The sequence below is a fragment of the Oncorhynchus masou genome, chromosome 15 (genome assembly GCF_036934945.1).
Source record: "Oncorhynchus masou masou isolate Uvic2021 chromosome 15, UVic_Omas_1.1, whole genome shotgun sequence".
In the NCBI taxonomy this organism is placed as follows: domain Eukaryota; kingdom Metazoa; phylum Chordata; class Actinopteri; order Salmoniformes; family Salmonidae; genus Oncorhynchus; species Oncorhynchus masou.
The window spans coordinates 21,246,670-21,390,848 of NC_088226.1; the positions used below are offsets into that span (position 1 = coordinate 21,246,670).

The 144,179-nt window shown below is 43.2% G+C and overlaps 5 protein-coding genes across 7 annotated transcripts; 3 read left to right on the top strand and 2 right to left on the bottom strand.

Annotated features, from left to right (window-relative positions):
* Positions 1 to 4,372: 4,372 nt before the first annotated feature.
* Positions 4,373 to 18,359, bottom strand: LOC135555868 (interleukin-4 receptor subunit alpha-like). Its single transcript, XM_064988648.1, has 14 exons — positions 18,311 to 18,359; positions 18,073 to 18,206; positions 17,662 to 17,791; positions 17,376 to 17,536; positions 17,020 to 17,173; positions 13,321 to 13,465; positions 12,819 to 12,954; positions 12,490 to 12,644; positions 11,963 to 12,096; positions 11,586 to 11,769; positions 10,677 to 10,773; positions 9,991 to 10,060; positions 9,243 to 9,352; positions 4,373 to 9,116 (listed from the first exon to the last, which is right to left on the bottom strand). Exons 6-14 carry the CDS (start codon positions 13,376 to 13,378, stop codon positions 8,321 to 8,323), a joined length of 1,740 nt encoding a protein of 579 aa, XP_064844720.1. The 5' UTR covers positions 13,379 to 13,465; positions 17,020 to 17,173; positions 17,376 to 17,536; positions 17,662 to 17,791; positions 18,073 to 18,206; positions 18,311 to 18,359; the 3' UTR covers positions 4,373 to 8,320.
* Positions 18,360 to 30,149: 11,790 nt separating this feature from the next.
* Positions 30,150 to 74,322, top strand: LOC135555870 (parvalbumin-7-like). Of its 2 annotated transcripts, none has more exons than XM_064988652.1 (5): positions 30,150 to 30,394; positions 71,512 to 71,580; positions 73,134 to 73,266; positions 73,517 to 73,626; positions 73,741 to 74,322. In XM_064988652.1, exons 2-5 carry the CDS (start codon positions 71,520 to 71,522, stop codon positions 73,764 to 73,766), a joined length of 330 nt encoding a protein of 109 aa, XP_064844724.1. In that variant the 5' UTR covers positions 30,150 to 30,394; positions 71,512 to 71,519; the 3' UTR covers positions 73,767 to 74,322. The 2 variants fall into 2 exon arrangements, with proteins under 2 accessions (XP_064844724.1, XP_064844725.1); XM_064988653.1 differs by lacking the exon at positions 30,150 to 30,394 and adding an exon at positions 64,506 to 64,588.
* Positions 74,323 to 74,849: 527 nt separating this feature from the next.
* On the bottom strand, positions 74,850 to 91,411 carry LOC135555869 (brain-specific angiogenesis inhibitor 1-associated protein 2-like protein 2). 2 transcript variants are annotated; one of them, XM_064988651.1, is made up of 13 exons: positions 91,232 to 91,411; positions 90,879 to 90,954; positions 90,210 to 90,296; positions 85,057 to 85,118; positions 84,678 to 84,749; positions 83,906 to 83,986; positions 83,410 to 83,535; positions 82,753 to 82,942; positions 82,270 to 82,489; positions 81,947 to 82,012; positions 81,638 to 81,803; positions 81,074 to 81,117; positions 74,850 to 78,401 (listed from the first exon to the last, which is right to left on the bottom strand). In XM_064988651.1, exons 1-13 carry the CDS (start codon positions 91,283 to 91,285, stop codon positions 78,323 to 78,325), a joined length of 1,323 nt encoding a protein of 440 aa, XP_064844723.1. In that variant the 5' UTR covers positions 91,286 to 91,411; the 3' UTR covers positions 74,850 to 78,322. The 2 variants fall into 2 exon arrangements, with proteins under 2 accessions (XP_064844723.1, XP_064844721.1); XM_064988649.1 differs by having other exon boundaries at positions 81,638 to 81,806.
* A 15,877-nt stretch (positions 91,412 to 107,288) lies between these two features.
* On the top strand, positions 107,289 to 119,649 carry LOC135555872 (neuronal pentraxin-2-like). The gene is made up of 5 exons (XM_064988655.1): positions 107,289 to 108,256; positions 112,361 to 112,676; positions 113,107 to 113,348; positions 114,064 to 114,243; positions 114,554 to 119,649. Exons 1-5 carry the CDS (start codon positions 107,588 to 107,590, stop codon positions 114,794 to 114,796), a joined length of 1,650 nt encoding a protein of 549 aa, XP_064844727.1. The 5' UTR covers positions 107,289 to 107,587; the 3' UTR covers positions 114,797 to 119,649.
* An 8,495-nt stretch (positions 119,650 to 128,144) lies between these two features.
* LOC135555871 (dynein axonemal light chain 4-like) lies at positions 128,145 to 131,324 on the top strand. Its single transcript, XM_064988654.1, has 4 exons — positions 128,145 to 128,415; positions 128,971 to 129,054; positions 129,171 to 129,254; positions 129,851 to 131,324. The coding sequence occupies exons 2-4, from the start codon at positions 128,983 to 128,985 to the stop codon at positions 130,013 to 130,015; spliced, it is 321 nt and encodes a 106-aa protein (XP_064844726.1). The 5' UTR covers positions 128,145 to 128,415; positions 128,971 to 128,982; the 3' UTR covers positions 130,016 to 131,324.
* Positions 131,325 to 144,179: the final 12,855 nt, after the last annotated feature.

The window sequence follows — 144,179 nt, forward strand, 5'->3', positions numbered from 1 at the left end:
ACACACACACACACACACACACACACACACACACACACACACACACACACACACACACACACACACACACACACACGTCTCTGAACTGAACCTCAGAAGACAGGATGCTGTACCTCGTGAACAGGAAGTAGTACCTTGTGATGGGTTGAAAACACAGGAAGTTCTTATCATCATGCCTGAAATTCTTGCATTGTGTTTTCTGTGAAGACAGAGACACGCACAAGTACACACACACACAACACAATTGACGAATGACATCCACACTAAGGGCCACTGAGATATTAACCATGAATATATGCTACGGTAATTCTCACATACTGACACCAGCTCAGAAAGTGGTTAGTTGGATGAGCAGATACACATGGCCATAAATTTGATGATAAGTCATTCAGTACTGCAGACGCAGGAATATTCCCCACGGGCCAGGCTTTAGCTGCCAATAGACAGCCAGACAAATTACAACGTTCAAATAACTGGAGACCTAGCACCTATAAGCAGAAACAGACAGGGACTGGAGCGAAACTAAGTTAACCAAATTTACAATAAAAAAAAAAAATCAAAATATGAACACAAATGTTTTTCATAACTTCTCGCAAAATCGAACGAGTGACACTGCACAATTTCAATTCAACTACTTTAGTAAAAGTAATTCTCTATAATCAGGTCCAACCATTTAATGCGGATTAATTACCTGACGGGTGGCAAAAGCCGGATAGGAACTATTAACAGCTATTGATTTAGAACCACAGAGAGTTAACACAAGTCGCAAAGGAAACAGGAGCTGGCTCCACCATTCCAGCACCATTTAACCTTCAACATTTCAACATGATTCAACATGTCGCACCAACGGCAACTCCTATACACCTGCCTGAACACTCCTCTGACCACCCCTTAAGAGCCCCCTGTCGCCAGGAAATCACCGGGTTGTGCTGAGCTAGCCAGGGAATTCCCAACACCACTGGAAACGCAGGTGAATCGATAAGGAACAGACTAATCTGCTCCTTATGATCCCCCTGCGTTACAATGTCCAGCGGCACCGTGGCCTCCCTGACCACTCCTGACCCTAATGGTCGGCTATCTAAGGAGTGCACGGGGAAAGGTAGGTCTAACGACACAAGGGGAATCCCTAGCCTTAACGCGAGCCCACGATCCATGAAGTTCCCAGCTGCGCCTGAATCGACTAGCGCCTTATGCTGTAGAGAGGAAAAAACTGCAGGAAAAGAGGTTAACACATACATATGACCGACAGGAAGCTCTGGGTGAGTCTGGTGCTGACTCACCTGGGGTGACCGAGTAGTGCTCCGCCTGCCCTCCCGACTCCCAGACGAGTTCCACCAGCACCGGTCGGCCGTGTGTCCTCGCTGACCACAACTGGTGCTTCCAGGGTCCCCCTCGAAGCAGCCCCCCCCCGTAACTCCATGGGGATGGGAGCAGGAGGGCCTGGAGGTGCAAACGACAGGGCCTGTTCGGAACGCCCGCGGGCAGCCAGCAGGTTGTCAAGACGGATGGACATGTCGATAAGCTCATCCAGCATGAGGGTGGTGTCCCGACATGCTAGCTCCCTACGGACATCCTCCCTGAGGCTACATCGGAAATGGTCTATCAAAGCCCTGGCGTTCCACCCCGCTCCTGCGGCCAACCTCCAGGGCAAAGTCCTGCTCGCTCCTCATCTCCTGACACAGGTGGAACTGCCGTTCACCCGCCGTACGACCCTCTGGTGGGTGATCGAATACAGCTCGGAATCGGCGGGTGAACTCGGGGTTGTGATCCCTCGCCGAGTCTGGGCCATTCCACACTGCGTTTTCCCACTCTGGTGCTTGTCCCGTCAGACAAGTGAATGGATGATAACTATATGTTTGATATCATTCCATTCACTGCATTCCGGCCATTATTATGATCCATCCTCCCCTCAGCAGCCTCCACTGGTCTGTAGCGTATATGTAGGCCTATACAGTGCATTATGAAAGTATTCAGACCCCTTGACTTTCGCCACAATTTGTTACGTTACAGCCTTATTCTAAAATGGATGAAATTGTTTTTTTTTTATCCCTCATTAATCTACAGACAATACCCCATAATGACAAAGCAAAAAGAGGTTTATAGACATTTCTTCACAATTACATAAGTATTCAGACTGTTTACTCAGTACTTTGTTGAAGCACTTTTGGCAGTGATTACAGCCTTGAGTCTTCTTTGGTATGATGCTACAAGCTTGCCATACCTGTATTTGGGGAGTTTCTCCCATTCTTCTCTGCAGATCCTCTAAAGCTCTGTCAGGTTGGGTGGGGAGCATCGTTGACAACTATTTTCAGGTCTCTCCAGACGTTCGATCGGGTTCAAGTCCGGGCTCTGGCTGGGCCACTCAAGGACATTCATAGACCTGTTCCGAAGCCACCCCTGCATTGTCTTGGCTCTAAGCTTAGGATTGTTGTCCTGTTGGAAGGTGAACCTTTGCCCCAGAATGAGGTCCTGAGCGCTCTGGAGCTGGTTTTTCATCAAGGATCTCTCTGTACTTTGCTCCGTTCATCTTTACCTCCATCCTGACTAGTCTCCCAGTCCCTGCCCCTGAAAAATATTCAAACAGCATGATGCTGCCTCCACCATGGTTCACCGTAGGGATGGTGCCGGGTTTCCTCCAGAGGTGACGTTTGGCATTTAGGCCAAAGACTTCAATATTGGTTTCATCAAACCAGAGAATCTTGTTTCTAATGGACTGAGAGTCCTTTAGGTGCCTTTTGGCAAACTCCAAGCAGACTGTTGTTCCTTTTACTGAGGAGTGGCTTCTGTCTGGCCACTCTACCATAAAGCCCTGATTGGTGGAGTGCAGCAGAGATGGTTGTCCTTCTGGAAGGTTCTCCAATCTCCACAGAGGAACTCTAGAGCTCTGTCAGAGTAACCATCGGGTTCTTGGTCATCTCCCTGACCAAGGCCCTTCTTCCCCAATTGCTCAGTTTGGCTGGGCGGCCTGAGTCTTGGTGGTTCCAAACTTCCATTTAAGAATGTTGAAGGCCACTATGTTCTTGGGGACGTTCAATGCTGCAGACATTTTTTGGTACCCTTCCCCAGATCTGTGCCTCGACAATGGACAATTCCTTTACCACAAGTGGACTCCAATCAAGTTGTAGGAAAATCTCAAGTTTGATCAATGGAAACAGGAAGCACCTGAGCTCAATTTGAAGTCGCATAGCAAAGAGTCTGGATACTTATGGAAGTAAGATATTTTAGTTTTAGTGTTAATGAATTAGCAAACATTTCTATAAAACAGTTTTCACTTTGTCAATATGGGGCATTGTGTGTAGATTGATCACGATTTTATTTATCTAATCAATTTTAGAATAAGACTGTAACGTAACAAAATGTGGAAAAAGTCAAGGGGTCTGGATACTTTCTGAACGCACTGTATGTAACATATAGGTCATATCCAAAACCATAGTCATTTTATTCTTAAATAATAATAAAAGTATACATTATTAACCTCTGACTATAGGAACATAATCTATTTGCATGATCGCTTAGACATAGGCCTACAGAACAAAATATATCAAATAAAGGAAAAAGTTTGTATACCTTTTCATATATCAAACTTCTTATCATATCTCATGTAAAGCATAATATAAAATGAATATTACATTAAATATTTCATAAATAAATAGAACAGACAAATAGTTAAGTTTCTGCTAAGGGCACCAGATGATCCAACAGGGCATATATAGTGTGCCAAAGATGAACATTTACTCTGTGCTGGCGAAGCATTCATAACGTAGGACTGGGGATGGTTGTAACACTTTTAGCATTTTTGTCATTTTCTCAGAGATTTTTCGAGCGGCTACATTCAAATTGTGGTAGGAACGGCTTCCATCTGTCTGCTACAAATGGGTATAGGTATTTTCTCTCTAAATCAAACAAACAAGTGGTGACTTTGTCTCAAATACACCTCCCAGGTCAGTTGTAACAAGGCTTGGGGTGAAATGAAACCGTTAAAAAAAATGCATATATCATGACATGCAACGAAATATTGAAAGCCTTATTGAGAACATGAGAACAACATTGCCATGTTTAACATTTTGTGCAGCAGAAATAATAACATTTTAAAAATCATAAAATATAATTTTATGTTCCCAATTAACTGGCCCTTCTCAACCACTACAACAACATCTGACAACTAAACAACACCATATGGAATAAACAACTGAATCTTTGTGGTGTCCCTAATGAGTTCCACAAGATCTTGTGTGTGATCTTGTGTGATCACATGTCATTTTAATGTGAATGTGACAGCATGTTAACAAAGCTGAGATTTTCGTTGAAGTCCAAATTGCAGGAATACATGTCACGGTCGTTGGAAGCATACTCGGACCAACGTGCAGCATGATCTGGGTTCCACATCTTTATTTATTTAAAGTAAGTGAACCACACAACAAAACAATAAAGAATAACGAACCGTGCCGACAATGGAGTGCTGACATACAACTACACATAAACAATATCCCACAAAACACAGGTGGGAAAAATGCTACTTAAATATGATCCCCAATTAGAGACAACGATTACCAGCTGCCTCTAATTGGGAATCATACAAAATTACTAACATAGAAAAACAAACCTAGAACCCCACATAGAAATAATAAACTAGACTAAACCCCCAGTCACGCCCTGACCTACTCCACCATAGAAAATAAGGGCTCTCTATGGTCAGGACGTGACAATACAGGTGTGGTGGTGTAGCAGAAATATCATAATGCCGTGAACCAAGAGGTTGTGAGTTCAAATCCCAGATGACGACACATTGAATAATAATTGTTGTATAAATTAACATCAGTCAAATATGTAAGACGAAAACACTGTATGTTAAAAGCAATGTGTGTGTATCATAGACACATTTTTGTTGTCCAAAAACACATTTTCACATGTGAAATGTCACGTGAAGTGTTCTAAAAACACATTAATTCAAAGCGAAATGTCATGTGAAATGTTCCAAAAACACGTCTTCAAATGTGAAATGTCACATGTGAGAAGTGTTCTCAAAGAACACATGAAACACATGTGTGTGTGTGTGTGTGTGTGTGTGTGTGTGTGTGTGTGTGTGTGTGTGTGTGTGTGTGTGTGTGTGTGTGTGTGTGTGTGTGTGTGTGTGTGTGTGCGCGTGCGCGTGCGCGTGTGAGTGAATGCTGGACATGCTCACTGAATCAGAGTCAGAGTTGTAACCTTGGTATGGTAGTACTGGGGTACAGGCTTGGAGGGCCCATAATTTGTATTCCCTTAGGTTGTTCCAACTAACTCTGACCCTTGCAGCCATTAGTTATTTTCAGTTTTAGCTACGTTCAAACTTTTGCATTGCTAACTTACATCAAATACATCTACACACACTGGTTATAAACCTGATATAAGATATGTGAATCTAACGACAAAGCAGGTGATGCCATCGGCAAAATACATTTGGTCAATTTCTTTCATTTTTTACCTCAAAATCATATTTTTGTCAATAAAATCTGAAAAGTTTATCACTGGGTCTTGCTTCTTCACATGAGGATTGAGGACTAAACTGACCATGTGCACAGTGAGTCACATGATTCTCACTTGAGATATTGAGAGAAAACTATCTTGTGTTGTAACCATCCACGGTCTCCTCTAAGTATCATGGCTATGATAACTTTTCAGAGGAGGGCACACATTAGCTAAGGCTGAATAGTGAATAGTGAGGCATTTGTGACTCAAACTTCCCTACATAGTGAATAGGAACGCCTTTGGGTTTCAAACTATCCTACATAGTGAATAGGGATGCCTTTGGGACTCAAAAGTTTCCTACATAGTGAATAGGAAGGCATTTGGGACGTAAACGTCCCTACATAGTGAATAGGGAGGCATTTAGGACTCAAACTTTCCTACATAGTGAATAGGGACGCCTTTGGGACTCAAAGTTTCCTACATAGTGAATAGGGAGGCATTTGGGACTCATTTGGGAATCAAACCTCTTCTGATGTGTAACAAGGGGGATTTACATGTATCTCTTCCTGGGGTCGATTGTACGCCACATTTTTCATATACGCGAGGGGAGGTCCTCGGGACTAATCTAAAACATACAGGTTCTCTAACATCAAGGAGTGGAGCATGGGAATAGTAGGAAGAGGTATAGCGAACAACATTACTTTATTTTACAGCAAACAAAACAATATTTTCATCTCCAGGCATACATGTTCCTTGGAAGCTCTTAGCTCATACTGATTCCCTATCACAGGACATAAAAAAACTTTAGTTGACATACAAATCCACAATTACATTCGATATATGCCTGAGCTATGGCATAACACAGATCAGATCAATTACTCGTGGTCACAGGACATGTTGCACAATACTCTAAAGAGGGCATGCCATGGGTGAAGGAGAGCGGGTCAAATTGGCATACGGGTACTCTTGCCATAAACACAAGATCCCCAGATATGCTTCAGAATTTGGAATTTTCATGGTAATGCATATCTGTAGAACAACAAGAACAGCCAGGTAAAATACTGAAGGCAACACCCTTAATTACAATCAACAATCTCACACACCTGGCACTGACAGAGGCACAAGGCTGCATTCACCAACTCAAAATTTCCACCCTGTTACATCTTTCTCCTCTATTTTTAAAATGTGTCCTCACATTTAACCAAGAAAGCAAAAAGCTTGCCACGCTGACCCTCAACATGTGGGCCCCTCAGGGGTGCGTGCTTAGTCCCCTTCTGTACTCCCTGTTCACCCACGACTGCTTGGCCGTGCACAACTCCAACACCATCATTAAGTTTGCTGAGACCACCTACAGAGAGGAGGTCAGTGACCCGGCCTCTCCCTCAACATCAGCAAGACAAAGGAGCTGATCATGGACTACAGGAAACGGAGAGCTGAGCACGCTCCTACCACATCGATGGGGCTGTTGTGGAGCAATACGAAAGATTCAAGTTCCATAGTTCCACATCACTAACAAATAAACATGATCCACACACACCTACACATTCGCGAAGAAGATACAACAATGCCTCTTCCCCCTCAAGAGGCTGAAAATATTTAGCCTGGGCCCTCAGATCCTCAAAAAGTTCTACAGCAGCACCATTAAAGGCATCTTGACTCACTGCATCACTGCTTGGTATGGCAACTGCTTGGCATCCGACTGCAAGGCGCTACAGAGGGTAGTGCGTATGCCTTTGCCATCCAGGACCTCTATACCAGGCGGTGTCAGAGGAAAACACTTGTCAAAGACACCATCCACCCAAGTCACAGACTGTTCTCTCTGATACCACGCAGCAAGCGGTACCGATACACCATGTCTGGAACCAACAGGACCCTGAACAGCTTCTACCGCCAAGCCATAAGACTACTAAATAAATAGTTAACCAAATAGCTACCCAGACTATCTGCATTGACCCTCTTTGCATTAACTCCTTTGACTCATCACATACACTGCTGCTACTGTTTATTATCTATCCTGTTGCCTAGTCACTTTACCCCTACCTATATGTACATATCAACCTCAATTACCTTGTATCCCTACACATCTACTCAGTACTGGTACCCCGTGTATATAACCATTGTGGATTTATTCATTGTGTTATTCTTTTTCTCTATATTTTTCTCTCTGCATTGTTGGGAAGGGCCCATAATTAAACATTTCAGTGTAAGTCTACACCAGTTGTTTACAAAGCTTGTGACGAATGACATTCGACCAGGAGACCGTTATCACCATTCACATTCTGTAACACAGCACTTTGAGGCCCGCGGGCCGATCCCTGCTGTGGGACGACAGGAACAGCCACTGGCACTGACAGAGGCATAAGGCTGCGTTCACCAACTCAACAGTGTCACCCTGTTACACATGTACCATCTATGTGATGTGGTGGAAACCTGGGAATCTGGCCCGAAGTCACCCTACCACCCAGAGAGGAATGGCTTACTGCAGTATGCTTCTGTGTTTGTAGTTAGTCCTTACAGTAGAATCCATAGGCCACCTCTTGTGAGTTCAACAGATACACAGTAAGTACAGTGATGCCATCTGCTGGGCATTGTGAGTAATCAAGGGAGGCTTCTCTATGAGGCTCCAACAGTTTTCCCTCCCAGAAATAGAAGTGTTTCTCAATCTCAACCCAGTCTTCAGTGACCACAAATCAGTAGTTTTACACATGTGGTCCATTCCAACACTAACACACCTGAATTAACTAGTCCAACTAATAAACAAGCTCTTGTGATTAGTTGAGACAGGTGTGTTAGTGTTAGAATGGATCAAATATTGAGAACAGTGACGTATAGTGGCCCTCATGTAGTCCAGCATTAGATGGGGTTAGCTAGTTAGCTAAGTGGCTAGCTGGGACAGTCTGACATATGGATCCTCTTTGCACTGCTCCTCCTGCCTCATCTCCCTCCTACAGGCCTGCTGCTCTTGACTGCCCCCTTTAGGTGGTCCAGAAGACTGCACATGGCCCCAGCCCCCAAGTGCCTGTAGGGCCGGGAGGAAGCAGTACCCAGAGGTGTGTAGGGTAGGGCCCACTGGGGGCAAGGTGGGGGGGGTGGTTGTGGTGGTTGGGGGTGTGTATGCTGGAGGAGGGTCTTCATTCTCACTGGGTGGTGAGCAGGTGGGCATAGAGCTAGGTCCGGGTGGGAGGAGCTCTGACTTGGGCCATGCCATGATGTCGTTGTTGCCGTTGTTGTTACCAGTGTTCTTACTGTTGTCCGCTACTACAGCGCTCGTAACACCATCAGACACTCCATCTGTTGATTTGGACAGGCCAGCACAGACCTGAGGCATCGCCACGTAGCCCTCACTCGACTCTGAGAGGGATGGGGCAGACCTCTCCGAGGAGGACGGAGAAGTGGGTTCAGAGTTAGAGAGAGTGTTGTCGGACTCCTCACATGGAGGCTCCAGACTCAGAAACTCACTCGGTGCCGGTGAACTGTCGCCACAGAAGATGTAAGGGCCACTGAAGCTGAAGCCGGATGAGTCTAGAGCAGGAGGGTCAGATCTATCCACAGACAGCAAATGGAGGGAGGAAGAGTTTGGGTCATACTTCTTCCACCCCTCCTTGGTAATGGAATGGAACAGTCCAGTTGCTTTTACATCTGAGTTCAACCACAATGGACTATCTGAAGAGCTGCAACACAACATAGTGAGGTAGGATTGAGGCTAGGGTTAGGATTGAGGCTAGGTGTACGAGTTATCTTTCATAAGTGTTGGATAGTGTCGGTTAAATAAGTCTAAAGATATGAGCTAGTTTTACCATCTGGAGCAGAGACTGTTATCCTCCCTGCTCTCCTGTGACTGTACCCTGCAGATGTAGGTCTTCTCACTTCTCTCACTCTCATGGAATAACAACCTGTCAGGAGATTTCTGAGAAAGAGAGGACATACCATTATCTGTGAGTGATGAACTACGAAAGATGGATACATGCAGGCACGTGCACAGATAGGGGTCTACCTTTGCCCTCCCACTCGCCCTTTTGGGTGGCGGTATATTTTTTTGTATACAGTTTTTGTCGTTGTTGTTGTTCTGAACCCATTGCCCCCAAGTCGACGTGACATTGTCAAGTTCACAAACTAGCAGGTTTTCATCAATCGACACGAATGATTAGCTGATAGCCGACCCTCTTTTCCCGATGTCAATCATTTCTTTAGGAGGCACTGTAACTAGCCTGCTTACAATCTTGTAAGTGAGTGTGTGGGCCAATGCGAAAGCATGTTTAAATGTTCGCTACAGAGGCAGTTAGTATGATATGAATTTCGAGATATGAATTGACACTTTTTTCCCTCATTTTGAGCACCTGCCGGCTAAAAGGTCTGTGCACAGCCCTGGATACACACAATGTCATTAATAGTGGTTATCAAAAATGATCTTTGTGCAAAGTCTAGGTGATTTGCATTATTATTGAGTGCAGTTGTCATATATTCAATAGCTGAGTAGTCCACAGCGAGATGCTTTGTGAATAATGCTGATTGAATACTCAGCCATACAGATGCATTCAGACTTACTTTAATGACTTCTCCCAGTACCTTGCTCTTGAGGGGCGACGGGACAGACACCTCCCACAGGACTACCCTCCTAATGAATCAATGGATGGACGAATGAATAAAATGACAGGGGCATTCCCAAATAAAGGAAACACCAACACAACTTTGGCATAGATTCTACAAGTTTCTGGAATTCTATTGGAGGGATGCGATGCCATTCTTCCATGAGAAATCGAATCCCCCATAAATGTTCAATTGGGTTGGGATCTGGTGACTGAGAAGGCCATGGCATGTGGTTTATATGGTTTTCATGCTCATCAACCCATTCAGTGACCACTAGTGCCCTGTGGATAGGGCCATTGTCATCGTATTGTGTTCCCATAGCCATGGTAGCCAAAATAATGGCCTGCCCAGCATTTCTATACATGACCCTAAGCATGATGGGATGTTAATTGCTTAATTAACTCAGGGACCACACCTGTATGGAAGCACTGGCTCTAACACTAGTAATAACACAAGGGCATCTACTTGGTAAATATGTTATTTTTCTTGAACTGCACTGTTGGTTAAAGGCTTGTAAGTAAGCATTTCATGGTAAAGTCTGCACTTATTGTATTGGGCCCATGTGACAAATAAAGTTTGATTTGAAGGGTGAATTAAAATGGTAGAAAAACAATAGAAACAGTTGGAGAAGTCTGAGTAATCACCTGTGACAGGCTGGTATGGTAACATAGAGAGCGATGAAGACAATTGCCACCAGTATACTGATGAAGACGTAGAGGAAGGTGGTGATGGACCAGGAAGCTACCAGGAGACATGGGACAAAAGATGCATATGTGAGAGTGGAAAATGTAGGTGATGATCATCGATGAGTAATTGATTAGTGTCTGGATATTCCTGTCTGTCATGAGAACTGATTGAGATGGTCGTTACTTCAAGAGAACAAAGTCACATTTTATCAGCTCCTGTATGCTTCTTTCATCAAGTCGAGTCTTCTTATTTCACTCTCCGAACCCTCCAAACGGCGTGTTCAACACATTTCAATATTATTTTCTATTTTTTTTATTCTCTCATTTTTCACATGAAAGCAAATATTGTGGCTGCACATAAGACTGACACATGGAAGCAAAATAAAAACACACTCTTTAATACATAATGAAGGTCTTTACATTTGTTTTTGAAAACATTCTTCAAGGGATATGAACTTTGGTGCTTTTTCGTTCAGCATCTCATGAATAGATAATCATATTATAGTTTTTAGAGCTCCGCTATTTTGACTCGCATGGCTGGCACGACTAGATGAATTGTAAATAATAAAATATGGTTCACATCCCCCCCATTTGTACTTGTTTCAGTGCAGACTGGTTATCTCTGATAAAATATGTTTTCAGAGTTATTTGAAAAAAATAATAGAATTAGCTTGGTCCAAGTTTGTGCTCTTGTCAAGTCCATTGCTGTCATTGACAAGCATATACAGCAATTGACATGACAATGAGTGACAAGGAGTTGGCATAATAGCAAAAACAGACACTCTCAGGCTAGAATAGAATACAACAATGGTTCAGAATACTATTAAAAACCTGCTTCAACCAGGAGATACCTACTAGGTCCATTACCTGGTTGTGTGGTCCACTCCACTGGGTCGGTCCATTCTGAGGGGGCTCCGTCAAAAGTATCAAGTTTTCCCGGGACCACCAGGGCTCTCACCATAACCAGGTAGCACTCAGAGGGGCGCAGGGACGCCCCCAGGATGGAGAGCGAGCGGGACCCCTGGGAGACATTGAGGAACGTAGTACCCTCCTGAAAAAGAGATGGTTGGACAGAACCAAGTGAGACACAGTAGAATTATCAGTCATTGTCAAATGATCTATTCATGGGATGCTTAAAATTTGCAACAGTCTATCTCGCTTGATGAGCGTTCTTTACCTGATGAACTAGAGATGATCAAATGTAATACTGAAAATGACAAGACATTGCTTTTGGATCATCCTACCTGAGTCTCATTACTCCAGTATTGCACCTGATAGTGCAGATGATCGGTCAGATAAAAATTAGGCGGATTCCATTTTAGAATCCAGTTCCCATCTCTCTCTTCTATCTGCACTTTGAGTGGACGGTTTGGACGAACTGTGTGGAGAGAGACATCAAGAATCAGACATCAAGAATCTTTAAAGAGTTGAACGGGATCTTAAGCACTTACGAATGTATTTATTTTTGGCAGGACGTAACATATCGTACGAAATGGATGACGTTGTACACAGTTGTGCACAATTTCCCGGGACCCGTTTTGGCTCATGAGCACTAATTTCTAAACTACTGGCTGAAATGATACCTTCTAGAAAATTGTACCTGTAATACCACAATATAAACTCCAGGTGGCAGCACTAATACACAATCACTGAGGTAGTATATTTTCTTTCTTTTTTGCATCAAAACAAATATCATCATAAATTGAGTCTCAGCTATGAGATTTTATTCTCCCCCAAATATCACCCCTGTCTCGGTGTGAAAATGACTCACTGTTTTTGTGTGTTTTAAACTTTTTGCTGTTGCGTGTGGGTACAAGCTCCACCTCTAGCTGCTCTAAGTCTTGGACATGGAAGGAGCAGCTGTATTTGAGCACTGGATCCCTGGATGGAACGTCGACCATGGTGTTATCACAGCATTTCTGGGCTCTGCAGAGATGGCGAAAGGAAGAGAGAAATGGATGGATGGATGGATGGAGAAGAGGGAGGACAATGCTGTGAGACTGAAGTGTAGTCAACTGTTCTGTCTCAACCATGGGCACGCGCACATGAACGCATGCAGCGCACACAGACACAAAGGCATACACACAGATCTTAACTCACGGTGCAGTGGGGTTGTGTTTGCAGGACAGGTGGAAGGTAAGGAACTGAGCCAGGTCTCTCTTCACCTCCCAACTGCATGTCACCGCAGTCTCATTATCCAACACACACTGGGCATTGGAGGGGCCTGGCACAGGGTCTGAGTGAGGGAGGGAAGGGAGGTGAGGGAGGGAGGGAGCAGGAGGACAGGATGACAGGAGGAAGAGAGACAGAAAGAGATGGAGAGAGAGAGAGAGAGAGAGAGAGAGAGGGGGGGGGGAATTAGGGAGGACGGGAGTGAACAAAAGGAAAGAAGACATTGATGCACGACTGAGCAATGCTAACATGACGCGATCACAACTCCCTGGCACCTCCCTGTAAATCACATGCCATCGCAAGTCGCTCACTACAATTTCATTACAAACTCATTACAATGCCATGAAACGAATACATTTCATTGTATGACATTACATTATGGAGGACGGAGGATGGAGTATGTTTCTGTATACGTAGGGTTTCCACTCACCCTCCTCAGTCATCCAGGTCACTAGGGGGCTCCACTCGCTCCACAGTCCCGTCTTCATCCTTGCCCTCACCTTGGCTTCATACTGGAAGCCGGGCACCTGAGCCTCAGCCTTCACACTCAGCTGGGTGTCCTGAACCTCCACTGCCTGCACAGAGAGAAACAGACAAAGAATATGGAGTCCCAAATGGCATAGTGCCCCACAAGGCTGTGGTCTAAAGTTGTGTACTACAAAGGCAATAGGATGCCGTTTGACACGCACATTATGTGTGCATCTCAATCTACTAAAGTGGCTCTCCATTGGGCACAGACATCAATTCAACATCTATTCCACATTGGTTCAACATAATTGAACATAAACATCATTGAAATAACATGGAATCGGCATTGATTTAAGTCCCCAGTGGGTTCCTTTCTTTGTTTCCTTCCCTTCATCTGCACTAGTGTGAAGCACCTGGTCTGGACAGGTAAATGTAGACTTCCTGAAAGAATCTTTCCAACTGCTTCCACCTATCCCGTGGCTTGAATCAGTGCATTTGAAAGGGTGGAAACCACTTCAGACTATTGAGACAGAGACCTGATCTTTATGTGACTCCCACCGGTGGATTTGTTTTCTATACTATTGCCTTGTGATATCCTCTCAGTCTTAGATAGTGGCATGGTAATCTTTGGTAAGGATCGTGACGAGCTAGAACATGGACGTCACCAGGATTTTGGGTCAGCCCCACATTTTCTGCTCTGTTGCAATGGTGTGAAAAAAATGTGTAGTCAACTGAATGCGCCACTTATACTGAACAAAAATATAAACGCAACATGAAACAATTTCCCATTTTTTTACTGAGTTACAGTTATAAGGAAATCAGTCAATTATAATAAATTTATTAGGCCCTAATCTATGGATTTCACATGACTGGCTAGGGGCGCAGACATGGGTGAGCATAGGCACACCCCCTTTGGAGCCAGGCCCACCCACTGGGGAGCCAGGCCCAGCCAACCAGAATGTCTTTTTCCCCACAAAAGGGCTTTATTTTAGACATAAATACTCCTCAGTTTCATCAGCTGTCTGGGTGGCTGGTCTCAGACAATCCCGCAGGTGAGACGCCAGATGTGGAGATCCTGGGCTGGCGTGGTTACACGTGGTCTGCGGTTGTGAGACTGGTTGGACGTACTGCCAAATTCTCTAAAATGACGTTGGAGGCGGCTTATGGTAGAGAAATTAACATGACGTTTTCTGGCAAGTGCTGGTGGACATTTCTGCAGTGGTGGACATTCCTGCAGCCATTTCTCAGAATGGTGCAATGTCTCGCAATATCACTTAATGATTAATTAGTATTCTACATAACAAACCAACTATAATCAAATGATAATGGCAGGCTACGGTTATGCCAAAAACACAATGTCATTTCATATGACAATTTTGAAATGCAGCATTTTTTTTCTCATGCGGTTGCTGTGTTTAACTCTATCTGCTCTAAAATGTGATTAGTTCAGCCGGTTAGCCAAACTTACTTACATATTCAAGAAGATCAAAATGCATATTCCCATCAACCTGTTTGGGATCGAACTGTTGGCATGCATGCAGCATGGACGTTTAACCTGTACAACGTGAAGAATTATCATTCACGATTGACAGTGATGATGGCCTAATTTATAATAAGGCAGGCATAATTTGGTGTTTTAGGATTTTCTGAATGAAAGGTTTCATGTTGGTACCAACTTTCATTCAGAAATGGCTTAATAATTGATAAAATGGTGCTCTGGTTATAATAAATGTAAAGCCATTTCCATGTGTGGTCAACTGATCATTCCAGCACCGTTTTGATTGGGACAACGTGGGAACTCATCTTGATAAATCAATCAATGTCCGATTTTTGTTTTCACTGAATCTCTGTCTGGATATTAGCTTACAATTATGCTAGGTAATGTTAGCTAAGTTGAGTTGAGTGCTCATGATCATTAGTCTAACAGTTAAAAGTAATGCAGCTGTTCTCTACACACACACACACACACACACACACACACACACACACACACACACACACACACACACACACACACACACATTAGGCCTATATAGCCTACCTGATGAGCTTCCCTGATGTTTTCCTGAACTTTCCAATACTTTTCCGATGCATTTCAGTCCCTTAGGCTACTGATGTGAATACACATTGTACACTTTTCCTTATAGTCGATTCAAGTAATTTGACATGTTTTTTTTTTTTGTTATTGTTTTAAAAAGTCATAAGGCCTACATCGTTTTAATAACAATATAGCTGAAAACCACTATTGGCTTCATTGATTTACTGAATTTAATCTCTTGTAATTTTAGGCTAGGCTATTTGCTGCTTGATTATTTAAAATATTATCGTAACAGTAGGCCTACCTATACAGCAACCTCATATGGGGTTACTGACCACAATCCATTTAATTAATAATAATAAGTGTTGATTTTTTTGGCTTGGGGGGGGAGCATAGCACATGGAAGAAACCATAGTGCTGCAGGAAGTGGTACTCGAAGTGCTGCAGATAAATTGAAATTAAATTTGACAAATGATATAATTACTCTTTGTCTCTATAAAAATACATGAAATATTTATATAATTATTTAAAATAATTGCTGTAGATTGTGTTTTGTCACATTGTGAGTGATTAGGGCAAATATAAAACAGCTGATTGTTGAGTTGTGGCTGTCAATGTACAGCAGGCAGCAGCTAGAAGGTATTTCACAATATTTAAAAATACACTTGTGGAACAATTCTGATTAAATTAGTGAGTAAACACTGGAAAGTTGGTGGACTATAATTTCCTCCTCATCTTGTAGACCTAAGATCTGAGTATCCACTCTTTTCATTGGCCTATCTTCTTGTTGCATTTAAGACATGGGTTGTTTGTTTTAGCAGCTTGACATTTAGATACTTTGTGTGGTAGAGAAAAATATTACTGTAAATGTCTCCAGTCATATAAAATGATTTACAGGAAATTACAGGAATTGATTTTAGAAAATGACCTTTTTTTTTCTCACCCACAAACCCCTCAGCCACTGGTCTTCAGGACTGAGCCCCCAAATGTTATGAAACTCTGGTGATACCACTGGGTATTAAGCAAAGGGGTAGTGATGAATGATTTTAAAGAAGTGATTCATGATTTTGTCACCGAGCAAAACTACCCTAAACTTGTGCTTGCTTTCCGGGGGATATCTCATGCCATGATGAAAAATCTTGAGAGTTAGCATGTTTTTTTACAAGAGGGTCGGAAAACATAAGCAATATGTTTGCTAATACTCTTAGAAAAAAAGGTGGTATCTAGAACCTAAATGGGTTATTTGGCTGTTCCCAAGGAGAACCCTTTGAATAACACTTTTTTGTTCTAGGCAGAACCCTATTGGGTTCCACGTAGAACCCTTTCCCCTGGAGGGTTCTACATGGAACCCAAAAGAGTTCTAACTGAAACCAAAAAGGGTTCTCCTAAGGGGACAATCGAAGAACCCTTTTGGAACCCATTTTTCTAAGAGTCTATACTGTATTTATGATGATTCAGAAGCACATGTGTTAGATGAATAGGAGTCTTTAAGAGCACATTGTATGTAACCTGGTCCCAGATTTGTTTGCGCTTTTTGCCTGTTGTCCGTGACAATGAGTTGGCAATATATAGCACAAACAAAATATGGCACTCAAGCTAATTGTTTGTTACTCCAGTACATACTGTCCAGTCATCCTGGTTAGACCTCCTGTAGTTGACCTGGTAGTTGAGAGTGGGGGTCAAGGGGGATGATGGGGGTAGGGGCTTTCCCAGCGGAGCAAACAGCCCCCCCTTTCTACAAGCTTCTGTGATAGGCGGACTGGTGGACGCACCCTCACTGTAATACACACATGCACACACTGTCAAAAACAAATCAACACATACATGTATGTATACATGTATGTATAGTCAAATACAGATATAGGACCCTATATATATTTGACTGAATTTGGTCATCTGCTAGCTAACTTGTAACTAAAATGAAACTTGTAAATGTAAAATAATTGAGATGACAGGTGTCCTGCAATGTTTAAACTCACCATTCTTAGACAGAAGCAGGGCAGGGGGACAGGAGGTCTTGAAGAAGAAGACATGGTTGGTATTGATGCCAAAGTATTTAGTGTTGTACTGACACTGGGCAGTGAGCTTGATGTTGTTGGGATTCCGTGCTCGCTGACCATAGGGTTCACACAAGGACTCACTAGAGGGTCGGAGAAAGAGGGAGACATGAGTTCATTGAGTACATTGTTTTTCGGGGTGCACCTCTCCCTCCCTCCCTTCCTCCCTCTCTCTGTCCTCTCATCACCCCATCAGCTCTATCCTTACCGGTTCTCAGGGCTGTCCCAGTAGTATAGGGCTAACGGCTGTGAGGACGGGTGTGGACTCTCCTCCCAGCTACAGCGGACGTAGGAGCTGTAATCATTGTAGCACCGCAGGGACTCAAGCACAGGGGACACTATGGGAGAGATGGAGTGGGAAGAAGGATATAGACAATAATAATTAGAACACATTGTGCTGTATGGTGTACAGTTCTCTCTATATGGGTAGAAAATATGATCTACAATCACTTCTGGAAAAAACACATTTCCAAGTGGGTGGCAGTGTTGTGCTAGTGTTTGTATCTTAATGAGACTTCCTATAATGTCCACAATTAAACATTTTAACCATATGTCTAAATGATACATTTTGTTGTCATCGATATCTGCTAAATAAAAGAGTCTTAGACTTAGACCCTACCATGATATTGTGTGTTGTCCTGGATGGTGCAGCATTCTTGTCCGTTATTGCAAAGGACCAGGAGAGGGAGAAGTGATCCACAAGACATCCAGAAGAGGAGCATGTTTCCCGGGGAGCGCAGGAGGACAGGTCCCCTGGAGCAGAAGAACATGGGTAAGGTTCAGCAGGTGGGTCTCAGTAATTAACCTTCTAGATCTAGACCATCCTGGGCCCGCATTATGTGGACTGACTGCTATACCTGTCAGAGTTCAGAGAAAAATGGCTCAGATACAAAACGTCTTACTCACGCACTCACTCACACTCTCTCTCTCTCTCTCTCTCTCATGATCGTGCACACACACGCAAATATCACAATTCTCGGAAAAAATGACATCATTACCACTCACTTCCCTTACAGTATATTCTTCACTAAGTGACTCTGATGTTCCTCCCACCATCCGCTGTAACCACACATCCGTTCATCTCACCCTTGTTTGCTTTCTCTGGCTTAATACGTTCCAAATGGCACCCTATTCCCTATATATAGTGCACACTACCCTATGGGACCTAGTCAATAGTATAGAACTTTACATTATGGTGGCATTTTGGACGTAGCCTCTGTTTCTTATGATTGTGGTACTGTCTTCACTGTAATGTCCTTCTATCAAGCACAGACATTTTGGAAGAGAAGCCTGAAAACAAAGTGGCAGAGAGTTGTGACTGTAGTGGCGTTGAGAAATCCCCATCAGATACTGTGTGTGTGTGTGTGTGTGTGTGTCTGTGTGTGTGTGTTTGTCTGTGTCTGTGCGTGTGTTTCTAAATAAGCATTCTATGAATACATTGTGGGATAGAGGTTAAAATACAAAGAGATGGTAAGAATCCCCCCAAAATTAAAACTTGTATATAAGCTAATTTATACAACTTAAGTTGTTCTCGCCTAGTCTCCTATTCAGTGTTCAGTGAATTCTGTAGTTCTATTTCCAAGAAGTTATGATGTGCGAGGAAACGTCAAGACTCATGTCAAATGTGTTCGGTCTGTTGCCTCAACTTTATCTGCTTCCTCTTTTCATGTGGCTGTTTACCATGTGGTCAAAAATTACACTTAATCAACAGTGTGATCAAGTACGTTCCCAGTGAGCACAAAACATTGACAAAACACTTTTCAACCACAAATACATAGTTTCATTTTCAACAAAAAAGGTGTCTTTTCGACATCATTTCACGTATTGTGCTCATGGAATGAATTGCTGCCACGAGGGTGGTATAAGTAGCTTAGTATGTATAGTATGCATAAATTATGAATATCACTTTCAAACAATTTATCTAAAATAACATATTCCTTTTTCTGTCATCTTATAATTGTCTTGCTGATACACAAGAGTGAGCTTCTAGCCCAGGCCTTTTATGGGTGATGGGGATTTCCAGTGACGTGCTACTGAACAGTGTGAAGATTGATCAGTGAAGTGTCTTAGTTGGTTCAGGCAGTGTCATGTCAGTACAGTAATTAGCTTCGTCCCAAATGGCACCATATTCCCTATATAGTACACTACTTTTGAGCAAAACCCTATGGTCCCTGGTCAAAAGTAGTGCATTACATAGGGAATAGGGTGCCATTTGGGACGCACACCATTGATGTCCTTTATGTCCCTTTGGCTTGCCAGGACTGCACTTCAGTAGCAGAGCAAATCCATTGTATAATACACCAGTCCTTAGCTAGCACACAGACAGACAGGGAAACGCCTGAGTCTGGAATTTGTGTCCTAAATGGCACCCCATTCCCTACATAGTGCACTACTTATGAACAGAGGCCTATGGGGTGCCATTCAGGATGGGAGTCTGGAGCTGTGCTGGGCTGCTAGAGCAGCTTATCCTGCTCACTGTGGCGTGAAGGGAGAGGCTCTAGTCCCTGGCAGGGTGACGATTTGACTCTGTTAAGTGTATGTTACTCACATAGACCACTGATGAGGTTTTTAAGCTGACTCAAAGGCCAAAACCTACAATCGAACATCATTACTGCGACACAAAACAGAAAGAACAGTGACAATTGAGGATAATGATAAAGCAACACAATTTCCAAAGAAAACACCGCCATAAATGCAGCAACAGAGATATGCCATCCATAGCCATTTTAATTATGGTGTGTGGGACAGGCTGTGGTGCTGTCTGTAGATTATGGACTGTGTGGCTGTCTTATTTAAGGCATATTTTGACATAGGGGAGACCAGGGATGGTTGTAACACAGGATAGTTGTAACACTCAATATCTCTCATCAGGAACAAGCTAGAATCATGTGACTCACTGTGCACATGGTCAGTTTAGTCCTCAAGCCTCATGTGATGAAACAAGGCCCTGTGATAGACTTTGCAGATTTTATTGACAGAAATATGATTTTGAGGTAAAAAAAAAAAATCTAATGCCATTACCAAATGTTTGTTGGTGATGGCATCGCCTGCTTTGTTGTTAGAATCACAAAACCTATATCAGGTTTATAACCGGTGTGTGTAGATATATTTGATGTAAGTTAGCAATGCTAAAGTTTGAACTTAGCTACACTTGAAGATAACTAATGGCTGCAAGGGTCAGGGTTAGTTGGAACAACCTAAGGGAATACAAATGATGGGCCCTCCAAGCCTGTACCCCAGTACTACCATACCAAGGTTACAACTCTGACTCTGATTCAGTGAGCATGTCCAGCATTCACTCATACACACTGCTCACACGCACACACAAACATGGAAAGACACATGTGGTTCTGGAAAACTTCCCATGTGATATTTCACATGCTGTGTTTTTAGAACACTTCACATTTCCAAAACGAATGCAATCACTATTCACCCGGGGCAAACTCCTCACACCGGGGCAAACTCCTCACACCGGGGCAACCTGTGTCCGATGCTCAAATCCCCTCAATATCTCATGTGAAGTGTTCCAAAAACACATTTGCACATTATTTCACATGTGAAATTCCACAAATAGTGTAGTTTCGTGGTATCACATGGTATCACATGTTGAAATTTTGCATCCACACGTTTATTTAACATGAGATCATGTTCTCACATGTCACATGTGTAGTTTAATGCTATCACATGTTGCTTTGCATGTTGTCACGTTATCACATTAACTTTGCATACAAGCACATGTGATCCCTCAAGATCACACGTGTTCAGATGAGGAATTCAAATGTTTAGTCCAAATGTTGTTGATTGGTTGTCAGATGTTGTTTAGTTGAGAAGGGACAGGTAATGGAACGTAAAAATAAACAATTAGGATTTGTTTTATTATTTTATTATTTCTGCCGCGCAAAATTTGAAACATGGCAATGTTATGATTTTAGAATTTTTTTCAAACAGTTACGTTTCACTACCAGCCCTGTTACTGACCGGGGAGGTGGGGTAAAATTGTAACATTTCACTCCTTGTATTTGAGACAAAGTCACACCTTGTCTGTTTGATTTAGAGAGTTAATGCCAATTTGTAGCAGACAGATGGAAGCTGTTCCTATCGCATTTTGAATGTGCTCTAGTAGCTCCAACAATATCTGAGAACTTTTTCAAATGCTAAAAGTGCTTACAACCTTCCCCTGTCTCCCCTACGTTAGCTGACAGTCGTCAAACAGCGCAAAAGTGAAACCAAACTTACCTTGACGGTTAAGTTTAGGAATTCATTTTGAGACTTCGCGTTGCCCCTGGTGGACGGTAGGACATTGACATTGAAATAAAATGACACCTAGTGCCATAATTTCCCCATTTCAATTCATATTCAACTAGAGTCTGGCCTGTGATAAAGTCAGGGTCTGCATCACAAATGGGACCTAATTCCCTACATTATGCACTACTTTTACCCAGAAAATGATTTGCGATGCAGCAAGTCCTTATTATGTTGTTTTTACTTCACCTCCATAACTACCACAAATAAGCCATAGTCCTGTGCCATCTGTCCCCGGCTGTAACCTCTTTGAACAACTACTGTTCTACTGAAATACAGTTGTTCTCTTCAATTCTATTCTATTTGATTCCATTCTATTTCTGTAAGGCCCCTCACCCCTATCCCTCATGAGCAGCAGTCATACAGTGCCCTTCTAATGATAAACCTGGCACGTCTGTATCAAAGCCACACAGACAATTAACCCCCGAGTCACTGAGCTCAGATCAGATACTCTCAGCAAAGCTGTTCACCTCACTCCCACCAGGTCATGTACTCAGAAACACCACTCAAGTCAGTGAGACATGGTTGTTGTTTTGCATTTCAGAAAACACCATTTGACTTTTCACAAAAGCGTCACTTTCTGTGGCTTATCAATTATACTATGTTGGACTATGACCTTGTTGTTTATGTTTAAACAATCTGGCATACTCTTAATCTCTACTCAGTCCAATCAGAAGAGGATGGACCACATGTCTGACCTGGGTCTCCTTTCTATGTTTCTTCCCTCTACTGAGTTTTTTTCTGGCCACTGTGTTCTCACTTCCGCTTTTTGGTGTCTAGGCTGGGTTCACCAACTGCTGATGTTTTGTTTGACCATTATTGAACTAGGCAAGTCAGTTAAGAACAAATTCTTATTTTCAATGATGGCCTAGGAACAGTGGGTTAACTTCCTTGTTCAGGGGCAGAACAACAGATTTTGTACCTTGTCAGCTTGGGGATTTGATCTTGCAAACTTTTGGTTACTAGTCCAACACTCACACCACTAGGCTATGCTGCCACCCCAAAGGGCTTTGTCAAATAAATGTGATTGATTGGTTGATTAAAGTCAAAGAGTGTGAATGGGATGTAACAGTACATTGCAGTTTGTTTGTAGTGGCGTTGAGAAATCAACTCCCTTTTCCATATACCATCTGTCTGCCAATTAAATGCTTTAATATTGTGTAACGTACACGCCGTGAGCAACATACATGCGCCGCATACTGAACCTGAGAGAAAATAATAACACCTAAGGACTGATAACAACTGAGGGCTAAATAAAGGGGGAGTAATCAGGGTAGTGATGAAGTCCAGGTGTGCGTAATGATGGGGCACAGGTGTGTGTAATAATGGTTGCCAGGTGTGTGCAATGATGGGTTGCCATGACGGAGAGGTGGAGCGGGAGTAAACGTGACACATTGTAACTATCTGTCATCTAGAGACCGGCAGAACTGGGATCAAAGAGTTAGCCAGATAACTTGCCTAAATATTGGTTTTATTATTTTTATTTTTTAAAGATGAGCTTGACATGGGTATGGTCTTATTGGCTCAACAACCAAAAACACATATCTAAGTTTAGCTTTCTTAATTAACCATAAAATCAATAGTTATGTATCAAAGTTAGCTGGCTAGATTCTGCTTTGTAGTATAGCCCTCTGAAGTGTCTTAGTGTGTCGTTGTGTCTCACTTGCTTTAACTTCCTGGAAGCAAGTGCCAAACTAAGCAACAAGTTGTTCCTCTCTCTTTCTCTGAAATAAATGTGCTCTTAGAATTGTCTTATGGGTATTCGGTGCCTTTCCAAAGAAGGAGATTTCTATCATCAAATATAGTAATTGGTTGCACCGTACATCATTTCACACGTTATCACAGTAGACATAGAAATCCCCAAATCATAGAAAATCAAACATAGACTGCCCACTCCAAATCACGCCCTGACCATACTAAATAATGAATACAAAACAAAGGAAATAAAGGTCAGAACGTGACACTTACGCCAATAGACCTCTGAAAATGCCCCTAGGCAAACACAATTTATATTAACCTCACCACTCCCATCTAGTGACCACAAAACTTTACTCTCATCCAGTTGGTCAGAAAAGGAAATGTCATTTTCAGTTGATTTTTAATGTAACTGTACTCGATACCATCTACTGCATCTTGCCTATGCCGTTCTGTACCATCACTCATTCATATATCTTATGTACATATTATTTATCCCTTTACACTTGTGTGTATAAGGTAGTAGTTTTGGAATTGTTAGGTTAGATTACTCGTTGTTTATTACTGCAGTGTCGGAACTAGAAGCACAAGCATTTCGCTAACATCTGCTAACCATGTGTATGTGACAAATTTAATTTGATTTGATTTAATGTTTCTTTTTAGAAAACCATTCCATAGTGAGTTCACAATCATATGGACAGTTTTCCTAATAGGCACTCTTCTCAGAAATAGATTTTCAGAAGAAGCCTTAATTTTCAGGAGATACTTTTACACGTCTCATAAAAAAAGTATTTTCTCCAGAGCTTCTTCTTTTTGTTACAGACAGACATTTCATCATGTATCATTTCCACGCTACTATGTCACAATAATGACTTGTACTAATGTGTGATTACCTAACGTTTCATCATTATGAAGTATTAGAGCCGATAACATCCCAGACAGAGGAGCCTGGTGGGAGGAGCTATAGGAGGAAGGGGTCCTTGTAATGGCTGGTATGGAATTTCTGGAACAGAGTCAAGCATGTGGTTTCCATATGTTTGAGGTGTTTGATAGCGTTCTATTTATTCCATTCCAGCCATTACACTGGGATTCTCTGCCTCAAGCCCTATTACAGGGGCTGAGGCATTGGCTTACTGGTACTCTTCCATGCCATCCCAAGGAGGGGTGCGTCACTTGAGTGGGTTGAGTAACTGACGTGATCTTCCTGTCCGGGTTGGCGCCCCCCCTTGGGTTGTGCCTTGGGGGAGATCTTTGTGGGCTATACTCGGCCTTGTCTCAGGATGGTAAGTTGGTGGTTGGAGATATCCCTCGAGTGGTGTGGGGGCTGTGCTTTGGCAAAGTGGGTGGGGTTATATCCTGCCTGGTTGGCTCTGTCCGGGGGTATTGTTGGACGGGGCCACAGTGTCTCCCGACCCCTCCTGTCTCAGCCTCCAGTATTTATGCAGCAATAGTTTATGTGTCAGGGGTGAGGGTCAGTCTGTTATATCTGGAGTATTTCTTCTGGCTTATCTGGTGTCCTGTGTGAATTTAAGTATGCTCTCTCTGATTCTTTCTATTTTCTTTCTTTCTTTCTCTCTCTCTCTCTCTCTCTCTTGGAGGACCTGAGCCCTAGGACCATGCCTCAGAACTACCTGGCCTGATGACTCCTTGCTGTCCCCAGTCCACCGAGTCATGCTGCTCCTCCAGTTTCAACTGCTCTGCTTGCGGATATGGAACACTGACCTGTTCACAGGACGTGCTACCTGTCCCAGACCTTCTGTTTTCAACTCTCTAGAGACTGCAGGAATGGTAGAGATACCCTGAATGATCGGCTATGAAAAGACAACTGAGATTTACTCCTGAGGTGCTGACCTGTTGCACCTTCAACAATCACTGTGATTATTATTATTTGACCCTGCTGGTCATCTATGAACATTTGAACATCTTGGCCATGTTCTGTTATAATCTCCACCCGGCACAGCCAGAAGAGGACTGGTCACCCCTCATAGCCTGGTTCCTCTCTAGGTTTCTTCCTAGGTTCTGGTCTTTCTATGGAGTTTTTCCTAGCCACCGTGGTTCTACACCTACATTGCTTGCTGATTGGGGTTTTAGGCTGGGTTTCTGTAAAGCACTTTGTGACATCAGCTGATGTAAGATGGGTTTTATAAATAAACGTGATTGATTGATTACAATGAGCCCATCCGCCTATAGCTCCTCCCACCAGCCTCCTCTGATCCCACAGCATGACACACAACATATCATCTGATCGATTCACTCTATTATTTTCCTGTTTTATAGCAGGTTATTATTCAGTCTTCATATGCGGATAATGAGATCATAATTATAAAAAAATCTAATTTATTTCACATTTATTTAACCAGGTAGGCCAGTTGAGAACAAGTTCTCATTTACAACGGCAACCTGGCCAAGATAGAGCAAAGTAGTGCAACAAAAAACAGAGTTACACATGGGATAAACAAACGTACAGTCAACAACACAAAATAAAAGTCTATATACAGTGTGTGGAAATGTAGTAAGATTAGGAACGTAAGGCAATAAATAGGCCATAGTGGCAAAATAATTACAATTTAGCAATTAAACACTGGAGTGATAGATGTGCAGAACATGAATGTGCAAGTAGGGACATTGGGGTGCAAAGGAGCAAAAAAACAAAAACAATATGGGGATGAGGTAGTTGGGTGGGCTATTTATAGAAGGGCTATGTACAGGTGCAATGATCGGTAAGCTGCCCTGACAGGTGATGCTTAAAGTTAGTGGGAGAGATAAGTCTCCGGCTTCAGGGATTTTTGCAAATCGTTCCAGTCATTGGCAGCAGAGAACTGGAAGGAAAGGTTGCCAAAGGAGGAGTTGGCTTTGGGGGTGACCAGTGAACTATACCTGCTGGAGCACGTGCTATGGGTGGGTGCTGCTATGGTGACTAGTGAGCTGAGATAAGGCAGGGCTTTACCTAGCAAAGACTTATAGATGGCCTGGTACCAGTGGGTTTGGCAACGAATATGTTGCGCCAGCCAACGAGAGCATACAGGTTGCAGCAGTGGGTAGTATTTGGGGCTTTGGTGACAAAACGGATGACACTGTGATAGACTACATCCAGTTTGCTGAGGAGAGTGTTGGAGGCTATTTTGTAAATGACATCGCTGAAGTCAAGGATCAGTAGGATAGTCAGTTTTACGAGGGTATGTTTGGCATCATGAGTGAAGTATGCTTTGTTGCGAAATAGGAAGCCAATTCTAGATTTAATTTTGGATTGGAGATGCTTAATGTGAGTCTGGAAAGAGAGTTTACAGTCTAACCAGAAACCTAGGTATTTGTAGTTGTCCACATAGAGACTGCCAGAGGTCCGGACAACAGGCCCTCCGATTTAACACACTGAACTCTAGCAGAGAAGTAGTTGGTGAACTAGGCGAGGCAGTCATTTGAGAAACCAAGGCAGTTGAGTCTGCCTATAAGAATGTGGTGATTGACAGAGTCGAAAGCCTTGGCCAGGTCGATGAATACGGCTGCACAGTATTGTCTTTTATCGATGGCAGTTATGATATCGTTTAGGACGTTGAGCGTGGCTGAGGTGCACCCATGACCAGCTTGGGAACCAGACTGCATAGCGGAGAAGGTACGGTGGAATTCGAAATTGTCGGTGATCTGTTTGTTAACTTGGCTTTCGAAGACTTTTGAATGGCAGGGCAGGATAGATATAGGTCTGTAACAGTTTGAGTCTATAGTGAAGAGGGGGATGACTGCAACAGCTTTCCAATCTTTAGGGATCTCAGACGATACAAAAGATAGGGGTTGCAACAATTGCGGCAGATAATTTTCGAAAAATAGGGTCCAGATTGTCTAGCCCAGCTGATTTGTAGGGGTCCAGATTTTGCAGCTCGGCTATCTGGATTTGGGTGAAGGAGAAATGGGGGAGGCTTGGGCAAGTTGCTGTGGGGGGGTGCAGAGCTGTTGACCAGGGTAGGGGTAGCCAGTTGGAAAGCATGGCCAGCAGTAGAAAAATGCTTATTGAAATTCTAGATTATAGTAGATTTATCGGTGGTGACAGTGTTTCCTAGCCTCAGTGCAGTGGGCAGCTGGGAGGAGGTGCTCTTATTCTCCATGGACTTTACAGTGTCCCAGAACATTTTGGAGTTTGATCTACAGGATGCACATTTCTGTTTGAAAATGTCTTCCTAACTTTCCTAACTGCCTGTGGGGCTATTCAATGCTAATGCAGTATGCCACAGGATGTTTGGGTGCTGGTCAAGGGCAGTCAGGTCTAGAGTGAACCAGGGGCTATATCTGTTCTTAGTTCTACATTTTTGGGATGGGGCATGCTTATTTAAGATTGTGAGGAAAGCACTTTTAAAGAATAACCAGGCATCCTCTACTGACGGGATGAGGACAATATCCTTCCAGGATGACTGGGCCAGGTCGATGAGAAAGGCCTGCTCGCTGAAGTGTTTTAGGGAGCATTTGACAGTGATGAGGGGTGGTCGTTTGACCGCGGACCCATTACGGACGCAGGCAATGAGGCAGTGATCACTGAGATCCTGATTGAAGACAGCAGATGTGTATTTAGAGGGCAGGTTGGTCAGTATGATATCTATGAGGGTTCCCGTGTTTACGGGTTTAGGGTTATACCTGGTAGGTTCCATGATAATTTGTGTGAGATTGGGGGCATCTATTTTAGATTATTGGATGGCCGTGGTGTTAAGCATATAACAGTTCCGGTCGCCTAACAGTACAACCTCTGAAGATAAATGGGGAGCAATTAATTCACATATGGTGTCCAGGTTACAGCTGGGGGCTGAGGGGGGTCTATAACAAGCGGCAACAGTCAGAGACTTATTTCTGCAAAGGTGGATTTTTAAAAGTAGAAGCTCAAACTAATGTAACTTTATAGGACCATTTAGACCAATAGATAGAGAGGGATGGATGGGAGAGAGCTGATAAGTTCGTCCTCCCCTTTATAGATACATTATTATAATTATGAGGCACTTGGGGTTTTAATCTAAGTGAAGTGCTTTGGGGAGATATGGCAGCGGACAGGCAGAGCGGAGGAGATACCTCTCTAAAACTGCCTTTGAATTAGATATATAGAGGGGAGCGGATGCGCATCCACAGCACATCATTGACCAAATACTTATTTTACACCATAATTTGCAAATAAATTAATAAAAACTCCTACAATGTGATTTTCTGGATTCCTTTCCCTCATTTTGTCTGTCATAGTTGAAGTCTGCCTATGATGAAAATTACAGGCCTCTCTCATCTATGTAAGTGGGAGAACTTGCACAATTGGTGGCTGACTAAATACTTTTTTGCCCTACTGTACATCACAGTAGAACCCATCATGACCGTGTGAAAATAAATGTACGCATGTCGTTTCTTTCCACAGAACTAGAGGAAGGATGATGATGCAATCACACTCTCCATTGCTCGGGCAGTGGGTGAATGTAGCTTATAATGTGGCTCATAATCTGGTTTCTCATAGACAATTCTGTGTTCTTTTATGTCCTATACTGTTGTAGCGAGCAGCACCCTAAAGCCTCTCCAATCGCTAAGGTAGAATCCACTCTGACTTTGACATCTCACTCACTGCAAATCAACTGAGAGACCTTCACCTATTCACAAGGCAACATATGATAGGGTTGCTAATCAAGGATCAGGTCTTCCCTCAATAATTTTGATCTAAAAGTCTAAGTTGATCCTAGACCAGCACCTGCCCTGAGACACTTTGTGAATTCCAGAACTAACACTGAGCCAAGGTCTAGAACAGCCAGCCAAGTCTTATAGACTAGACATAACATACTAAATGTAAATCTGGGACACTCAAATTAGTATGATATGTTACGTTTGGTATAGTTGCATAAGACAGACAGTTACTTAATGCAAAAACAATTGAGCTGTATGGGTAGGCGTATAATGTGTCTAGCAACCCGACAGTTGCGTGTTTGAATCTCATCACAGACAACTTTAGCATTTTAGCTAATTAGGAACTACTTACTACTTTTTAGCTACTTTCAACTATTTAGTATGTTAGCTAACCTTTCCCTTAACCCTAACCCTAACCCTTAACTCTTTAACCTAACTCCTAACCTTAACCCCTAAGCCCTATTCGAGCTAATGTTAGCCACCTAGCTAATGTTAGCATTAGCCACTTAGCCACCTAGCTAACATTAGACACAACCAATTGCAATTGTTAACATATAATTTGAATTTCTAACATATCATAAAGTTTACTTTTACCATGTTACATCTACCCCTGAGTCCAGGTTGGAACAGGAACTTCTACTGTCTAGAGGCATCTTGTATAAAATAGCCTCAAAATAGCCAGTTATTTTCTACATCTGTCCTCCTCCCAGGCCCCAGAACAAACTGACATGCTCTCTTATCTCTCATTGCCATTCACTCAATCTCTCCATCAGCACTTCATCTACATGGGGTTCATCCCTCGCTCCACATTGTACTCCTCCTTCACTCTTCCCTTTTCCATCACCTTTTCATTCCTTTTCTGCCTCAAGTTCTTACTTCCCTCCCTCCTCTCTCCACTCTTCTCCATCTACCTAGCGACCCTCCCTCTCCGCATCCCTTCTTCCACTATCTCACTCCACTGCTGCAATCCCTCCCTCCTCTTAAACATCACAAAATACCCTCCTATCCCAATCCAGCCCTCTCCCCCTCTCTCCCTCCCTCTCCATTTATCTTTCCCTCCCTCTCGCTTTCTCCCCTTCATCTCACCTCCAGCCACTCAGCGCTCCCTCTTCAGCAGCACCGCCCGCTCTCTTTCTCTTTCTACCTTTTTCTCTCTCTCGCTCCCTTTTCTTTCTCTCTCCTTCTCTCTTTGGCTCACAGAAGGTTCCCAGGCTCTTGGTCCGTCCGTCTGTCCTTCTGCCCGTCTGCCCGACTGTCCGACGATCCCAGTGAAGCTCCAGCACCAACCCGGGACACAGACTCTCACAAAGGTAAGAAATAAGGGAAGATGAGAGGGGCTCTGCTTCCCTCAACTATCACTGATGCTGGAGGCAGACAGGATGAGGGAAAGAAAGAGAAAGGGAATGGGAATGGGGAGAACCAGAAATGAGAGGAGAGGAAGTGGAAAAAGAAGAGGGAGAGGGGATTGGAGAGGAGGGGCGATAATGCAGTGCACTGAGAAGAGAGGAATATAGAAAGAGATGTTTAGACTGAAATGTAGGTGTCTTGAGGAAACTGTCTGAGAACAGAGAAAGAGAGAACAGTTTGATGCATGCAGCGAGGAGAATTAGAGAAAGGGAGAGAGGGATGGAGAGGGATAGAGAGAATGTCATGAAAATGTTGGTGTATCAGCTGTGCTGCTGCAGAAAGCAGCGGGCAGCTCTGCCTCTCCGTAAAATCCCATTCACAAATAAGAACTGAACTCTGGCGACTCCGATTGGTCCCCGAGCGGTGTGTGTTTGCTCCAATGTGCGAGGGGGGGGGGGGGGGGGGTCCAAATGGAAATAATGAGCGATGTCGCTGGTGCGGGTTGGTACGCTTGTCATAATGCAGGCTATAGAATACAGAGACGATCAGTGTGATTTTGCGACAGACTTTGGGACACTTTCCCTTTTCAACTCCTCCCTCTCCTTCCTTTCCCCTTCTCCCTGATTGCCTCGTCTCTCACTCCAGATTGCTCCTCTTTGATACCATCTGTAGAAACAGAGCTGCACTCCTGACATGCAAACAGCAGTCTGTAAGAGTGACGTTACATTTCTGGGAAACTGTCATTGGTGCGGCAAAGTACGGGCAACCTGAAATACATACGGGAGGGAGAGAGAGGGATGGAGAGAGAGGGATAGAGCGATGGGGAGAACTTCAGCAACCACAAGGGAGCTAATGGGACAGAGAGGAGAAACCAGGAGAGGGAGAGAGAGAGAGAAGAAAGAGTGTGAGAGAGAGAGAAGAGAGAAAAAATTAACTGACATATGGAGGGAATGAGGGTCATAATGAGATGGCAGGAAAAGAAAGATGAGGAGGGTTGGGCAGACAGAATAAAGGGAGTAGAGAGAGAGAGAGAGAGAGAGAGAGAGAGAGAGAGAGAGAGATGGAACGAGAAAGAGATGTGTGGAGAGGTAGGCGGTAATGCAGTGCACTGTTACTTGTGAGAAGAGAGGAATATAGAACGAGATGTGTAGATGGAAATGGTGGGTCTTGAGGAAACTGTCTGAGAATAGAGAAAGAGAGAACAGTTTGATGCATGCAGCGGGCAGAAATGCAGAAATGGAGACAGGGAGAGATAGGGATTGTAAGAGAGAGGGATAGAGAGAATGTCAAGAAAATGTTGATGTATCAGCTGTGCAGCTGCAGAAAGCAGGAAGCAGCGGCAGCTCTGCCTCTCCGTAAAATCCCATTCACAAAAAAGACCTGGAATAGACGTTGAATTGACGTTGGTGCCCAGTGTGTAGAAAGATACTTATTTCCCCTGCTCCATCCATCCTCCATCTCTTTTTTACCTACATATAGTATTTCACACCCCATCACTCCTCTTTCATTAGAAGTGAACGTGAGGGGTGTGATGCATGACTCTAGTCTATATCATCTCATGAATTTCTAGGGATTCACTGATTTAGAGGCGAGCGGCTCTTTGGAGTGTGAAATACAACCTTGTGAAATATACCGCCGAAGTGGTGTCTGTCGCATTCGTGGCAGCTGGGATCTGCTGGGATACCCAGAACAGCACAGGACAGGAGTGATGGGGATGTGCACGGGAGCGTGGTCGAAGGGTGGGACTCTGGGGAGATTTCAGGGTTGTGTCAGTGCGGGGAACTGAGTTCTTGTTGGGTACACCTTCCGCTTGGTGGCAGCTATGTGTTCAAGGGTTCTGCCTCTGGTATGGTTTGCCGCTGCAGTGTGTGTTAGAGTGACTTTCATCCTCCTTCTGCTTGAGGCGTCTCTCCACAAACCCTGTCTGAAATAGTGGAGTAATTCAAGCATTCAAGCATGTAATTGTGTGTGTGTGTGTGTGTGTGTGTGTGTGTGTGTGTGTGTGTGTGTGTGTGTGTGTGTGTGTGTGTGTGTGTGTGTGTGTGTGTGTGCGTGTGCGTGTGCGTGTGCGTGTGCGCAAACAAACCGGACCAGAGCAGGCCTCTTCAGTGCAATGTGGCCCCGCAGTTTAATGAAGCACATCTCATCCCTGATCCCTGTCTCTGATTCAGGCACGGGCAGATTAATGACACCATGGAACATGGATGTGATTAGAGTACCAATCCAACAGAGATGATCAATCTAGCCTGCTAGTACCAGTACCAGCTCAGCAGCCCCACATACATCAAACTACAGATCTACTTATTATCTATATATTCTCTCCAATTCCACATAGACGTGTGTGGGTGCCTTTCTGCGTGTGCAGCGCACGTATGTTTGAGTGAGTTTGAGTGAGTGGGTAGCTAGCTGGGTGCCAGTGGGTGAAATAATAGGAGAATGTCATGATTGCTTGGAAGAAGAGAAATTTGTTGTGTGGGATTGTGTAGGTGAGAGGTTGTTAGATGTTAAGATAGGACCAGCTAATTGTGTGCGGACAGATCCAGAGTGCATGTTTGAATTTTTACGTGGGCAGCCTCAAAACTGAACTGTATGAAACTAAAGCACAGCTGCGTTCTATGGTCCGAAAGACATCACCCACAACTACACTCTTAGAATAAAGAATTCCAAAAGGATTCTTTGGCCGTCCCTATGGGAGAAACCTTTTTTGGTTCCAGTTAGAACCCTTTTTGGTCCCAGGTAGAACCCTTTTTGGGATCCATGTAGAACCCTCTGTGGAAAGGGTTCTTCGTGGAACCCAAAAGGGTTCTTCAAAGGGTTCTCCTATGGGGACCGGCAAAGAATCCTTTTCAGTTCTCTTTTTCTAAGAGTGTACAGGGATGTGACTATAATATGTTGCTTCCCCCACTTAAAAGGCTACTTGCAAGTAGCCACACCCATCATGTGCATTTCTGAAAGATGAAATTGAATGAATTTAAACAAAGCTATTCTCAATTTGCGCTGATAGATTTTGACATTAAAAACAGGGAATTGACACAGAGTTAATCGACCTCCGGTGCAGAGCGCTGATTAAAAAACAGATCACCATCATTATAAAGAGGAGAATAAATGGGGGGAGGGGAAAGAAGAGAGTATTTTCCTCTCTCTTTGCTGAAGTGGCAGGCTGTAGTTATACTCTAAGGCAGTGGAAGTCGGTGACGTTTAAGATAAGGAAGGGTCTTTTTTTAATGAGCATGGCCTTATTTCTATTATAGCATTTTGGATGACTGTCGTTCATATTCCATTCACTCAGCTCAATATAACATTAATAGGTTCGGTCTAATACATAATACTCAATGTTCCTTATACCCATCAATGTTCCTTATACCCATCATGAGGATGGTACAACCTAGTCTATGAATGAAAGTTTACAATGTAGGTGCACACTGGCGGAGGAAAAAACATTTGAGACGACAGACAGTGACACATGGACAGAGAGTGACACATTCAATACCATCTTGCACTCTCTTGCCTGCATCTAGCTGATCTAGGGTGTAATCCTTAGTCCAACAGTTGCAAACGTTTGCATCCGTTTAAGAATTATTTTTTTCAACAGAATCAGCAGAATGAATACACCCCTGATCACGCGAAAACACAGTTCACTTTCATAGCAGACACGTATTCCTTCTTGCATCCATGAGCTCTCCTCCTCTCATCTTTTCTCTTTATTTGTGAACTTCAATGCACAACACATCAGCTGTATGTGACCAGGTGAAAAAACCTTTTCAAGCCAAACCATATCATAACCTCTACACACAGCTTGCATCGATGTCACCATATTAGCTAAAGTAATGTCGTAGTCAGCATAGCTAATAGAACTAATGTGTTAGTAAACCCGCTACAATCATGCAGTAACGCTATGGTGCACAGTCAGTAAGCAGCTCACCTTGAATTGCAAGAGTTCCAGTGTTGTGTTGACAATCCATAGCCAGCTAGCTAAAATAGCATCCCTCTGTTTGAGCAGGGTATTTGAGAAGGCTAAACTAGCTAGCTGCACTTGCTAGCTAAGTAAGTGAAACAGATTATTTTTTAAATTACGAAATCACTCTCTCTCTATCTCTCTTTTGCTTGTCCTTCATTTTGTAATATATCAATTTGTTCAAAACTGTTCAACTATTGTCTTTCTCTCTCCTTTAGTCAAGTACTCACCACATTGTATGCACTGCAGTGCTAGTTAGCTGTAGCTTATGCTTTCAGTACTAGATTCCTTCTCTGATTCTTTGATTGGGTGGGCAACATGTCAGTTCATGCTGTAAGAGTGTCCCCTGGAAGTTGTCATATTTACTGTGTAAGTCTATGGAAGGGGGTGAGAACCATGAGCCTCCTACAGTAGGTTTTGTATTGAAGTCAATGTACCCAGAGGAGGACGGAAGCTAGCTGTCCTCCGGCTACACCATAAAGCTACCTTACAGAGTGTTGTTGAGGCTACTGAAGACCTTCATTGCAAATGTGTGTTTTAATAGATTATTTGGTGACATTTGAATATATTTAGTAGAGATTGATTTAAAAAGGATAACTTTTAAATGTTTTACAACAACAACAAAAAAAATCACTGGGTAGGATGATTCTCCTCTTCCTCATTTGAGGAGCCTCCACTGCTGTAAGGAGTGGGAAACTCAGAAGCTGCTGCCTGCCTGCCTGTCAGCATCGTGGGGATTGATCCCAATGTAGTTTGACACTCATGACAATTCATTACTGTGTTGAGACACTCTTGCATTAACACACACACACACACTCATAAACCCATTCACCTAGATGCACACATAGCGAGAGGTCACACACCGTTCCGGAAGAGGACGTTTAGTTTTTCCATTGCTCAGCAGAACAGCACAATACCATCTCCATCCCTCCATCCCTCCAGCCCCACCTACATGAACTCTCACGGTCAGGTCACCTATGCAATGCATTCATCTCTTGAGATTTGGCCAACAAAATTCACTTAGACATCATCCTCCAACTCATAATGCCCATAATGCCTTGGGGTTAGGGTAAGGGTAAGGGTTAGGGTTATGTTTATGGTTAGGGGTTATAAAAAAATAGGATTTGGAATGGGACTGAATTGTGTGTCCCAACAAGGTTAGTTATACAAGACTGTGTATATGTGTGCGTGTATGTATGCAGTGTGTGTGTGTGTGTTACTGATCAGATGAAAGCACATGTTGGACCAAGTGGCATTGCAGGGCTGGAAGTTGAAAGCCAGAAGCTGGAAGGGAGCCATAACTTTGAGTCACCTGCTAATAGAGAATTACGACTGTTGTGCTAATGTTGCCTGGTCCCAGATCTGTTTGTGCTGTTCCCTGCTCCATTGGCATTCCATAAGGAGTTGGCAAGAGAGCAGAAACAGGCTGGCTCCCAGGCTAGTGCTAATGATGCATGGTGCTGGAACATCAGCTGTTGTTCCTCCTACATTTTGCATCTAGATTTCAGACATTCTAGTTTTACAAACTACCTGTGTTATCTTGCAGTACGTGTATCAATGTGTGGAGGGGGGAAACTGTTGTATTGTTTTGATGGAAGAGGGATTTTTTTGTCTGTTGTTTAATATCCAGGTGCTGATGTAATTGCCACCACACCTGCAATACCCTCCCTTTCATGTATCTTCTTTCACTCTTCCTCTCGTACTCACTCTTTTTCTTACTTTCTCTCTATCACCGGCGCTCTGCCGGTCCAAACGAAGGTGTGAAAAGGGGACACTTCTCACTCTGTGCCAAAGTTCAGTCGATCTATTTTAAAGATTTGGCCATGTGTTTTTTTTTTAAGGCCAACGTATTTTTAAACCGCCCGAGCAACAGAGGTCGCTGAGAGCGAATCTAACTTTAGTAGTGACACAGAGGCCACCGCAGCGCTGCAGGAGTCAGGCCGAGCAATTAAAACCTCCACAAACTCCTAAATGAGATCATTAGTGTGATGGGATGGATGGAAGTCATCTGGGAAGAGGCAGGGGAGACGAAAGTGGATTGAGATTTTTCTTTTTATGGGTCACGGAGGAGGGCGTTTTTGGTGAAATAAATGGGATGATAATGTAACATTGTGACCTATTTTGATGCGGTGTGACTTTAAACTCCTTACTCGTTTGGGGTAAGTAAGAGTAAGAGTCAGTGGATGTGGATGATATATAGACATAGATGTAGACACATGCACATGCACAGCACAACAAATGACGCTTCTTACCCAACATCATTTGCAAAAGTGTACTCCTGCTCTATGACCTGAAAACAGCATCCTTCTGCACCACAGTTAATCTACGTGAGACAGGGGGCACTGTTTCACGGACAAGTGGATGAGTCGATGGAGATACTACTGCATTCCCTAAATGAGGTCTCAAACTTCTGCTCCATCTCCTCCCAAGGTTTCGCATGGTTTCTCACTTACCGGCTACACAATTCGTCCCTTACAGAAGACTGCTGCCTGGTCCCTGGCTGAACAGTTCATTCTTAGAACTACTGTTCTCTACTCCCTGCATAGAGAATAGATGCCAAGAAAGGACAACTTAGTGGGCAAAATGCAGAAGTTACCAAACTCTATTCTATTCCGTTCCAATGTGTTCTATTCTATTCCTAGCAATGACTACGATGACCAGATGTCATTGCATTATCAGTGTGATACAAGAGATAAGCAGATAAGCAGGACTTGGAATAGCATTCGTTGTGACCAATATACATCATATTCCACATCAGCTGTCATATTATCTGAAAATGCGCAAAGAGGATGATGGACGTTTTTCTCCCCTCCTCTCTCCCATTGCTTTGCCGGCCTGCTAATACATTTTAGACGGGAGCTGGGAGCATTCCGGACTGGCCCCTGATCATCATAGAGATCATCTGAATGCAGGAAACATGCAATCCCGTCTGTGTCCGAAAATCCTCTTTGTCCCATCTTTGTCCCTACATAGTGCACTGCTTTTTAATAGAGCTCTATGGGCCCTGGTCAGAAGTAGTGTACTATCTAGCAAATAGGGTGCCATTTTGGATGCAATCGTTATGTCAGTGTGAGCAAGGGGCCTGCAGTATAGCCAGCGCTAAACGTCTCTGTTTATCACGTATTACACTGATGAGCTTATTGTCATTCTCTATTTGGGAGTGTTCGGTTGAAGCCTTATCTGTGAATGGGCTTTGGTCATGATACTGTAGTACTGTAGATTCACACGCACGCACGCACGCACGCACACACACACGCGCACACACACGCACACACACACACACACACACACACACACACACACACACACACACACACACACACACACACACACACACACACACACACACACACACACACACACACACACACACACACACACACACACACACACACAATCATACTATCTGTGTGTGTGTGTGCCCAGTTGCCAACAGCCACTTTAGCTCTTTTAGATTGTGTTAATCTCTCTCTATTTTCTATCTTTATGAATGACAACGCACATTGTTTCTTTGTAGAACCAAGAATGTGTGCATCCCCTTCTCCCTCTTTCCTCTCCATCTCTCTCCCCATCCCTCCCTCTTCTCTGTGTGAGAGCGCTAGCTGGACACACTCAACTCAGCTTGCCCCAGGCTCGGCCCCGGCTCCCACCAGCAGAGTGTGAAGACTGTGTCTGTGACTGTGAGTAAGAGAGGCGAGCTGTAGAGGAGGAGTGGAAGCCCAGTGCTGGACTGGCTTTTATGGTGAAAGGTCAATGTAGGGTTTATATAGCCGAGCGTGCACACACACGAACGCACACGCACGCACACACACGCACACACGCACACACACTTCTGCAAGACAAGAGGCGCTGTCAGGCGGCAGAGTTTCTGCTGCCACTACTGCTGACAAGGCAAGCCACTGTCAATGGGACAGGGGCTTCAGCTACTCTGTTTGAATACACAGACACACTCCGACAATCTACACTGAAACACACACACGGACACACGCACACACTCATTAAAAACATGAGCAAAGGAATGTGCAGATCTGCGTGGATGGTGGTCACCCACCCAGTCACCCACACTGCACGAGGAAACACATTAAGAGCTAATGCAAATACATGAAAACATACTCAATATCTGGTTTATATTTAGTCTGATGCAAACAACCACACACAACAAAACATATTTAAGTGACGTGATGTCATGTCAAAGTTCTGACGGATAGGCCACTTATGCAATGTACTACTTATAGCAGATAATCCCGTAATTACGATTTTGAGAGCCGTACAAGAAGAAGACTGAATGACAAGTTATTACGATAACAACACCATTATAGGGTTTTGGGCTTTTGTGTTCGCAGCCTGCAGGATCTTTGGGTTAAATCCCAGACGAACAGAGAATGTGCTGACAATGTAACGCCCAAACAAATTGTATGTTCAACAATTTTAAGCAGCCCACGACTGTGACTTTAAACCTTGTATCCCTCTTCCTTCATCTCTCTTCTACCCCACCCCCCCCCCCCCCCCTTATCAAAGACTAGCGCAGAATACAAATTGTGTTGTGCTTTAGTTTTTTGGTACCATAAGCCTAGGGCATGAGGAGAATGGGGAATAGAAGTGAATCTGTCCCAGGAAGAGAAAGAAAAGATCCAGCACAATAGAGAGGCTTAGACCAGCCTGATGCAGACAACAAGCTGAGAGGAGAAGAAATGAGAGAAACAGAGAATAAAAGAGCAAGAGAAAATGGGAAGAGGAAGCAGGAGAACCGTCGAAAGGGAGGTGCTGGAGGGCATGTGAGGAAGAAAGAAAGAAAGAGAGGAAGAAAGAAACAGATAAGAAAAGGAAAATGCAAACCAGAGACAGAGGCGAGGAGCCAGAGGAGCGAGGGATAAAAGACAAGAAAATAAAGGAAAATGAAGGAGTGTGTGATGGATGGACAGGCACTGTTCTGCGGATGTATGAATCCTCAGCCTCATCACCATGCTAGTTGGCTAAGTGATACACAGGACCCTGATATCCAGCCCCTCCCCATAGTCTCTTTCTCTCGCTTTCTCTCTCACGCCTCCCCCCAGGATCCTCTGTCACCCTCTACTCCGCACACAGGGCTGTGTGACTCAAGCCTCAGCAGCCATCCAAACCCATCAGACTCATCCTGGACAGGCCTGGCTGCCACTCACACTATACTAAAGGAAACAGGAATCCCCTTCATAGACACACACACGCACACTTAGACACACACACACACACACACACACACACACACACACACACACACACACACACACACACACACACACACACACACACACACACACTCTCCTGACACCACCATGACCTCTTTTAGCCTCCTTTGGTCACCACAGTGGCCTCCCCCTGTGGATACAGCTCTCCTTCTCTCTCTCTTACACACACACACACACGCACACACGCACACACACGCTCAATCACAAACACGCTCAATCACAAACACAAACACACACACACAGCATTGGGGGTGACAACATCTGTCTCACTTGATTTAGTGTCTTTCTCTATACACAAAGGAAAATTGGGGTGAACAGTAGAGTTTTATAGTTCAGAAAAAAATAAGCCCTTACATCACACCGTGTAAAGGCACTCATGCTTGAAAGGGACTGTGGTTTTTGTCCTTGCAGATAGTCCTCTTAGGCGTGCACCTATAGGACACTTTTTTGGTGTAAATAGCTATTTGTAAATATCACGACAATCTAACATTGACTAGTGGAATGCAGTCATATACATATTGTCCATGAAGGTACAGAAGGGGTTCAATACCGAAAGAGCATTTCCCATCCCTGCCCATCTGGCAGTTGTCACTCGAGACTCAATCAAACGCTCTTAGCATATTTGGAGGGGGAGCCAATTTGAACCAGAGGAGGCTGGTTTGTGAACAAATAGGAGGAGGGGCTCATTGTAATGGTTGGAATGGAATAAATGGAATGGTATCAAAAACATGAAAATGTGTTTGATACCTTTCCATCAATTCCATTGCAGCTATTACGATGAGCCCATTTGTTCGGGAGTTGTTCCCATGTGGTGAATTGATGCTCAGTTCAGAGTTGTTCAGAGTACTCCTGTCCCCCTGCTGAGACGAGACTTGTCACATACCGACTGTCCATAAACCCTTCACTGCCAGGGGATTACTTTAGACTTAAACTTTTTACCCATAGAAAACTCACAGAATATGTATGTTTATATGGGAGATCACATGTCATGATGTCGTTACCAAATAAAGGCAAATCAAGACCCATCAAATCAGATGAAGTAGCAGCTGAATAATTATCACAGGAGCACCTAAATATAAACAATACCGGCACCCAAAATGAATTCCCGGAACCTGTTTCTGTCCAAGTCAAGCACTGCATGACAGTGATGGAATGGTCTTAAGTGCTATTGGAAACACTGGCTCTTAAAAAAAAAAAGTTGAGTTGAGCAATTAACATAATGAAAAAAAATCCCCACCAAAATCCGTCTGTTTAAGCTAGAGAAATCTGTTTTGTATGGGCCGCGTCTCAATCCACACCACATCCGCCGGAGTCCGCCTTCCACAACCATGGTGGAAAGTGGCAGAGCTACAGCTTTGTTTGTCAGACCAGGAGACATCCCGAAAATCGATCCTCTCACAAAAATGAGACTCGTCTCATGGGACCCGTCTGAAGTCGGTGCTGCCAATGTGCCAACTTCTGTCTGTTAGTTTGGCCTAAAGACCAATTATGATCTCACGGGACTGTTCTGAAGGTAACCCGGTACTGGTTTTAAAAAAATACGGAAGTATGTAAGTCGGTTTGTGCAAATATGTTAAATATTTGTCAAAAAAATAATAATAAATAATTCCTGAGCTTTCTTATATCACCTAGATATAAGACAGACACTTAAAAACCTTATGATTTATTTTCGGACTGTCTGTTTTGCCATTTATAAATTGTTTATTCAATACATTTCTATAGGCTATAGCAATAAAGGCCAATTTATATGCAGTACCAGTCAAAGGTGTGGACACACCTACTCAGTCCAGGGTTTTTCTTCATTTTTACTGGTTTCTATATTGTAGAATTATGGTGGACATCAAAACTATGAAATAGCACATATGAAATCAAGTAGTAACCAAAAAAGTGTTAAACAAATCAAAATTTATTTTATATTTGAGATTCTTCAAAGTAACCACCCGTTGCCTTTATGACAGCTTTGCACACTCTTGGCATTCTCTCAACCAGCTTAATTTTTTATTTGATTTTTATTTTACCTTAATTTTACTAGGCAAGTCAGTTAAGAACAAATTCTTATTTTCAATGACGGCCTAGGAACAGTGGGTTAATTGCCTGTTCAGGGGCAGAACGACAGATTTTGTACCTTGTCAGCTCGGGGATTTTCGGTTAATAGTCCAATGCTCTAACCACTAGGCTACCCTGCCGCCCCAATGAGTGTAGTCACCTGGAATGCATTTAAATTAACAGGTGTGTCTTGTTAAAAGTACATTTGTGGAATTTCTTTCCTTCTTAATGCATTTTAGTCAATCAGTTGTGTTGTAACAATGTTGGGGTGGTGTATAAAATATAACCCTATTTGGTAAAGACCAAATCATCAAGGCAAAGGGTGGCTATTTGAAGAATCTAAAATCTAAACTATATTTTGATTTGTTTAACACTTTTTTGGTTACTACATGATTCCATATGTGTTGATGTATTCACTATTATTGTACAATGCAGAAAATAGTAAAAACAAAGAAAAAACCCTGAATGAGTAGGTGTGTCCAAACTTTTGACTGGTACTATATATACCGACAGGGGTCGTACGAATCCAAATCAAATAGCTAAATGAGCCATGGTATGACCATCTTAAAACAAGGGTTATTAAAAGAGATGATGCATTTATCCATTTGGAAAGAAAGAGAAGAGAGACCGGAGAGAGAGAGCATTCAGAAATAGTGTATCTAGTAATGACTTGGAAGGAAACCCGGGAGTGTTCGTGAGGAATTCACATTTGTCACCCAACTGCCTGGCTTCCACCAAGAGAGGAGGGGGCGGGGGAGAGGGGATGACTAAGCAAGGAAAGAAAAACAAAGCAGAAATTACGTAACATAAAAACCAGGGTCATATTCACTTGATAACAAACTGAAGAAAACAGATGGTAATGGGTAGGGACTGCCTGAATTTATAAGGAACGCTTGTTTTCCCGCTGCAAAACAAAGTGCAATAATCAGTGGCGGATTTAGGCATTAGCGACATTGGCAGCCGCCCAAGGCGGCATCTTGCCGTGGGCGGCACGGGGCGCTCTCACAAAAAATAATAATAATAATAATACATTTAAAAAATCGTAATGGTGACATTTGTGCAATCATTTTTCTATTGCTCATTTGCATGTCACGTCAATGATATCATGTCACCATATGGGACTGTGGGTCAATTAACCTTGTCGGAGTGGGCACCCTGATTCTAGTTCGTGAGATAGGCAGGCTACTGCCTGGGAAGGTCTCCCACTCAGAAATCCGAGGTCGGGGGAGTGGGGGAATCTATTAAATAGCGCACTATCTTTGTACAGTACTGCAATTCGTAATGCAATTAGTTGTGCAATTTAGTTTGTGGGTTTCTTGTTTGAAGTGCAATAGTGTAATTATCAAGTTCTCTTCTTTATAAGTGTGTTATTCTATTTGTATGATATAAGATTAGTGCTTTTTGTTTGCAATAGGGTAATAGTGTAATAATTTGATTCTCTTCTTTATTTGTATTTATATACTACAATTTGTTTTTATTTATGAGTCTTATTTTAAATTGATTTTATTTATGAGTTTTTATTTATGAGTCTTATTTTTGTATATATTTTGTATTTTTATATAGTTTTAAATGTTATGATGGTTTACCCAGGGAGCCAATACAAGTTAGAACCACCAATGGCAATAATGAATACGACCCTGATGTTATGTAATGTAAAGCCACCGACTCTCTGCCAAGGTACATCTGGTTCTCATTGTTATTATTATATCTAACCCACCTGGAACAGAGGGGGCAGGAGCCAAATGATACAGTCATGATAATGGATTGAGAGAGAGATACAGATACAGAGATAAGGAGAGAGAGAGAGAGAGAGAGAGAGAGAGAGAGAGAGAGAGAGAGAGAGAGAGAGAGAGAGAGAGAGAGAGAGAGAGAGAGAGAGATACAGAGAGAGAGAGAGAGAGAGAGAGAGAGGGAAAGGTGATTGTCAACATGGCTGGCAGACAGTCACATAATTTCTCAATCTCTGCTGTTTCAAGAGGCTCAAGAGAATCTCATGAGAAGGCATTTGACAAATAGATAAAGAGCAAGCAATCAATAAAGAAAGCTAAAGAGAGAGAGGAAATATGTCATTAACCGGAGAGAGGGAGCCAAGGACTGGAGAGTTGGATGCAACAAACCAAAAACTATTTGAAGAAGGAGCAGAGCGGAATATATATATATATATATATATATATATATATATATATATATATATATATATATATATATATATATATATATATATATACACACAGAGTCCTTCAAATGGGCTGATTAAACATGTACGGTAGCTAGCTGAGGCATCTGCGAGAAAAGACTGGTGATTCCATAAGCATAAATCTTCTTGCGACTAGGGGGCGAAATTTTAATTTTTGGATGAAAAACGTTCCTGTTTTAAACAAGATATTTTGTCACAAAAAGATGCTCGACTATGCATATAATTGACAGCTTTGGATAGAAAACACTCTGATGTTTCCAAAACTGCAAAGATATTGTCTGTGAGTGCAACAGAACTGATGTTACAGGTGAAACCCAGATAAAAATCTAATCAGGAAGTGCCACATATGGCTGTGAATGAGCTACGAATTAGCTTAGCTTTTTCTACGTATTCCCCAAGGTGTCTACAGCATTGTGACGTCTTTTTACGCATTTCCGTTGAAGAATAGCGGTAAGGGACCATATTTAGCAAGTGGTCACATGGTGTCTCCCGCAGAAAATCTTGCGTAAAATCCTGAGGCAGCCATTTTTCCAATTGCTTCTTATGAGAAACCAATTGCCTCGACAGATATATTATTGAATATATATATTAAAAACACCTTGAGGATTGATCCTAAACAGGGGTCCTGTGTGTCTCAGTCGGTAGAGCATGGCGCTTGCAACGCCAAGCGTCGTGGGTTCGATTCCCGCTGGGACCACCCATATGTAAAAGTAGTGGCCCCAGCCGACTTGTAAGTCGCTTTGGACAAAAGCGTCTGCTAAATGGGATATATATAAACAGCGTTTGCCGTGTTTCTGTTGATATTATGGAGCTAATTTGGAAAAAGGTTTGGCGTTGTAGTGGTAGCATTTTCCGGTCGATTTCTCAGCCAAGCATGATGAACAAACGGGAGCTATTTTGCCTACAAAAAAGGAACATTTGCTATCTAACTGGGAGTCTCCTGAGTGAAAACATCCAAAGTTCTTCAAAGGTAAATTATTTCATTTGATTGCTTTTCTTATTTTCGTGAAAATGTTGCCTGCTGCCAGCAGAGCCTAGCATAGCATTATGCCATGATAAACTTACACAAATGCTTGTCTAGCGTTGGCTGTAACGCATATTTTGAAAATCTGAGATGACAGTGTGATTAACAAAAGGCTAAGCTTGTGTTTCAATATATTTCATTTGCGATTTTCATGAATAGGAAAAGTTTCTACTGGTATTTATGTCCGCTGTGTTATGCTAATTCATTTGAGGCTATGATTACGCCCCCGGATCCGGGATTGCAGGCCCTTGACAGGGAGAGGGCAGGTGAGGTGCCTCCTGTCTGGCAGGTAGAATACTACTGAGCTCCATAGATTTCCACTCCATTTGTACAATTGACAGAAATACAGGCGGCAGAGGAGGAGAGAAGAGTAAAAGAGAGGAAATGCACTCTTGCATTTCATTTGGCGCTGGTTGCATTTGGAGGAGCAGAGCGATGAGGAGAAAACTCAGCCAAGCCAGCAGCATGGCACCTCAATCACACCGTATCTATCTCTGCTCAGAGCAGCATCCACTGGGCCATTACTAAAGCAGTTTAGCTTATCAGCTCCTCTCCTCCGAGGCTTCCCTCACTTCCATTCCTCCCTCCGGGGCGCTGCCACCTCACAAGCCTCACATGCCTCTCCTAATTATGCCCCCCCTGTCTGTCTCCCAGCCTCCCCTTCCTCCCCTCTCTCTCCCCCCACTCATCTTGTCACCTCCAATTCTAGTTCAGGTGGCTTATTGGCAGGGCCACTTCAGGTTAAAAACCAATGCTGGCATTCTGAGCAGATTCCAGTATCATCACGGCAACAGTTGGCAACAGGTTGGTATCAGAATGGTAACAACATTGGCCAACTTCAATAGATTATCATTGTTCTGAACCCTGGTCAGTTCCTTGGGATTACCCTGTTTAATTAGGGGCTGTTTCGAAATGCAAATAGCCAAGGTCATGCGCGAGCACTAAGGCTGAGAACGATTGCCATTTATCAATGGTGATCTCCTACCGGTGTGTTTATGACACTCATACGCGTATGAACATTCTGAATTCCGTTCGTAAATAGTATTTGAGATAAATTGATATATGAGGCCCCAGGTGATCCTTGTCTATGTTCTGTTGACTTACCCACTGACTACGCTCTGTAATAGGAACGAGACATAGAGAAAGTACTGGTTAAAAAGTTTGGCTACATTAAATGTCCTTACAACCCCCAAAAATATTTGTATTTTGCCCTCAGTCTGATAGTCTTTATCATGTGTGTCTTTCACAAGTAGAAGAGCTTCTAGCCAAGCCTGGCTACAGATGAACTAGTCCCGTCTTTGTGTTCACATTCAAACCCCTCTGTCGATATCTGTGAGCCTAAGATATAGAGAGAGAAATAGTGGAAGACATGAAAAAAGTGAGGGAGAGCAAGCTGGTGGAAGGATATGGGAGAGAGACAGCTCGTGTGAAAGTGTGGGCATCTAAGTGCCTCGAGAGGAACAGGCAACATTAGTATGTGAGTAACTGAACTGAGCTCTCGTGGCTCTCTGCTCTTGTGTGATGTCTTTAAAAAGCAGGCTCCTTCTCAAATGCATTGTTGTTCCTCCACTGGCTTGCCTTTTGGCCAGTGAGTATAACCTCCAAGATAACTCATATCCTTTCACCAACCCGTAATTGTGTGGAAAGAGTCACAGTATAGTTTACGACTCAGTTAGTTATTATGAGTCTGTATTATCCAGGGTTGGGGTTAATTCCATTTAATTTCCAGTCAATTCAAGAAGTACAGTGAAATTCAAATTAACTTCAATGCTTTTCAATTAGGAAACATTTGAACTTGAATTGGAGTTTGGTTCACTTTTTTTTAAATTTTACTGGAATTGAAATTAAATTGACCCCAACCCTGGAATTAACCCTCCGACCCTACACTACACCCCTCTCCTCTCATCCCTAGGCGACGTGGACCCATCCTACATGTTAACACGACAGTGATCCTCATCCTACACCGACTCACTGACTTCTGACCCGAGGGGCACCAACAGGGCCATGAACCATCCTCATCATTATAGGCAGGCCTATAATGTGAGCCGAAATGGGTCTTCTCTATGACTCCATCTCTCTGTGTAGGCAGAAGAAAACACAATGTACTGGCAGATAGAGAAATATACACGGCAGGCATAAATAATTGCCTACAGTGGCGAGGTAATCTAAGAGTGAGCACTATCGGGTCCTTGCTCGCTAGCTGCTGACAGTATGGGCGTAATATCAAACCCTAGTCCTTCCTCTGACCGTCAGGCTCTGTGAAGCATGAGAGGGTGTGAGCGGGTTTAAAGCTTGATCAATAGCTCGACCTTTGGGCCAACATGGCTGAATGGTATCCGTTACTCTCCCGGGACTCTGTGTTCCGTTAGTTTGTTCAACGGCCAGAATCAAAAAGTTGCGCGGGCCAGGCGAATGTCAATGTTCTTGACTTCCAAAAAGAGTGTGCATGTGTGTGCGCATGTGCACGTGTGTTGGGCACGTTTAATAGTGCTCTCTGTCACCTCCGGGAACGAAGAAAGAGTAATAGAATGCGTAGTAAAAGGACATAAGAAGATGGCAGAGAGAAAGAAAGAAAGAGAGAGAGAGAGAGAGAGAGTGAGAGAGAGAGAGAGAGAGAGATGGCAATAGAAAGGGAGAATGTGTGAGAGATAAAGAGAGAGTTGAAGAGAAACCACATTTTTTAACCATATTATTCAGTTTGTTCAACGGCCAGAATCAAAAAGCTGCGCAAACCAGGGGAATGTCAATGTTCTTGACTTCCAAAAAGAGTGTTTCAGACCCCTTGACTTTTTTTTACATTACAGCCTTATTCTAAAATTGATTAAATAAAATAATGTCCTCATCAATCGACACACAATACCCCTAAATGACAAAGTGAAAACCAAAATAACTTATTTACATACGTATTCAGACCCTTTACTCTGAGACTCAAAATTGAGCTCAGGTCAATCTTGTTTCCACTGATCATCCTTGAGATGTTTCTACAAGCTGATTGGAGTCCACCTGTGGTAAATTCAATTGATTGGACATGAAGCTCCCCAAACATATGGAAGAAGGTACTCTGGTCAGATGGAACTAAAATATTGCTTTTTGGACATTAATAAGGAAACCACTATGTCTGGCACAAACCCAACACCTCTCATCACCCCGAAAGGCACACACCTGACTATTTCAGGTCCCACAGTTGACAGTGCATATCAGAGCAAAAACCAAGCCATTAGGTCGAAGGAATTGTCCGTAGAGCTCCGAGACAGGATTGTGTCGAGGCACAGATCTGGAGAAGGGTACCAAAAAACAAGATTCTCTGGTCTGATGAAACCAAGTTTGAACTCTTTGGCCTGAATGCCAAGCGTCACGTCTGGAGGAAACCTGGCACCATCCCTACGGTGAAGCATAGTGGTGGCGGAGCAAAGTACAGGGAGATCCTTGATGAAAACCTGCTCCAGAGCGCTTCCAACAGGACATTGACCCTAAGCACAGAGCCAAGACAACCCAGGAGTTGAATGGCCTCGAGTGGCCCATCTAAGAGCCCAGACTTGAACCTGGTCTAACAAGCCAAGCTTGTACCGCCATATTCAAGAAGACTTGAGGCTGTAATCGCTGCCAAAGTAGCTTCAACAAAGTACTGTGTAAAGGGTCTGAATAGTTACAGTGCAGTGCCTTGCAAAAGTATCCCCTTGGCATTTCTACTATTTTGTTGCATTACAAGCTAATATAAATTGATTTTTATTTGGATTTTATGTAATGGTCATACACAAAATAGTCAAAATTGGTGGAGTAAAATTTTTAAAAAATAATGGAAAAGTGGTGTGTTTGCTATGAAGCCCCTAAATTAGATCTGGTGCAACCAATTACCTTCAAAAGTCACATAATTAATTAAATAAAGTAAATAAAGTGTCACATCATCTATCACATGATCTCAGATCTCTGAAAGGCCCCAGAGTCTGCAACACCACTAAGCAAGGTGCACCACCAAGCAAGTGGCACCATGAAGCCCAAGGAGCTCTCCAAACAGGTCAGGGACAAAGTTGTGGAGAAGGACAGATCAGGGTTGGGTTATAAAAAATATCAGAGACTTTGAACATCCCTCGGAGCTCCATTAAATCCATTTTTAAAATGGAAAGAATATGGCATCACTACAAACCTGCCAAGAGAGGGCCGCCCACCAAAACTCACGGACCAGGCAAGGAGGGTATTAATCAGAGAGGCAAGAAAGAGACCAAAGATAACCCTGAAGGAGATGCAAAGCTGCACAGCAGAGATTGGAGTATCTGTCCATAGGACCACTCCACAGAGCTGGGCTTTAGGAAAGAGTGGCCATAAAAAAGCCATTGCTTAAAGAAAAAAATAAGCAAACACGTTTGGTGTTTGCCAAAAGGCATGTGGGAAGCTCCCCAAACATATGGAAGAAGGTACTCTGGTCAGATGGAACTAAAATATTGCTTTTTGGACATTAATAAGGAAACCACTATGTCTGGCACAAACCCAACACCTCTCATCACCCCGAAAACAACATCCCCACAGTGAAGCATGGTGGTGGCAGCATCATGCTGTGGGGATGTTTTTCATTGGCAGGGACTGGGAAACTGGTCAGAATTGATGGAATGATGGATGGCGCTAAATACAGGGAAATTCTTGAGGGGAACCTGTTTCAGTCTTCCAGAGGTGTGAGACTGAGACAGAGGTTCACCTTCCAGCAGATCAATGACCCTAAGCATACTGCTAAGGCAACACTCAAGTGGTTTAAGGGAAAACATTTAAATGTCTTGAAATGGCCTAGTCAAAGCCCAGACCTCAATCCAATTGAGAATCTTTGGTATAACTTAAAGATCGCTGTACACCAGCGGAACCCATCCAACTTGAAGGAACTGGAGCAGTTTTGCCTTAAAGAATGGGCAATAATCCCAGTGGCTAGATTTTCCAAGTTTATAGAGACATACCCCAAGAGAATTACAGCTGTAATTGCTGCAAAAGGAGGCGCTACAAAGTATTGACTTTGGGGGGGAAATAATTATGCATGCTTAAGTTGAGTTTTGTCTTATTTCTTGTTTTAATTCCAGGTTGTAAGGCAACAAAATAGGAAAAATGGCAAGGGGGGGTGAATACATTCTCAAGCTACTTTATGTAAATGTGATGTTTTTTTTTATTTATAGAAATAATAATAAAAACAGTTTTTTCTTTGTCAGTTATGTGTGTTGATGAGAAAAGCAAGAACAATTTAATCAATTTTAGGATAAGGCTGTAACGTAACAAAGTGTAGAAAAAGTCAAAGAGTCAGAATACTTTCAGAATGCACAGTATATGGTCAAAATCACCCTGTTTAAGGAACACACACGTTTAGGGACACATACCTGTACAATGCTGTACCATGAAATACAATGGCACAACCAAACAACAAACTGAAATAGAGGTGCTAGTTTCCGAGGTTAGGTACAACCAAAAGGTTTTATTTGGCTCGCTCAGTTGTGGCTTGACCAGTAAAAGTACTACGAGAGGACCATTAAGACTATTGAAGTTGCTTTAGCTATGGCAAATATACTTCAAATGAGTAGGCAACACTCACCAATAGGCCATCCATCCTCAACAGCTCCCTCCTGTAGGCGTGTAGGACAACATCTCTGTTCTGCAGAATGAACAAGTCGTGCTATTGCTGTTCTGCAGAATGAATGAGTCATGCTATTGCTGTTCTGCAGAATGAATGAGTCATGCTATTGCTGTTCTGCAGAATGAATGAGTCATGCGCTCCACCTGGTCACCTTTCCACCACATTCAGCAGCGTCTTTTGCGCATCCCATCACATTAACCATAGTTGAACTCATTTTGGGATAGTGCTTTAATGGCAATGTGGGTGACATCTATTGCTCCTTCCGTATTTGGGAACCCACTGACAGCAAAGAAACCCCTCTTACATCAACCTGTTGTGCGATGGTGTATGGAAAGTGTACATAACGGTTTGTTTTGCTGATTATGCATCCAAAACATTGGCACATCGAGGTCTGTGAGATGCAGATCATCGAACTCCAGCTGAAAAGTGCCCATTGCCAAAACCCGCCCGCTGGATAGCACTTTGATGTGCACCGGAATGGTATGTGTTTGCCTTTTTAAAGTAGGTCTAAATCCTTGCTAAAATCCTACAAGATTGGTTTTGGGAAACATCTGCTGGCCAAAAAAAGTCTCACCTTTCTCTAAAAACAAGCTCTCTGTGAAATGCGTTGTGTGACAAAGCCTTGAACAGAGCAAGATCAGTCTTCTCTCATTCGATTTACCATTATGTCAGTGTTTTATAGTATTTCAACAATGGTTTCACTTTCACACATGCCTCTAATTTGACAAATTACTGTACTTTATTTGAATTATTATCTTAACTGATGTGGTCGAATTATATGATACAGATGTCAAGAAATGTTGCATGAATTCACAATGGAAATACAATAAAATAGAAAAATGATTGAATTATTACTCACAAATTCACACAATTTCTACACTCCCTTGAATGTTTTCTAATTTTGCTGCCTTAATTCAATCTAAAAAGGGGTTACATTTGATTTTGTCCTACAAATCAACACAACCTACTCCACATTTTCAAAGTGAAAAAAAGTGTTCCACAAAAATACCAGTATCATAATTGGATAAGTCTCCACCCTGCGAGGTAAAACTTGGTGGAATCACCTCTGGCAGCCATTACAGCTGTGAATCATTTTCATTAAGATTCTACCAACTCTTAGGGCAACATACATTGCCTTCAGTAAGTATTAACACCTCTTGACTTTTTTCAAATTTTGTTGTGTTACAGCATGATTTAAAAATGTATTAAATATAGATTTTTTTTTTACGGACAATAGCCCATATTGTCAAAGTGGAATTATGTTTTTCGAAATGTTTACTAATTAATTAGAAACGAAAAGCTGAAATGTTCTGAGTCAATAAGTATTCAACCCCTTTGTTATGACAAGCCTAAATAAGTTCAGGAGTAAACATTTGATTAACAAGTCACATATAAGTTGCATGGACTTACTATGTGTGCCGGAATAGTATTTAACATCTCATCTCACCTCATCTCTGTTCCCCACACATACAATTATCTCTAAGGTCCCTCAGTCGAGCCGTATATTTCAAACACAGATTCAACCACCAAAAACAGGGAGGTTTTCCAATTCTTCGCAAAGAAGGGCACCTATTGGTACATGAGTAAAAAAATGTTTAAAGCAGACGTTGAATATCCCTTTGAGCATGATGAAGTTATTACTTACATTTTGGATGGTGTATCAAAGATGCAGGCGTCCTTCCTAACTCAGTTGTAGGAGAGGAAGGAACCCGCTCTGGGATTTCACCATGAGGCCAATCGGGATTTTAAAACAGTTACAAAATTTAATAGCTGTGATAGACGAAAACTGAAGATGGATCAACAACATTGTAGCTACTCCACAATACTAACCTAATTGACAGAGTGAAAAGAAGGAAGCCTGTACAGAATACAAAATATTACAAGACATGCATCCTGTTTGCAACAAGGCACTAAAGTAAGGCTGCAAAAATAGTTTAATCTTTAAGGACTGTGGAGCATAAGCATAGGCATAATCCACTGGGAAAATCTGGTTCTGTCTGCTTTCCACCAGACACTGGGAGATTAATTCACCATTCAGCTGGACAATAACCTAAAACACCAAATATACACTGGAATTGCTTACTATGTTGTTTCTACTGAGCATACAGCATGTACAGTATGTATGTATAGAGCATAATGTATTTACAGTTTTATTCACATGTTTTCAAGTTCTGGTGACAAATCATGCTTTCCGATTATTGCATAGATTGTAATGGACACCTATGATGTGTGTAAAATACTTTTTTGAAGGTTGTACTGATTATAATGAGCTAATATGAATCAATTTGCCAGCTATGTGTGGCGCCATGTTTGTTGACATTATACAATGCATTCTGGGTGTCACGTAAACGTCTATCAGACCAAAGATGTTGAAGGAATGGTTCACTCATCTTTGTAATAAACTTACGCTATTGAATGAAGGGAAGGGAATGATCGTACACGACACACCCCCTTCAACATGCATAATGCAAACAAACCAAACTTATCTTGTCTCCTTGTATTATCTTTGGTTGACGTGAAAAAATAAACATGGTGGCATGCACAAACTACCCATCATTGGAATCCTTTTGATTTCTAGAAAGTGTTTTACTCAATCATTTTGATCAATGTTGATCTCACCAGTGATGCGATTACTTTTAATAGTAATTGCTATTAGCTAATTCATATTGTAGTTTCTGTCAGCCGAGAGTTTTATAAATACAACGGCTTGTGTTATGTCAATCTTTCCTCAGTTAGCGATAGGACTAATGTGCTCTACATTTTCCGGTTCGGAAGATTGTGTTATGCTGTCGCTACTTCTGTGAATGTCTGAACATTGCATCCAAAAATAAAGTGGTCACATTCAGGACATACCTTTGTAAGCACTGTGTTTGTGCGAAATCTTTCTGTGTTCTAATCACACCGGTTTGAGCGTACACCCCAGGGACCACTGTAGAATGAACACACCCATTTGTTGGTGCATGTGAAAAGGTTCAATCCATTTTAATCTCAGTTTGTAACACAACAAAATGTGGAAGTTGAAGGGGTGTGAATGCTTTCTGAAAGCACTGTTTTTGTCAAAATTGCTCATTAAAATTGTTTGATGAAAAAAGTATTTTTGGCCTGCTATTAGCCCATACAAACTTATTGGATAACATATTCACTACATGGAACCACAGATAGTCCCCCCAAAAAATATCAAAAGGAAGTTTGCTCTGAAGTGTCTCTCCTATATCTTAGAGATATAAGAAAGATCAGGAAACATTTATTTGTATTTAACTCCATATGTTTGCCATTAAACAGTCTCCATATATGCTATACTTCCAGACATGTTTTCAACTGGTAGCGGGACCGTCAGACGAGTTTTGTGAGGCCTGTGGGTGTTCATGAGAGTCTCCCCATTGCACAGAGGAGGTAGTCCAAACGGTATTAGTGGGTAGCCCAAATGTAGTCCAAATGGTATTAGTGGGTAGGCCAAATGTAGTCCAAACGGTATCAGTGGGTAGCCCAAACATAGTCCAAACCGTATTATTGGGCAGCCCAAACGTAGTCCAAACCGTATTAGTGGGTAGCCCAAACGTAGTCCAAACGGTATTAGTGGGTAGCCCAAACGTAGTCCAAACCGTATTAGTGGGTAGCCCAAACGTAGTCCAAACCGTATTAGTGGGTAGCCCAAACGTAGTCCAAACCGTATTAGTGGGTCGCCCAAACGTAGTCCAAACGGTATTAGTGGGTAGCCCAAACGTAGTCCAAACGGTATTAGTGGGTAGCCCAAACGTAGTCCAAACGGTATTAGTGGGTAGCCCAAACGGTATTAGTGGGTAGCCCAAACGTAGTCCAAACGGTATTAGTGGGTAGCCCAAACGTAGTCCAAACGGTATTAGTGGGTAGCCCAAACGTAGTCCAAACGGTATTAGTGGGTAGCCCAAACGTAGTCCAAACGGTATTAGTGGGTAGCCCAAACGTAGTCCAAACGGTATTAGTGGGTAGCCCAAACGTAGTCCAAACGGTATTAGTGGGTAGCCCAAACGGTATTAGTGGGTAGCCCAAACGTAGTCCAAACGGTATTAGTGGGTACCCCAAACGTAGTCCAAACGGTATTAGTGGGTAGCCCAAACGTAGTCCAAACGGTATTAGTGGGTAGCCCAAACGTAGTCCAAACGGTATTAGTGGGTAGCCCAAACGTAGTCCAAACGGTATTAGTGGGTAGCCCAAACGTAGTCCAAACCGTATTAGTGGGTAGCCCAAACGGTATTAGTGGGTAGCCCAAACATAGTCCAAACGGTATTAGTGGGTAGCCCAAACGTAGTCCAAACGGTATTAGTGGGTAGCCCAAACGTAGTCCAAACGGTATTAGTGGGTAGCCCGAACATAGTCCAAACGGTATTAGTGGGTAGCCCAAACGTAGTCCAAACGGTATTAGTGGGTACCCCAAACGTAGTCCAAACGGTATTAGTGGGTAGCCCAAACGTAGTCCAAACCGTATTAGTGGGTAGCCCAAACGTAGTCCAAACGGTATTAGTGGGTAGCCCAAGCGGTCCGGACGATACAGACAGAAGCTGTGTTAGACTTTCTGTAAAGCACTGTATTTTTCCCCCAGTCACTAGACTACGCTTGACAAGCAGTTCCCTTATTCCACCACTTGGCACTGTGTGTACACATGGTCATGGCAGTGAGTAAATGTACGCACCTTCTCAAGCAAACATTTACATTGATAAATCTCACACTTTGAGTGGAAGTGTTCTCACCCATGGTTTAGGCACAGATTTGGGCTTATGCATGACTGGGAAATGAGGTCCCTGGTGTACAGTCAGCTACTATTTAAAGATTCAACTGAAGCTGGGAATATTTACTTTTATTCTGTTTCAAAATTTTTTCTTTTATCTTTTTTAACCAGTGATCCCTCTATGACTTGTCTCAGATGTAACAGCATGGGTTGGATATTCTATATTTTTGATAAAAGATTCATTGTTTCTGTTTGTTCATACAAATCATGAATGATTCAGAAAGAGAGTTGTTCAAAGACTCTTGAGAAATATCACCCGATACCCCAATTAGAAGACAATGGCTTGTGTGTGCATGCGTGCGTGCGGTGTGTGTGAGTGCATACGTGTGTGTGTGCGCGTTTGTGTCTGTGTACATGTGTGTGTGTGTGTGGCCCATTAAATTGGGATTGTATCGACTGGAATTCCCCAAATAAGTGTGAATAAAAATGAACCAACATTTTGGTTAGTTTCCCCGAAACTGAAATGTGATATTTTGTGAATGTAATTTCTTCTGAGCGAGATATCAACTGTTACTGGGGCAAAGCTCATTCCCTATATTGAGCACATCTGAAAAACCACTTCAAAATCTGCGATACACTTTCAAACCTAACACCGCCTATACTTTAAATACAGTATATGTTACTAAATAAATAGTCCAAAGCAATTAATGCTTCTTTAGGTAATTACACTATGGTGCTATTGCATCGACCATGATAAATATAATGGGTACATCCCAAATGACACCCAATTCCCTATATAGTGCCATTATGGACACACTCTAATGACTGGCACTGCTGAGGGATATTAGTTTATAGTGGATCGATGTGCACGGGGGTGCATTAACTTGGCTTAATTGCTCTTTGGTGGCCACTCCTTGGCTCCCATACACTGCCCACACACACACATAAGTACACACACACACACACATGCTGCCCATACATATACACATACACACACACACACACTCACACACACAGAGAGCGAGAGAGAGAGAGAGAGAGAGACACACACACACAGAGACACACACACCACCCTCATAGCCCATATAACAGCTAATTGATTGTGTGAAGTAATAATACAGACCTTCCCAACCAAGCGACTCAAGGCATCCTTCACCTGCGAACAGACTTCAATTTTAACTGCAATGCGGCTGGGTCCCGGAGAAGAACAGGGAGCGTAGAGTTAACGGCAGTGGTATGTTAAAGGGCCCTTCAAGAAGCCTATTGTATTTGTTAACATGTGAAGACACTCCAATCCAACATCTTGTCTGCGTTCTAAATGGACGTACCCCTGACTGAGTGGATGTGCGGGCCAGTCGGTCGGTGTTGATGTTTCAATTTCAAGCGGTGTGTGTTCTGTCTTTGTGAGCGCTGCCGTCTCTTTAATGTTTTTATAATGTGGTACATTTGGCAACACAGACAGAGATAGCATATCCCCCTAAATGGACACGAATCAGAACCAGCGCCAGCCTTTCAAATCTGTTGAACTACAACTATTACTGAACAAAAATATAAACGCTACATGTAAAGACATTTTCCGTACGCACAAAAAGCTTACTTCTGTCAAATGTTGTGCAAAAATTTGTTTACATCCCTGTTGTTTACATCCCTCCTTTGTCAAGATAGTCCAGCCACCTGACAGGTGTGGCATATCAAGAACCGGATTAAACAGCATGATCTTTACACAGGTGTACCTTGTGCTGGGGACAATAAAAGGCCACTCTAAAATGTTCAGTTTTGTCACACAACACAATGCCACAGATATGGAATTGGCATGCTGACTGCAGGAACGTCTACCAGGGTCACGTTGGCATGAAGGGTCGGGAGGCAGATGCAGGAATGCGTAATCATTTTTTTTTATTAAGCCCAAATCACGGCGTGCCGTGTAAAGGCACGGGGACAAAGACCAAACAAACACGGAACAAAACACAGGGTAGAAACAAAAGAGCGAGGAGTATCTCGAATAAATAACACATGAGCACAATGATTAACCCACGGGACGAGACCTGTAATCATCTGCGCAATCCACAAGTGCACAAAAGCACAAAACACACAGCACAGGTACTCACATGCACCAACGGGCATTATAACAATAATCGTCAAAACCATGGAAACCAAAGGGCACATATATACAAATACTAATCAGTGAGAATAGGGGACAGGTGTGCGTGATGAAAGTTCCAGAAGGATCCGTGACAACCAGAGCTTTTGCCAGATAATTGAATGTTAATTCTCTACCATAAGCCACCTCCAATGTCATTTTAGAGAATTTGTCAGTACATCCAACTGGCCTCATAATCGCAGACTATGTAAAACCACGCCAGATCTCCACATCCGGCTTCTTCACCTGCAGGATCGTCTGAGACCAGCCACCTGGACAGCTGATGAAACTGAGTATTTCTGTCTGTAATAAAGCCCTTTTGTGGGGAAAAACTCATTCTAATTGAAAGTCCTGGCTCCCCAGTGCGTGGGCCTATGCCCTCCCACCCATAGCTGTGAACCTACCCAGTGAAGTGAAATCCATAGATTAGGACCTAATGAACTGATTTCCTTATATGAACAGTAACAGTAAATTTGTTTAAATTGTTGCATGTTGCATTTACATTTTTGTTCAGTATACATTGTAGTAGTTATTATAATGCTGTGGTGGCCATTTGGGGGTGCAGTTTAAGCCTGACTGCATCTAATGTCAAGTGAACTTTAGTGCTCTTGCTGCCTCAGGCCTTGAGCTGGTGTTGTGCTCTCTGTATATATTAGAGCTACTATTTACAGTCTTATCACAGTTCATTCACACTACATACTGCACCCACACATCTGACACATGTAGCCTTGGACTTCAAGGTCAAACCGATCTTGGTGTGTGTGTGTGTGTGTGTGTGTGTGTGTGTGTGTGTGTGTGTGTGTGTGTATCAACATGCATGCTTGCATTTTTGTGCTTGCGTGGTGGTGTGATTCTCAAGTGACACGGTTATAAATGTCATGTTGTCAGTTGGCCTACAGCGGAAGAGAAGATATCACTGACTCGCTGACATCCTTCCTAAAACAAACAGGAACACACTGATATTAGAACCCAAGGAGAGCTACAAAATGTATGACAAAAATGCAAACTGGCCAGCATCCAACATTAGTTATGACGACATCGCCAGGGATACAGTGTCTGTCTCCCATAAAACATTTGTAGCATCGCCGGGTGCAACTCAACACCTATCTCTTGAGTTGTAAGTCGACAGATGCTCCTGAGGAATCTCCTCACCCCTCTACTCCATTTCCCCTACCTCCCTCCCTCCCTCTCGCTCACTCGCTCTCCCTCCCTCCTCAAACTCACATTTCCTCACCTTCCTTTCGCTTATACCTACCTCTTCAAATCCCCACACCCTTCTACTCTCCCTCTACTCCCTCTCCTCATATCGCTTTCCCCGTGTTCTCCCTCTTTCCTCATATCTCCCCTTCACAACCTCATATTCTCCCAAAGCCTGTCTCTCTGGTCCCAAGGCACCTGCTGAAGGGATTACACACCTCCCTGTGCCAAGTCCAGTACAGACCAGCTCTGATACTCTCAGCGTCCCAAAAGGCACCTTATTCCCTACGTAGTGCACTACTTTTGACCAGAGTCCTTAGGACCCTGGTCAAAAGGAGTATATTGCATATAGTACTAGGGTACCATTTGGGACGTATACTCCGAGTGAATAACCCACCCCATCGTCTATGTTGAGGTTCAGCTTTTCTATTGCGGCCACCGTCATCTCAAAGGGCTTTTAAGACTTATTGAAATGATTTAGTTCAGATTTGTTGGCGCGATTCACATTAGTTGTCCATACTGGTGTGACAAACGGGGTCTGTTAGCCTGCTAAGCTAAAGCTTAACTTGAGGAGATGACACAAGTCTTCAGGTCTAAGAAAAGGTTAGGCTACTAATCATGCGAGCGCAGTTCACCGAATCACCTCCATTACACTGTCCATCGTTGGTAATTGATTGAGGTTGACGACAAGACACTGGCATCCATCTTATTTATTTCCTTATAGATTGAGCAACCTTCCTTCATCGCATCCAACCAAAACTCTATTTGACCTCTTTTACTCCCTGCCTCTCCTTTCTCTTTCTTCCTGTTTCTTTCCTCTGTATCTTCTGCACACTGCTTCTCTCTTAGCCTCCTGACTGGCCCATCATTCTTCCTGTCTCTTTCCTCTGTATCTTCTGCACACTGCTTCTCTCCTAGCCTCCTGACTGGCCCATCATTCTTACTGTCTCTGTGTCTCTTGGTATTCCTCAGCCCTGCAGCATTCTGTCTTTTCTTGCATCAGAAGATGCTCGCGGCGCGAAATAGCGGTACATCATTGCAACGGAATGGCTGATCATGCGGAGTGAGAGAAGAAGCCCAGCCGCCTTAATGTTTCAAATGCAGACTCCTATTTGATAAGGCTAAGGGAGGATCCCTGCAGATGGACGACCCAGTAGCTCCTTTATTAAATAACTAATTCATTTCTGTCCCATGGGTGTCCAGCTCTCATTCTCCTCTCATTCCCTCTGTCAGGACCCATGGATGTCCTTGTCCATCTTGTTCTCTCTCTCTCTCTCTCTCTCTCTCTCTCGCTCTGGAAGGTATCTCATTCCATTGCCTCTCCATTTCCTACCCTTGGTCTTTCTCTCGCTCTTTACGCCTTTCATGTTCCCTTCATCCATTGTTCCCTTGTTCCCTTGTTCCCTTGATCCCTGTCAGTGTCATTTTTCGCTCTGCGTCTCCCTTGGAGAAAATGCTGAAACAGAGAAATGTAATAGTTGAAGGGAGGATGATGATTCTCTATAATAGGTCTGTCATGTGATGTCCCACAGCAGGCCAGACAGCCGGTAACAGTCATGCCCCTACATACCCACACCTAATGCCAGGTGGCAAGGCTCAGCACAGCACAGCTAAACAAGTAAACAATGCATTGCTTTCAGTGGTTTGCTGAAACAGACTTCACCAGTATTTCACTGGATACTGATGATACAGTAAACAAACCAGGTGGCAAGAAAGGGCTTGTACTCCAAAATGTACATAAAAGAAAAAGAAAAAAATGCTAACGTGTTTATTTAAACTGTGGTTGTTTCAAGCCTTCATAATCGTCCAACTTTTCATCCAGACCCACACTGTTCTGCAAAGATGACATTTGGAGATCCCATTACCTCTCATCTCACCCAGGACCTGCCGCACATCCCTGACTTCTGCTTCTTCAAAAGCTGTCAGTTTCAAAGGGAATGAGATTTTGTCTGTTTTAGCTGAGCTTTTTTTAGGACTTTTTCAAAGCTTCCCTCCGTCCCCGTCCCCCTCTCTTTCTCTCCCTGGAATTCGGCTTCCTCTAAAACGTATTCAGTTTTATTCTCTCACTTTGTCTTCCTCAGAATAACTGTGTCTTTGTTATTCCAGGCAGGGAAACGGGGAAATATATAAACATATTTGTGCTTTCTTCAGCCACAGGAAGTGGCTCACGCTAGGAAGTGTGTTTTAAAGAGAAGGCCTTGGAACGATAGTCACCCACCAGAAATGTAAAAACTAAATATGTGGTTTGGAAAAAGGTTGTTTCATATTATAACTTTGTTTAAGAGTAGGCCAAGTGTGAACATGTCACTGTGTTCAACAAACTGGCCGAGACAGACTGAAATCAAACACTCAAAGACCTTTACTGGAAATGACTTACAACTGAACTCATTACAGTTTGAAATCAAATCAAGTGTTATTTGTCAAATGCTTTGTAAACAACAGGTGTAGACTAACAGTGAACTGCTTACTTATGGGACCTTCCCAAAATTACAGAGGGAAAAAAAGAGATATAGTAGAGAAAAATATAAAATAATAACACAAGCCATATTCTGAAATGTATTAAATCATTTTTCCCCTCATCAATCTACACGCAATACCCCATAATGAAAAAGCTAAAAACAGATTTAAAAAAAACATCTGCACATTTATTAAACATAAAAACCTGAAATACCAGCTCTTGACCTGTTCCACAACAGCCCGTCGATGTGCATTGTGTGCTTTGTTGGGGATAAACAACAAAAACACGCACTCCTTTCCTTCACCTTCCAAAAAATCCCTTACAAAACCACGACATGTCAAAATGTGTTATATTATTTTGCTCAAAAAGGTTTTTGATGGTGTCTGGTGCCATGCCTGTTAATAACAGCTTGGGCATTGGGGAAGAGGTTGAGATTTGGAAGAGAACAGATGTCATTTCCCCCTCCACCCTCCAGGCCCTGACACCTTGGGGTGAAAACCCCCCGGTCAACACTGTTTTCCATACAACCTGTTTATGTATAACACCACCCTTCGGCCCGCCTTTCTGCTTCCCGCTTCTCCCTAGCGCCACCCCTCCACCCAGGGAAAGTCAGTGACCAGAAACCGGCCGGGCATTTCCTTGAGGTCCCCACACCAACCCATTTTTTCTTTCCAGACCCTTCAATATTAGCCCCCCCAAAAATGTATCACTGATCCACTGAGCTAAAGATGGACCTGTTATTTTCCCGAGCTTCCCTACGGCCAGTCCGTTTCTGCCACCACCCTGGCTTCACCACTGAGCACCACTGTCATCCCTCCCCGAGAGAGACCCAGACAACAAACAAGCACACTGTGGGGTTAAGTCAAGCCTCTTGGTGGCTCTTGGCTGCATGGCCCTGAAAGGCAGAGAGAGGAGGATGATACATTTAGTCTAAGGAAGGTTGGAGAGCACACAAGTTTAGTGGAAGAAATTAAGAAAGGGGCTCCTTAAAAGGAGGGTACTGTATATACCTCTTCATGCAGTGAACGGAAGGTGGAAGGGATGCTATCTTGAAGGGAAAGAGGAGAGAAAGAGTTAAAAAAAAGATTAAAGTGCTTGAGCGCATTAGAATTGGACGGGGGAATAACATTCCCATGAGTGATACCAGAGGGAATAAGGGACAGGAGAAACAGAGGGAGAAATTATAGAGTGGTAAATGATAGTGGATAATTGGAGAGAAGTACAGATGGGGAGGTGTTCCACATCAAAGTCATTGATTGGAAATATGTCACGATGACTCAACGTCTAATCAAACTGTGTGATTAACCTCGTTTGAGAAATGCACGTCATTCCAGAAACAAAACTTTATCTGTTTTTTTTAATTTTTTAAGTACAGCATCTGCTTCATAAACGGTCCCAATGAGGTAAGGTAAGAAGGTTTAATAGCAACAGTCACTGAGGTCCCCTACAGAGCAGAAAATCCCTCCTCATCACACCATGTCCCAGTACATTTATACATAGGAGCTCAGTGGCCCACACCACCACCACACTCACCACCATTACCCCCCCCCCCCCCCCCCCACCCTATCCAATAGTAAACCTGTTTATTGCTCTCTTTATGTACAGTACAGTTGCACTGCAGCCCACATCACAGTCCCTATCTCTAGCCTTCAAAACCCACCTTTCCAAAGGTCAACGACTAAACACACATGCATGCTTGCGCACACACACACACTGTACACACACACAATCCCCCCATACCCCCACTCAAACACACACTCTTCAATAATATCACAGACATGGAAACAGCTGATGTGTGCAGTCCACTGGCACAGCCATAATCAGTAATACATATCTATATATGACAGGCTTTGGAGATTCCTGACGGGGTGCTGCTTGCGCCAGAGTGACCCAAGCCTCTATGTTTTGTGGTTAATTGTTGCCGAGACCCTGTTTGGATCCTCTCCACACAAATTAATATAGTCTGTGTCCCAAATGACACTCTGTTCCCTATATAGTGTACTACTTTTGACCACACATACACTGTACACACATATGATCTTAATTTGATCACTCTTTTGTTGCTGAGAATTCACATTTAAACACGTTATGTCAACAGTATTGCACTTTTCATGTAGTCTCATTTTTACCAGCGGCATACAGGAAATAGGGTGCCATTTTTTTGGACAAACTCATATGAGCATAGCGCATAAGGTAGCCCACGGATATCAGATTTCAGTTACAGTTATGAGCATGGACGTAAAAATAAGTCATGGTTGTTCAGGATTTACCTTCAGTTTGGCTTTGCCTTGTGTCTGCTAAATATAGATTAATTAGGGACAGACAAAGAAACGAATAAGATAACGAAGGTGGATATAAAGGGACGGGTTAAGGAAGTTGGCTAATGGTTTTAATCCCCCATGAGAAAGAATGGTAGATGAGAGAGACTTTGAGATAGGGATGGACGGAAATTAGAAATTACAATTAGACCAATTAAAGACCAATGTATCAAAATAAAATATAAAGATACCTTTGCAAAGTATTGTATTTTATTGAAATACATGTCTTTTGTATTAAAAAATACAGATATACATTTTCAACTAACCGGACGAACAGAAACAACATTCTCAGTAATGGTTACAGAAACTTCTTACTTGCTATGACTGTAATATGTTGTTGTTTATCTACCTTACTTAAATGCACTGTCACTCTGGATAAGAGTGTCTGCTAAATTACCAAAATGTATATATGAAAATGAACAACTGCAAAGCACACTGGGTATTGTAATTGGCCTTGTTTCGGGGTGGTGCTCATTAGAATAATACTCAGCGTGCCTTGCAATTGTTCATTTTTACATATACTGTACATTTACATTAAGTTAATTTAGCAGATAGTCTTATCACTCCATAGTGCCGTCAGACTTTTGATAACAATGTAGGGTGAAAGAGGGCCACAAAATAATTTAACTTCTATAAAGAAATGGTATAGAAAAGTATTTTGTAATTTGAAAATTACAGCTTTTGAAAATATATTGTTACAAAGTACATTGGACTGTAGTTCGGCCCAGTGTAATACAACGTACCAAATACTCAGAAGTTGTTCAAATACGTATTTCAAATACATGTAACAGAACTACTACCTATATCTGCTTTGAGAATGGTTAAGTGTGAGAGACAGGGGACGTTGGCTGACGGAGGGCTTAGGAGATGAAGAGAGTGACAGAGAGAGAGAAGAGGAAAGAGAGAGAGATATAATACAGAAAGACAGAGTTTGTGAGAAAGAGTGACATCAAAGGAGGATTTAAGGACAGAGCCCCCTGAGCGGGAGAAAATAAGGTAAGAAAATCAGATGGGTGGAGGGAAGGCAAGAAAGAGCTAGAGCAAAGAAAAAGGTGTCAGGTGGAACGGGTGCTGGAGACTGAGCAGGTGATTATTAATAGCAGGGGTTTGATTAGTTAAGTGTGGTTTAAAGGAAGCGATAGGGTTTCCATCTTTCCCTCCTAAAATAGGCGGAGGGGAGGAGTATAAAAAAGAAAGGAGTGGACCCTCGTCTCTTTATCAGACCTCCACCCTACCTCTCTGGCCCATTTCTCCATCTCCTCCATACTACTCCTCACCTTAACTCAGGTAAGGCTGCGTGCTTTGGTGAACAACCAGGATTGGGGTCAATTCCATTTTAATTCAGCCAAATCAGGAAGTAAACATTGGGATTTCAGTTTACTTCCTGTATTGACTGAATTGAAATGGAATTGACCCCAACCCTAGTAATAACATGGTTATTAAATAGGTTTCATAAATTGGTCACCACAGTAGAGAATATCTATAATTAAATTTTAGGCAGTTTTGCAGTACACTTACTAACAACTACTTTGGGGGAAAAAAGACAAAAATGATACGCAAAGTTGTGAGGGTAAGCTCTTGTTTAAGTATGTAGGTAGTTACGTGTTGGAAAGTAGCATGAGTAGGTGCAATTTGTGGTATTCGTAGTATAATGAAAATGGCTACTGTATAAAGAATATGAACCAAACGACCAAACCTTTCAATAATGATGAAGAGGACATTAACTAAGTATGGTGCAAACTGCTGACACTGGGAAATTGTATTTATGAATTAAATTTTTTAACTAAGTCGCCTCTCGGGACCATAACCTTCTCTCATTATCATTCTGTATGTGATTACGTTGAGTATGATTATTGCATTTGCATGATACTCATATCTCTATGTTAATGCATATTCATGGAGTCAGTGAACTGTTTTAGTGGCTATAGCCCTTGTTAATTAAACAGAGACAAATAACAACTCAATAGGGCTCTGGTCAAAAGTAGTGCACTATATAGGGAATAGGGTGCCATTAGGGACATATTTAATGTGTTGTTTGTGTGTCATAATGAAATATGTACGACTTCAAGACTTCAGATGTTGATTTAAATGCTAATGGATAGCTTAAGCGACTTACACGTTTCTATTTATTTAATAGTATTATATTATTCTGTTTGTGTTTTATGTAAATGTCTCGTGACGTGGTTTTGTTATTGACATGTTTGGAATGTACATGTAGATTATTGATTGTCCCATTGTCCCAAATTTAATTATGAGACGATGTGATTAGTTGATTAGACAAGATTACATTATCATAGCGGTACCTTTCTGTGCCAGCCAGGAGAGTCCCTACTACTACACAATGCCTATTGTTGTGGCTGCTCAGTCATTGAATTGTGGATACTTTGGTATCCAGACCTGGGTTTGGATACTATTTAAAATATTTGTATCAGCCTATCAGCCTACCTGGACAACCAGATGGGCAAGGTTTGCACTCGGACAGCTCTATTGGTTCCATTGCAACAGTCAAATTTAGTCAAGTGCAGATAAAGTATTTGAAAAGATTTTTTAAAGTATTTTAACCCAGGTCTGATTGTTTAGTTGTACTGTGGTGGTACAGCAGGTAGGTAGCTCAGCAGTTATTTTCAGCACCAATGCCGTGAGATAAGATAGTGGACTTTGGTGTTATGTCCAAAGATGATCCCCCACAATCCATCTGGGTGTTGTTATTATGGCCGTGCCACTAGGACCACTGCTCTTTGTGTTTTGGTATTGTTAGCATGACGAGAGTCTGACTCCACTTTTTTATAATGAAATCAATGACTTGCTGAATCAATAGTATTTGTTCTGATGGACCGTGAATAGCAAACATTAGATTGGATACACTTAGCACAAGATAGCAGCCATAACTAAAGACATCATTACCGTTGGAGCTACAGCATTGTATTGTAGCCACCCAGTTGACCTGTTCTCGACACACTTTCAGCTATTCATTTAAAAATTGGCTATTATTCTGAAACAAAATCCTCCAATGAAATGTTTCTGCTGTAAAGTATGCTAAAAACAAGCACAGTCCCCAATTTGTTGTGTTTAAAATCATTCTGATTCACTTACATAGTGAGTATTTACATGTCAAATCATCTGTAAGTAAGAGCTCTACGAGGTACAGTTGAAGTAAGAAGTTTACATACACTTAGGTTGGAGTCATTAATACTCGTTTTTCAACAACTCCACAAATTTCTTGTTAGCAAACTATAGTTTTTCCAACAATTGTTTACAGACAGATTATTTCACTTATAATTCACTATATCACAATTCCAGTGGGTCAGAAGTTTACATACACTAAGTTGACTGTGTTAAACAGCTTGGAAAATTCCAGAAAATGATGTCATGGCTTTAGAGGCTTCTGATAAGCTAATTGACATAATTTGAGTCAATTGGAGGTGTACCTGTGAATGTATTTCAAGGCCTACCTTCAAACTCAGTGCCTCTTTGCTTTACATCATGGTAAAATCTAAAGAAATCAATCCCAAAACAACAGCAAAGGACCTTGTGAAGATGCTGGAGGAAACAGGTACAAAAGTATCTATATCCACAGTAAAACAAGTCCTATATTGACATAACCTGAAAGGCCACTCAGCAGGAAAGAAGCCTCTGGTCTGATGAAACAAAACTGTTTGGCCATAACGACCATCATTATGTTTGGAGGAAAAAGGGGGAGGCTTACAAGCCGAAGAATACCATCCCAGCCGTGAAGCACGGGGGTGGCAGCATTATGTTGTGGGGGTGCTTTGCTGCAGGTGCACTTCACAATATAGATGGCATCATGAGGTAGGAAAATTATGTGGATATATTGAAGCAACATCTCAAGACATCAGTCAGGAAGTTTAAACTTGGTCGCAAATGGGTCTTCCAAATGGACAATGACCCCAAGCATACTTCCAAAGTTCTGGCAAAATGGCTTAAGGAAAACAAAGTCAAGGTACTGGAGTGGCCATCACAAAGCCCTGACCTCAAGCCAATAGAAAATGTGTGGGCATAACTGAAAAAGCGTGTGTGTCAAGGAGGCCTACAAACCTGACTCAGTTACAACAGTCCTGTCAGGAGGAATGGGCCAAAATTCACCCAACGTATTGTGGGAAGCGTGTGGAAGGTTACCCGAAACGTTTGACCCAAGTTAAACAATTTAAAGGCAACACTACCAAATACTAATTGAGTGTACGTAAATTTCTGACTCACTGGGAATGTGATGAAAGAAATAAAAGTGGAAATAAATCACTCTCTACTATTATTCTGACATTTCACATTCTTAAAATAAAGTGGTGATCCCAACTGAACTTAGACAGGGAATTGTCAGGATTTGTGAAAAACTGAGTTTAAATGTATTTGGCTAAGGTGTATGTAAACTTCTGATTTCAACTGTGTATGAGTCCAGACACACAATGTTGCAAAATATTATCTCACCAACAGCACACAGATGTACATATATGCATGTACAATAACACACACAAACTCATCCCCGCCCCATGGGAGCATGCACGCACACACACACACACACACACACACACACACACACACACACACACACACACACACACACACACACACACACACACACACACACAACCCCCCCATGTGCACACCTAACCTATACCAAGCACAAAGATCAAATCTAAGTTCACACACGTCACAGACATATTAGCAAAGCCACACATTCATAGACACTCTCACTCACACACTGACACTACAAACGACCGAGTACAAAACTTACACATGTTATAGTAAACTGAGATCGAGGGGGCTTAACTTAAGGGGCTCGGGTTTCTTGAGACGCAAGTGCATTCTCCCTTGATCCCCAGAACCCTTCTTCCAAACGCACACACACACACACACACACACACACACACACCATGCAGCTGTTGTACTGAAGGCTAGGAGTTGGTCCATTCTCCTGAGGCGCGGTTGGATTTCCCTCACCTCTGGGTGAGAAGAAGGGCACAGCCGGCTCTCACACAGGAAAAAAGGAGGGTTTCATATTTCTACTTTTCATTGGAGCCAAAGGGTTAGCCAAATGGAGGAGTGTTAGAAAGGGGTTGGGTGGAAGAAAGCACTATATCTCACTAAGATGAGGCTGACTGTTGAGGCATTCTCATAGGACAAACTGTGGAAAGAGGCTAACTACTAAATAGGATATTTTAGGCTCCTATAGAGAGCAATAGTAATGGCGTCTTTTTGTAGGCACTATCTCCCCCATGGCTCATTGGCCAAAGCCTATGGGGAATTAATGGGGTGTTTGGAGGGGTTTTTGATAAACTGCAAACTTAAAGTCTGTGGTAAACAGACTTAGGAGAATTTGTACTTTTTGTTCCATGAGATAATCTTCATCAGCTAATATCACTTTTTGTGAATTTTGAAGCATTTATGTAATCAAAACAATCATAAACCACATAAGCCTTATGGGAAAACCTGTGACCATGGTAACACATGCAAAATTATGATCTCATGGGAAATTAATGTGACAACGTGAGGATGGCATATTTCAACATGTGATACCATGAAAATACACGTCACAACACTTGAGCGCGTGAAAACACAGGTGTCGAATGTCATTGAGAATATTTGACTTTAAAACGGCATAACTGACATGCATTCAGTTTAAACAGTCATGGCGCCCTCCAAGTGTAGTCTAGTTCCCAGGACATCACCAACAACCTTTTAAGAACCTTGTGTCATGGTCCTCTGGATTACTTGGGACTAAACCTCAGTTGTGATTTTAACTCACAACTTCTTTGTTGGTAGGTACCTGAAGTTCCTCCAGCGCCACTGGGCCTGTGGACATAAAAGAGATTGGTCATACATACTGTATATTGCCAAGAATACATGTTTGCATTTTGCCTAAAAGTATACATGTATACAACAAATTCAAGGTGTTATTTCTATACAATGACAGTATGCTGCTGTATTCTGTTTTCAATTAGTGTGACCACAGTATAACCTCTTCATTGGTAGCCATCTGAAATGTCCAGCTACACCACCTGGTCTGTGAGCGTAAAAGAGATAGGGCTACAGACTTACTGGCAATAATACATTCCTGCACTTTACTAAAACCTCCCCCCCCCAAAAGTGTCAGTGCTCAACTTTAACATGTGTTGACAATACAACAGAACAGATTAACCGGAACAGCATTTACTTTCACAGGTGGCCAAAAAGAACTGAAAGCCCTGCCTCTGACATGCTGGATCATAGCTCAATAACCCAACACGTGTTCTGTCCACTATTTAGCATTTTTTGGAGTGCAGTAGCGATTGCACCTAGAAATAATCACCATTATACTAGATTATCCACACAAGATATTGACCAGTACCCAGGGCCATATTAAGAAATCATTGGCCCCGGTGCCACAAGCTGTATATTTGGTGTGCTTGCTTGCCAAAAAGGTTGGCCTTTCCGACTGTAAGCAACAAGTAACTGCCAAAATAAAGGAAACACTTGAGTAAACGAGGGATTCAAATGATTTCTTATGGTCTGGTGTGCATTTTACTGGCATGGTTTGTTTTAGGTCCCCTTGTAGTCTTTATGCCAAGGCGCATTGAAGCTATTCCGACAGCACGTAGCCAAACCCTTCATAGACACTATGTTGGCGTTTCCTTTATTTTGACAGTTACCTGTATGTGCTTGTGATAACATTTTATCCACAGTAATATTTTTGAAACTATTGTTCCTCTGTGGCTAAATTAAGCTCTCTGGTGTATTTTGAGGACGGGCTCCTGTGGTTGAAAAACAAACATGTATATATAATAACTGGATCCCTTATGGGTCTTGGGCCCCTGCCCCTGACTCACACAATTGACCAGTCACATGTATCTCCTCCCTTGATCTAACGATTAGCAGGGTGGCACCAGGCAGCAGCAGGCTATCTACACTCATTGAGAGTGGGCTCCTGAATACTCCTGTGGTTGGCAGTTGCAGAATATTATATATATAATATATACTATACATTATAGTACCTTATGTGTACCTTTGACCTTTTATTCTTGCCTATAAATCTGTGGCCACATACCTGGTGGTGTAGCCGGAAATTCAGATTGCTGGCATCCCCCTTACGGAAAAACCATATGATTTCACATGTGAAATGTTGTGTTTTTTCTGAAAGGGAAAGGCTTCGTAATTCATAAAGGTCATTTTAACTAACTGATATTATCTTATAGAACAAAACTTATAAGATCTCCTAAGCCTGCGTTAACCTCAGACCTTATTTTCGGCGTTTATCCCAAAACCCCATTCTTTCCCTATTTATTTCCCCCATAGGAATTTCTGAACGAGCCAGAGGCAACGCATTTCAGTTTTTTAGGACTACAAGCTGGCGAGCTCTATTGTACTATATATGTCTAGCTGGGCCTTTTTGCTCACTCCCATAAGCCTTTGCTTCAGCTGTGTCTTAGGGAAATATCTTAGAGCACCCTACTTGGCCCTGCGGTCCTGACGTCCTGGAGTAGGGCCACCCCTTGGGGGCCATTGCAGACGTAAACGAATCCAAAAATAGACTATAAATTGCCCTCGCACGATATCATAGCATGGCCACCACACAGCAACCATACCTCAACTCAATAATCCATTCCTCAATAACCCCTTAGTCAACACCACTCACTCCCCAGCTCTCCTCTCCTCAGAGACAGATGGGCACTGGGGTAGGAAGGGTAAGGTGATACGTTTATAAGTAAGAAGCAATTGACTTCAATGGCACACAGAGTTGGACACACTGCTCGCCTTTCAAAGTGTGAGACAGAAGGAGCCCCCGGCCCACACTATAGCTCTACACAGCTCCAACTCTGCGGTATGTCCAACGGCCTCCTAGCTCCACAGCTCTTGTTCTTGTTCTATGGTATGTCCGACACAGCACAAGGCACAGATCCTATGGCACTAACTTTGCTGAGTAGACGCCTGGAGACCAGCCATTTTTCTCTTATAATAACCCCAGCCCCCTCCCAAAACACACACACACACTAAATGGAGAACTGAGCACCTCCACCCCCTCCAGTTTCTCCTCCTCCCTCCTCTCCGTCCTTTCTAAATTGTTCTCTCAATATCTCGCTCTCGCCCTGATTTCTTGCTCTAGTTCACAAGTCTCAGCAGTGTAATATGAGAATGTCTCTCTCTGTTCCCTTTGCTCTCATGTACCCTTGTGTTTAACTTGGTTCCCCCCTTTTCTTCTCCCCCCCTTGACGTTCCAGTTGCAGAGATGGCGATGAACAGCATTCTCAACGCTGCCGATATCAAGAAAGCCCTAGACGCATTCGCAGGTGACCAAACGCCTTTTACTCCAATTTATTTTCTTACATCACATTTAGGAACAGTTTCCCAGACATCCATTAAACCTAGTCCAGGACTAAGAAGCATTCTCAATGAAGATTCTCCATTGAACGTTTTCCTGTTGTTGTCCAGGACTAGGCTTAATCTGTGTATGGGAAACCATCCCATAATGTGTAAACAAGAAAATACTGAATAGAGGCAAAATAAATGGCTTATTATACTTAGTTAAGGTCTAATTAATTTATTGTATTGCACGTTAGTGGCCAATATGTGTTCTCTATACTAAAGTGTTAACAAGAGGAGCTCCTTGGTCAAACATACACATTGTACGTGTCCCAAATGGCACCTTATTCCCTATAGTGCCCTCCTTTATAGGAAGTAGGATGCCATTTTGGATCAACATATTTTTACATAATTATGATACTGTAATAGCACATCATATCTGACATAATTATTGGTTTTGTGTAACACATCTGCCAGAAGATGCCAGCTAGTCCTGGTGTTGGCACAGTCCTCTAACCTATAGAATTGATATGACCACTGGCACAACAGAATCCACACACGCACATACACTCAGACAAACGTTGTATCATCGTGTAACAACAGTAATTTCTTAATGATTGTTTAGCATTAACGTTTAGCCTCTGGAGTGCTGTGTCCAGGCAGCTCATGTATTGTTTTGTTTTTTGTTCGATGTGCGACTGGTCAGGTCCTCCAATATTTATTTTCAATCCCATGCTGTTTTTGTTTTTTTGTGTGAGTGTGTGCGTGTGCAAGCATCCGTGCGTGCGTGCGTGCCTGTCTCAAATCAAATCAAAGTTTATTTGACACGTGCGCCGAATACAACAGGTGTAGTAGACCTTAGTGAAATTCTTACTTACAGGCTCTAACAAATTGTGCAAAAAAAGGTGTTAGGTGAACAGTAGGTAAGTAAAGAAATAAAATAACAGTAAAAAGACAGGCTATATACAGTAGAGAGGCTATAAAATAGTGAGGCTACATACAGACGCTGGTTAATCCGGCTGATTGAGGTAGTATGTACATGTAGATATGGTTAAAAAGTGACTATGCATATATGATGGACAGAGTAGCAGTAGAGTAAAAGAGGGGTTGGCGGGTGGTGGGACACAATGCAGATAGCCCGGTTAGCCAATGTGCGGGAGCACTGGTTGGTTAGCCCAATTGAGGTAGTATGTACATGAATGTATAGTTAAAGTGACTTATGCATATATGATACACAGAGAGTAGCCGCACCGTAAAAAGAGGGTTTGGGGGGGCCACACAATGCAAATAGTCCGGGTAGCCATTTGATTACCTGTTCAGGAGTCTTATGGCTTGGGGGTCAAAACTGTTGAGAAGCCTTTTTGTCCTAGACTTGGCACTCCGGTACCACTTGCCATGCGGTCTGTCTGCGTGCATGCGTGCCTGTCGCGTGTGTGCATATGTATGTGTGTGCCTGCCTCCATTTGTGTCTGTACTCTGTGTGTGTGTGCGCGCACATGCGTGTGTGTTCACTAAACTGTGTGTGTATTATGCCGTGCAGCGGCTGACTCGTTTGACCATAAGAAGTTCTTTGAGATGGTGGGTCTGAAGGCCAAGTCAGCTGAGGATGTGAAGAAAGCCTTCCTGGTGCTGGACGCTGATGCCAGCGGATTTATAGAGGAGGAGGAGCTCAAGTAAGAGACACACACAACCAGAAAGACACAGACAGAGAGACACACACACACCGACACTTTGACTAACTACACCTTCATTTATTAAATAATATACAGTGCGTGGTGACTATCCAGTGACCACGTGGACATGCATCCACATCCCATATCCAAACAAACAAACACTCACGTTTAATCGTTTAGGCACCAGAGCATTCCTAGTTGTTGTACTGTCTCTATTCAAATCTCTCTGCCATCCTCCTGTTGTCCATAGGTTCGTACTGAAGGGATTTGCCTCAGACGGCAGGGACCTGACTGACAAAGAAACCAAAGCGTTCTTAAACGAAGCCGACAAGGACGGAGACGGCATGATCGGCATCGACGGTAAGTCTCTGACCGACGGACACATATACTCACCTGTGTCATCATAGTGTCATCCAATTTTCCACAGACTCCCCAGAGTGCTCTAACCTCTTGTCTCTCCTTGATCTCTTTCAGAGTTCGTTGCCCTGGTGCACGAGTAATAGACACATCCCTAGACCGACTAGCGCTCCACCACCCGGCCCCCGATATTCCCTCTCTCCCAGTCTGCAGCCCCCCCCCCTCCACCCCCCACCTCATCCCTCCACCTGCCCTCACTGACACCCAGCTCTCTCCCACTCAAGCGCACTACTACTACTGCACTGGAGGAATGGAGTCGTGGCTCCCGCCCCCCACCCCGCTAACTTACCCCTCTCCACCACTCCCACCCACAACCTATTTATTTTTTTCCTTTTTATACAAAACGTATGTGTTTCTGTTGATGTATAGTTATCAGACCGCCTGGAAGGCCAATAACCTCAAGTTAAAATAATAATGTAGATATTTCATAATGAGAGAAAGTCATTTTACTTCACCCCCCTTTTACTCTGCCCCGCTTCCCCCACTCTTTATCTGTCCATCTCTATTTCAACTTTCTGGCACTGCTCCTTTCCTTTCCTCCCCTCTCTCCTTTGGTAATGAGCTGTTGTAAAAACACACCAAAAGATGAAGCTGTGAACGAACAAACTAAAATAAATGTAAAAAATGCCTCAAGAACAACAGACTCACTCTGAATGCTTCCTCTGTTTGTCTCCTTCTCTTCTCAGATTGGTATTGCTGAGTGATTAGTGCTTTTTGAGGTTGGTTCAGTTTTGGTTTGATTACAAAAAAGTAAATCAAGGTTTTCGATTTCGGTTTCAATAATATATTTAGCCTGTTACTGCAGTGGGCTAAATCAGAGTCACACAGAGTGTTGGTTAAACAAATCTACTTTGAAACACAAGTATACCCCTCATTCACATGTTTATGGGCTTAAAAAAACAAGACACCTGTACCATGTCAGATATAGGAGTTGAAATGTGTTCAATTTTGAGTTTGCTTCCCAATATTACATCAGACGATAGAAATATAGCAAAACCGTTTGACATAGATTTTCGGCAGCTTCTTAAAAAGGATGTTAATTAATTGTGAAATTATAAAAACTATTAATAACATTCCACCAGAGGCCACTAGATGGGCAATTTTTGTCCTTTGACTGCAGGGATGGGGTACACATTAAATACATTACGAAATAAAAACAATTTAAATGATTTTAAAGCTTTTTAATGGAAATTAAAAACCAAAAATAGTGAACATTATACTGTCAAAACATTTCAAATATTCCATTGTCTCTGTCAAGGTTCACATTGGGTAGATATCCATTGAAAAGTAGAAAATTACTATCATAATGATAACATATTTCAGTTGTGTACATTACTTCATTTTTATCTGATGTCTTTATCATTTTTCATTCCTTAAGGTCATCATCTCATCTCTGCTCAAGTAGTAGCAGTCAGCCCGACCGACCATCTAACGTTACAGTATTTCTGTGCTTCATATACCGTACTGTCTTTAGTCATCCTATTTAGCTAGGCTAGCCTGTCTAATAATCTTGCAGAGCAGTCTGTTAAAAAACAAACATTTTTACTAGCTCTTCAAACAAGGTAAGGCATACTTTCACAAATTGTCTCCGTCCCTCTCATCGTTGTGTTCTGAACATTCCTATCATGCGGTCTATTTGGTCTGTGTGTGTCTAATCTAACATCCAAGCCGGGAAGTACAGTCGCAATGGATTATGGTCATTGAAGTTAATCACCAAATTTCTGTGCTGAATTAGGTTTAATTATTGGCTTAAATACTACAGCCAAGCATCCCACATAGTTCTTGACTTGATTTTGCTCGTGAATTATTGGATTTCTCTCTACAGAAACACAAAAAGAGAAGAACTAAATGGAATTCAAATAAATGAACCGATGTCGGTTAATTGGTTGTTCAATACATTTCAGTTAATCGCTCAGCACTACCGATTGGCCCTCAATAACTAGAAAATAAATGTGTAAAATATCAACAGCAACTAAAAAACAGAATCAGAGGATGTATTTCTGTCTGATTAAAGGAATTGGAAACAATGTGAAAAGCAGCTACCATTTTTATTTTAGCAGTAAAGTCAAAAGTCATTGTTTTGTTGGAGCTATTACATTAGCTCAACACTCTCACATGTCAGCAATTTACATAGCTGAGTACACACTAAGGGTCATTTAGGTTAAGTATCCCCATTGGTGGATTAGAATTGACAAACCCAGGTCCTTCCCTAGAGTAGTAGGCCACCCTACTGCCTGCATGAGCAAAAAAAACACACAAATCTCATTGTACATTTACTAACGGCACTGGACCAAACAGCACTGTTAAGTTAAGCACTAAAACTCACTTGTCATAACAATCTACCTGCATGGCATTCCTAAGAGAAAGATTAGCTCACTGTGGTTCACTGTAGTTTAGCATCAAAGTGAAGTATTGGTTTAAATTGGCATATTGTTACTGTACAAGCAAAACTAAACAAGTGCTACTTGAAGAAAACAATGCAAAAGGCTTTGATAAAAACAACTACTTCTACCACGATATTTCCTGTACCTGACATGTACAGTTGAAGTCGGAAGTTTACATACACCTTAGCCAAATACACTTAAACTCAGTTTTTCACAATTCCTGACATTGAATCTTGTAAAAATTCCCTGTCAGTTAGGATCACCACTTTATTATGAGAATGAGAAATGTCAAAATAATAGTAGAGAGAAGGATTTCAGCTTTCATTTCTTTCATCACATTCCCAGTCGGTCAGAAGTTTACATACACTCAATTAGTACTTGGTAGCATTGCCTTTAAATGGTTAACTTGGGTAAAACGTTTCGGGCAGCCTTCCACAAGTTTCCCACAATAACTTGGGTGAATTTTGGTCCATTCCTCCTGACAGAGCTGGTGTAACGGAATCAGGTTTATAGGCCTCCTTGCTCACACATGCTTTTTCAGTTCTGCCCACAAATTTTCTATAGGATTGAGGTCAGGCCTTTGTGATGGCCACTCCAATACCTTGACTTTTTGCCCGTAACTACTCTTACCACTTGGGAGCCGGCCCGTCAGGAAGACCAGGACCCAGTTGCAGAGGGAGGTGTTTAGTCAGTCCCGGGGTCCTTAGCTTATTGATGATCTGTAAGCCATTCTGCCACAAATTTGGAAGTATGCTTGAGGTCATTGTCCATTTGGAAGACCCATTTGCGACCAAGCTTTAACTTCCTGACTGATGTCTTGCGATGTTGCTTCAATATATCTACATAATTTTCCTACCTCATGATGCCATCTATTTTGTGAAGTGCACCAGTCCCTACTGCAGTGAAGCACCCCTACAACATAATGCTGCCACCCCCGTGCTTCACGGTTGGGATGGTGTTTTTCATCTTGTAAGCCTCCCCCTATTTCCTCCAAACATAACAATGGTCATTATGGCCAAACAGCTCTATTTTTTTTCATCGGACATTTCTCCAAAAAGTATGATCTTTGTCCCCATGTGCAGATGCAAACCGTTGTCTGGCTTTTTTATGGCAGTTTTGGAGCAGTGGCTTCTTCCTTGCTGCGCGGCCTTTCAGGTTATATAGGACTTGTTTTACTTTGGATATAGATACTTTTGTACCTGTTTCCTCCAGCATCGTCACAAGGTCCTTTGCTGTTGTTCTGGGATTGATTTACACTTTTCCCACCAAATTACGTTCATCTCTAGGAGACAGAATGCATCTCCTTCCTGAGCGGTATGACGGCTGCGTGGTCCCATGGTGTTTATACTTGCTTACTATTCTTTGTACAGATGAACGTGGTACCTTCAGGCATTTGGAAATTGCTCGCAAGGATGAACCAGACATGTGGAGGTCTATAATTTTTTTATGAGGTCTTGGCTGATTTCTTTTGATTTCCCATGATGTCAAGCAAAGAGGCACTGATTTTGAAACTAGGCCTTGAAATACATCCACACCTCCAATTGACTCAAATTATGTCAATTAGCCTATCAGAAGCTTCTAAAGCCATGACATTATTTTCTGTAATGTTCCAAGCTGTTTAAAGGCACAGTCTTCTTAGTGTATGTAAACTTCTGACCCACTGGAATTGTGATAATAAATGATAAGTTAAATAATCTGTCTGTAAACAATTGTTGGAATAAGTACTTGTGTCATGCACAAAGTAGATGTCCTAACCAACTTGCCAAAACTATAGTTTGTTAACAAGAAATTTGTGGAGTGGTTGAAAAACAAGTTTTAATAACTCCAACATAAGTGTATGTAAACTTCTGACTTCAAATGTATATGAAGTCAGAAAATATTCCTTTATCGCTGTAGTCATCTGATAAACTCCATCATATTTTTTAAATAACCAACTGTACAAGGTTGGTATTAGGGGCTGCTTTGAGAAAGTGTGGGGCAGTTTTAAGACAGTTTTCAACAGTTTGGGAGGATTTGGGGCAGTTTTAGGGCATCAACCATAAAACCTCTGCTGCATTTGCATGACTACATTTCAGACACCTGCCAGATCTCACAACGCCTGGATAAGTATGAATTTAACATATCAGTGAATCATATGATATAGCAGTCGACTGCACAGTTGATAATGCGGAATGAAACCATTTGTTGGTGCAATGTAATGACTGAAATGTAGTCAAACTGGTACGCGCCCAATACCTCCCAAGGGCGTGACCTCTTCACCGACGGAGCCGTGGAGCAGATCTGTCATCGGTGGACGTGGGCTTCAGCTTGACAGTGGCGAAAGGGTTGGTGCCCCTATACAACAAAGACAGTGAGAGAACAGAGATATGGTAGCTCACGCATGATGTTTTGACGAGCCTGAAAGAAAACCGAAACTCACACATAGTTTGTTAACCAGCATAAACAGTCCAGAATGACGATTTCCCATGAAATAATCAAGTTGTCATTTATTTGGATGAACAGTGTACAGCAGCACTAACCCAACGCACACGGCGCCTCTCCAAAACTAACTGACCAAGCATGGCCCAGCATTATCACATACAGTAACTCATTTGCATAACATTGTGTGATATGCTGAGAGACATTTGAATGTGTACGCAGATTACAATATCCCCAACAAGCTCCCACAGTCTCACTGCAGAATTAGACATTTTTCCACATTCACCAAATGTCCAATTCTGAAGTTGCTCCAAATGTTTTTGACACCCTGGGTTGACTCCTGCTGCTCTGTATCGTTCCATTTCTCAAAACGTCAAATTTCAGGGATGCGTTTAGCCACTCATTCCAAAGGTTAAGGTAAGGGTTAAGGTTTGGGATAGGGCTAAAACATTACGTTTAGGCACTCATTCTGAATGGTTAAAGCGGGGGGGAAAAAAGAAGAAGCAATTGCTACATCCATTTTTGGACTTATACATTTATGACATGTACCCATTGATTCTTGAAGAATAGAACTTAGAAATGCCTCAGAAGCTTAGTTCAAGTGTCGTACCCCAATAGAACTTAAAATATCAGCTTGTTTTGCTCAACATTTGTAAACAAAGAAAATGTTAACATGGTTTAAACCCTCTCATTTTGATATCATGGATGGTCAGTCTTTGTATCCATATTTCGCCTATGAATTCGAGAGTGATTGCATTTCTCCAGCCCCAATCCTCAGCTTTTTAACAAACCAGTGGCAGGGAGTCCGCTTTGTTATTGTTTCTACTGCTGATTGCTGCTTTAAGGTAAGGGTTAAGGTTTTGGATAGGTTATATACAGTGCCTTCGGAAAGTATACAGACCCCTTGACTTTTTCCACATTTTGTTACATTACGTTAATCCATACTCTAGAATGGATTAAATAAATAAAAACATACTCGGAAATCTATACACAATACCCCATAATGACAAAGCAAAACTGGTTTTAAGAAATTCAATTGATTGGACATGACTTGGAAAGGCATACACCTGTCTACATAAGGTCCCACAGTTGACAGTGCATGTCAGAGCAAAAACCAAGCCATGAGGTCAAAAGAATTGTCCTTAGAGAGCCGAGACAGGATTGTGTCGAGGCACAGATCTGGGGAAGGGTACCAAAACATTTCTGCAGCATTGAGGTCCCAAGAACACAGTGGCCTCCATCATTCTTAAGTCGAAGAAGTTTGGAACAACCAAGACTCTTCCTAGAGCTGGCCGCCCGGCCAAACTGAGCAATCGGGGGAGAAGGGCCTTGGTCAGGGAGGTGACCCGATGGTCACTCTGACAGAGCTCTAGAGTTCTTCTGTGGAGATGGGATAACCTTACAGAAGGACAACCATCTCTGCAGCATTAAATCAAACAGGCATTTATGGTAGAGTGGCCAGACGGAAGCCACTCCTCAGTAAAAGGCACATGACAGCCCGCTTGCAATTTGCCAAACGGCACCTAATGACTCTCAGACCATGAGAAACACGATTTTCTGGTCTGATGAAACCAAGATTGAACTTTGTCACGTCTGGAGGAATCCTGGCATCATCCCTACGGTGAAGCATGGTGGTGGCAGCAGCAGGGAGTGGGAGAGTAGTCAGGGTCGAGGCAAAGATGAATGGAGCAAAGTACAGAGAGATCCTTGATGAAAACCCGCTCCGGAGATTAGACTGGGGCAGAGATTCACCTTCCAACAGGACAACCCTAAGCAGGACGATCCTAAGCACACAACAGGACGACCCTAAGCACATAGCCAAGTCAACGCAGGAGTGGTTTCGGGACAAGTCTCTAAATGTCCTTGAGTGGCCCAGCCAGAGCCCGGACTTAACCCAGATCGAACATCTCTGGAGAGACCTGAAAATAGCTGTGCAGCAACAATCCCCATTCAACCTGACATAGCTTAAGAGGATCTGCAGAGAAGAATGGGAAAAGCTCCCCAAATACAGATGTGCCAAGCTTGTAGCATCATACCCAAGAAGACTCAAGGCTGTAATTGCTGCCAAAGGTGCTTCAACAAAGTACTGAGTAAAGGGTCTGAATATTTATATAAGTTTAATTTGTCCGTTTATTTTTATTTTTTATTAGCAAAAATGTTTTAAAAAAAATGTTTTTGTATTTTCATTATGGGTATTGTGTGTAGATTGAAGAGGGAAAAAACAATTTAATCAATCTTAGAATAAGGCTATAACCTAACAAAATGTGGAAAAAGTTAAGGGGTCTGAATACTTTCCGAAGGTACTCTGTATAAAAAAAACAGTGTCCGCAACTGGGATCGAACACACAACCTTCTGACCCAGAATCATGGGATTACACCCAGGCACCACGCCCTAGCAAAACCCAAGCCTACTTGATGGTAATAGCGTTCACTGTTGCCCCTAGTTGCCAGTTTTGATGGCATTTCCCTCGGGACATGGATAAACATCCAATTTCGACATCAATCTTGGACGATCTCTCTAGATATCACTTCTTAGTAATGAATAAACACAAATAGGACTGATGAGAACTGCAATGGCTGTTCCTTACTTTGGAAAGAGGTTTGGCCCAGGTCCACCATGATGCTCTCCTCTCTGCAGGAGGAGGAAAGAACACAACTTTAAAAGGTGTCTTTTCCAACCCATGCAAACATGTTTACATATAGAGCTGTAACCCAGAGAGGGGGGCAGAGCATCTACGGGTGTGCAATCCACACCATGCAAAGATCCAACACCATGCAAACACACACACTCCTCACCCCCCTACACTGTCAGCAGCTGGAGCTTCCCCCCTGCATCCACCAGAAGGAGGGCTGTGGCGTCATAGAGAACAGCACATTGCCACAGTGCCCCTGCTGGCCGGAGGACAAACATGCCGCCGATTTTAAATACTAATTTTCATTAAACCTTTTCTGCTTTAACTCCATTCTAACTAGCTTTGAATGACTTTCACTCAGAGACTTTCCTCAGACTATCATGTTAACAATAACAAACCAACATTGATTTGTTAGAAACACCACGTTAGTGTCGTACAGCAGGCTCACCATAGCGTAAACAGTGTAAAGACTAGATTTTAAGAACTTCATGGCCAAAATCGATCCTCAGTGATCATTACCTTATTGTCAGAGTGAGACTCCGCCCTTCTATCCATGCTGGGTGTGATTGGACGCATCTCTGTCTGTCTATTGGGTGGAGGCGGCGGGGGCGGGGGTCTACCGTGGCGGCTGCCTCCTGATTGGCCCAGCAGGTTGTCCATACTGTGGGCGCTCCTAAGGGTGGAGCTACTGAAGGGTCAAAGGTCACCAAAAGTCAAAACAGCATTAGCAACTATCACTTAAAGGGATAATTTACCCAAATTTCCCCTCAAGGGAAATTATTATTTGCTTATTTGCTTGAACTGTCCCTTTAAGAGCTAGTGGATCACCTGGAGCCAGTTGATCTAGGGGCCTCCTCCAGTGTCCCCACATAGGCAGCTGGGAACCAGCCCTGGCTGTGGGGGAAAGCAGAGAAGAGATACATTTCTATGAGTTTCTATGAAGGACAGAGAGCTATGGCATGCTGGCATTCAGCACATGTCATAAGCAAGTAGGCTAAATAATATATATATTAAAATTATATTTTACATTTTCTGGTTCATATCCCAAAGACTACAGTATCAAGTGGAGTATCTCTTGAACAGATTTAAGTTTTCCTTATATAATGTTCTGTGAGGGCAGGAGCATCTCTCTCTACCTCCCCCTCCCTCACCGTGAGCTGCCCTCTGCCCGGCCGTAGAGCCAGCCGTTACGGGGCTCCTGCACCAGCACGCTCACCACCTCCCCCCGGGAGAAGGGCAGCAGGGTGGGGTTGCTGGAGTTAGCAGGGTGGGATACCAGAGCTCTCATAGGTCTCCCTCCTCCACCTCCACCCAGACCTAGGGACTCGCCAATTGAGCTGGAGCGGGAACGGATGTTCTGGGGTGATGGGCCTGGGGGGGGGGGGGCGGACGGACATGGATGTGTGAACATCAGAGGGCCAGAAAGGCAAGTCATAGGAGAGGAAAAACACCTGAACACCATGGGTATGGCATGTACATAATAGTTATCCAGATAGACTTAACCTGTTTTAGCATGGACATTGCCATTGATGGCTTCCACCAAAGTAGTCAACTGGGCACGAAGATGAGTACTCTAACTAACACTATAGGTTTGGTATACTGTAGTGCAGATATACAGTATATCATGCCCCCACCTCTGGAGGGCACTCTTCCCAGAGGCTGCTCCTCTTTGCCTGACCATTGGCTCCCCCTGTCCTCCTCCCTCATTCTGGAAGTGTTGTCCTGGTCCAGGTGAGAGGGGTTCCGGGATCCAGGTCGTCTGGTGGCGTTGACCTGGTCTCTCCATCCATCAGCTATCTGCTGTAGGCCTCCCCCTGCCCCTGTCTGGCTCATCGAACACACACACATTGCATTACTTTCATTCACCTTGTTTATTCATTGGCTTTCATCTAGGTCAGGGAACTCACTCTCTTCTCTCTTACTTACCACTCTCACTCAAAAAAAATAAAAACAGAAAGCAACACACTGGGTGGAGCCTCTACTTATTCATTCCCTTCAAATCCACAAATTGGAGATTTGGAAAAGGCCAGGAGCAGGTGGTCATATTGCAAACCAGCCACGGTTCTTTCTATGATGAATGTGGTTTATGGGTCGTCCTCTGTAGCTCAGTTGGTAGAGCATGGCACTTGCAATGCCAGGATAGTGGGTTTGCTTCCCGGGACCATCCATATGTAAAATGTATGCATCTCTGACTGTAAGTCGGTTTGGATAAAAGTGTCTGCTAAATGGTGTATATTATTGAGTGTGTATGATTAAATTAGACTGTAGTACAATGAACTAAGCTACACTACCTTGTTCATGAGGTAGATGATGGACTGAGTGAGACCACAGTGTTTCTCAGCCAGGAAACGGTATCGCCTTTCTTCCTCCATCAGAGCCTCGTGCTGACTCTCCCTCAGGAAGTGAATGTACTCATCCTGTGAGCACACATGCAATGTGTAAATATAGAACTTCCTCTGACACAGACATGCACTGTGTAAATACTTTTTATTTTACTCATACTCTTTATCTGACACACACACACACACACACACACACACACACACACACACACACACACACACACACACACACACACACACACACACCAGTGGAGGCTGTTGAGGGAGGACAGCTCATAATAATGGGCAGAACTGAGCAAATGGAATGGCATCAAACACATGGAAACCATGTGTTTGATACCATTCCACCTGTTACGCTCAAGCCATTACCATGAGCCCGTCCTCCCCAATTAAGATGCCACCAACTTCCTCTCTCTCACACACACACACACACACACACACACACCTGGTGAGCCCCTCTCCTCAGCTGCCTCTCCAAAGATATGGCCTGGCTCTGTACCTCCATCTCATATCGCCTCCTGCTGCCCTGGAGGACACATTACATCAATGCCAGATACATTTTACACTGAGTGTACAAAACATTAGGAACACCAGCTCTTTACATTACATAGACTGATCAGGTGAATCCAGGTGAAAGCTATGATCCCTTATTGATCTCACCTGTTAAATACACTTCAATCAGACAGGTTAAAGAAGGATTTTTAAGCCTTAAAAAAGTTGAGAGCTGGATTACGTATCTGTGCCATTTAAGTGCCCTTGCCAGACGCACCAGTTTGAGTGTGTCAATAACTGCAACGCTGCTGGGTTTTTCACGCTCAACAGTTTCCCGCATCAAGAATGGTCCACCACCCAAAGGACATCTGTGGGAAGCATTGGAGTCAACATGGGCCAGCATCCCTGTGGAATGCTTTCCATGCTCCCAACAAATTGAGTCTGTTCTGAGGGCTAAAGGGGGTACAATTCAATATTAGGAAGGAGTTCCTAATGTTTTGTACACTCAGTGTATACATAATAACACCACCATAGTCTTTATGTAAAAGTATCAGTAAGGATCAAACAGGAATGGTCCGGGCACTGCCCACTACTTCTGTACTACTTTTGTACATTCGGATTCTGTCTGTGTGCCAGTCCATGATCTTTACTACACTACTACTGTACTGTCAACACAAGGGGGTACAGTATGTGAAAGGGGTATGTGAAGGAGAGTGGCTACTCACTGCTATGTAGTCCTTATCCAGTCTGACATTGTTGTTCATCTCCTGTAGCACCTCAGTGTGGAACCAGCGGAACTAGAGCAACACAGAGAATGGTTATTATGATCGCAGTAGTCGAAACACCACTGGTAAGCCAAACAATCACATCTCAAATTGTCAGATTATAGAGTCAACTGTGATGTTACACCATCTGGTAAAATATACAGTACAATATATTCATACGTGGGTTGCTTAGTTGTGAGTTGTTTTGACAGGTGTATAACTACAACCCCAGATACAATTGCAATACACTCGTAATTCTTCCTTTTGAATTCTAATACAGTAAAAGAACTAGTGCAGTGCCACTGTTCTACTGTTTGATGAGGAGTGTAAAGTAACCTACTATTCCTTCCAGTTCAGTGGTGAGACGCTTCTGGTTCTCTGAAATCTGAATCAGAACATCTCCTGTGAGACGCAATGAGAAATTATTATCATAGGCAGACATTGACACCCCCCCCCCCCACACACACACACACCAGAAAAAGAGACAGTGTCAAAACACACATACAGTCCTACCCCGCCACCCCCCATACACACACACTGAATGAGAGCCTGCTTTTATCATCTTTAACAACATCCCAAGGGGCATCTCTCTGACTACACTGTAAGACACTTCTGTAATTTCAACAGTGAAAAACACAGTAGAATTCACAGTTAAATATCATAAACAGGTTTTAAAGCACATTGTAAGAGTTATGTCATTTTACATTCACATTTGACATTTTTGTCATTTAGCAGATGCTCTTATCCAGAGCGACTTACAGTTAGTGCATTCATCCTAAAACAGCTAGGTGGGTCAACCACATCACAGGCATAGCGAATACATTTTTCCTCAATAAAATAGATATCAGAAAAAGTCAGAGGTAGAAAGATGGCCAAGGACTCAGATTCAGGGGGACGCTGGTTCCACCATTGGGGTGCCAGAACAGAGAAGAGCTTGAACTGGGCTGAGTGGGAGCTGCCCACCCGCAGGGTTGGGAAGGACAGAGGACCAGAGGTGGCAGAAGGGATTGCTCAGGTTGGGGTGAAGGGTTTGAGTGTAGCCTGAAGATAGGAAGGGGCAGTTCCTCTTCCTGCTCCGTAGGCAAGTACCATGGTCTTGTAGTGGATGCGAGCTTCGACTGTAAGCCAGTGGAGTGTGCGGAGGAGCGGGATGACATGGGAGAACTTGGGAAGGTTAAATACCAGGTGGACTGCAACGTTCTGTAAAAGTTGCAGGGGTTTGATGGCACAAGCCAATAAAACACTGTAGAACGCACAGAAACATACCTTAAATATGTTTTACAGAATACATGATGGTGCATTGTGGGAAAATGCTGTGGGCGGGGAAAGAATCTCATTAACATATTTTAAGGCATGCCTTGTAAGAAGCTCTATTTGAGTGAGAATGTTCTGCCCCCAGAGAATACAGTGATATACAAACCTTGTCCCAAAAAAGTACAGTAACTTACTGGTCAATTTCACGCCCAATTTTTCAGTTTTTGATTTGTTAAAAAAGAAGGTTGAAATATCCAATAAATGTCGTTCCACTTCACGGTTGTGTCCCACTTGTTGTTGATTCTTCACAAAAAAATACAGTTTTATATCTTTATGTTTGAAGCCTGAAATGTGGCAAAAGGTCGCAAAGTTCAAGGGGGCCGAATACTTTCGCAAGGCACTGTATTCGTTTGCAATAAACATTGGAGACAAAATATAACTTACATGTCAACTATATAAGCCAACCTTATCTGTTTTGCCCCATGGTTGAATACATGTCGATTTTGTTGCTAAATCGACAGATAGGGAATGAACACAGGTATTGTTAGTGAAGGGTAAGATAGTTGAATGTTAAATCAGGTTTACGATTGAGTGAACTGCTAATATCAATGCGGAACAGAAATTTTCCCAGATTTTACCTTTAGCTCAATTCAGGTAAACATTATTTCAAATCAAAGTTTATTTGACACGTGCGCCGAATACAACAGGTGTAGTAGACCTTACAGTGAAATGCTTACTTACAGGCTCTAACAAATAGTGCAAAAAATGTGTTAGGTGAACCGTAGGTAAGTAAAGAAATCAAACAACAGTAAAAAGACAGGCTATAAAAGTAGCGAGGCTACATACAGACACCGGTTAGTCAGGCTGATTGAGGTAGTACGTACATGTAGATATGGTTGAAGTGGCTATGCATATATGATAAACAGAGAGTAGCAGCAATGTAAAAAGAGTGTTTTTCATATTGAGTGTGTGTGTGTGTTCGTTGGTTCAGAATACACCATATTGTTACGGCACTGATATTATGCCGTCTCTGTAATAATATAGGAGATCCAGGAAAGCAGATATTCGGACAGCAAGGAAGAGAGGGGAGCGAGAGAGAAGAGAACACAGGAAAACATAGAGAGAGGGGAGACCAACACAAGACAAACATGTCATATTGCTCTCCAGCCAGAGGAAGTAGTTCTTGCTAAACATGACCTCTCGTAAAGAGAAAGGTGCTGCTTCTGACATGTCCTGTGTGTATAAAGTCTTAGACCCTGTGATATATTTCCATCGCTGAAAGCAATCATACAGGCCGCGCTGACTGTCCCAGTTAGCAGCTGTGAGATATTTCAGTGCATTAAGACGTCTACATACAGTTGAAGTATACATGTGATATGAGTAATGTAAGATATGTAAACATAATTAAAGTGGCATTATTTAGAGTGCATTGTATAAAGTGACGAGTCATCCATTTATTAAAGTGGCCAGTGATTGGGTCTTTCTGAGTTAGTGATTGATGTTTAGCAGTCTGATGGCCTTGAGATAGAAGCAGTTTTTGTCTCTCAGTCCCAGCTTTGATGCACCTGTACTGACCTCGCCTTCTGGATTGTAGGGTGTGAACAGGTAGTTTGCCCCCTGATGCGTTGTGCAGACTGCACCACCCTCTGGAGAGCCTTGCAGTTGAGGGCGGTGCAGTTGCCGTACCAGGCTGTGATACAGCCCAACAGGATGCTCTCGATTGTGCATCTGTAAAGGTTTGTCAAGGTTTTGGGTGACAAGGTGCTGTTGCGCCTTCTTCACCACACTGTCTGTGAGTGAATCATTTCAGTTTGTCTGTGATGTGTACGCAGAGGAACTTAAAACTTTCCAACTTCTCCACTGCTATCCCTTCAATGTGGATAGGGGGGTGCTGCCTCTGCTGTTTCCTAAAGTCCACAATCATCTCCTTTGTTTTGCTGATGTTGAGTGAGAGGTTGTTTTCCTGACACCACACTCCGAGTGCCCTCACCTCCTCCCTATAGGCTGTCTCGTCGTTGTTGGTAATCAAGCCCACTGCTGTTGTGTCATCTGCAAACTTGATGATTGAGTTGGAGATGTGCATGGCCACGCAGTCGTGGGACAGGGACAACAGGAGGGGGCTGAGCACGTACCCTTGTGGGGCCCCAGTGTTGAGGGTCAACGAAGTGGAGATGTTGTTTCCTACCTTCATCACCTGGGGGTCGGCCCCTCAGAAAGTCCAGGACACAATTGCACAGGGTGGGGTTGAGACCCAGGGCCTCCAGCTTGATGAGCTTGGAGGGTACTATGGTGTTGAATGCTGAGCTGTAGTCAATGAATATCATTCTTACATAGGTATTCCTTTTGTCCAGATGGGATAGGGCAGTGTGCAGTGTGATGGCGATTGCGTCGTCTGTGGACCTGTTGGGGAGGTATCCAAACTGAAGTGGGTCTAGGGTGGCCGGTAAGGTGGAGGTGATATGATCCTTGACGAGTCTCTCAAAGCACTTCATGATGACAGAAGTGAGTGCTACGGGGCGGTAGTCATTTAGTTGTTATTGCCTTCTTGGTTACAGTAACAACGGTAGCCATCTTGAAGCATGTGTGGATAACATACTGGGATAGGGAGCGATTGAATATGTCCGTAAACACACCAGCCAGCTGGTCTGCGCATGCTTTGAGGACATGGCTCGGGATGTTGTCCCTATTCATGGCTTTATTATGTGTGTCGACGTCGGCAACATGGCTACAGAAAAATCGCCATGTATAAATCCAAACTGTACAAAAATGCAAACGCAACATGCAACAATTTCAAAGATTTTACTGAGTTACAGTTCATATAAGGAAATCAATTAAATGACTTAATCCATTGATTTCACATGACTGGGAAGACAGATAATATTTTATTCAGGCTATGTCCACGTTATTCTCACATATTTTAGAATGTAATAATAATGTGAATATCAAGGCCTAAAAAATACATTGTTAAAGTGGTAACAGTATAATTTTTATTTTACACTTTTTGCATGGATGGGGGTTCTATATTAGGCCCTATTAAGTACAATTACATAGATTATACAATTGTATAACATTCATGTACTTATGTTGCAGTAGTTTGTGTCGGGGGGCTGGGGTCAGTTTGTTATATCTGGAGGTCTTATCCTGTGTCCTGTGTGAAATTAAAGTATGCTCTCTCTAATTCTCTCTTTCTTTCTCTCAGAGGACCTGAGCCCTAGGACCATGCCTCAGGACTACCTGGCATGATGACTCCTTGCTGTCCCCAGTCCACCTAGCCGTGCTGCTGCTCCAGTTTCAACTGTTCTGCCTGCGGCTATGGAACCCTGACCTGTTCACCGGACGTGCTACCTGTCCCATGCCTTATTAAACCTCAAATACAGTACATGTTTTACATTTCCTACATTGCAGGAAAGTTCTCCTTCAACAGGGTGATCAAATTAAGATCCTACATCTGTAACTCCTTTTAGCCTCAGAGTGTCTGAGTGGCTAGGTTCAGGATGGGTTAAATGAGCTAAACAGGACCCACAGCCTGTTACACTCTATTATGCATACGGCTCTGAAGACTAGTCTGTCACCTGATTCCACTGCTATAGTACAGATAACACCCCCTAACAAGGGCTCCGGTTACATTATACCTCTTATTAGGAAAATGGGAAGACTCTGGACCAGTTGTTATGGTTAGACGCACGTACATGTTGTCTTGTTACCTCAAAATGCATCAACATTACAGTCACACTGATGTGGGAAAAGTTCATTTTAATGCATATTCCACTATGGGGTAAATACACACCTATGCGCTCTATAACTCTGCTCTATACAAACAGGAACAGACATACTGTGTATGGCACAAAAAAAAACACACGCATACAGCACAACTGTTATTCAACCCAACCCAGTGTCCACCCTCTGTCACATACACGCCCTCATCTAAGAAAGCTCCAGAGGTATTGTGACGGTAAAAGGAAGTGCACCAATGTGCTGCCTGTCAGGTAAACTTTGCTCTGTGTGGTTCGGTGAAGGACACTGCATTGATTGGGGTAATAACCACAACCATAAACAGCACAAAGAACCCATACAGTACATCAGTCCTTCGTGTTTCTCTAGCTTTGTTCCTGCATCTTTGTTCCTGCACCTTTCTCATACTCTTTAACTGACCTGACACACACCATACAGCAGACACATGCACATATGTAATGTACACACGCACGCACGCACACACACAGTGAATGAAGAGGTTCTTACCAATAGAGCGAGACGATATGGTGTGGAAGGCCTGCTCCCCTATCTTAGCAAGGGTGCTGAAGTAAGCCTCACTGGTTACCGCAAGGGCTAAACACACACACACAAACAAGCAATTGAATTGCATATCCAGTTGATATGATTCACTTTGCTGACATGCCAGAGTTAGACTCATGCCAGTAAAAGCACAACAAACACATGAATCTGAAAGCAGCAAATTGCAGAAAGTTTGTTTAATATGCATCGACAGAAAAGGACTGCTGCAGACAGAACATAAACTGGACAGACACATTTACATTCAGCAGTTCAACCAATAGAAACGTGTAGGTCATATAATGTCCTATAGGTTCATCGTAATAAACATTCCCAAGTGATATGGCAGTACTTTACAAGGGAAACCTTATGAACTCTGTTGACAAAACGAAAAGTAATTTGCATTTATTTCCAGGTTTGTTGTGTAGAAGGGAGGAGAGGCAACAAGGAAGGACACGACAAATGATCTCTCATTGATGAGATGATATAGTTCTGAGAAGGATCTCGTATAAATCAGTCATATACTAACTGTAATGAGAATGACTCTTTTGTCACAATGTACTCTATTTTATTTGCATGCTTCATCGTATTCAAATGCATGCCACAAAGGTCATCGGTTTCACTTCCTTTCTTTCTCACCTTGGAAAGCCTGCATGTAGCTGTTTCCCAAAGACACTAACTTCTGTAGACTTGGGTTGAACTGATCCATCAGGCTCTGTTGACACACACACACACACACACAGAGACACACACACACACGGTGAGATATTGAAAAGTGTGGTGTTTATCTTGAACAGTAAGCTGTATACATATACTCTGTTCATAAGTGATATTGTATTTATCCATAGAATACAGTACTGCTCACAACTATAGTGCCTCAAATTGAACAGAATATACAAACAACAAATGTGCATTGCAGATTAGGCCTACAGTTGAAGCTTATATCTAGGGCTGCGCTACAATTGTCAAGATTTCAAACCAATCTCACTCACCGCATATATGCCCAAAGTAGAGCGATGTAACTGGTCGCTGTTTTGTCCAGACATTCTGACGCTCAAAGTGTTCCCACTGGCTGCCTATGAAACATTCAATCTATTTATTTATACGTTGTGAAAATTAAGGGTGACAGTCCCGAAAGTCCCCTATCCGTATCAACGCGGATGTTCTAATTCACAGGAAACTGGGCGGGGAGCAGAACGTGTGAGTAATTGACACTGGAGCTCAGAGAGGACAGTTGTCAATTATTAATCAAGTCAAAGCTATAAACGATGCAGCAACACAAAACACGCAGCGACTAGTGACCTAAGCTTTACAAAGACATGTTATTTGTGTAAGTAGGGGCCTTAAATGGCCATTTTCATTATCTCCATTACAATACCAGCGTCTACATATGTGAAAAAAAGTGCATTTCTACGTTTTGTAGAAAAATATATAAAGTTCTACCCGATGACATCATCAAAAGTTAAAGCGTTTTAAAGATAGTGATTTTCAAACACTATGGGTTTCGGATGACGTGGGAAGCAAGAAAATACCGATCCCTCTAGCTAGAAACTAGTTGCCGGTTTAGAAATCTGTCACGCCAGCTCCCGCTCCCCCTCGAGCGCCAGGCTGCCGGCTTGTCAGGCTCCCATGCCTCAGCCGGCTCATCAGGCTCCCACGCCTCAGCGGGTTTAGCAGGCTCCCATCATGCCCGTCAGGCTTCCACGCCTCAGCCGGCCCGTCAGGCTCGCCCAGGTGGGATGCCGGGTTGCGCCCCTAGAGGGGGGGGGGGTCTACTGTAACACCAGTTTCCACACCCCCTCTATGCCCATCATTACACACACCCGTCATCATCATTACGCGCATTAGCGCATCATTAGACTCATCTGAACTCCTTCACTTTGTTGATTGCTCCTTCTATATCTGTCTATTCCTCAGTTTGATCCCCGTGTCAGCATTGATGTCCTTATGTTTTTCATGTCCAGACACGGACATGTCTTGTTTCATGTCTTTTTATTAATTAAATGTTCACTCCTGAACTTGCTTCTTGTCTCCAAGCGTCTGTTCTCACAAAATCAGGTTTACTTACTTTTAATCCTACCCTGTGATGTCACAGAGAATAATTGTTCATGTTTTTAACCACAGATCAAAGAAAGACACCATGTAGACACTGGTATGACGCTGGAGATAATGAATACAAGGTTGAAAAGTGGCAGAATTGCCCTTTAATAATACATTTCATCCGTCATCAACACTAATCAGATGTCAAAGTTAACTGGAATGATTCAATGAGTGAATTTTATAACATTTTTAAGTACCTGGGGGTTGTGATAAGGTAATTTAGTGATACCAAGCAGACAATTGTATCAACATTTCTTGGGCTTGTTGAGTTAGATGGAGGAAATGCTAAATCTATAGCCCGTGCTGTTGTGGCTTTCCTCGAGAAGTGTCCGCAAAGAGAAACCCCTAAGGATAGGGACTGACAATGCCTCTTATGACGGGGATTAACAATGGGGTCCATAAAGTGCTGAAGGAGGAGTATGGCCTCAAATATCTGGTGCTTGATGTAAGTCATGCTTCCAATGACACCATCCCCCGTAGTGTGGAGTACTTGGTACGAGAGACTTATAACTGGTTTTATGTGTCTCCAAAGCGCAGGGAGGCCTACAAGGCCTTATATGAGACCATCAACTGGGGAGAGAAACCTTTACAGATAACCAAGGTGTGTGCCACACGTTGGCTCTCCATTGAACCTGCGGTTCCACACATTTTGGACTAGAGGGAGGAGTTTAGGCTGCATTTCGCAGTCCCCGAGTCCAGTGAACACTGCTACATGACTGAGGTTTTATACTCCATGTACAGTGATCCTCAAAACATATTGTATCTGACTTTTTTGAAGTCAGTGCTGGGTGAGATACAGTTGGCCATCAAGGCTTTTGAGGGAGAGCAAGTAGATCCTCTTAAGCTACTTGACAGCTTGGTTAGCCTGATCAAGTCTGTGAGCAGCAGGGTGCTGAATCCACTGGCAAATGTTGATGTACTCAAAGGGCCAATAGATGGATACATCAGTCCCAAACCGCACCTTGGTTACCTTTTGAGTCAAAGGCAGCTGATCTCCACCTTGCGCCCGAGGATGAAAACAACGTCGGAAAGCGGTGTGTAGCCTTCACCATCTCCCTCACTAATGAGTTGAGGATGAGACTGCCGGACAACATTGAAGCATTGCATTACATGTCAGTTTTCAATGTGGAGGAAACTCTAAAGCACAATAAGAGCCCTGGAGAAATAGAAAAAATAGCCAAGCTCCTTGGCTACTCGCCTGCAGAGATAGACAAGATTGTCCAGCAATGGCGTGCCATCCAACTTAGTAAATGGAATGAGACAAAACACACACTGGGTTCTGGAGTGAGATTTGGAAGTTCAGGGATGCAGCTGATATCAACCCGTATCAAGAACTTGCCAGGGCTGCTGTGTCTGTCTTGTCCTTGACACACTCGAATGCTGAAGTCGAGAGAGTATTCAGCCAGATGAGTGTGGTAAAAAGCAAACTTAGAAATCGGATGTCCTTGCAGACTCTTAACTCCATCCTGTACATTCGATATGGACTGAAGCTGTCTGGTGAGGCTTGCTATGAGCACATTAGCTGCTTACTCATTTAAGTCATCTCCCTCAGTTGCTGAACCTGCCATAGAGAGCCTTGACCAAAATGACAATGACCCACTCTTTCTGTGAGCCAGCACAGCCTGTGTGTGTGTGTGGAGGGGGAGGGGGGGAGGGGGGGTCTGAAAAAACAAACAATTAACCTGAATTAGGGCCAGACTTGTTACCATAATTTTCTCACATTGCCTTTGACAGTTTTTTCTATTGTCTCTTTTTGGTTCATTTAGATTGTTAATGTAGATTGTATACAAAAAAAATGTTTAAAAAATGTTATGGTTAAAAATGTTAATGTTTTACTGGTACTTGTTGTAGGCTCCTAAGTGGACCATAAGGTTGAAAACCAAACCAAATTAAGAAAATAAAAATAAATAAAAATAAAATACTAAGTAACTCCGCCAGTGTCTCAGAGTGTAACTCCCCCAGTCCCAAACCAGGATAAAGGAGGAGGGTTGGAATTGTGACACAAAATACAAGAATCAACAGAAGAAAGTTAATTTGTAGTTCTAAACATATTTAGGGTGTTTTTTACTCACTTTTTCTCTCCCACGACGTTATTCCTCTCTCCTACAGCATCCATCACAATCACATGCACTTGGCAAATTAGGCGATGACGTCATTTAGCGACTTCTCGTGACTTTCAGGACAGCCAATAGCTACTTTTATAAGAACCACATACCAGATTTTTTTTTGACGTTGTCATTAGCAATTGAGTATTTCTTGTGGCCACCTAGCTCAAATTCTAGAAGTCGGATTAAAAGCGAGACTATAGCGTCCATAAAGTGACCATTGAATTTAAACCATGTTGGATAGGCTAAATTTGTAGGTGCAACAGTTTTTATGAAATGTATCATTTATCACGTGCACATTTCCGTCAATTAGAAAACAATGATGTGCTAACTTTTTGTAACAATTCTAATCAATGCTAACATATTTTTAGCTGAATCTCAGAGTGCTCAGCAACTTGCCAACACAAACAGGTCGCCGCCTCTACCAGCCAGCCATGATAAGAAGTGGTTGAGGACAATGCTAAACTACTATAGATAACTATATGTTGGTATTCAAGATGAGGTTAATCAATAAATGCACACAGATAATTGTCCAACATGAAAAATGGGTTGTTTATTAGTGAGCTGAATGTGGTTTTGATTAGCTAGCCAGCAGCTGTAACATTAGATAACTAGCTAACATAACGTTATACCACAGCATAAGTTACCTGTCAGATGAGAACTAAATGTTGGCTAGCTAGCTAACCAACAAGCGAGGAAAGCTACCTACCTATATTTTTCATGGGAAGGTGTTTTATAAGGCTGAAGTCATCTGTGTAAACAAACAGATAAACTAGCTAATGTCCTCGCCTGCTATAGTCAGTTGGCTAACTAGCAAAAACTCAAATGTTGACAATAACTTAGCTAGCTATATCCCACAATATTTCACAAAGGAAAGCTAGCTAAGTAAAGTTCATAGTCAACACCAAACTTTGGAAAACGGCCACACAGCTAATTTATAATACATTGTCCAATGGGCATTGCTCATCTAACGTTAGCTACTCCATAAAGTAAAATTGGCTTGCTTGCTAACTTTACATGTACAACCAGATTTCAATGTATAACATAACACCTGCTAGCTAGCTTGCTCATTTAACATTAGCTAACGTTACAGACCTTACCCTATGCATTGATTCAGTACGCGCCCTCCTCTCAATGCAATTGTCTTCCTGTCATTATAATCCAAATTTGCACTGACTGATCAATAGTGTCAAATAAATTTTCAGTGTGTTCCCAAAAATCTGAATTTGCCACACGTGCACCCAGTTAAAACGTGCTAGTGCAACCGAATCTGAGCGCAGTTTAAAGAAAACGTTATGCTTGCTAACCTGGTTAGAGCTAACTCTATATATGACCTAACTGAAATGACACTGTTTTCAACACATCAACTGTCTAAGACTATTTATTTTTGAGCAAGCAAGATAAATACACGTTCAATCAGTACTGAGGGAATGAACAACAAATACATTGTGCAACAAAAGCTTCCAGGTGCATGTCCACAATCCGCTACTCTGCCATATGGCACTGTTTCACTGGGCAGTACTGTAGGGATGGCGTGAATCTCATGGATGATGAGGGCAACGACCTCTTTCTTCCTTGAGAGTCTGAGAGCTGGTCTCTCCTCCGTTCTAGCGAGACGGGTGCAGTAGTACATACCAGCCCACTCACTGCCTCTTGCCTGCCACTCCGCGAAACCAAAGGCTCTTTTAAGAGCCAATTAAAACTATACACTAAAGAGAATGGTCAAACTGTCCTCAGTTCCAAAGACGGTGACGCTAACCATTGCACTACAGACCTTGTTATAAGCACATCAACTTGACACTATTTATATGGACTGTCTGGCCTATTTAACTGGACATGCTGATGATGACAGGAGTTATCAACATTGTTCTTGATGATCCACAGCGTTATGCAGGCTTTTCTGATCAAGCAGTGCTACAACACCTGATTCTACTACTCAGCTGTTCACCGAGACCAATAATAGTAGAATCAGGTGTGGTAGAACTGGGCTTGAACAAAAAAGCCTGCATAAACCTGTAGCTTCTCAAGAGCAGTTGTGGCCATCCCTGAATTGTATTTACAAAGTTGACTATACATTTTGTTGTAAATTTGATATTTAGTTATAACTCACTTTTGTTTACAGGTAGTGTAGTACTAGGCCTTTCTTCAGTAAACTACAAGGTGCAGTTTCATGTAAATAGTTAATGTGTACATGTTGATTATGTGTGTATTTTCCAGGAGGTTGTTCGATTGTCTTAAAATCGAAGTAACATGATTTTAAAAAATCAGAGGAAAGGAAAGAAAGATGTTGGTGGGAAAGGGGGGGGGGAGTTGAGAGGGGCACAGAACAAGAGATGGAGAGAGTTAGAGAAACAACAGAAGGGAAAGAGAAGAGAAAGAGGTCTGACAGAGAGAGAAAGCTGAAAGTGGGGGAGAGAGAGAAAGTGAGAGAGCGAGCAAGAAGGCCCTTGAGCTCATAAAACTAGTGGCGCAGTAATCATGGTCTGTCTGTCTGATGGCTATTTGTACACTAGGTGGCACCATAAAACCACCGGAGACATGACTGGAATTTTAAACATCATTAACTCTCTCGCAGCAGCGCTGTAGCATACCCTACACCAAGGGCGGGGCAAAGTATGGCCTGCCGGGCACTTCAATACGGCTTGCGAGACATAAAAATGAAAATAAATGATTTTAACAAACAATTAGTCCCCCCAAAAATGTGGCCCTCCGTTGAATTTCAAAATCCCGACGTGGCCCTCGAGCCAAAAGGTTTCTCCACCCCTGCCCAACACTAAAACCCTTCACAGTTTGAATGGAACCCTAAAGGCTGCCTACAGATATAGATCTTTGCAGCAGCAATACATATAGCAGTGCCTTCGACTGCTGTGCCACTCGGGAGGATCCCACAAATTGATTTTAACAAACAATTAGTCCCCCCAAAAAATGTGGTCCTCCATTGAATTTCAAAATCCCGACGTGGCCCTCGAGCCAAAAGGTTTTCCCACCCCTGCCCTACACTAAAACCCTTCACAGTTTCAATGGAACCCTAAAGGCTGCCTACAGATATAAGTCTTTGCAGCAGCAATACATATAACTAAACTCAGCGAAAAAATAAATGTCAATTTTTTCAGGACCCTGTCTTTCAAAGATCATTTGTAAAAATCCAAATTTCTTCACAGATCTTCAATGTAAAGGGTTTAAACAATGTTTCCCATGCATGTGCAATGAACCATAAACAATTAATGACCATGCACCTGTGGAATGGTTGTTAAGACACTAATAGCTTACAAACGGTAGGCAATTAAGGTCACAGTTATGACAACTTAAGACACTAAAGATGCCTTTCTACTGACCATGAAAAACAGCAAAAGAAAGATGCCCAAGGGTCCCTGCTCATCTGCGTGAAAGTGCCTTAGGCATGCTGCAAAGAGGCATGAAGACTGCAGATGTGGCTAGGGCAATAAATTGCAATGTCCGTACTGTGAGACGCCTAAGACGGCGCTACAGAGAGACAGGACAGACAGCTGATCGTCCTCACAGTGGCAGACCACGTGTAACAACACCTGCACAGGATTGGTACATCCGAACATCACACCTGTGAGACAGGTACAGGATGGCAACAACTGCCCGAGTTACACCAGGAACGCACAATTTCTCCATCAGTGCTCAGACTGTCCTTAATAGACTGAGAGAGGCTGGACTGAGTGCTTGTAGGCCTTTTGTAAGTCAGGTCCTCACCAGACATCACCGGCAACAACATTGCCTATGGGCACAAACTCACTGTCGCTGGACCAGACAGGACTGGCAAAACGTGCTCTTCACTGACGAGTCGCGGTTTTGTCTCACCAGGGGTGAAGGTTGGATTCATGTTTATCGTCAAAGGAATGAGCATTGCAACGAGGCCTGTACTCTGGAGCGGGATAGATTTGGAGTTGGAGGGTCTGTCATGGTCTGGGGTGGTGTGTCACAGCATCATCGGACTGTTGTCATTGCAGGCAATGATGTGGTACCTTTCCTGCAGGCTCATCTTGACATGACCTTCCAGCATGACAATGCCACCAGCCATACTGCTCATTCTGCGCGTGATTTCCTGCAAGACAGGAATGCCAGTGTTCTGCCATGGCCATCAAAGAGCCCGGATCTCAATCCCACTGAGCACGTCTGGGACCTGTTGGATCGGAGGGTGAGTGCTAGGGCCATTCCCCCCAGAAATGTCCGGGAACTTGCAGGTGCCTTGGTGGAAGAGTGGGGTAACATCTCACAGCAAGAACTGGCAAATCTGGTGCAATCCATGAGGAGGAGATGCACTGCAGTACTTAATGCAGCAGCTACAGACTGTTACTTTTGATTTTGACCCCCCCTTTGTTCAGGGACACATTATTCCATTTCTGTTAGTCACACGTCTGTGGAAATTGTTCCGTTTATGTCTCAGTTGTTGAATCTTGTTATGTTCATTCAAATATTTATACATGTTAAGTTTGCTGAAAATAAACGCAGTTGGCATTGAGAGGATGTTTCTTTTTTTGCTGAGTTTATGATGCATGTAATCCCTTATGGAAAAACCACATGAATTCTTGTGTGAAGTTAATGTAATAACATGTGACAACATGTGAAGCAACATGTGATAACATGAAACTGCACGTGGCAACATGTGAAAACATGATCTCATGTTAAAGAAATGTGACAACTTGGGGATGCAAAATATCAACATGTGATACCATTCAACTGAAAACATATGTTTTTGGAAAACGTGATATTCCATGTGAAAAAGTGTTTTTGAAACATTTCACACCTTGCTCAAGGACACATCAACAGATTTTTCACCTTGTTGACTCGGTTATTCAAACCAACGACCTTTCAGTTACTAGTCCAACACTTGAACCGCTAGGCAAATCATGTGCAAGTGAAATTTCAAATGTGGAATGCTGTGCAAACATGTGTTTTTGGACCCCAGCACATGAGATATTGAGGGGATTTGATTATCTGGCATGGGTTGCCCCGTTGGGAGGAGTTTGTACCAAGTGATTGCATAAGTTTTAGAACCAGGCTGACTCCTGGGTGTGACCCAGGTGACCCGTTCAAAGCCCATGGCGAAGATGGCTCAAAGCAAAAGTTCTGTATATTAAGCATGTGGAATAATAAGTATAATTATGTGTTTTTACATGCAAAAGGAATTCATTTTAACAAAAATGGTTTATCTGCCTTAGCAATGGAAACTAATTTGAGAATTCAATCATATATTTTATGGAAAATATATGTTTTATGTTTCTGGACCATGCACCACATTACCTTGTTGACAAGATGACTGAGCGGAGAAGATTACTGTTCCATTTGAGATGGGAACTCCTCCCTCAACGATTTTGCCTGTTCACATCACGGCCATAGCTGGGTGCACCGTGGCTCATGTTAATAGAGTTCCCTTTATATTTTCACATGTGCTCACATGTTGTCACATGTTTAGATTAATCAAATCAAAGCTAATTTTATTTGTCATACGCGCCGAATACAACCTTACTGTCACGCCCTGGTCTATATTTATTATGTTTATCTTCATTTATTGGGTCAGGCCAGGGTGTGACATGGGTTTATTTGTGGTGTGTTTCGTCTTGGGGTTGTGTGGGGTGTATAGCATAGTCTATGGCTGCCTGAGGCGGTTCTCAATCAGAGTCAGGTGATTATCATTGTCTCTGATTGGGAACCATATTTAGGCAGCCATATTCTTTGTGTGTTTCGTGGGTGATTGTCCTTAGTGTCCTTGTTCCTGTCTCTATGTTAGTTTACACTAGTATAGGCTGTTTCGGTTTTCGTTACGTTCTTTTTGTTTTTGTAGTATTTGTATTGATTCGTGTTTTACGTTTTTTCATTAAGCATGGATCGCAATCTACACGCTGCATTTTGGTCCGACTCTCCTTCACCGCATGAAAACCATTACACTTACAGTGAAATGCTTATTTACAAGCCCTTAACCAACAGTTCAGTTTTAAGAAAAATACCTAAAAAAACCAAGAAATAAAGTAACAAATAATTAAAGAGTAGCAGTAAAATAACAATAGTCAGGCTATATATAGGAGGTACCAGTACAGAGTCAATGTGCGGGGGCACCAGTTAGTCAAGGTAATTGAGGTAATATATACATGTGGGTAGAGTTATTAAAGTGACTTATACATAGATAATAACAGAGAGTTGCAGCAGCGTATAAAAGAGGGGGGCAATGCAAGTACCCTTTAGCTCAGTGCGGATGCTGCCTGTAATCCATGACTTCTGATTGGAGTATGTACGTACAGTCACTGTGGAGACGACATCATCGATGCACTTTGATTGATGATGAATCCAGTGACTGATGTGGTGTACTCCTCAATGCCATTGGAAGAATCACAGAGCATATTCCAGTCTGTTCTAGCAAAACAGTCCTGTGGTTTAGCATCTGCTTAATCTGACCACTTTTTTATTGACTGAGTCACTGGTGCTTCCTGTTTTAATTTTTGCTTGTAAGCAGGAATCAGGAGGTTAGAATTATGGTCAGATTTGCCAACTTGAGGGTGAGGGAGAGCTTTGCACGTGTCTCTGTTTGTGGAGTAAATGTGGTATAGAGTTTTTTTCCCGTTGGTTGCACATTTACATGTTGATAGAAATTAGGTCAAACCGATTTAAGTTTCCCTGCATTAAAGTCCCCGGCCACTATGAGCGCCACCTCTGGATGAGCATTTTCTTGTTTGCTTATGGCAGAATACAGCTCATTGAGTGCAGTCTTAGTGCCAGCATCTGTCTGTGGTGGTATGTAGACAGCTACAAAAAAATACAGATGGAAGATTGGAAGATAGTGGGGTCTACAGCTTATCATGAGATACTCTACCTTAGGCGAGCAAACCCTCGAGACATCCATAGATATCGTACAACAGCTGTTGTCTACAAATATACATAGACTGCCACCGCTTGTCTTACCAGAGGCTGCTGTTCTATCCTGCTGATGCAGTGTATAACCCGTCAGCTATATGTTATTCATGTTGTCGTTCAGCCACGACTCAGTGAAACATAAGATATTACAGTTTGTCATGTCCAGTTGGTAGGATATACAGTTGAAGTCGGACTTTTACATACACCTTTAAACTCAGTTTTTCACTATTCCTGACATTTAATTCAAGTAAATATTCCCTGTCTTAGGTCAGTTAGGATCACCACTTTATTTTAAGAATATGAAATGTCAGAATAATAGTAGAGATAATGATTTATTTCAGATATATTTTCATTCTGCACATTCCCAGTGGGTCAGAAGTTTACATACAATCAGTATTTGGTAGCATTGCCTTTACATTTTTTAACTCAGGTCAAATGTTTCGGGTAGCCTTCCACAAGCTTCCCACTGTCAGGTATGCGTAAACGGCTGTAAGGGAGTCAGGTGCAGGAGAGCAGATATTGGGTTACCAATGGAGCCGATGGAGCCCCCCCGATGCGCGGCTCCAGCTGTGCGTCGATACCAGTCTCGGGGACGACCCGGAGGACAATGCGCAGGGCGATCAAGATGGAGACGGTGGAACTCTCGCAGCAGGGAAGGATCCAACACGTCCTCCACCAGAACCCAGCATCTTTCCCCCGGACCATACCGCTCCCAGTCCATGAGGTACTGAAGGCCCCTCGCTCGACATCTCGAATCCAGTATGGAATGAACGGAGTACGCCGGGGCCCCCTCGATGTCCAGAGGGGGCGGAGGAACCTCCCACACCTCAGACTCCTGGAGCGGGCCAACCACCACCGGCCTAAGGAGAGACACATGGAACGAGGGGTTAATGCGGTAATCGGGGGGAAGCTGTAATCTGTAACAAACCTTGTTCACTCTCCTCAGGACTTTAAATGCCCCCACAAACCCCGGATCCAACTTCTGGCAGGGCAGGCGGAGGGGCAGGTTTTGGGTTGAGAGCCAGACCCGGTCCCCCGGTGCAAACACCGGGGTCTCACTACAGTGACGGTCTGCGCCAACTTTCTGGCACAGCACGGCGCGCTGAAGATGAACATGGGCGGCGTCCCATGTCTCCTCTGCATGCCGGAACCAGTCGTCCACCGCAGGAGCTTCGGTCTGACTCTGATGCCAAGGAGCCAGAATTGGCTGATACCCCAATACACACTGAAAGGGGGAGAGGTTAGTGTAGGAGTGGCGTAGCGAGTTCTGGGCCATCTCTGACCAGGGCACGAACGCTACCCACTCCCCCGGCTGGTCCTGGCAATAGGACCTCAGAAACCTACCCACATCCTGGTTTACTCTCTCCACCTGCCCGTTACTCTCGGGGTGAAAACCTGAGGTAAGGCTGACCGAGACCCCCAGATGTTCCATGAACGCCTTCCAGACCCTTGAAGTGAACTGGGGGCCTCAATCAGGCACTATATCCTCAGGCACTCCATAGTGCCGGAAGATGTGCGTAAACAAGGCCTCCGCAGTCTGTAGGGCCGTAGGGAGACCGGGCAGAGGGAGGAGACGGCAGGACTTAGAGAAACGATCCACAACGACCAGGATCGTGGTGTTTCCCTGTGATGGGGGAAGATCGGTCAGGAAATTGATCGACATATGTGACCATGGCCGCTGTGGAATGGGTAAGGGGTATAACTTACCTCTGGGCAGGTGCCTAGGGGCCTTACACTGGGCGCACACTGAACAGGAAGAAACATAAACCCTCACGTCCTTAGCCAAAGTGGGCCACCAGTACTTCCCGCTCAGACAGCGCACCGTCCGACCGATGCCTGGATGACCAGAGCAGGGTGACGTGTGGGCCCAATAGATCAGCCAGTCATGGACAGCAGATGCCCAGGAACGTACAGACGCCCAGCAGGACACTGGAGGGGAGTGGGCTCTGTACGCAACGCCCACTCAATGTCCGCGTCCAGCTCCCACACTACCGGCGCCACCAGTCAGGAGGCCGGGAGTATGGGAGTGGGATCCATTGGCCGCTCCTATGTGTCATACAGCCTGGACAGTGCGCCTGCTTTCACGTTCTGGGAACCTGGTCTGTAAGAAAGGGTGAAAACAAAATGGGTAAAAAACATGGTCCACCTTGCCTGGCGAGGGTTCAGTCTCCTCGCCGCCCGGATGTACTCCAGATTGCGGTGGTCAGTCCAGATGAGAAAAGGTTGATTAGCCCCCTCAAGCCAATGTCTCCACACCTTCAAAGCCTTGACGAGAGCCAACAACTCCCAGTCCCCCACATCATAGTTTCGCTCCGCGGGGCTGAGCTTCCTCGAGATGAAAGCACAGGGACAGAGCTTCGGTGGCGTGCCCGAGCGCTGAGAGAGCACAGCTCCTATCCTAGCCTCGGACGAGTCCACCTCCACTATGAATGCCAAGGAGGGATCAGGATGAGCCAGCACGGGAGCCGAGGCAAACAGAGCCCTCATGTGACCTAAAGCCCTGTCCGCCTCAGCTGTCCACTGCAAGCGCACCGGGCCCTCTAAAGCAGTGAGGTAATGGGAGCCGCTACCTGACCAAAACCTCAGATAAACCTCCAGTAGTAGTTGGCAAACCCTAAGAACCGCTGCACCTCCTTTACCGTGGTGGAAGTTGGACAATTACGCATGGCTGCAATGCGGTCACTCTCCATCTCCAACCCTGAGGTGGAAATGCGATACCCTATGTCAGAATGTCAGAATGTTATCAATATACACCACTACAACCTGCCCGTGCAGGTCCCTGAAAATCTTGTCTACAAAAGCTTGGAAGACTGATGGAGCATTCATCAACCCGTACGGCATGACGAGGTACTCATAATGCCCAGAGGTGTTACTGAAAGCCATCTTCCACTCATCTCCCTCCCAGATATGCACCAGATTATAAGCGCTCCTGAGATCTAGCTTGGTGAAGAAGCGCGCCCATGCATTGACTCTATCACTGTGGCTATGAGCAGTAGCAGGTAACTATACCTCACAGTGATCTGATTCAGACCCCGATAGTCAATGCACGGGCGCAGACCCCCCTCCTTCTTCTTCACAAAAAAGAAACTCAAGGAGGTGGGTGAAGTGGAGGACCGAATGTACCCCTGTCGCAGGAATTTGAAGACATATGCTTCCATAGCCTCCACCTCCGCCTGTGAGAGGGGATACACGTGACTCCTGGGAAGTGCAGCCCCTACCAGGAGATCTATCGCACAATCGCCCCGTCGATGAGGTGGTAATTGAGTCGCATTCTTTTTAGAGAAGGCGAGAGCCAAATCAACATATTCAAGGGGAATGCGCACGGTGGAGACCTGGTCTGGACTCTCCACCGTAGTGGCACCAATGGAAACCCCTAAACACTTACCTGAGCATTCTCGCAATGACCCTGTGAGAGCCCTCTGTGACTAAGAAACAGTGGGGTTATGACAAGTTAACCAGGGTAGGCCCAGCACCACGGGAAATGCAGGAGAGTCAACAATAAAGAGACTAATTCTCTCCGTATGACCCCCTTGCGTCACCATGCCCAAAGGAGCGGTGACCTCCCTGATCAACCCTGACCCAAATAGTCGACTATCTAAGGCGTGAACTGGGAAGGGCACATCCACGGGAACGATGGGAATCCCTAAACTGAATTGACGAGCACCTTGTGCTGGGAATGCGGGGAAAACTCAGGAAAAGTAACAAACAAAAACATGTGTGCAACAGAGGGCTCTGGGTGAGAATGATGCCTTCTCACCTGGGGTGACGCCAGAGTGCCCTGCCTGCTACCTCAAACCCTAGAGGAGCCAACACGGCACCGACCAGCAGTGTGACCTCTGTGGCCACAGATGGTACACGTGAAAGCGCCTCCTCCGGTCTTCCTGTGCGCAGCACCTCCCAGCTCCATAGGCACCGGAATGGTGGTGCTGGGAGAGGGAATCGACAGAGCCCTCTCTGGACGTCCGCGGGTGACCAGCAGGTTATCCAGCCGAATGGACATGTCCACCAGCTGTTCGAAGGTAAGATTGGTATCCCTGCAGGCCAACTCCCAACGGACATCCTTGCGCAGGCTGCAATGGTAGTGGTCCATGAGGGCCCTTTCGCTCCATCCCGCTCCGGCGGCCAAGGTGCGAAATTCCAGTGCGAACTCCTGGGCGCTCCTCGTCCCCTGCCTCAGGTGGAACACCCGCTGCTCTACACTCAGGCGGGTGGTCGAAGACTGCCCAGATGGTTGCAAGCCTCCCCCTTTTTCCTCCAAACATAACGATGGTCATTATGGCCAAACTTTTTCTTTCTTTTTTCATCAGACCAGAGGACATTTCTCCCAAAAATATTTGGATTTTCCTGTCCTGCTAAGCATTCAAAATGTAACGAGAAAATCTTTGGAGTAAAAAGCTGATTATTTTCCAAAGGAATGTAGTGAAGTAAAAGTAAAAGTAGTCAAACATATTACTAGTAAAATAAAGTACAGATATCCCAAAAAACTACTTAAGTAGTACTTTCAAGTATTTTTACTTAAGTACTTTACACCACTGACTTATATGTAAGTTGAAAACACTGTACGTGAAAAGCACTGTGTGTATCATAATGACATATTTGTTGTCACGTGAAGTGTTCCAAAAACACATATTCACATGTGAAATGTCACATATTCACATATGTTTTCATATTCGAAATGTCATATATGAAGTATTTCAAAAACAAATTGGCGAGTTCAAATCCATTACATGTGAAATCATGTGCTTTTGCCGTAAGGGATTGTATCCAAATCTAAATAGTGATGTGGTTTAATAAATACTGCAATGTGATGCCACAGCTGTATGCTTATATTGTCATTACATGCATCACCTGTGGTGATCCAATGAACCCTCTGAACTCTCCTGGACTGGATTCAGGCAAACTATGTATTTGTTTATGGATAATCTGTAGCCTAAAATACTTCATATTTGAGATCTAAATTATCAAATGTAAAACGGATTCATGCCCAGTTACTGTTGGGCTGTCATCCATTGCATTTATTCCTTCTTTCTGACGCTTTTTAAACTGAATTCACCTTCAACCTCGATCTCGGAGAAAGAGCCAACGTCAGCCTATTTTACTATTATTCTATCATGGGAATCCAGAGCCTAGTGTTGGCGCACTTCGAGTCTAGGCCATTTTCTTCTCCCTGAAACATATTTTAGAGCACAGAACCTATTCCCTTGCAGAGGAAAAGCTTTCCATAAACATACCTAGGCTGATTACTCTTCTCTCACCACAATCTCCCTTTGCAGTCACTTACGTGAGAGAGAACGCTCACACACACACACACACACACACCCTACTCTGCACCTATGTGCTGTGTTTAGCTGAGATTGCCTTTTCTAAAAATGACCCGGTCGTGCTCGGAATGATCTCATGGTTATGATCGGGTTGATACGGTTTATCACGCTTTCTCGTTATCCTGCACCCACCAACGCTTACAACACAAACACCATCAGTCTTCCTTTCTCCCGTGAACCTTGTATTTGACTAATAGGGGCGCACGCTAGATTGTGTGCTTATGTGCCCGCGCATCGTCCCTGACGAGAACGATGAGAACCCGCTGTACGAGCGTGATTCCCTAGGATACTACAGTACCACGGGTTGTCCTGTTTTGTTATTTAGGTTATGCATTCCTCGCCATAAATACATACCATCAAGCGATCACAGCATATGAAAAGCACAAACAAATCGAATGCTTATCACTATATTGTTATTAAACCACAAACTGTTGAATTATTGTAATCTCGAACTACATTTTGTGTGACAAGAGACACCGTCTCATTTCATTCTTACCACCTCCCGTTCCCGTCTCTTGATATTGACTTGCATGCTGTTGCGCTCTCTCTCTCTCTCTCTCTCTCTCTCTCTCTCTCTCTCTCTCTCTCACACTCTCCCACTCACTCTCCCACTCACTCTCCCACTCACTCTGATTGTCCTTGTGATAACGAGATAAAGAAGCCGAACAACACTGAAGCCAAAGAACAGAGGGATGAGATATAGAAACGGTTGGAGCAAGTAGCTGTACTCATTATAGCCGAATTATTAAATGAAGTGGAACATAGCCTATGTATTGACTAATAGCCTAGCAACGCTATAAGATGCGTCTTTCGTGATATCTTTAAACTCAGACTGCGCTTTTTCAGTGTTGTTGAACTAGATAGACAAATCCTATGTTTTTTCTCATAACTATTGATTTCTAACGCCGCCAACCTGAAGTTCATCGTTATCATCTTGGCCGCCGGGATGGTGGCCTTCGTTGGAGCAGTCATCTGCATCATCGCCGCGGTCCATACCGGCTCCGCTGCCGAATCTCAGCAGCAGCCTGTGGCAGACAACCAGTCGCAGTCTCCGGACGCTGGACTGCAGCAGACTTTCCCCGGGGGCTCCGTGGCGCGAGCGGGTCCACTGGGCGCTCTCCATGGTTCTGAAACGCAGGACGGAGAAGCGCCCACTTTCTTCCACGTCCCCAGCGGCTCAGACGGCATTGGTGGAACAAAGCAGGTTAGCAGACTTATCTGCACCCCAGTCCCCGCCGGAGAATGCAACCCCAAAAACTTTCAGCAACAAGCCGACGACCCGTCGCTGTTCGCGGGTGAGGACTGGGGATACCTCCGCACCACGGCAGAGGAACTCAAACAGACAGTTCTCCAGCAGAAGGACCAGATTATCACCGACCAGCGGACCATTAGGGATCTGTCAGGCAAGCTTTCGGAGTGTGAGAGCGGAATAGAGGGGCGTAGAGTACCGGAGAGTAGCGCGGGGCTCTGGGGAGGTAAGAGGGTAGATGAGGGCCGGCTCATGGTCCGGGATAGTGCTCCGTCGTCGTCTGTGGCACAGCTGCTCACCGCCCAGGCTGTAGGCGAGCTGGAAAAGGCTATCGTTCAGATGAAAGACCGCATAGAGAAACTGGAGGTAAGGGGGAATGGGAGAAACATGTGTCATGTATGTTGGTGTTGAATTCCACTATCACATATCTTTATTTTAAACGAACTGTTATTGTATCTGTAAATAAAGCAGTGAATAGGCTAATTTTGACCCTCTCGTGAGTCAGTTGACCTGCTTGGCAGACCTAGATAGCACTCACTCTGAATTTCTACTCACGTCTCTGATGGCAGTATGTCCGTGTGGGTGTGGCTACGTGGTTTTACTGTTTAATTGAGACCATTTCCAGTTAATAGAAATCAAGAACAGGATTAGATCAGGTTAGATGACCACCTACAGGTAACTGCCAAAATAAAGGAAACACCATCATAAAGCGTTGGACCACCGCAAGCTGCCATAACAGCGCCAATGAGTCTTGGCATAGATTATACAAGTGCCTAGAACGGATGCGACACCATTCTTCCACAATAAATTAATTTTGTTTTGTTGATGGATAACGCTGTCATAGGCGTTGCTCCAGAATCTCCCATAGTGTTCCAAAGGGTTGACATCTGTAGACACGCACGCACACACGCGCGCGCACACACACACACACACACACACACACACACACACACACACACACACACACACACACACACACACACACACACACACACACACACACACACACACACACACACACTTTAAACTTAGTATGCTCCTTTGAGCCTCCATCTTTCAAAGTCACTGAGATCTATTTTTGTAGACATGGTTAAAATAATGGTTAGTGCTATCCGGGATCCTTGGGACATCCCTATCCTAAACCCTAACCTTACCATAGCCCTAACTTTACCATAACCCTTACCAAACCCTGAACTTAACCATGACCTAAACCATTTTAAATTTCAACTTCAAGGGGTTAATGTCAAAGTCCCAAGGATCCCAGATAGCAAGGACTTCAAATAATGTGCAACTGGGCATTTTTATGCATGACCCTAAACATGGGATGTTAATTGCTTAATTAACTCAGGATCCACACCTGTGTGGAATCACCTGCATTCAATATACTTTATATCCCTCATTTACTCAAGTGTTTCCTTTATTTTGGCAGTTACCTGTATATCAATGTCTTTAACTTATTGTCCCTGAAAATTGATTAGATGTATTATATTAAAATTGATTAGATGCATTATATCCGTCTTAGCAATAGCTTATTAGAGTCCAAAACAATGTTGAGGAACCAATCAGTTACTTCACCAAAATCTATTAACATATTTTGGTATCATTTGTTGCTATTGCACCATTACAATGTCTTCTCAACCTGCTTCACAACTCAAGTTAAATTTAGCCAGTTTGATTAATGCAAACCCCAAAACAAGAACTTTGTAGGATAATTTATTAGCCCTAATCTACAGACACAGGAGAATGTGTTGTTCCAGCCACCTCTGCTTCCCACTATGACTAACCCAGGGGAGGAGAAGAGGAGGGGTGGAGGAGGGAGGGGAAGGTAGAGTAATACGAAGCTGCTTTATAGCTGCCTGCCAAGCAACATGTGATGTACAACACCATTTATTCTGGAGAAAATATCATAAAATATTCATCCGACCAGTTACCTATGTTTGTCAAGAGCAGAGACCATCATATACTTTTTGCAGCTTCTGCCTAGCACACTGCTGTTATACTGTATCAGTGGTGTACCTCTGTATCAGTGGTTCCCAACCATCTTTGGTCACTGAACCTCCAGTCACGTTGGAACTGATCTTAACAAAGAATAACACATTTATTACATATGGAAAGGTGAGGTACCTCCACGGGTACTAGTACCTCATGTTGAGAACCACTGTTCTGTGTGTAACTTACAGCATGTGCATCACTGTAAATAAGACGTGGCATTGTCTGTGTGTCTATTTGACTGCATTTCGTTTTGCTGCAGTTGTAGTGTTTTTTCTTGGCTGACTAATGACTGAGCAGACTTTTAATTACCTGTTTTCCCAGCACTTTTTTCTGTTTTTTTTCGCTGCACATAATTGATTATGCATAATAAAAAATAAAACAATCTCCAGAGATTAGAGTGCTTATCTAACACGAAGGCCGACATTAATCACAGCACATTAAACAGTGTGAGTGCAGCTCTGAAAACCGAACTGGCTTCCAGTGTCGCGTTCGAGACTGGAGAAAGACTGGGGGGGGGGGGGACACTGAGGGGGGGGGGACACTGAGTCAAGACCGAGACCAGAAGAATTTGAGACTTGAGAATTGAAGACCATGATTTAATTTATTTGGTCAAATTGCCACCATAATAAGAGTTCAAATATAATAAGAGTTAAAAAATAAAAAATAAACAAAAAGAGTTTAAAATGTCCAGTATTTCTGTCTTTGTATTTCAGGAGAACATATGGATTTCTTAGACGTCAGAATGGTGAAAAAAATGCATGCTGAGGACAAATAGAGCCACTCTACAAATTATTACTAATCCAAACAGAGTGAGGAACAATGGGGGCCTTCTACACCTTCAGAGAAGGGCAAAGGATTTATAAAATAATAATAACAACAATAATTCAAATTTTATTATTATTTTCAATTATGTTCTGATTTATTTCTCTTCAATTTTTGTTGGAAAGGAAGGGGTTAACACTGAAAAGAAAAACATATTCAATCAAGATTTTTCTTTGGTCATCTCTGGGGTTAGCTAAGTCAGCTATTGGCTAGGCCATCAGAACCTAGATAGAAGGCATCCGCCATTCAACTGTATTAGGGCAACATTTTGGAGTGACAGTGGAATCAACCAGTCACGTTTTGACTTGTAATCGGTGGGATCGTTTTAACAAAAAACATTCTCTTCTCACAGGCCAATGCGCAATAGCAAGCAATAGTTTTCCCACAGTCCAGCTTTTGTTGAAGACTCATTTTCAGCAGCTGTTATCGAAGAGGATGTTGTTGCAAATGTTTCATTTGATTGAACTAGGCAAGTCAGTTAAGAACACATTCTTATTTACAATGACAGCCTACCCCGGCCAGCCCCTAACCCGGACAACTCGGGGCCAATTGTGTGCCGCCCTATGGCACACCCAATCATGTCCGGTTGTGATAGAGCCTGGAATCGAACTAAGGTCTGTAGTGACACCTCTAGCACTGAGATGCAGCACCTTTGACCGATGCGCCACACAGGAGATTCTCCCTTTTCAAGAATAACTTTCAACAAGAAGTTAGCCTTTTACTGCAGTGGGCTTAATCAGGGTCACACAGAGGGATTCTTGGTAGTCAAACAAATCTACTTTGAAACAAAAGTATACACCTCATACACATTGTCAAAACATACAAATGAAATAAAAAACCTGTACCATGTCAGATATAGAGTTGAAATGTATAAAATGTTTAGTTTGCATCCCGATATTACACTTTACTGCATGTACACCACAGAAGACTGAAATATAACAAAGCTGTTTGACATAGAAACATCGGATTGTAGTAAAGAACTTCATTAATTATGAAATTAGGACAAATATTAATAGCATTCCACCCATGAGGCCAAAGAGGATGCTTTTGGTCATTGACTGCAGGAAAGGGTTCTTTCAAATGATCATTGTCTGGTGAGTGGAACTGTGTTTTTTGTAATAATAATGTATTTTTTTCTGTTTTTGCTCAATCTGATTGGGTGGGATGGGCCAGGGGATGGGCCTGTGTCCACCCAGGCCCACTCATGCCTATGCCCCCGATGCAAACAGCTCATGATGACTGCATTGCACATCACAAATAATCTACAAAACCAAGACTTTATACCAAACTTTTTCAATACCTGGTTTGCATACCCATTGTTGCCTTAGTTAGCATTTACTAGTAGATATGTTGAAACGTCTGTCCTACCCTACCGGCTACCGATGTTATTCTTCTGTGAGCTGCTCCATGATAAAACCAGTTGACAGCTGCACACTCCTGCTGCCTGCAGATGATATTCCTCTGAAACAAGGCTGTGTGTGCGGCACGCATGTAAATATATTTCACCTGCTTTGCAATTGTGTAGGCTACATTTTGCATGATTTTACTATTGTACTACATAAGTGATCAATTGTATACCTCCACTGCACTGGTATCCCTCCCTCCCACACTCCTTCCGTCCCACACTCCCTCTCTCCCACACTCCCTCCCATGAAGTCAGATATCGGACCGCTGGCGCTCTCTCACAACCACACGGATGCAGCAACTGCGGTGACTTCAAGAGGGGCAGGTGGTGGTGGGCTCTCTGAGGCCCCTGATCGTTGGGGTGAGGCAGGGCTAGTGGGGCAGGCCCGGACAGGGGATGGACCAGAGCAGTGGCCACGGATGGAGGATCTGGAGGAAGAGCTTGAGAGGAAGCTGGAACTCCTGGAGAAGGAGAGGAAGGCCCTGCGAAAGGAATCCCAAAGACACAGGCAGGAGATTGACCAGGGGATCAACTCCCTACACCACCGCATTGCTGGCCTGGAGGAGGGTGAGAGAGGGGGCATAGGGTTAGATGTAAGAGAAGATCAATGGTTATGAGTGATACTCATACCTGAATGATATTAATTGATATGGTTGGGGAGGTTACAAGTCGGGGACAATGAACCATAAATGTTCTACCAGAAAGGTAACTTATTATCAATCTATGAAGATGACTTCAACACATTATGACACAGAATAAGAAAAAAGAACATGACAAGAAAAAAAATCCAAGTGGAAGTATCATAGAACAGAGATGAGATATCCTGGGGGCAGGAAGGAAGTCAAATGTGTGATGTAGCCATTGCATAAACCCCCAAAAGACAGTACAAAGTCCTAATAAGAGAAGTCTTTTCAACATTCCCCCTACCGAATTACCTCATTACTCAAATACTCTTTCCCTCCCTCTCTATGTCTCCACCCATACCTCCTTACCCCAGGACTCTCAGAGTACCCCTACCCAGAGGGCTACAAGCTGTCCTTCCCAACACGTACCAACTATATGTACGCGGTGGTACAGCACCCCATCCCTGAGCTGCGTGCCTTCACCGTGTGCCTCTGGCTGAGACCCGCCGAGGGGGGCATCGGCACCCCTTTCTCCTACGCTGTGGCGGAGCAGCCCAACGAGCTAGTTCTGCTGCAGGGCATGCACACCCCTGTGGAGCTGCTCATTAACGACAAGGTAATGGAGGAAACAGAGTAGCAGTATTTTAGGGCACACTGAGTTCGACACAGCACAATTTAGCTGTAGCTATAACAGTACCTGGGAGCCTACTGTGGAATGATGTCTACGACCAAAATGGCACTTTATTCCCTATGCAGTCCACTACTTTTGACCGGAGCCATGGTCAAAAGTAGTGCACTACATAGGGAATAGGATGCCATTTGGTACAGAGACAAAGCACCGCTTAGGCTAGAGCTGGGAGTATAGTGTAGATTAGCATGATGTCACTATGGTAATACAATGCCTGGAAGGCATAGAGAGTTACCTAGCTGGCTGTGCCCTTGAGGAAGTGTAGTCCATGCCTTTGAGAAAGTAATGCTGCAGTCCCCAAATGTTACTGTAATAAAATGACTGCCTTAATTAATGTATTCCAGGAGGACATTTGTTTAATGTCTCCACACAGTGTGTTAAGCATCAAGATATCAGCACTTTAAAAACACTCTATTTTATCTAATATAATATTGACTTTTAGTCTAGGATACTCTGTACAACACATGATTAAGGGTCAGTACGAAGAACCACTTCATCGTATGATTGATTGTCCATTGATTTGCTGTTGTTGCTATTTGAAATACTTCATTTGCACTCTAATATAGTATGCGGTATCACTGCATTACCTGCAGTATACCACTAACACTCATACTAACCCGCACTGTTGTGCTCCCACCCCTAGGCGGCAGAGTTACCTCTGAACCTGTCCCGGGGCAGCTGGCACCACATCTGTGTAAGCTGGAGCCAGAGAGGCGGGGCGTGGCAGGCCTACCAGGGGGGCAAGCTGAGAGGAGAGGGGCAGGGCTTGGCAGTTTGGCACCACATCAGGCCTGGGGGAGTCCTCATCCTGGGGCAGGAACAGGTAAGACTTGGAGGGGTTGGTATTTTGGTGAGGTCAGGAGGGATTGGTGGAAGAGACAGCAACGGCATAGACCTATCGGGGGTTGTTGTTTTTAAAGGAGAACATATCTTATTGTTCATTGAGATATAGACCCAGGGGTGAAATGAAAGGGGGCAGATGAGAGAAACATGCAGAGTTGAAGTGGGGAACTTGAAGATCAAACCCCAGTCTCTCAGGGCAATGCCAAGTCCGGAGTTACCACTAGACCAAACTCTGAAACATCCCTTCTTCTTTTCACCCATTTCACTCCTCCACCTCCTTCTGCCTGTAGGACACTCTGGGCGGACGTTTCGACTCGTCCCAGGCTCTGGTGGGGGAGCTATCCCAGTGGAACTTATGGGAGCGGGTCCTGACCCCCAGCGAGGTGTCCAGCCTGGCCCACTGCAGCCAGCACGGCCCCCAGCCAAAGGGCAATGTGGCCCCCTGGACCAACCGGGAAGTAGAGGTGTTCGGAGGAGCCATCAAGGTGCCCAGGGAGCCCTGCGCTGCTAAACGCATCAACACCTCACTGTGAGGGGAAGGGAGCCAGGGACCTTATTCACAAAGCGTCTCAGAGTAGGACTAGTGATCGAGGAAAAATCGATACAGTTACATATCGCAATACTATTTTGGACGATATTATAGCAATACTTTTTGTTATTGTTGCTCGGTAGCGTTACCTAGAGCTAGTCAGCTATGCCTGCGCCAAAAATCTTTTTTTTTTGTTGCTCTCCATCTTCTTTTTAAATAGTGAGGCAACATGTTTTCAATGCTTTTATTTCCATGACTGGTCAAAACTCATTTCTCGTGCTCTCTTGTCTCTCTGCAGCAGACATATAGAGAGCAATATCTTTGGAACATCAAATTGCAATAAAATTGCAGTATCGAATCAAAATACATATAGAATTGTGAGAATCACAATACATATCGTATTGTCACCTAGGTATCGTGATAATAGTCGTGAGATCCCTGGCAATTCCCAGCCATAAGTAGAACTGTACATGTCATATTATACATGTAATCTTATTTATTATGATCTAATAGGCAAAGTGGATCTATCATCAGCATTTCTACTTTGAGACTGAGAGCCCTGAGCTGTGTTCAGTAGGGCAAAAACACTGCGGAGGTAACATATTTCTATCTGAACGACTTGTTATGTAGAACAGCAGGAATGCCTAACTGACACGTCGATTAAGGAATCATGTGAGCTCTATTCATCACATTTCTAACTGCAACGTTCAGTATATTGTGCATTTGTGAATTTGTGAGGTAAATTGGCGGGTGGAGCTCGGGTGAAAGGGAGTCAGGGAATAGGGGAATGAAGCACATTGTTAGAAGTGGGAGTAACACTGGTTTCATAAAGACTATTTATCCCTCAAGGGGAAATGTTGTTTTGCTTTGCATGTTGTATTTATCTATGTTTTACATCTATTGTTGGTGAGGTTTATTCAGAGCTACAGGACAGAGAGTGGGTAGGCTAGCCATACCTACGTCTACATTTGAACTGCTGCTTTGGACTAGGTCTGTGGCCAGGCACTAGGCCCTAGGAGCCCATTTTGTTTCCTCAATAGGAGCTAAAAAATTGGGTATCTATAGCTTTCTTTATCCTCTGACTTGTGTCTAACGGAAGGGGATAACTCAAGTGTGCATTATGATTTTATACAGCATTTCATATGCAGACATTAAGAACACACAACCGTGTCTGTATTGCATTGGTTTGTTCAATATTTTTTTTGTATCAACTCATTTCAAAACAGCATTCTTACGCTCTCTCTTTTCATATTCCTTCTCGTTAACATTTGTATAAATCGTCTGTATCTTGGTAGTACGGCACAGCTAATCATTCCCTATGACTAATAAGAACTACAGATATGTAGATATGACCTCATTTAAATTCAATAACTGTACCCAGTAATGTGAATGTGTGGCTTGAATTGATCCAGAAAATATGTCTTAGACTTTGTCAGTGTTATTACTCAAGCTTATTGGTTAACTTTGTTGCACAATATGGTATAGCACAAGGTTTGATACTTTCTAGACCACCAGAATAGGTCTTGGTACCAAGTTTTACCGAAATGTATAAACGATGTTATTTATATAATGCCTTTATATTCAATGTAAAAAGTCATAGAAATAACAAATGGGTTTAAATGTGTCGTTATGTATCAATGCACACCCATATATAATTCAATGTACGGAATCCCCCTTGATCTTCGACACCTTGTGACGTGCGGTGAGGTCTGAGGCCGGGTAGGCACATTGAATAAAAGCTGTGTTTATCGATATGACATGATCACAAATATTACCATCAAACAACCACGACCAACCATCAAACAGCAGCAGATAGGCGGCACAATCATTAGACACTCTTTCACAGGCTGTCATCGCTTGTGCCCCACACAACAGCCCTGCACGAACAGGCGACTTTCAGCACCACAGACAGCGACCCAAATGCTAGCGAGTAGGTCTACTTGTAGACAGCGCGACACACACAAAATGCCTAGTAGTCAGCACTACTGACTGAGATATATACTTTCACTTCTCTGGGCTATGTGATAGACATGTAATGTCATTAGACATATAATGTCATAACAGTAGACAGCGCTACTGTTTACCTGTAAACAAAGTACATTTGTCCATCCTGGGTAAAGAAGTCAGTGACTGAACTGTAAAACTCCTCCCTGTTGGCCCTCAGTTTTAAAAGTATTTTGGTCTCAATGTGATGGAGATGATGGCAAGGGGTGAGAGTTGTCCTTGATCGCTCTGGCTTTCGACTGTATGTCTTTATCTGTATCAGCGCAGAAAATTACTTCTCAATGGATGCTGCCGTGGCTGGTGTGGTGAGGACCAGTTGCAGTGACTTTGTTGCCTTGTGACAGTCTGTGTCAGGTCACGCTGGAACAAAAAGCTGAGGAGCTGTCCGGTACCATTTGTGAACTGTACAATCTGACAAGATCAGCCTTAAGTCTAACAAAAGTACTTGGCATATTTAGACAGGCTCTTGTTTGCTGGTCAAATGTTTGTGACATTGTTTCACACTTTTTGCAGTCCACTAAGCCAAGGAAATTAAGTTCACCAAAGTGGTCAAACCTGGCTTTCATCTGAACATTGACATTGTCCAGTATGTTGTTGTAGATTTTTCCCCTCTCTACTCTGATCGGCTGTTTTACTACGAGTTTCGTGCCAGGCCCAGGTCATTGCATTTCTGCTCGAATCGCTCATTGAAACGATCAAAGTCGTGTCTCTGCCGTCCCAGTGCATTCATTGTGTCACTGATCTGGGTATGGCAGACACCCATATCCATCAATTTGTTCTGCAGAACACAGGAGAGCGCATCAGTATCCTTGAGGATTCCATCATAGGTCATGAGCAAAAAGGAAACACGGTGGCGGTCTCTAGATGGGTTGCTAACTGGTGTGGTGGAATTATTGTAATCAAAAGGAGAGACTTTTAAAGATTTCTTCAAAACAATCAAACTTTATTATTTAATTAGTGCAGTAATGGAGCTGGTTGGTAATCACCCCTGGAGGTGATCACTGAGAACTCAACGAGCTGGTTTGAGCCACTGCATTTTATAGCAAAATCCATTCATTCTCCTTCAGTCTGCATGACACACAACAGGTGTATGGAATGTGTCACAAGGTTAAGATTTGTATGAAAGACACTTATAATTCACAGCAGACAGTATCTGCCGTAAAATCATGAGAACTCATTGTTTAGAGACCCGTGTTTGGCCTCCCCCAACTCCATACTGGAGCCATGTGTCCCTGGTACCATATAGAACAGGAACATTAACTCATGCTCTGGAATGCGGTATCCCCAAAGACATTGCAAATCTCCCAGAGGCCCATCCTCAGTAGAACACACAGATGAGCATTCTAACAACCCCTTATTACATTGCATAAAACAACCATTTGATGCATAAACAGCATTATAACATCATCTTGTCATTTCCACCATACTGTAAAAAAAACATTCAGTAAAGGAATGGAATAGTTCCACATAGTGGCACCTCGGCCTGTTTGATGTGCTGGCGCTGTCATCGTTGCCGCAAAATGCCAAACTTCTGTTTACCTTAGGTAGCATGCTGTAACATCAATTAGCTAGGGCTTTCAAAATCTCCCGGTTCTCTTTGACCTTTGCATTGTGCATGCTGATGTTCAATCTCCGTTGTTCATTCAATGCCAGGTCTATCCGCCAGCTGCCAAATGTCTTAAGAGCTATCTGGCTCAGAGACAGGTTTCTCATAGACAAATTGTGCAAGTCGCAGTAACCAACTCTTGTCCCCAAACTGTCGCTGGTGGAGAGCAGCAGGCAGGGGAAGCAGTAGAGTCGGCTGCCAGCATTGCAGCCACAGAGCCAGTCTTTCTGTTGATACCACTCAGATTGAAATGAGCGTGTTATTTTCTGTCCCTTCTTTAGATGTCTGTCCCTAAACTCAGGTGTTGGTCTTCACACCGTTTCGCTCGAAACCTATTTCAGATGCAATGTGTTAGCCATCCTAATCAGCTGACTTTAGCTGGAAGTAAAATGAATATAAGCACCAAAAGGCAGCAGATAATGTGTGTGACATCCATAGGCAGGGGCGAGCTCTGACTGTCCTCTTGCAAAGCTCTCTGCCTGCCTTTCGGCATCCGTTAGCTGGCAGTATAAGGTAGAAACACGAATGTGCAAATCATGTCAATGCCTTTCATTGAGTTTGGAGTTTGAAGTGCTGGAGGAAGGTACATGGCGAGGTTGCCTTTCCCCTGGCCTCCTTGTGCATTTTGTACCAGACCACTGCAGATTTGGGAAGTAGCAGTACTTGTACGGACATCTATTTGATCATGCAGAATTTAAATTATTGATAACATTTATATTTATTTATTTTTCATTTGTTATTTTCTTCATTCATCTTCACACTGCCTACCCTGCCTACCCTGACCACACGTCACTGTCGCTGTCCCTGGTTATGACTTAGTGGCAAGTGCCTGTCCGGGTATCTTTATTCATTTCTCTGCTGAAGTTATGATTCCAACATCATTTTGCAGTCTGATCAGTGTTTTGCCTGCCTCTGGTTTGTTCGGCTTATGTCTGCACTTCTATGGTCTATGTGATGTTGTGGCAAACTGTACAGCTTAGAAAATTAATAAGCCAGATCTTTCTTAACCAAACAATGTCTTATAGCCGGTGTTTGGAAAATTACTCTTTGAATTACCTGTATTTTTTAACAGGTTTTACTTCATGTGTAGATCGATGTTTAGGCAAATTTGGCATCTTTGTCTTTTTCCTCTCTTTTCCTATCAAAGTTGGTATACTCTGTGTGATTATGTCCTTGTCTTCACTGGTTTTGAAATGCACAGCCCGAAAAGCTCAAATGGCCAAAAGTAAAGTCTATTTCGAATGTGAGTACTGTGTATTTCCTTTCTTTTCGTCTCTGTGTCAATTAATAACCTACTACATCTCCCCCAGTTTCAAAATGATTGATCATAATGTCAGCCTTAGATGGTGGCTATAACACATGAATAGGAAATTATAATAACTGATTTTCACTGTGCATGTTCGACATGTGATTGCATGTATCTGGACTTTGTGTGCAGATTAGCTACTATGTGTGTGTGTTAGGCTACTTAGTGACCATCCTGTTACTCACTGACACACAAACCCTCACACTGCTGCCAGTCACATCCTGTGCTGTCCAGGACACACGCCACAGGCTCAATTTAAAACACCACTGCTCTAAACACACTGAATTGTAAACACACACACACACACACACACACACACAGCATCAGTTTGAAGCCCTTTCGTCAAGCCAAAGGTGCTTGAATAGGGCAGGGTCAATGGAAACCTGAGATGGGTACAGGATATGAGAAAACACAACACAGGATGATAAAATATATATATAGCTTTTACTACAAAGAATCAATGTATACATTTATGAATATGGCTGTAGTCTGGTAAGTGCAATACATATCAGGCAAGGAGCAATGCACAAGTGTGTAAACAATAAATAGCACACCTGTCTCCAAGTCCACATAGCCACATGACAAAAGTTTTACTGAGAATACTTGCAATTACTATTTCAGAAACACAGAGACAAATATTAGAATTGTGACACTGGAAATGTTGGTTGAGACTATTTTATTATTATTTTTATTTATTTTACTAGGCAAGTCATTTAAGAACAAATTCTTATTTTCAATGACGGCCTAGGAACAGTGGGTTAACTGCCTGTTCAGGGGCAGAACGACAGATTTGTACCTTGTCAGCTCAGGGGTTTGAACTTGCAACCTTTTGGTTACTAGTCCAATGCTCTAACAACTAGGCTACCCTGCCGCCCCAAGTTGCATGGGGGCTCTGGCAGGCAGAAAGAAATTCACAACCATTCTTCTTTGTTTGGTTCTCCGGCAGACTATACGCTAGATTGTGTATTCGTGCCTTTCGCAGGTCGGAGAGCGGATTGCACATTTTGGTCAACCCCCCCCCCCCCCAAAAAAAAAGGAAAAGGGGAAAGGGATAACTCAAATCCCACTACCATGTAACCCTTCATCCATACACCATACCACTAACCTACCACCCCATCCCATGAACATCTAACCCTGCACCTACAGTATACACCATACCACTAACCTACCACCCCATCCCACTACCGTGTAACCCTGCACCTACAGTATACACCATACCCTACCACCCCATCCCACTACCATGTAACCCTGCACCTATACACCATACCACTAACCTACCACCCCATCCCACTACCATGTAACCCTGCACCTATACAGAATAGCAAAACCCCAGCACCCCATCCCATTACATTGGCCCTATACGATCCTACAGCAGATTGTCAGCCTGGGAGGATGGAACACCTCCTCTCAAAACTTTCTGTAGATCTTCTGCACTAAAATCTCTCACACCATAATATTTCTCTGCTGCTGCAACTACCACATCTATCTTCTGTGATTTCCGCTCCATCAGTGCAGTTGATCACCATGGCTATAAATGCAAAAAATCCAACCTCACTATAATTAATCTTCTCTGGCGCTCTCTCTTCAGTCCTACTCACTTGGGGGCTACCAGTCAACTCACTCACCCTCACTGCTTCAGCATAGGAAACTTTCTTCCCCACTCAAATTCTAACAATCTCAACCTCTCTCTCTCTCTCACAGGGCAGGTAGAAACTCTTAGGTAGAAACTCTGCGCCATAGCTCAACAAGGCAGACAGGGTATTCTTAGTCTCATCATCACATCACATTTAAAGGTGGGTGTCACAAACACTAGGAATATTCCTTTTCATTTGATCCACCTCTACACTCAACATTGCCCCACTGAGCACCCTGTTTAGCGGCACCCTGCTCCGGAGCTGCTCTGGAGAGCAAAGCAGTCCACAGTTTGAGCCCCGAGCGGTGTGACTCGAAGCACCCACTTCCTCTGGGAGGCAGATACACAGAAATCTCAACAATTCCACTTCTCAAAACTTTCACAGATGTAACCATTTCCAGTTTGTCTTTTACCCAACTTGACACAACATACGAGTCGGACAAAAAGTAGGAATCCACTTTTTCCAAACATCTACCGGTCCAAAATCAACTTTGGTAAGACTCTCAGGGCAAACGCTGGAAGTCTCTAACACACCTGTTGCTGCAGGTAGACCCACTACATCCTGAACTGGCTCAACTTCAGAGCACTCACCACTGCCGACTGACTCCATTACTAGATCATCAAGGTTCTGTCACGCCCTGGTCTTAGTATTTTATGTTTTCTTTCTTTATTTGGTCAGGCCAGGGTGTGACATGGGTTTTGGTATGTGGTGTGTTTTGTCTTGGGGTTTTTCATAGGTATCGGGATTGTGGCTTAGTGGGGTTTTCTAGCTTAGTCTATGGCTGTCTGAAGTGGTTCTCAATCAGAGGCAGGTGTTTATCGTTGTCTCTGATTGGGAACCATATTTAGGCAGCCATATTCTTTGAGTGTGTCGTGGGTGAGTGTCCTTGTTTCTGTGTTACTTTGCACCAGTATAGGCTGGTTCGGTTTTTGTGTTATGTTTATTGTTTTTGTATTGATTTGTGTTTCCTTGTTTTATTAAACATGAATTTAAATAGCCACGTCGCATTTTGGTCCGACTCTCCTTCACACCAAGAAAGCCGTTACAGGTTCTCGAGAGCATGAAGACTTGTAATACTACTAGCCACCTAGCAATTTTATGAAGTTGGCTTTAGCTAGCCCAGACAGGTTCCCAATCTCCTAACCTCATAACTAGCTACCAAGAAGCCATTTTTAGGCTATCAATCAAGTTAGAGTAGCTGGCATGCCTGCTGGAAAGGTTAGTTGACTTTAGAAAAGTAAGACATTACTAAATCTACTGAATAAGATTTACATTCCTTCAGTATTTTACAGAGATTTTGGCAAAGATGCAGCTAAGCATATTTAGTTTCTTGAAATAAATATCCACCAGTCAGGAGGATACAGACACCTTGAAAGGTATGCTTAGATATGCAGAAAAATAAACATGTTTTTTTACATAGAATTAAGCATAATGGAAATGTTTTAAAGTTTGGTTACTAGCTAGCTTCCCGTCACACTGTTGGCATCAGTTGCTGGGACAGCTACTAACTGTCCAGTTATCCTGCTGACCAAGGCAGGGTCTGAGGAGCTGCTTGGTGTAGCAGCTAGCCTAGCTGCTAGCTAGTTGCCTATCAAGCTAGCTGGGTTTTCTTGAGGGCTAAAACGCAGCCCTCAACGCGGTTAGCCATTGTGGCTGGGACTACGGATTGACCCTTGGCTTGTGGCTGTCTAGATCTCTGCTGTTTGTCATTGTTGTTTCCAATCTTCCCTGTGACCTGCCCTGTCTGGAACTGCGAGGAGAAACAACGTAACCTAAATGAAGGATATTTTAAATTAACAAAAAGAGTTGTTACAACAACAAGAAAATAGCTTTGCCCAAATACTGGGAGTCAACTAATAAAATAATGGATGACCTGACAGAGAGTTCCAGGACCTGAAGAACAGTTTGCAGTTCTCCCAGGGTCAGCTCAATGAGTTTAAACAGGAGAACGTCAATATGACAGCAAAGTCATTGAGAGTGGACATCAATTCTGGATGTGAATCCATGATAACAATGACAGAGAAATCGGATTATTTTGAGGGACAATCAAGGCGGAACAACACGGAATTGCAGAATCTCCACATGATACCTGGATGGAGTCTGAGGACAAAGTGAGGGAAATTATCTCAGAAAAACTTAATATGGACCACAGGATGATTGAGGTGGAGTGCCCCCACAGGACTGGAAAACCCACCACCGGCCCAGGTGACAGGCCCAGGCCGATAGTGGTCAAGTTCCTGAGGTTCAACGACAAGGTAGCTGCTATGGAAACAGCCAAGAACTTGAGAGGAACATACAGTACGTCTTTATCAACAATGACTATCCTGAAGCTGTGTGCCAGAAGAGGGATGAACTGATCCCAGCCATGAAAGCTGCCAGAGCATGTGGGGACATTGCTTACATACACTATCAATCAATCAAATGTATTTATAAAGCCCTTTTTACATCAGCCAATGTCACAAAGTGCTATACAGAAACCCAGCCTCAAACCCCAAACAACAAGCAAGGCAGATGTAGAAGCACGGTGGCTAGGAAAAACTCCCAACAAAGGCAGGAACCTAGGAAGAAGCCTAGAGAGGAACCAGGCCCTGAGGGGTTGTCAGTCCTCTTCTGGCTGTGTCGGATGGAGACTTTAGGAGTACATGGCCATTTAAGGCCAGATTGTTCTTCAAGATGTTCAAACATTCATAGATGACCAGCAGGATCAAATAATAATCTGTGGTTTTAGAGGGTGCAACAGGTCTGTATCTCAGGAGTAAATTGCAGTTGGCTTTTAATTGCTGAGCATTCAGAGGTCGAGACAGCAGGTGTGGCAGAGAGAGATTTGAAAACAGCAGGTCCGGGATAGGGTAGCACATCCGGTGAACAGGTCAGGGTTCCCTAGCCGCAGGCAGAACAGTTGAAACTGGAGCATACTGTACTAAAAATCACACAGGACACCAGATAAGACCAGAGAATTACGTTAGATATAACAGACTGACCCTAGCCCCCAGCTCATAGACTATTGCAGCATAGATACTGGAGACTGAGACAGGGGTTGGTTCGGGGGACACTGTGGCCTCGTCCGACGATACACCCCCCCCCCCCCAAAAAAATACAAATACAATGGTATTTCTCTGTAAAAATAAAATAACAACAGACTTTCAGCATGCTTAATGAGAAGGGCACTCAACATGTACTGCACTGACACAAATGACTGAGGATTGGTTGAAAGAAATTGATAATAAGAAGATTGTGGGAGCTGTCCAGTTAGACTTCAGTGCAGCCTTTGATATATATTTTTTTAATGTGTTATGGCTTTTCAACCTTGGCCATATTGTGGATTCATACAGTGGGGCAAAAAAGTTTTTAGTCAGCCACCAATTGTGCAAGTTCTCCCACTTAAAAAGATGAGAGAGGCTTGTAATTTGCATCATAAGTACACTTCAACTATGACAGACAAAACGAGAAAAAAAACATCCAGAAAATCACATTGTAGGATTCTTAATGAATTTATTTGCAAATTATGGTGGAAAATAAGTATTTGGTCACCTACAAACAAGCAAGATTTCTGGCTCTCACAGACCTGTAACTTCTTCTTCAAGAGGCTCCTCTGTCCTCCACTCGTTACCTGTATTAATGACACCTGTTTGAACTTGTTATCAGTAGAAAAGACACCTGTCCACAACACAAATTGAAGTTGAACAAATTGAGCAGACCAAATTACTTGGTGTTACCTTAGATTCTAAACTGTCTTGGTCAAAACATATAGATTCAATGGTTGTACATTTTTTTGGACATTAACAACTGTTTTCATTGTTGACTAGAGACTACAGTGGATACATTTAGTTATTTCTGGAAGTTATACCCTCACTTGCTCGTTCCTCTATGGAATGAAAGAGAAACACTGGGCTAGTTTGATCGGTAAGGTGCAAGCAACCAACTGTAAGTCGAGTGAAGTAGGGGGAGGTTAATCTGCGGCAGCCGACAGTAGGGTACTGATGTGGTTTTCCAACAGCAAAGCTCAGTGCAACAAGTCAATGTTGCCATTGTTTATTATAATAAACATTTCTCCAACCCCCATATCACAAACTTGAAAATAGAGACAGTTGAAGTCGGCAGTTTACATACAGTTAGGTTGGAGTCATTAAAACTTGTTTTTCAACCACTCCACTAATTTCTTGTTAACAAACTATTGTTTTGACAAGTCGGTTAGGACATCTACTTTGTGCATGACACAAGTCATTTGTCAACAAATGTTTACATACACTAAGTTGACTGTGCCTTGGAAAATTCCAGAAAATTATGTCATGGCTTTAGAAACTTCTGATAGGCTGATTGACATCATCTGAGTCAATTGGGGGTGTACCTGTGGATGTATTTCAAGGCCTACCTTCAAACTCAGTGCCTCTTTGCTTGACATCATGGGAAAATCAAATGAAATCAGCCAAGACCTCAGAAAAAATTGTAGACCTCCACAAGTCTGGTTCATACTTGGGAGCAATTTCCAAATGCCTGAAGGTACCACATTCATCTGTACAAACAATAGTACACAAGTATAAACACCATGGGACCACGCAGCCGTCATACTGCTCAGGAAGGAGATGTGTTCTGTCTCCTAGAGCTAAACGTACTTTGGTGCAAAAAGTGCAAATCAATCCCAGAACAACAGCAAAGGACCTTATGCTGGAGGAAACAGGTACAAAAGTATCTATATCCACAGTAAAAACGAGTCCTATATCGACATAACCTGAAAGGCCGCTCAGCAAGGATGAGGCCACTGCTCCAAAACCGCCATAAAAAAGCCAGACTACGGTTTGCAACTGCACATGGGGACAAAGATCGTACTTTTTGGAGAAATGTCCTCTGGTCTGGTGAAACAAAAATAGAACTGTTTGGCCATCGTTATGTTTGGAGGAAAAAGGGGGATGCTTGCAAGCCGAAGAACACCATCCCAACCGTGAAGCACAGGGGTTGCAATATCATGTTGTGGGTGTTCTTTGCTGCAGGAGGGACTGGTGCACTTCACAAAATAGATGGCATCATGAGGTAGGAAAATTATGTGGACATATTGAAGCAACATCTCAGGAAGTTAAAGCTTGGTCGCAAATGGGTCTTCCAAATGGACAATGACCCCAAACATACTTCCAAAGTCGTGGCAAAATGGCTTAAGAAGAACAAAGTCAAGATATTAGAGTGGCCATCACAAAGCCCTGACCTCAATCCTATAGACAATTTGTGGGCAGAACTGAAAAAGCGTGTGCGAGCAAGGCGGTCTACAAACCTGACACAGTTACACCAGCTCTGTCAGGAGGAATGGGCCAAAATTCACCCAACTTATTGTGGGAAGCTTGTGGAACGCTACCCAAAACATTTGACCCAAGGTAAACAATTTAAAGGCAATGCTACCAAATACTAATTGAGTGTATGTAAACTTCTGATCCACTGGGAATGTGATGAAAGAAATTTAAGCTGAAAAAAATCATTCAAAGTTGGTTTCGGTTTCAGTCACATCTTCGGTCACGTTCGTGTGTGTCAAACTAAAACACCCTAATGATTGGTTGACAATACAGCCTCCCACAATGCAGGTGATGGCTGCAGGATGAAGTTGCTGTTGATCAAGTGATTTTTGTAAAGTTCATGCAGTTGACAACTATTATAACCCCATAATGCAATGATGGTAACCGACTTGACAAATGTGATCTGCTCAAACACGGCCACTCTTTCCATGCCATTTCGATACAGCTACGAACGGAATTGACTTTTTCATAGCAGGTTAGGAGAACTTATGGAGCAGGTCCGGAGAATTTATTCAACAGAGTAGGATAGTTAGGTTAAGGTTAGGAAAAGAGTTAGGGTTCAGCGAAAATGTTCTCCTAACCTGCTCCGAAAATCACGTTTAGTCATAGCTGTATCGAAGTGTTTTGAAAAGAGTGAGTGCATTGGAGCAGATCACTTTTGTCAAGCCTTGCATTATGGGGATGGAAATTGTGAGACTTACGCAACAACTGCAAGAACGAACTTTACAAAAAGCATGTGACCAAAGGTCATGAAGTTTTGACTGCAGTCGACTGCAAATGTCTTCAGTTGCTCTTCACCAACTTCATCCTGCAGCCATCGCATGCATTGTGTGAAGCTCTATTGTCAACCAATCATTAGGGTGTTTCTGTTTGACCCACGAGAACATGACCAAAGATGTGAATGAAACAGGAACCAACTTTGCTGCGATTAGTGTATACAGTGAATATGTACAATTGAATGTGATACTTGAGGCTCTCTCTCACCAATTGCTAGTACAACATAAGCACATATATTTACAGTTTGTGAGTGTGTGATATGGGTGTTGAAGACATGTCTATTTCGACATTACAAAGAAAAACTTTTGTAAACAATGGCAACACTGCCATGTTACACTGAGCCTTGCTGCAAATAAGGTAACAAAGGCAGCTCTGAAGAAGGAGGAGGTAGATGTGGTGGTCCTGTTAGGGGTGGATGGAATGTAGGAGCATCATAGTGGAGGGGTTGACCCAGGAGTGGCAACGTGAGTGGGAGAGAGAGCAGCAGGGAAGGTATTTTTTCTCTATCCAGAATTCTGTGAGGAGGGTCATAGGTATACCTGGGGAGTGAAAGGAGGGATGGGGTTCTGTGGACAAGGCTAAGTTTGGGTCATTGTTAGTGGGTAAACCACCAGATTGGAAGTTTGAGTTCTGGGGAGGTAGAGACAGTGAAGCATGTCCTGTTGCAGGCGGTATGCTGAGGATAGGATCACTTTTTCTCCGTTAGTTGGCTGAGTTATAAACACATTTTCGCTTGTAACGATTTTGGGCTCAAATGAGAGGTAGAGCGAAATAGCAAGGAAGCTTCTGTCGTTTCTCCATTCCACCCGCCTGCAACGGGTGTGAGGCTATTACATATTTGAATATGTAATTCGCACTCCGACCTGAGAATGGTAGCAATACGCAAGACAGAGTCTAGTCTGCCGGAAACGCACAAGGAGAAGAAGGAGAGCGGGACGAAAGAAGCGGTTGCTATGGCCGACATGTTTCCATGTCAACAATAAATGGACCAAGCTTCTCCTGATAAACTAGCCAGAGGTAAGTAGCTAGCTAGGTTATCTAGCTAGCTATTTAGTTAACTTGCTAGCCATAATCAAGTACATTTCAAAGAATAATGGCTCATAACGGCGTGCAATGGTTGCAACTAAGAGAACGTTAGTGAGAAGGCAAGACAACAACCCACACAAGATAACTAGCTAACGTTACAGTTTGCTAGTTAGGCAGATACTTTAGTAAGATGTCTAGTCAGGTAGCTACCTGTTAAAGTTGGCTGTCATAGCTAACGTTACACGTATAAAGACTACCGTTACTAGCTAGCTAACGTTAGCTAGTCAACCCTGTGGACACCTTTCACCCATTTTTGATAATTGCCTAAATATGCTTGACAATGTCATGCACGTCACTTTCCTGGCCATAGTGACCTACCCTGCAGTCACTACATTCCTTGCTTGTGTTGTCATGGATAGAAGAAGACGAAGTGAGCAGGACTAAGAGTGTCTCTTAAGTTCAGCCTTTTCTCATAGTTAGTACTTGACAAACATTGTGGCCCGAAGGCTATGCTTCCATTCAAATGTGAGTGTGTTTTCTCTGTAGAAGGAGAGGGGAATGGCAGAGACAACAGAGAGCAAGAAGGAGGAGGCTGATTACAAGAGGCTCCACAGCTTCCCACTCATCAGGGTGAGACAGAGTCTTGCTGCTGTGACACATATGTGGTTCACAAGTACAGGCTTTGTGACTGGGTTTCGTGGAGTAAATGATGAGTGTTGTAATGCATTGTTCTGATTTCTTCACAGCACACAGACATGCCAGAGGAGATGAGAGTGGAAACGATGGAACTGTGTGTCACAGCCTGTGAGAAGTTTGCCACCAACAATGAGGTCAGGAGTCTGTCCGTCCGTCCGCCACACACACACACTGTTCAACAAGATTATTACAGCACACTCACTATTGCTTTAATCCACCCACTCAGCCAGTCAGGCATTGTGTCAGCCTGCCTCACCACTCATGCCAGCAACCCTGTGTGTCCATCTGGACTAGAACACTGGTTGTCTCTCTCTCCTCCTCCCCTCTGTATTTTACCCCCTCCATCACTTCCTCTCCTCCCTCAAAGGCCCGATTCCAAACGGATCCCTTGTTCCTGTCCTCAGGTGCTTGTTATGGATAAGTGTTCTACCCCCAGTGGGCTGGATGGAGTTTCAGCCATATTGCGAACTCCTTTCATTTACTCTCAAATTCACAAGGGGGTGTTGACAAGGGCTTAGGGATAGGAGCCAGGGATTTGGTTTGGAATCGGACCAGACTGTCCAGTTATTATTGGCCGGATCCCATAACTTTAAACATCTGTGCGTTTAACTCTGAATTGTCGCTAACATTGTGAATTGATGAAAAATAGTAGATTTGCATGAAAATGTACATTTACAGCTTCATATTTGGTTTCTGTATGTTCTCTAACCTCTCGCTCTCTCCGTTTCAGAATGCGGCAAAGATGATCAAGGAGTCGATGGATAAAAAGTTTGGCAGCTCGTGGCACGTGGTGATCGGGGAGGGCTTTGGCTTCGAGGTGACACACGAGGTCAAGAACCTGCTCTACATGTTCTTTGGAGGCAGCCTGGCCGTGTGTGTGTGGAAGTGCGCTTAGCACGCACACAGGCGCTCACACAAAACACACACAGGCTACACACACCCCTCCCTTCCTGTCTGTCTCTACCTAACGAGTGTGTTTATATATTTATATACACATCCTGGATGATTCACCCATCTCTGAGCTATGCAGTCTTTTTTTTTGTCATTTACTGATCGTGTATGTGTGGTGGGAATGGAGCGGGTGTGTGTGTGTGTGTACACGTGTTTGCGAGCGTGTGTGATGTCCCTTACGTCATTGATTGATTAGGCTAAGTCACTCTTGATATATTGTATTCAATATCAGCATGTCACACTCTTGACTTGTGTGTGCACAGTATGAAAATGACCAAGTCTTATCTGTATACAGATGTGATAGTTTCTACAGAACAGTGAGTTCATTGCATGAAGGAGTCTGGTGTCTCTCCTACTATCCTACTGATGGAATTCAGTGGGGCTGAAACACTTGCACTCTCTTTCCCTATTACTTTCTGCTCTACTTCTTTAACTCGAGGCGGCATGCGTGTTCTCATCATCTCCTCATGCTCACCTTTGGAGAAAAAAAAATGCATCCAGCTCCATGTCTTTCCTCCACACCGCCTGTACGTTGGCACAATGTTGTCTCGGTGGGCTGCCATGCCATCTGCTGAAAAACATCCTTACACAAGCGCACACCCTCTCAGTCACTCTTATTGCTCTCAATTCACACACTCGGTTTCTCTAATCCTCTCTCTAGATTCTTGTTGCTCTCTTCTCCAATCCTCTCTAGATATATTATATATTTTATCTCCGTCTTTAGTAGTATAGCTTTAGTCTTCACCTTTCAGACATGAGTCCCATAAGCCACCCTTGTCTGTGTCTCTACTCCTCCTATAACTGATAAGATAGCACAGGGACTTTTATATCCTCTCAATGTACAGTAAATACTTGAATTTGAATGTGAAGATGGGATCTGATTTTGTATAGGATCGTCATGGGCTTTTTATGAAAGAACTTATTGTTGAAATAGTTATTTTCTGTCACACCACTGTTATAAGAATGTCATGGATAGGTGTCGTTGTTCTGAATTTGTATCACAACTGATGATATTACATGAGCTATTCTGCCTCTAGGCCTAGGCATTGCATTTTAATGAATATCAACCTAGGCATGCAGTCTCATTGCCACATAGAAACCTTTATTTTGCCAACTGTGGATGTCACCAGGTACCATAACACTGATCTGTTGTATTGTTGTTTTCACTTCAACACTGTGTGTTTGCATAAATTCATTGAACATGAAATTATTCCTGAAAGTGATTAAAAAAATGGAGTTTTTTCAAATCTTCAGATTTTGGGTGTTTGTTGAAAGTGAATGACAGTATGTGGACCGGGGATTTATATATACAGTATGCCTCTAGTATGCCTCACTATAAAGCAAATGGGACGAAATGGGGAGGGACCTAACTGAAATTGTCCAGTAAGAAACACTTTTTGTTTTTCCGTTGCAAAACGTTTGGTTATGCGCTATTGTGAACTAGGGAAAGGGGAGGCAGCAGGAAGTCTAGGAAAGGCAAAAACCCTGCAGAGCTCCCTTTTAATTAGCCACCATGCTAACACTACAACAAAGGGGCAACCCTCCACCCCCCTTAAAATGCAACAACCAACAGAGTAATCTGCCCTTTGATGAACTGTAGTAGTTTCATATTAGAGAGGTCAGTTTACTGCTAGGCCCTTGGTGGTCCTTCTTATCTATAGGACAAGCTCTGAAGTAAATGCATCTATATAGCAAGGCACTTAACCTAATTGCTCCTGTAAGTCCCTCTGGATAAAAGCATCTGCTAAATGACTCCCTGGGGGTGAGTGAACCAAAGAGGGTCCTATCTCCCTGGGGGTGAGTGAACCTAAGAGCCTCCTATCTCCCTGGGGGTGTGTGAACCTAAGAGCGTCCTCTCCCCTAGACTAGAGAATCAATGATATACTGCTCAATACTCCGCCTCACACTGTTATTGAGTGCAAGCAGTAAGAGTGGTTTTAAATCTTAGCTCTCTTTTCCTCTTCTAAATCATCCCAAATTCCCTGAACCCTCTAGTCTCTCCCCGAGTCATCCATTTCCCTCATATATTCCTTTTTATTTGTTGCTCTGTCTGCCTTCGTCTCATTTCTCTCTCCGTTTATTCAGCTGGAGCAAAATAATATTGCTCTTCCTTCTCTCTTTTCTGTTCAGGTCCTCTCCGCTTCCTCTAATTTGCTCCCTTGCCTCTCTCCATCTCTATCCCCCCACATGAAAAAAATACCATAGTATACTATGGCATAAATATTACAATATTCACTCTAGTGTTTTTGTGGACATTACTGTAGATAATATTGTTATATTTACTATAGTATTCTCTAGGATACTATAGTAAGTACTACACATGATTGAGGGATACTACATTTTGTATATAGTATTCTAAAGTATACAGTTTACTACACTGAACAAAAATATAACTGCAAAATATAAAATGTTGGCCCCATGTTTCAAAGAGCTGAAATAAAAGATTCCAGAAATGTTCCATATGCACTTTTGTGAACAAATTTGTTTACATCCCTATTAGTAAACATTTATCATTTGCCAAGATAATCCATCCACCTGACAGGTGTGGTATATCAAGAAGCTGATTAAAACAGCATGATCATTACACAGGTGCACCTTGTGCTGGGGACAATAAAGGCAACTTTAAAATGTGCAGTTTTGTCACACAACACAATGCCACAGATGTCTTAAGTTTTACAATTGGCATGCTGACTACAGGAATGTCCACCAGAGCTGTTGCCAGAGAATGTAATGTTAGTTTCTCTACCATAAGCTGCCTTCAACGTTGTTTTAGAGATTTTGGCAGTACGTCCAACTGGCCTCACAACTGAAGACCACGTGTAACCACGCCAGTCCAGGACCTCTACATCCGGCTTCTTCACCTGCGGGATCGTCTGAAGGGGGGTGTGGGGGGTGCTGAGGAGTATTTATGTCTGTAATAAAACCTTTTTGTGTGGAAAAAACAATATTTTGATTGGCTGGGCCTGGTCTCACAGTCATGTGAAATCCATAGATTAGGGCCTAATGGATTTATCTCCTTACATTAACTGTAACTCAGTAACATATTTGAAGTTGTTGCATGTTGCGTTTATATTTTTGTTCAGTATACAGTTGAAGTTGGAAGTATACAAGGTTGGAGTCATTAAAACTCATTTTTAAACCACTCAACAAATGTATTTATTTATTTAATTTTTACCCCTTTTTCTCCCCAATTTCATGGTATCCAATTGTTGTAATAGCTACTATCTTGTCTCTCTGCTGGTTACGACAGAGCGTGAACCCAGAGTCTCTGATGGCACAGCTGGCGCTGCAGTACAGCGCCCTTCACCACTGCGCCACCCGGGAGGCCTCACAAATTTATTGTTAACAAACTATAGTTTGGTCAAGTCGGTTAGGACATCTGTGTGCATGACAAGTAATTTTTCCAACAATTGTTTGCAGATTATTGACTGTATCACAATTCCAGTGGGTCACAGAAGTTTTCATACACTAAATTGACAATCAAATGAAATCAGCCAAGACTTCAGAAAAAAAATTGTAGACCTCCACAAGTCTGGTTCATCCATGGGAGCAATTTCCAAACGGCTGAAGGTACCAAGTTCATCTGTACAAACAACAGTACTCAAGTATAAACACCATGAGACTACGCAGCCGTCATACCGCTCAGGAAGGAGACGCGTTCTGTCTCCTAGAGATGAACATACTTTGGTGCAAAAAGTGCAAATCAATCCCAAAACAACAGCAAAGGACCTTGTGAAGATGCTGGAGGAAACAGGTACAAAAGTATCTATATCCACAGTAAAACGAGTCCTATATCGACAAACTGAGAGGCCGCTCAGCAAGGAAGATGCCACTGCTCCAAAACCGCCATAAGAAAGACTACAGTTTGCAACTGCACATGGGGACAAAGATTGTACTTTTTGGAGAAATTTCCTGTGGTCTGATGAAACAAAAATAGAACTGTTTGGCCATAATGGCCATCGTTATATTTGGAGGAAAAAGGGGGTTGCTTGCAAGCCGAAAAATACCATCCCAACCCTGAAGCACAGGGGTGGCAGCATCATGTTGTGGGGATGCTTTGCTGCAGGAGGGACTGGTGCACTTCACAAAATAGATGGCAACATAAGGAAGAAAAGTTATGCGGATGTATTGAAGCAATATCTCAAGACATCAGTTAAAGCTTGGTCGCAAATGGGTCTGCCAAATGGACAATGACCCCAAGCATACTTCCAAAGTTGTGGCAAAATGGCTTAAGGACAAAAAAAATCAAGGTATTGGAGTAGCCATCACAAGGCCCTGACCTCAATCTTATAGAGAATTTGTGGGCAGAACTGAAAAAGTGTGTGCGAGCAAGGAGGTCTACAAACCTGACTCAGTTACACCAGCTCTGTCAGGGCCAAAATTCACCCAACTTATTGTGGGAAGCTTGTGGGTGTAACGGTTTTCTCGAGTTGAAGGAGAGGCGGACCAAAACGCAGCGTGGTTATTATTCATGTTTCTTTAATAAAGAAACTATACATGAATAGACTAACAAACCCAATAACTGTGAAAAACCAAAACACAGAGACAGGAACAATCACCCACTAAACTCAACACCAAACAGGCTACCTAAATATGGTTCCCAATCAGAGACAATGACTAACACCTGCCTCTGATTGAGAACCATATCAGGCCAAACACAGAAACAGACAAACTAGACACACAACATAGAATGCCCACTCAGATCACACCCTGACCAAACAAAACATAGAGACATACAAAGCAAACTATGGTCAGGGTGTGACAGTGGGGGGCTACCTGAAATGTTTGACCCAAGTTAAACAATTTGAAGGCAATGCAACCAAATACTAATTGACTGTATGTTAACTTCTGACCCACTGGGGATGTGATGAAAGAAATATAAACTGAAATAAATCACTCTCTACTATTATTCTGACATTTCACTTTCTTAAAATGAAGTGGTGATCCTAACTGACAGGGAATTTTTACTAGGATTAAAATTCAGGAATTGTAAATAACTGAATTTAAATGTATTTGGCTATGGTGCATGTAAACTTCCGACTTCAACTGTATATAATTATACTGTAAGTACTGTAGTATTATATTATAAACTAGTTTTTTTTCATGTTGGGGCCTCCCCCTCCTATTTACCCTCTACTTCCTCCATGCTCTCTCTCTCTCTCACCACCAACACACACACAGTCTGACACACTGACACACACACTCTCTCTCTTTCTCTATAGCCAGTGACAGATTGTCCCAGTGGGAGACAGGGAGGATGAGCACTATCCCACAATCTGTTGCCTTGGAACAGAGAGAGGGATGGATTTGTAGAGAAAAAGAGTCAGGGAGTTAAAGAAAAAAGGAATTATGAGGGTGGGATAAGGATGACAGTCCTTTTGGAATGCCGTTATGCAGGATTACACAAGGATTATTTAACTGTGTGGCTATGTGTGTGGAATCTCTGGATCCGTCATATCAATGCAAATTAACAAGTTTCCAGCACTATGTCTTGGTATTCCAAATGTCCCCTCTTGCTGCTGTTCATTTCCCATGCATGATATTTCCCCTCTCTCCATCTATTCCATCTCTTCTCTCCCTCCTTCCATCTCTCTCTCTCTCTCTCTCTCTCTCTCTCTCTCTCTCTCTCTCTCTCTCTCTCTCTCTCTCAATTAAATATTCATTGGTAGCCAGTGAGTGACTGAACCACCAGCGCAACCCACAGTGACTGCCATCAAAGAGCTCTACCCTCATCTCTCTGCTGGCCCCGCCATCACTTCACCCACCATCTGTAACATGAAACACTCTCCCTCTCTCTCCTGTCTCTCTCTTCCTCTCTCTGTCTCAGCACTGTATAAGTAAGTCTGCCTAGTCTCTGAGGTACAACACATTAGTAGATCAGGTCAACGTTGTTATTGTACCATGCCTTTCTTTCTAGTCCAAATCTACACCTTACAGATTAATCTTCTGGTTGGTTTGAAGTAACAGACTCTCCAATTATGGTGAGAATTCTGGATCGTTTCCAAGCAACCTACATTAAGCTTTAACTGCTCTGAGGGAAACAGGACGGGCTTTGAAGCTTTGGTCTGTGTGTCTGTCTTTCTCTCTCTCTGTGTGTGTGTGTGTGTGTGTGTGTGCGTGTGTGCGTGTGTGTGTGTGCATGTGCATGTGCATGTGAGTGAGTGCGTGTGTGTATGCGTGCACATTTTTGCATGTGTGTCAGAGAGAGAGAGTGAGAGAGAGAGAGAGACACACACAGAGAATACAGACAACATTATTTTAACATATCATCATTATAAGTGCATTTTACAAGTACACATACACCAATAAACACATTTATGCTGGCTCTTTTGTTTCAACACTTTCCGTGCAAAATGCCTCAGGTTAAAAATAATCTATGAACATCTATAGGGAGCAGCCTATAAGTACCATAATATGCATTATTCATGTCATTTCTTTCATAGCTATGTTGTTTCACTATCAATGACTTTGTACAGCATACTAGGGAATAAATTGGATCCACCAGGACATAATCAGGGACGGAGGGAAGGAATTAAAGGGATAGATGTAGATAAAGAATGCATTTATCAGCAGGTAAGAGTGCTGGAGGGAGGGTAAAAGGAAAGGGGTAGTGTGGAAATTGAGGAGAGATGGATGAAGCTGAGAGGAGAGGGGGAGTACAAATATTTGATCTGGTCTGTGCTCATGGGTGCTTCGTAAAGTCAGAAGAGACGTACCACTACACTATGTGCGCGTGTCTGTGTCTGGAGGGAGGGCCCTGGTGGTCAAAAGGAGTGCACTAAATAGGGAATAGGCTGCCACTTGGCATGCACACTAAGTAGACGGAGGGCTGGGGGCTGTAGACTAATGAGGCTGCAAATAGAGAATGGGAGCCAGTCAATAGAGAATGAGAGCCAGTGGGTGAGAGTGTGTGTGCGCGCGCGCGTGTGTGTCATGTGTAATAAATCATCTACAATTCAATCCAATTGCATATTAAAATATGTATTTCTATTGCAAGTGTCTGCTGTTCTAAAAAAAGGGGTAAAGTGTATGAATGTCCCTTCCTCACTGTAGCATCCATCCAGGGCACTCTAACATGGCTCCTTCCTCTGTTATGTTTGAACTTGTCACGTCAGTCATAACGAGGAGACCAAGGCGCAGCGTGAGTTGAATACATTCTTCTTTATTTCCATGAAGAACACTGAACAAACTAACAAAATGACCGTGACGCTGTAAACACGAGTGCTGACATGCAACTACACATAGACAATAACCCGCAAAACCAAAATGGAAATGGCAACCTAAATAGGATCCCCAATCAGAGACAACGATAAACAGCTGTCTCTGATTGGGAACCAATTCAGGCCACCATAGACCTACATTTACCTAGACAAACCAAAACCCCATAGATATACACAAAATCCTAGACAAGCCAAAAACACACATACCACCCTCATCACACCCTGACCTAACCAAAGTAATAAAGAAAACAAAGATAGCTAAGGTCAGGGCGTGACAGAACTAGCGTGACCACACAGATAACAGGATCAATATCAGCAGTCTGTCAGGGAGAGAAAGGGAAAAATGGACAAAATGAAAATATACTACAAATGTCATTTTGAGGAGCCAGAGAGAGCGGAAGAGAGAGTCTTACAACTTCTTGGCACATTGTGAAAAAACAAAGTTAGTAATGCATTAGCCAGCTGCTGCTTCATACTGTGAATGTTGGAGCGGTGGGCCTTGAATAAAACATTGATTATCTTTAGCGGTGCTTTGATGGAGAGAAGAGATTATTAGAGGTGTTTTTGGAGCACCAGGAATCACTGTGACTGGATAGCGCCAGGTCACTGTCTGTCTCTTTCTGAGGCACCAAGAATACTGTCTGGCTGTTTCTGTCTGGCTGTTTCTGTCTGGCTGTTTCTGTCTGGCTGGTCTGCTGCATACTTGTCTGTCTCTTTTTTTTACCCCTTTTTTCTCCCCAATTTCATGGTATCCAATTGGTAGTCTTTACAGTCTTGTCTCATCACTGCAACTCCCGCATGGACTTGGGAGCCAGCCACACCAATGTGTTGGAGGAAACACCGTGCACCTGGCGACCTGGTCAGCGAGCACTGCGCCCGGCCCGCCACAGGAGTCACTAGTGCGCGGTGAGACAAGGATATCCCTGCCAGCCAAACCCTCCCTAATGACGCGGAGCCAATTGTGTGTCGCCCCATGGGCCTCCCGGTCACGGACGGCTGCGACAGAGCCTGGGCCCGAACCCAGAATCTCTGGTGGCACAGCTAGCACTGCGATGCAGTGCCTTCGACCACTGTGCCACCCGGGAGGCCTTGTCTGCCTCTTTCTGAAGCACCAGGAATACTGGCTGGCTGTCTTGATAGCTGGCTGCCTGACTGTCTTTTCTGTCTGTCTGTCCACCTGCTTGCCTGGCTATGTCTCTGTTATATTTCCCCTGGTTTCCTTTATGCCTGTTAATCTGTCATGACTCTTGACTCAACAACTGCCTTCTTCAGAGATTCTAACATTATGAAGCACATTATATTTGGAGGTAATGTGAATTGAAGTTTTCACTGTCTCTCAGCATGGCGAGGCAGGGCATGGGACGTCTCTCTAATTCCGTCTGTCTGGTATTGGCATGTCTGTCCCCTGCTCTCCACCTCGTCTTGGCCCTTTTCTGTCTCTCCGTCCTCCAAACATCTTGTCATGACATATTACTTTTCTCATACATTTGTGATACTCATTGCTTAATTGGCCAGTTTTCCCATCCATCTTCCCCTGCTCTTTCCTGATAGGCAGAGTGACAGCGAGGAGGATGGCTTTGACCGAGCTAATTGGACATGAAGTGCGTAGACCCAACCCGCCTGGCTGAGGTACCACCTTGGGATCTCTCGCTGGGAGCTGTATGACCGGAATCACCCTTAGTGTTGCCGAGGTGACTCAACAGGTGGCCACACAACGCATCCTCAGCGCAGGTGAAAGGGTTGTGCAGGGGTGTGAACATGTAGCTAAGATTAGGATTAAGACTAAGGTTAGGGTTGAGCCGGGGTGTGGACATGGTGAAGCGGAGGTTAGGGTTCGGGTTATGGCTAGGGTTTAATGCTGAGCTGGGGTGTGGACAGGAAGCTAGGGTTAGGGCTGTGCTGTGCTGGGTGAGGCTAGCGTTAGCGCAATGACTGGAAGTCTATGGGTATCTGCTAGGATACTAGCAAGCTAGTTAGTATTAGCTCATAAAATTACCTCTAACTTCGTTCATTTGGACACAGAGACTTATAAATGGTATCCAGGAGTTCACCTGACTCTGGGAAAGTACATAAAGGCCTCAATACCAAAATCCTGAAGTAGCCCTTTAGTTTAGACTGCTTTTTTTGCGTAAACTAAGTCACAAATATTGTAAATCGAACATGATTGTCTGCAGTACAGTTGTCTTTAAACAAACTACTGTAGCTGTTCCAAGTCAGGTGGGTTAAATGAATGAGCTTTAAAATGGTGGTGGTACTCTTTTATCTTTCAATCCCAAAAGGAAGCCCTAAATCCACAAACAAGATGACTGTGTTACTAAGCAGAGTTGAGATCAACTGCATCAATCAAACATGAACTGGACATGAAGTAACATAAATGTAACATAAACGCAACGTGCAACAATTTCAAAGATTTTACCGAGTTACAGTTCATATAAGGAAATCAGTCCCTTTAAATAAATACATTTGGCCCTAATCTATGGATTTCACTTGACTGGGAGTACAGATATACGTCTGTTAAAAAAAGGTAGGGGCTTGGATCAAAAAAGTTGCTGGATATTGGGCTGGAACTGGAACACGCTGTCGTACATGTCGATCCAAAGCATCCCCAAACATGCTCAATGGTGAGAATGCAGGCCATGGAAGAACTGTGACATTTTCAACTTCCAGGAATTGTGTACATATACTTCGACATGGGGCAGTGCATTATCATGCTGAAACATGAGGTGACGGTGGCGGATGAATGGCACGACAATGGGCCACAGGATCTCGTCACGGTATGTCTGTGCATTCAAATTGCCATCAATAAAATGCTGTTGTTTCTGTTGTCCATAGCGTATGCCTGCCCATACCATAACCCCACCACCACCATAGGGCACTCTGTTCACCATGATAACATCAGCAAACTGCTCACCCACACAACGCCATACAATGCCATCTTGTCCGATACATTTGAAACCGGGATTAATCTGTGAAGAGACACTTGTCCAGCGTGCCAGTGGCCATTGAGGGTCACCATTTGCCCAATTAAATTGGTTACGACGCCGAACTGAATGGCCTTATATTGTCCCCAGCACAAGGTGCAGCTGTGTAATGATCATGCTGTTTAATCAGCTTCTTGATATGCGACACCTTTTAGATGGATGGATTATCTTGGAAAATTTGAAATGCTCACTAACAGGGATGTAAACAAATTTGTGCGTAACATTTTAGCTAAATAAGCTTTTTTTTGTGTATGTAACATTTCTGGGATCTTTTATTTCAGCTCATGAAACATGGGACCAACACTTTACATGTTGCATTTATATTTTTGTTCAATGTACATTGCCGTCCCTGAATTATACAGACCACTAACCATAACCCTAACCATAGCTTCATGTCCACACCCCGGCTCAACCCTAAGCCTAGCCATAACACCAATCCTAAACCTGGCTTCGTGTCCGCGGACCCATTCAACCCTAGTTAGCATTGGCTTGCGAAACTACCTCTAACTTCCTTCAGGAGTGCTAACTTCCATGAGGAGCACTAGCGAGACGTCTTACGCACACACACACACACACACACACACACGATACACATTTGAGTAGGAATTACAGTGAATGAAGAGATTACCCTGGGAGGCTGTAAAACATTTTCTGATGGCCCTCAAATCCTGTCTGTTATGAGAATGTTCAGAAGCCTTAGTTGGGATCCATTAGTATATCTTTCACATGTAAACAGGGAAGTAGCATGCACTCTAAAAAAAATGCTCAGTTGTTTGGTTGAACTAAGTGCTGTGTTGAAGGCGTTGGGTCACTTAGTTGGGTTGTTTTCTTTAAAAACTGCTGGGGTATTGATGCTGGATGATGAGTTATTGATGCTGAGTTATCGAGATATGACTCAGTAGGTGAGCTCAGAAGACTAGAGGCGTGACTTAGCAGGGGCATGGCTTTCAGATACATTTACTGTTACAGGTGGCCAAAAATAATTGTCTGAAACCCACGTCTCTAGTAGGCCACACCTCCTGAAAATAACCTATGGAACTGCTATGTCATTCCAACTAATGGTAAAAAACAAAACAATTGATGGTAAAATAAACCCATGTTTGTATAATCCATATTCACACAACCCAACCCAACTGGGTCAAAATAACCCAGTGTGTGTGTGTGTGTGTGTGTGTGTCTTCTCTCGGGGTGTATAATAATTAAACACACAATCTGAAGAAACAAACAAAAGCCAAAAGTAATTCTTAAACACTAACCATTCAACCATAGACTGTTAGGATAAAAATCTAAATCCACGGAAAAAGATTCTGTCTTAAATTTTAAAATACACAAAGTGATTATACCAAACCAGAATGCCAGCAAATGAATGAGAGGGAAGTAGAAACTTGAAAGCCAGATAATCGAACGTCATAAATAAATCTCCAGCTCCTCTGATCTTTTGTTCTGAGGTCAGTCAATATAATCCTGCACTGATCATAAAAAAATCCCACTCACACACCCACGCATATACACACACACACACACACACACACACACACACACTTTGAATACTATATGGAGATTGTGTTGAGCATAAACGTTTACGCAATAATCATCTTGTGTGTGGGCTGGCCCACAGCCATGTTTCATATACTCCTCCTCATCTTCCTCTTACTCCTCCTATCTAAAGTCCCCGAGATTCTAGAATCACCACCACTGATACCAGACAGTTTTTGATGTTCAGCCACATTCTGTACTTTACACAATGATGACCCCCTGTGGAGAACTGGGGTAGCTGCATTTATTTAAAATCCACTGGAAATACTCCAGTATTACCAAAATAACACCATCAGTGCAGTCAATGACAAGTAATTATGGTGTATTTTCCTTTGAACATTGTGGAGACCCTGTGACTTTCCTGTGTTTTAAAATATGTGTTATGTCTGTGTGTTCTGAGGGTCTGCATGCTGGTGTGTGATTATTATGGTGATGTTGGTGCGTTGTCTGTTATGTGTGTTTCAGTGCAGAGTGGGGGCCCCCAGCTCAAGCTGATCATGTCATTCCCCACCTACGGACAGGCCATACGGTAAAAATCCACGAAAATCCATATGATATATGATACAATACATTTATTTGACCTTTATTTGACCAGGTGAGTCTCATTGAGATTAAATCTATTTTGCAAGAGAGACCTGGCCGAAAAAGCAGCACACAGAGTTTCCACATTTACAACATAAAACACAAAGCACTACAGTTTAAAACATGTCATCACATTTAACAGGCACATTGGTTTTAGGAGGAGTGTTTCAACTAGGGGTCAAAATGTTGACATCCCTCTAAATCATTTCCCGTCATAGTTTTCCCCCATAGCTTTAAAATCACTTAAGCAGACGAGCTCCTGTAGTTTCAAGTCATTCTGTAGCTCATTCCAAGTAGAGGGGGCAGAGTCCTGGACTGTTTTTATACCTACTGTAGCTCTCCACAGGCAATAGGCACCGTCAAGGAGATAGCTCTGTTGGTAGACGATGGCGCTTGCATCGCCCGGGGTTGTGGATTCAATTCCCACGACAGACTAGTATGAAAAGGTATGCATTCACTACTTACTGCAAGTCGCTCTGGACAAGAGTGTCTGAGAAATGACAAAAAAAAGTTCAACATTTCAGGGATTTGAAGTTCGTCAACAAACCTCCGCAGTGTCCAGCATACGTAATGACGCCACAGGGGCAAACATGTATACGGTATCACCATAGTCGATCACAGGCAAGAACGTGGCGGAAACAAGCCTCTTTCTCACTTCAGAACATGACTTATTTTGAAAATGAAACCCCAAACTTGAGCTCGAGCTTTTTCACAAGACCCTCTGTGTGGGGTTTAAATGTGAGACACTCATCTCACAAGAAACAAGTACTTGTAAGTTGATACCCTTTCTATTTGCTTGTGCCTGTATAGTGACTATACATGGAAGAGTCTAACAGGCTATGCATGGTCAATCCGACATCTGCAGTGACCATACAGCATTTACTGCGATACGGCCTCTGCAGAAGTGAAGGCATTTGTACTTCTAGCGCTTCGTTGAGCTGTTGTCAAGGCAGTTGTCAAGGAAGTGTGTTTGTGTTTATACTGGACCTCCCACCCCCACCTACCATCAACCAATCATGTTAATGCGGAGCTATATGTAGCCCTCCGCATTGTTAGAAAATGTGGGCATGGAGATGCCGTACGGAGCTCAATTTGGCCTCTGCATGTCTGCGGAGGCTCCACAATTGCTTCATGCCCTCCATACGGTGCCTCCAACTACATTTTGGATCAAGAATAAATTGGCTTTAAGAGTTTCATCTTAGATTTGGTGAAAACCATCAACTGTCTTATCAGCATTTAAGGGCGACCTGGACAATAGTAAAGGCACATTGCAGTTCATAAAATAACATTATCATATACAATACAATATGATATACAATACACTATGGTATGATATGATTTTCAATGCGATATGATACTATACAACAATACAACTTTATTGTGTCAGTCACAGTAATCTTATTTTGGAAGGGGGGGGGGGGCAAAATCACATTGTCCTGTGTTTGTTCTATGCAGGCAGGAGGGAGATGCAGAGACAGACTTCAACCTGTTCTAATTCTTTCCACTTTGAGAGACACAACGTAGAGATTGCTGTAATGAACACGATGGGAGACAGAGTGCTGGTTTCAAGCGCAGGGCACAGCAGGTGTTTAATTGTAAAGGACCACAGGAGGAGGCAGGTAGCTGGGTCCAGGGGCAGGCAGAAGGTCATGCACTGGGGGTCCAAAAGGTCAACAGTACAGGCAGAGAAAAGGCTAGTAACATAGTCCGGGAGATCAGGCAATAGGTTGATAACAGGAAATCCGGCAGGGATACAGGCAGGGAATAGGCAAAAGGCGTCGTTAGTAAG

What these genes read in the sequence shown, in the direction of transcription:
- LOC135555872 (XM_064988655.1), top strand. Translation starts at nt 107,588, where the DNA reads ATGGTGGCCTTCGTTGGAGCAGTCATCTGCATCATCGCCGCGGTCCAT. An exon ending in CATTGCTGGCCTGGAGGAGG is followed by an intron (nt 112,677 to 113,106) that starts GTGAGAGAGGGG and finishes TCCTTACCCCAG; the next exon opens with GACTCTCAGAGTACCCCTAC. An exon ending in AGCTGCTCATTAACGACAAG is followed by an intron (nt 113,349 to 114,063) that starts GTAATGGAGGAA and finishes TCCCACCCCTAG; the next exon opens with GCGGCAGAGTTACCTCTGAA.
- LOC135555871 (XM_064988654.1), top strand. Translation starts at nt 128,983, where the DNA reads ATGGCAGAGACAACAGAGAGCAAGAAGGAGGAGGCTGATTACAAGAGG. An exon ending in ACAGCTTCCCACTCATCAGG is followed by an intron (nt 129,055 to 129,170) that starts GTGAGACAGAGT and finishes ATTTCTTCACAG; the next exon opens with CACACAGACATGCCAGAGGA. An exon ending in AGTTTGCCACCAACAATGAG is followed by an intron (nt 129,255 to 129,850) that starts GTCAGGAGTCTG and finishes TCTCCGTTTCAG; the next exon opens with AATGCGGCAAAGATGATCAA.
- LOC135555868 (XM_064988648.1), bottom strand. Translation starts at nt 13,378, where the DNA reads ATGAAGACGGGACTGTGGAGCGAGTGGAGCCCCCTAGTGACCTGGATG. An exon ending in GGAGTGGACCACACAACCAG is followed by an intron (nt 10,774 to 11,585) that starts GTAATGGACCTA and finishes GTCTCCTGGTAG; the next exon opens with CTTCCTGGTCCATCACCACC. An exon ending in TACTGGGAGAAGTCATTAAA is followed by an intron (nt 9,353 to 9,990) that starts GTAAGTCTGAAT and finishes TCTCTTTCTCAG; the next exon opens with AAATCTCCTGACAGGTTGTT.
- LOC135555869 (XM_064988649.1), bottom strand. Translation starts at nt 91,285, where the DNA reads ATGTCTGGACAAAACAGCGACCAGTTACATCGCTCTACTTTGGGCATA. An exon ending in GGGAAGAGTGCCCTCCAGAG is followed by an intron (nt 82,490 to 82,752) that starts GTGGGGGCATGA and finishes CCCCCCCCCCAG; the next exon opens with GCCCATCACCCCAGAACATC. An exon ending in GGGCCAAACCTCTTTCCAAA is followed by an intron (nt 78,402 to 81,073) that starts GTAAGGAACAGC and finishes TTTGTTGTATAG; the next exon opens with GGGCACCAACCCTTTCGCCA.
- LOC135555870 (XM_064988652.1), top strand. Translation starts at nt 71,520, where the DNA reads ATGGCGATGAACAGCATTCTCAACGCTGCCGATATCAAGAAAGCCCTA. An exon ending in ATAGAGGAGGAGGAGCTCAA is followed by an intron (nt 73,267 to 73,516) that starts GTAAGAGACACA and finishes TGTTGTCCATAG; the next exon opens with GTTCGTACTGAAGGGATTTG. An exon ending in CGGCATGATCGGCATCGACG is followed by an intron (nt 73,627 to 73,740) that starts GTAAGTCTCTGA and finishes GATCTCTTTCAG; the next exon opens with AGTTCGTTGCCCTGGTGCAC.